The 144179-nt window shown below is 37.8% G+C and overlaps 1 protein-coding gene across 2 annotated transcripts; it reads right to left on the reverse strand.

Moving 5' to 3' along the window:
• Window positions 1–2982: 2982 nt before the first annotated feature.
• On the reverse strand, window positions 2983–87057 carry golga7 (golgin A7). 2 transcript variants are annotated; one of them, XM_028798904.2, is made up of 6 exons: window positions 86917–87057; window positions 71481–71606; window positions 55144–55296; window positions 33735–33836; window positions 18760–18819; window positions 2983–5352 (listed from the first exon to the last, which is right to left on the reverse strand). In XM_028798904.2, exons 1-5 carry the CDS (start codon window positions 86923–86925, stop codon window positions 18772–18774), a joined length of 438 nt encoding a protein of 145 aa, XP_028654737.1. In that variant the 5' UTR covers window positions 86926–87057; the 3' UTR covers window positions 2983–5352; window positions 18760–18771. The 2 variants fall into 2 exon arrangements, with proteins under 2 accessions (XP_028654737.1, XP_028654741.1); XM_028798908.2 differs by lacking the exon at window positions 86917–87057 and adding an exon at window positions 86708–86840.
• Window positions 87058–144179: the final 57122 nt, after the last annotated feature.

Raw genomic sequence — 144179 nt, forward strand, 5'->3', positions numbered from 1 at the left:
CGAGACTGCCGCTGGCTTTTGGAGCGATATGCTTCGGCAACCAGTACTCACCAGCTGGCTCCTCACACCGGATGCGCCTCCACAGAACGATTGACCATCATCGCCGCGTCCACTATCAGAGCCCCTGCTACTTGATTCCGATCAGAATTATCATGGGTCTTTTTGCTAGGGTCTCCCTTTTTATTTACGGTGTCGGTTTCACCTACCTTCACCGTCACATCTCTCCGGCTGGAGAATCCAACGTTGCGTCCACTCGACCAGTCTGACACCTCCTTCCGGGCCGCACACGCTTTTTCCCCCAGCGCCTTGATGACCTTCCGGAGAGCTCTACAAACCTGCAAAAGCGACCGGATGGGCTGAAGGATCCCCTCCAGCTTGCGTACGGCCACAAGCACAGCAAGTAAATTAGCCAGCAGGGGGTTTGCTTTCTGCTCTCCCTCTCCTGCCGGTCATGAGCCACACACACCCTCTGTCGGGTCCTTCCACGGAGAGGGGAGAAAGGTTCACCGCCCCTGCTTGCACTATGCTAATCGCAGGAGGCCGGCACACACCCTCCAACCCCTTACCTGCGTCATGAGGCGTATCCAGGCCCCTCGCCATTGCCTGCTTCTTCAGGCCACTCCCAAGGGAATAGGAATCCAGGCGGTCCTTCACCAAGTAAGATATTTTCGACAACGGCAGGCTCAAATCCTCCTCGGACTTTGTCCCACCGTCGACTCCGGGATCAGCATTTTTTCGGCCAGCCAAACACCTCCGGATGGTCATGTAATTGATAGCTCGGCCACAGACAGACACAACACCAATGTCCAAAACACACGGGTTTATTAATACAACTATTTACAGGTTCCCGCGACTCACACACAACTTCTCCAGTCCTTTGTCTCTCTTCGGCTGCCTCCACTTCTATCTCACAAGCTCCGTCTTCCTCATCCTCCTGACTCCCTGGAGTGAGGCGGCCCCTTTTATCTTGTCCTGGATGTACTTCCAGCAGCACTCCCCAGTGTGGTGGAAGCGCTGTCCCCCAGGGAGCAAGGACCGGCTGAGTGCCCAGGGAAAAGAAGCGCCATTCTCCCAGTTCCTCCTTCCTCCAGGCATCCCGGCAGGGCAGGGACACCTCCACGCTGGAAAGACCAGGTGTGGCCAGAACGTTACATCCCAAGGAACGCTAGATGGCAGCCCCCCTGGGTTGCAGCAGTGCCTCGGACTTCCGCAGGGAATCATGGGAGTGGGAGTTTGATGCTGCCCTGTTGGGATCCATGGGCGCTGCCAGAGAGTGCTGCAGCTGAGACAAGAGGTGCTGAGCCTGGAGAGCAGCTCTTCCACCACACCCTGAAGTGCTGCCAGAAGTAGGTCAACGAGCACCTGGAGCACTTCTAGGTGACACATATAAGGGGCCAGCAAGCAGTATTCCAGGAGCCAGAGTCGGGAGGAGAAAACGACCGAGAGACATAGAAAATAAGAAAGCAAAAGAAAGAGTAAAGAAGGTGCGTGTTTGGGCTGTTGTGCGCTTTTTGGACTTGGTTAGCGTGTTAGAGCACCATCTATCTTCCAGTATATATTTGTGAACAGAAAAGAAGCATCCTGTAAAAAATATTGCCAGTAACAAACAAAGTGCTTTTCCACCAGCTCCAGAAACAAGATTAATTCTTTATTACATTTTTCATGGTCCCCTGAAAACACACATACATTATATTAGCAGAACAGGTTCCTACTCTACATGTGGAACAGATGCCAGCTGAGAAATGTCTTATTGAAGGTCTGGTGACATGGAGGTCATTGAATGGTCTGAATTCAGATAATAAGCTTGTTCTCAATCGATGGTTACATATCTGAAACTTTTGGAACAACCTGCTTTTAATTCAGACGTTTTTCATTTATGAAATATACACTTACCTGTAAACCTTTGGTGAAAGCAGCAGCCCTGGAACAGGTGGATCATATATCCGAGAAGCATGTTGACAGCTGATGCAAGAACAGACCAAAAGACAAAGTCCCAAATTGCCATAGCTAAGAGTGCTTTCAAAAAGATGGAGTGGGTTTTGTTATCAAAAAGCGTGTAATGACTTGACAGTGAATACTGAAATGTCAACTCTTCTGTATGGTTGTGAGAGTTGGACGATTAGCAAAGGAATGACTCAGGAATTGCTAGAGGTTGATTGTAAAAAGACAAATTCAATTTGTTGGGCACATGCTGTGAAAAGAAAAACTGGAGGAACTAGTATTGACCAGACGGATAGATGGTAAACGGGCAAGGGGTCGTCAACAAAGAAATTTCTTGGCTGGCTACAAGGAGTAACTGGAATGAAGACACTCAACGTATTGTGGAATCTTAAATACAGAGATGAGATGCGATGAAAAGGACATGGAAATTTGATCAGTAATGATGTGAAGGGAACAGTATACAGCCCCACTAATAAAATAATACATCTTAAACAAAACCCACTAATAAAATAATACATCTTAAACAAAAGTATTGAAAATATAATAAAATGAACAATTAGCGCTACAGGTACTTCCTCATCTTCCATGTGGACAAATATGAAAATGTCCAATACTTGCCTTTCATGTAATCAGTAGCAATGTCTTTGTTCTTTCTTGCAATGGAAAATATGTGGAACCAGCATATCAGCCTTATTCTAGTTGCTGGTGTTAGTGGAAAAGTGGCATACATCACTGAATTTTTCAAAAAATAAAAGACATGCTGTTTAGAAACCTTTATAGTAAGTGTTTGATTTTTATCCTTCAAAGTTTAAAAGAACTTTCTACCCAACCTACAGTTCATTGCAGTATTAGTATGGTAAAACAGCTAAAAAGCATTGTACTTTCAAGAGCAAAGAAAAGCAAATTTTCTAAAAATAAGAGGGGATGGGAGGTGGTGGAGATAATATTTTTATGTTAATGCAATTCTATGTCCATGTTAAATACTGCATTCTGGCATATTAAAACTCCACATTTTTGCCCACACTGATAGATGACCTGTAATCACAAAATCAATGGTAGTACTTTATTTTATTTTATTTTTTTTTACATACAATACATAAAAAATAAATTTCACATTACATTGTAATAAAAAAAAAATCGCTTAAAGTTTCCTGAAATTTTCATATCAACTCTAATACCTATGACAAGTCCTTCTCTGTCATCATAACCAAATATATGGAAATTAAGTTAATAAATGAAATTAATATTCTTGTGTATTTATACACACCATACTCGATAACATATATAAATTAAAAGGGAAAAAAAAACCAAAGAAAATGTACACAACATAAAGAAATACTACACAGTGAATTATCCCACCATTATTGTTCAGTAGATTTTCGCAAGGCACACCAGAGTGTGATGGTCTGACAGAAGGAAAGGAAGAACAAAGTTAGCGATCAGCTTTTAGACACATTCTGAAGATTGCCATCCTAATCTGTTTAGATTTTGTAGTGTTGTATACTGCCTTTGCTCACAACAGGCGAGGATAAACTAGCATAAAGCTGCTCATACAAAGGGGGCTTTGACCTGGTAGATAAGGACTTTGCTCTACAGTGCACTATATTTAACCATTCCTGCATAACATGTTAAACTAAAAGTGAGACAAAACGCATTGGGCAAAAATGGAGCAGGTTTATATATATATAAAAAAAAACAAAAAAAAAAAACAATATTAAATAGCAAGAGAATGCACCAAAGGATAAATTTAGAAGACATTTCTCATTATGAAACACAAAACACTTGTTATATTTAATAAAACAGCACACTGCTATACCAGTATATGCACAGCATGCATGTTTTTTTAAGTCATTAACTGTACTGTATTTGATATACTGTATACAGCAGGTACACAGATAGAAATCACTGAAGGGACTAGGAGACCCAGGACTAAGATCTCACAAAAAATACACTGCCATCTACCGCTCAAAGTATATATATATATATTTATATTATTTTAAAAATGCTTATGAAGAAGATGGAATCTTCACTCTTGTCATAAACGCGGGTAGTTCTTGCAATTTGTGTTCTGGAAGTAGGCTTGATAGACCAACAAAAGTTGTAAAGTATGAACACTTTAACAAATGAGCATTTTCCAGATCTAAACCTTGAGTAAATTCTTACTTACAATTCTTAAAAAAACAACTTTCTTGTATGTTTTGATTTTAATAATAAAGACTCAGCAGAATCAAGAAACGCACAAATGCTCAACTACATTAAGACAAAAACTAAAGGATCTACAAATTGTGGGGCTAATATAAAACACCAGTTAATGATCTGCTAAGCTGAATCTCTCTCATCACACACCTGCAAAGTTGAAAACATCTTTTAACCTTTTTCATACTTTATACTGAACTTCTATCTTTACATTCCAGCCCAATACAGTTCCAGTATAGGGGTGATGTTTAAATAAAATGCTGATCCAATTTCATAATACAGTGTGTTTACGATAATATATCTAAAATTTAATGTGTTTTAACACAGATCTGAAATTATATATTTCATATTTTTAGTTTTATTTTCACTTTTCTTTTAAGGAAACAGTAAAAGAAACTGATACCTATTTTGGCTCCTCCTTTGATTTCAAAATACATGCACAGGACTTTATGGATTAAAGCCATTCTCTACTGAGTTTTTCCCACCAAGGAAGACCCCTGCTTTTAAAGTTGTTTCTTGGGAATAATCAACTCAGAAAATACTTTACAAGTGAGAAATAAAGTTGAATAAGTGACAATGAAAACACTTCAACAAAGTCCCATATACTGCATTTAATACACGTTTTAAAACACCACTTCCTTGTTGTGCTTGAAGTATAAAACTTATGTAAGAAAAAAATGAAAATAAGCAACAGTATGAATATTAAAATGGAAAATAGTCAGAGATAATGCAGTTAAAGGGCAAAGGATAAGTGGAAAAAAGAAACAAATTAAATGAGTTGAGGAGATAAAGAAAAAAATAAAGCAAAAAATGTGGTATGCATTAAAATAGACAATCTGCAGTTTCCCAAGCATATCACAGACTGCAGTGTTGCCTGTTAAAAAAAAAAAAAGTTTACCTTTAAATAGAATTCATTTAAAAACTGATGGGTTAGAATAAGAAAACAAAATTCTTAATGATACAGGTTTTTAATACAATTATAAATAATTTTATTGTAACAAAAAGCATAACGAGATTAGTTTTCTTCATATTTTTCAACATATTTTACAAGGAAGGAGAAAGTGGAACCGATTGTAGAAACGCATGTCAAGTGGCACATGGTGATTCGCTGGACAAGGTTGGTAAATCAACCAATCAGGAAGGAGGTAGGATGGGGCCAGCCGTTGTGTGAAGTGCCGGAATGAGCACCCATTGCAGGTTTTCAGAGCAAGACGGCTGTAAAAGAAAGCGTTACCAACAGGTTATTTCAATTTTAACTTGTAAATTAAATAATCAAGTCTGCGTGCACGGTAATAATTTGATTTACTTTTTAATTCTAAAATATTTATAGCACGTTTTTAGGGGAAAAGACCACAAGTAATAAACAGCAAGAAAATCTATACTAAAACTAATATATCATTTAATGTTGGTCTAATAAGTGATAATAAATCAATCTTTATTTTATGTAGCATCACACAAAACCAAAAATAAACAATATATACAATAACATACAGTATGTTGCAGTCATAGACATAAGTATTGATAATTAAAAAGCAGAAAAATGCAGTAAATTAGATGAATAACTTGAGACTACAGATTGTAGTTTGGCCTGGAGTGTCTAAGCCTATAGCAGCACCTCCAGGTATTACCAATTCTGGGCTCTGAAGTGCAGCACAGAAAAGCAGCATTGGATTTATTTACACTGAGCACAAATTACAAATCAGTAATTGAACTGTGATTATAACCACAGTACCTTTTAGGTGTATATTCCATTAAACCAATTGTAGGCAATCTATTAGGAGTTTGTCTTAGTGGTTTTAAGAAATATGCAGTGCTTGTTTAGAATCTCTTTTTGTTTATACAGACTCCATAATCAAGACAGTGAATTACACATTTTTCCCTACTTATGGTCCATCAAACAATATAGAATGTAAAGTCAATTCACAATGTCCTGGATCATGGAGCATCCAACCAACAGATAGCAGTTGCGAGGCTGACAGACTGTGTATCAGAAATGGTGGTGTGTAATACTGGAGCACCTCAGAGAACTGTCCTATCTGTTTTTCTATTTACCCTCTACACAACACGATTCCAGCTAAGCTCAATAACAGCACTTGCCATTTACAGAAATTTTCAAATGACTCAACCATCATAGGCTGCATTAATAAGGTGGACAAGTCTGAGTGCAGGAAGGTAGAGGAGGACTTCATCCTGTGGTACAGGGACAATAACCTGCAACTGAACATCAACAATATAAGAGCTGGTGATGGACTCTAAGAGCCATTCAGGGGGAGAATGCACATGGTGGTACAAGTACAAGTACAAGTGTACAAGTGGTACAAAGCTACAAGTACCTGGGGGTTCACATGAACAACCGGACTGGTCTGATAACACAGTGGTGCTGTACAAGAAAGGTCAGAGCAGGCTGTACTTGCTAAGACGACTCAGGTCTTTTGATGTGTGTAGCAAGCTGCTGGAAATGTTCTACTGGTCCATAGTACCCAGTATGGTGTTCTATGCTACAATCTCCTGAGGAAGCAATTTGAGCTCAAAAGAAGCACAATGTCTTGCTCATCCATCACATTGCAAACCTTGGGACATATTGGAATCTGTTGTGGAAGAGAATGACAGTAAAATTGGATAGTATCATGACAAATCCTCTCCAGAAGGTGCTCTCTTAAAGCACATTTAGTCACAGACTCATTCTACAATGGTGTGCTAAGAAGCACCTCTGAGGGTTTTTTCTGCCCACTGCTATTAGGCAATTCAATGCTGCAACCCAATGTACTCATTCAGTATTTTTACTTTATATTTTTATTTAACAATTGATTAACTGTATTATCTGTTCTGTGAGTTTGTATCCTCATTTTTATGTGTATGATGCTGTATGCATCTGAATTTTCCCATGGGATTAATAAAGTTTAATCTAATCAAAAGGTTAGTTAAAGCAATCAAATTTGATTACATAAATTAACAAAATTAAGAAAAAAAAAGGGATCTTACTCCATTGGGCCCTTGAGCAAGGCCCATAACATGGAAATTACTCCAGGGGCACTGTGCAATGGCTGACCGTGCACTTTGACGTCAAAAGGTCAAGCATAAAGATAATTTCCCCATAAGGATTAATAGTGTATCAAATACCAAGAAATAAACTAAAGACAAAATAACTAAAGAGAAACCTTAATAGTTTTTTTTTTTTACCTTCACTGTAAAAAATTGAAAATATAATTATGCGAGTCTTACAGAATCAATAATATTTTACTCAATGTTGTAAAAGCATATTAAATCATTGATCAATAGTCCTTATAAATGAATTTAAACAAATATAAATATGTGCTGTATTAATAAATAATTCTAGCAATGAAAGAAGAATAAATGTTCTTCTTCCAATCCATTTTGATCAAAGTTATAGTCAGATCCATACTGTATTTGGACAGTAACACAATTTTCATAATTATGGCTCTATATGCCACCACAATGGATTTGAAACAAAGCAATCAAGATGTGTTTGAAGACTTTTCTTTCAGCTTTAATTAAAAGGGGTTTAACAGAAATATTATATTAACTATTTAGAAAAGACAGACATTTTTATACATGGTCCAACTATTTTCAGAGACTCAAATGTATTTGATCATTTGACTGGCAAGCTGTTCTACAGCCAGGTGGGAGCAGGTCCTTCATTATTTTATTAATTATTAAACAGGCAAAATGTCTGGAATTTATTCCATGTGTAGAGTTTGCATTTGGAAGATGTCACTGTGAACTCTAAATATGAGTTCCAAAGAGCTGTCCATGCAAGTAAAAACAGTCTATCATTAGGCTGACGAAACAAACAGACTTTTAGAGAGATAGCAGAAACACAATGAGTGGTCATATCAACCATTTGGTTCATTCTTAAAAAGAAGGAACAAACTGGTGAACTCAGCCACCCAAAGGTCTGAACCCCACAGAAGACAACTATGCTGGATGATTCCAGAATTCTGTCCTTTGTGAATATGAACCCCTACATCAACAACAATTAGCCAAACCAAGAACACTCTCCAAGACGTAGACCTATCATTGCCAAAGTCTACAATCAAGAGAACTGCATTATCAAACTGCCTTACCTTAACCTGTCGTGTCTCTATTTGTTTTGTTTTTTCTGTCTTATTAGATGCAACAGAGAATGCACATTTCATGTTTTCTTGTGTAAACATGACTAAATAAAGCAACCTTGAACCTATCATTGCCAAAGTCTACAATCAAGAGAACACTTCATGAAAGTAAAGACAGAGGGTTAACCACAAAGTGTAAACAAATGGTAAACTTCAAGCATAGGAAGGACAGATTAAACTTTGCCAAAAACATTTTTTAAACTCCTGTCCAGTAATGGAACAATTTTCTTTGGACAAAGGAAAGTAAGATCAATATTTACCAGAATGGAAAGAGAAGAGCATGGAGAGGTGATGAAACGACTCATGATCCTATGAATACCACATTATCTTTGAAACATAGTGGAGGCAGTCTTATGGCATGACTATGCATGGCTGCGAACAGAAGTCAGTCACTACTGTTTATTGATGATATGACTGCTGGCAGAAGCAGCAGGATGAATTCTGAAGTGTACAGGGCTATACCATCTTCTCAAATTAGGCCAAGTGTTGCGAAACTAATAGGAAGGCAATTCACAGTACTGATGGACAATGAGCCAAAACATATTGCTAAAGTAAACCAAGTGCTTTTCAAGGCAAGAAAGTAGAATATTCCTCAATGGACAAGGCAATCAACTGACCTCAACACAATTGGACATGCATGTCACTTGATGAAGACAAAACAAGCAGCAATTGAAGACAGCTGTAGTAAAGGTCTGGAAAAGTATCACTGATGTTGGAAACCCAGCAACTGAGATGGCAATGGGCTCCAAACTTCAGGCAGTCATTAACTGTAAAGGATTCTTAACCAAATATTTAAAATGATCATTATATTTATGATTATGGTAGTTTGTCCAAATACTTTTTAGCCCCTGAAAATAGAGGGACCATGTATTAAACTGTCTTTTCTAAACAGTTCATACAATATTTTTGTTAAACCCCTTGAATGAAAGCTGAAAGTCCAGAGTCACATCTTGACTGCTTTGTATCATATCCATTGGGGTGGTGTACAGAGCCAAAATTATGAAAACTGTGTCACTGTCCAAAAACTTATGGACATGATGTATGAGAAACGGAAAGAATAATGTAATAAAGTTAGTGGGCTAGTAACAACATGCTCAATTTGGATTTACATTTTTATTGTTTTCTTATGACAAACACTTTAATTTAAATATACTTATGTAAAAACTTGTATACATTTTATTTGAATTTTTTACTTTAATACTCATGGAAGTCAGAAAAAGGCAGCAAGCATCTTTTACTACAGAAAACAGAGGGCATCCCGACAAGTCTGCCAAAGTCAGGCGATCAAACCTGAGTGTTGTGGAGTAGTTGGAGATATGATTTGACAGCATTCGGCCCACTGACACTCCCAAATATATAGGCTAATTCAGGGGTAATGTTGGGGATATTCTAGGAACACCCAAGATGAGACAAGGATAATATACAAACTCCACATAAACAATGCCAATCTAAAAATTTTGGATCTATGAAGCAGCAACTCTAACCACTCTAACTTTATGCGGTTTAATGGAAGTGGCACAAGCCAGGTCAGATTTTGTTCACATATAAAAATGGGTCAGGTGTCAAAGCTGGTCTTATAATGAGCATATATTTCATAAAGACTATCTTTAAATCAAAAAAAAGGAAAATATTTAAAAATTATGTGTAATCACGTATGTGTTTTAGAATTTAAGCTATAAATAAGAAATAATGGTTCCAAGTAATTTTAAAATCCACAGAAAGGCCTAATTTAAGGACAGCTGTGATTTCTGAATGCCTCTGAAACAAATGTCTATTTTGTTGGCCTCATAGATTTAAGTATGTTGGTATTGGCATTGCAAAAGTCCTTTTTCTTTACTTTCTTTCTATTCATTATACTGGAAACAGATTGTTGGAGTAATCTCATTTTTTGCGTGTAAGCCTGGGCCATATTTTTCCTTGCTTTGAGAAACCTTTATTAACATTTCAGGAAATTGCAAATGCTGAACCAATTCTTTGGCACCATACTGTAACATAGCTCCTCATTTTAAAATTCTTTGGGTAACTACTTCTATGAAAACATAGTTAGGAAACTGACAAGTTTACAGATAATTAAGTAGATAGAATACTTTTACTATACTTGAATTCCACTAGAGTACATGCAGAGAACAAGTGCAAATGTTGGTGAATAATTTTCAATTACATATTATACAAATTAAATATAAGCTTTAAACAGTTTTAAAACACAACTTTCCATTTAAGGTCTAAGTGCCAAGAAACGCATTTACTAACAAAACAATAAACAAAAACACAACAGAAAAATTCAAAATTCTTTCAAGAGCATATTTCAAGCTGGTGAAGATGTTTAGCAGAGTTACATGTTTTTTCCTCTGAGAGATCTGTAAAATGTCAAGTCCCTTGAGCTCAAATGTTACAGTTCTTGAAAGCACCTTGAAAAGTTCCTTACTGGCTTTCAGAAATTTATTACGCACAAACTAGGTTGGAATTTTAGTCCTGGTTGATCTTTATGATAGATTAGCCTCTTATGCATAATTGCTCAAAAGCCACAGAGCAAAGGGGAAAACATGTTATTTAGAAATAATGGCTGTGAAATGAGTCATGACAAAAATGCCGGGGCCAAGTAAAGGCAGCTGTGATTGATAAAAACAAAACCCACACTGAAATCACGCAATCAGGCACAATCCATAAGTCTATGAGTGGAAACAATAACATTTGTACCATGTGAGAAACTGTGAAGCCAGTTTCATTCACTCTGCATTTGGCACTCTCATTTCTCATCTATGCCATGCTCTATTAAAAAAAATACAGTTTCAGTAACAAGATGTTCAGATGCACATGTACATAAATCATTTCCACCTCTCAATTAAATTTCCTGTTTTTTGCTATTTATCATTGTAGCACATATGGAGAAGACAACAAATCATAAACAGATGATTGAGGAAAGCAGACACAAACGGGAAATGCTGACATTAACATCTTGAAGCAACCATGAACAAAAAAAAATGACTATGCTGTCTAATCATATAGCTTTCAGAAAGAGAATACAGTGGTCAATAAACTGATAATTACGCTGGGCAAATTAACTTGCCAAAAAAATTAAAGAGTCATCCAAGAACAAGGAAAATTTTAAGACTGTAAAACACTGAAATGCACTAACAATTTAATTCTGGATACGAACATATAATAGAGACGTGGTAGCAATTTTACTTTTGGGTCACTTTTTCAATGAGCAGTCCAATTTCACTAGTTTAAAGACCATCTTAACTCATATGTGGCAGATGAGAGCAGGGGGGGTTGGTATAAAAAACAGTTCAACACTTGATTGTGGTATCTGCCCTTCATTGATTGATTATACTAATAAAGGGCTTTCAGGATTTCAGAATTACTCAGAACAACAATTTTAAAATAATAATTTGCAGTGTAGACGTATAATGCTTAATGCTATTTCCTGATTTAACAGTACCAGTCAATAAATCCTGGTCAATATATAGATGTTAATACCCAAAATACTAAATGTGAATTTCTACTATCTATACAAATAAACATACTGGGAATTAATTACTAGGTAACAAAATAAGTGACAATATTGTTTTTATAACATATATATTTAAACAGTATATGAACAGAATTAAGACTTTGAAAAAAAAAACAAAAAACAAAACAAAAATCACATTTAATTAAGGTCTTCTAAGCAGTGTATATCTTGGTTAAACAAAACTGTAGTCATCAAAAGCCTGTAATACTGGAGACTGTAATCTGTAAGATACATTTTTGTGCAACTTTTACAGTATCAATAATGACAAAGCTAAAAATATTTAAAAGTAATGTATTCGAATATTTTAGCAAATTTTAAGAGATACACTACTTTGAAAAAGCATTAAGCTCCCAAACCTTTTTTTTATGTAGATGATTGTCACAGCTTGTAATTTTTTTTTCAATTTGACTGTAAAATTTTATTTGTAAATCAAACACTCGGTTTCACAATGCTGTCAAAAATGTAAGAAAAATATAAACCATTAAAATATTAAATTACAAAAACTGAAATTTCACCAGTTTGTTACTATTCATCCCTGATCCCCATTCAGTATTTAGTTAAACAGCTATTACAGAAAATAGTCTTTTTGGGTAAGGCTCTGTTAATTTAAACAACATGAAAAAACACATTCTTTCTTGCAAAACTGCCGAGCTATGCCAGGTGTGAGTAATTATTAGGTCTCACTACAGGTGCTCAATGGGTTTAAATTTAGTACTCTGACTACTACTCTGATATCAACTTTCTTAATTTTAAGGCACTGTAGCTCTGGACCATTGTCCTGTCGTAGCACATATTTCCTCCCTAGTTGAAGATTTCTGGCAGAAGAAAACACGTCTTCCTCTAAGAATTCACTGCATTGTACAACATTCATATTCCCTTCAATCCTTAACAGTCCCTGCTGCTGAAAAGCATACTGACAACATGATGCTATCAGCACCACATTTCATAGTAGGGATGATGTTGCAGGGCTGGACAAATCGGTACTTCAGATGCTCAAGATCACTTTTTGATTCCGGATAGGTTTCAGATCTGAAGCCTATAAAATAAACACTATATTGCCAAAGGTACTGGGACACCCCTCCAAATCACTGAATTTAGGTGTTCCAATCACTTCCATGGCCACAGGCGTATAAAATCAAGCACCTAGGCATGCAGACTGCTTCTACAAACATTTGTGAAAGAATGGGTCAGTCTCAGGAGCTCAGTGAATTCAAGCTTGGTACTGTGATAGGATGCCACATGTGCAGTAAGTCCATCCATCATCCAACCCGCTGTATCCTAACTACAGGGTCACGGGAGTCTGCTGGAGCCAATCCCAGCCAACACAGGGTGAAAGGCAGGAAACAAACCTTGGGCAGGGCGCCAGCCTACCGCAGGGCATACACATACACACCAAGCACACACTAGGGACAATTTCGGATCGCCAATGCACCTAACCTGCATGTCTTTGGACTGTGGGAGGAAACCGGAGCAACCGGAGGAAACCCATGCAGACACAGGGAGAACATGCAAACTTCACGCAGGGAGGACCCGGGAAGCGAACCTGCAATAAGTCCATTTGTGAAATTTCCTCACTACTAAATATTCCAAGGTCAACTGTTAGTGGCCTCAGGTGGTTAGAATTGGAGATTGTACATCAGCCACTCTGGTTCTGAACACAGGCACACCACAGGGTTGTGTGCTCAGCCCAGCACTCTTCACATTATTCACGCACGATTGCTCTGCCATCCATGCCACAAATATGGTTGTGAAGCTTGCGGATGATACGACCGTGGTGGGTCTCATATCAGACAATGATGAGACTCACTACAGAGAGGGGATACAACACCTAGCACCATGGTGCTCGGCCAACAACCTCATCTCGAACACCAGCAAGACCAAAGAAGTCATTGTGGACTATAGGAGGTCCAGAAGAACAGAACATGCTCCTATATTCATACATGAGGAGGCTGTAATGTGTGTGGACAATATCAAGTTCTTGGGCATCCACATCACATCGGACCTGACCTGGTCTTTGAACACATCTCACCTGGTAAAGAAGGCCCAACAAAGACTCTTCTTCCTCAGGAAGATGAGATGTGCTGGATTCTCCTCTCGGCTGCTCACAAACTTCGACAGAACCGCTATAGAAAGCATTCTCTGTCACAGTATGACAGTGTGGTACGGCCGCTGCGCAGCACAGGACAGGAAAGGACTCTGTATATGCTGGAAAGGTGCAGAAGAGGGCCAAATGTATAGCTGCGGATCTCACCAATCCGGGAAATGGTCTGTTTGTACCACTTCCTTCGGGAAAGCGGTACAGAAACATAAAAACACGCACCAGCAGACTGAAAAACAGCTTTTTCCCCAGAGCTGTGAAATCCATTGGCCCCTGCTGATACACACACATACATCTACCCCTAACCTGCCCCCCTGTAGACATGCACACACACTTTCCCTTGTAATCAAACACACACTCTTATTCCTCCCCTGCAGACCCACGCACACAGATCACTGGTCTCTGCAGGCGTACTACTTCAGGAAAAGTCTGGACTTGATGATGTCTTATTGCTGCAGTCTTTTATATTTATTTTATTATTTATAGTGTATTGTGTATTTTAAGTATTCTGCTTTGAAGCCGAGTCCTACCAACAAAGAATTTCGTTATGAACAATAAAGAATTCTATCTATTATAACAAAGTGGAAGCAATTGGGAACAACAGCAACTCAGCCCCGAAGTGGTAGGCCACGTAAAATCACAGAGCGAGGCCAGCACATGCTGAGACACACATTGTGCAGAAGTCACCAACTTTCTGCAGTCAACAGCTATAGACCTACAAAACCTCAAGAACAGTGCGTAGAGACCTTCATGGAATGGGTTTACATAGCAAAGCAGCTGCATCCAAGACTTAAATCGCCAAGTGCAATGCAAAGCGTTGGATGCAGTGGTGTAAAGCACACCGCCATTGGACTCTAGAGCAGTGGAGACGTATCCTCTGGTGTCACAAATCACGCTTCTCTGTCTGGCAATCTGATGGACAAGTCTGAGTTTGGCAGTTGCCAGGAGAACGGTACTTGCCTGTCTGCATCGTGCCAAGTACAAAGTTTGGTGGAGGGGGGATTATGGTGTGGGGTTGTTTTTCAGGGGTTGGGCTTGGCCCCTTAGTTTCAGTGAAAGAAACTCTTAATGCTTCAGCATATCAAGCCATATTGGAACATTTTCATGCTACCAACTTTGTGGGAACAGCTTTCGATGGCCCCTTCCTGTTCCAACATGACTGCACACCAGTGCACAAAGCAAGGTGTATAAAAAAAATGGATGAGCAAGTTTGGTGTGGAGGAACTTGACTGGCCAGCACAGAGACCAGACCTCAACCCGATAGAACACCTTTGGGATAAATTAGAGTGGAGACTGCGAGCCAGGCCTTGTCCAACATCAGTGCCTGACCTCACAAATGCTCTCCTGGAAGAATGGTCAAAAATTAACATAAACATACTCCTAAACCATGTGGAAAGCCTTTCCAGAAGAGTTGAAGCTGTTATAGCTGCAAATGGTGGGCCAACTTCATATTAAAGCATATTTATTAAGAATAGGATGCCATTATAGTTCATGTGTGTGTAAAGGCAAGTATCCCAATACTTTTGGCAATATAGTGTATTTTCTGAAACACTAGCAATTTGATAAAAAAGACCCAGTTATTCATGTACAATCTTACTGTCTCTTTTAAAGACAGTTGATTATAGCACACCAGACTGTGGTAACCCGTCTAAAGCCTGGTTTATACTTGACCTGTCTATGCTGCTTGTGAGGACAGCACAGCTATTACATCAGATGCAGCGATACATGCTGGGTTTGCACACTGCGTGCAGTGTTCTGATTTTTTTTCTCGATATGGGCATAACACCAGGTACCCTAAATGGTCAACTTAGCAGTGAGGCTGGTTACGTGGGAGCCACAATGATAACCAAAGGGCTGGATATGAAGCAACTGGTCATCAAACAGCAAGATCGTCATGCAAAAATATTTGAAGTCCATCTCTTCATCATGTATGTCCCCCACTCACAAGAAAATTATTCTCTCCCTCCCTTTGCATGTTTTGGTTAATGACTCGGCACAGACAAACATACACTATTGAGCAATATAGCAAAACTGTGCAGCAAGTCTATAAAGCAAACAAAAGAAACAAAAGCATTTGCTGTAAAGCAACTGGGGCAGTTAGGGTAAGAATGCCAAAACTTAATTGAATCCTCTTGTCGTTTACTGTGATAAAGTAATAATGCATAGGCCTACTGTACTTTGTTATGGATTTAAAAAAATAATTATAGAGGAGAGTAGAGGACAAGGAGAAACTGGGTGAACTGTTCCACTACTGCTTCAATATCACATGTGAAAGCAATCATAATTATAAGCAGCATTATGACAAATGTAAATATAAAATAACTTCAAATACTGGAAGAACTTTTTCAGAGTATTAAATATGATGGATATTCCACAAAGTAGCAATGACTACAAGGAGTGCACACCATCACAGCCAAGTCAGAGAATGTACTGTTCTGTATGCCGAGAACATCCAAAATTCACGTATCAAAGAGTTCCTTTGTTTTCAAGCAAAACTAATTAAGATGGTAAGAAAGCACAATAACATTAAACTGTTTACTAGTCAGCCTACAATATCTAAGAAAAGCTGGTGCAGTACTGAGTTAATTCATGAAATGTGCACTGATACATATGTATTGTGCCTATGTGGCCACGTGGTAATACCCAAACTATTCCAAACCAACATTTGCACTGATTTGTGTTTTTTGTATCTCACATCCTCATACACCTTTATTGTAAGAGCATCCCTTATCTACGATGGAGCGTTCAATCAGAAGAAAATATGAAGTTGGTTTTAAATTAAAAGTCATTGAAGTAGCGAAAAAAATTGGTAATGATGCTGCTGCAACAAAATTTGAAGTGTCCGAGAACCTGATATGAGATTGGAGAAGGGAAGAAAAAAATGGTTGTATAAGTTGGGGTCTGATTTTATGATTGAAACCCGACTTATACCTGAGTATATACAGAAATTGCAATATTCATATATTGTCCTCCACTATAGGCACAATAATAATAAAAATAATAATAATCATCCATCTTCCTAATTTGCTTATACAGGACGGGATCGCAGGGCAGGTGAAGCCTATGACAGCAAGCATCAGACACAAGGCAGGAACACAACCTGGACAGGACAGGGCCTCAGGACACACGCACGCACGCAGAGGCCAATTTATCAATGTCAGTTCCGAGAAGTCTAATCAGGTTGAAGTTTAGTAAGATTAGTAGAGATGTTTAACCATAGGCGGAGTGATACTGCAGAGCTGTCATTCCTGCCTCACAACGCCAGGTTCTACATGAAGTTTGCATGTCTTCCCCATATGTTAATGGACTGAACGATCAGTGTCAGTGAATTTAGTCACTCAAAAACATTGTGCTTAGTTCTCTTACTACCAGATTCTCAGCAAGAGCTACTCATCTTGTGTTTCCAAAAATAAATAAATAGGTTAGGCAGATGGCATTGCCTCTGACTCCAAGATGTGACAGGCTGTGGATGAAGCAAGCTGTGGAAGATCAGAGAGCAAACAGTGGGGCTGGAGGACAACTTAGAAAAGAGATGCCACTTTTGTTAGTGGAGTAAACAATTACTCCCGTCCTATTCCTCCCAAAAGGGTCACTATATTTTTTCAGTGTTACATCTATCTCTGATAATGTGGTATCTTAAAAGTAGCTGAAGTCCAGAAGTGTAACTACTTTGTCAACTGATGTAATACTATATACCATCGGAAAATAGCTATATAGGTTTCCACAAAATAAATTGGATTACATCTATATTGTCACATATACTACGAGAACATTGTGAAATTCTTGTTCCAACAGTTGCAGGTAGTTGGATTGGACAGGGCAAGGAATGTATATACAAGTAATTAGGATATAGATAATGTATAATTAAATAAATACAAAACAAATTAAGAGTGGCAGAATGTCCTAATATGTATAGTGCAAAATAGAACTTTACCGATACATACAGTGGATTGCACAGATTAACAGTATGTGTGCACTGCCGTCTGCACTTTTTTCACTAAAGGAGAATTACACTTAACCAGCAAATGCGTACAGCACTGGGCAGGTAACATCAGGTTACCTAGAGTTTAGTGACTTTATGGCATATGGCAAGAAGCTGTCCCTGAAGCAGGTGGAGTGTGTTTAGTGAAGCTCTGGCATTTACTAGAAGACAGAAGTAAAAATGGGGAATGAGTTATAGACGGCTGGCATCAGAGATGATGGATTCAGCCCTCCACAGATATCAGATGGTGAGGCTGGAATGAAGCTGTGGAAGGTCATCCCCAATGATGCCTGAAACACTTGAACTCAAACATTTTAAGAGGTGTCCATATTCTTTTGGCCATACAGTATATAATAAATTATACTTAGTATTAGTCCAGTCATCAATTTTAAAAGTTCTCTTTATCAATCATAAAGAATTCTACAGAGTAAGGCTAATGTAATAGTGTGATTTTACTAAGCTTTTAAGTTAGAAATGCTGAGGTATTCATTGTTACTTTTCCATTAATATTTGAAAAGGCTTGGGGAAGAGAAAACCATATTTGCCAGAGTTACTTATGAGATAAGAAACTATATAATTACTGTCAAATATCTCTGCGAAAGACATGTATATATATATTTGTTCTCCTTAGGAAATCTGAATTCAAAAATATTTAAACATAAAAAGTACTTGATTAAAATTTTGTCAATAATAGCCCTACACTAAACTAACAGCATGATGATAAATTAAAGAAAAGCCCAGGCTTAAAAAAAAAACCAAAACAAGCAAGATTTGGATACTGGGTTCAGTAATGAGGTATAAATTATAAACAAAAAAATCATAGTCTAAACAACTAATATATTATTACAGAGAAACCACAGTAGAGTACTATGAAAGTTTGTTTTTTGTTACTTACCTCAAATAAGCCTTATCTCCCTGATCCTGAGCTTCTGTCATCATAAATACAGATTTCAATCTGAGCACCAGAATAAAGGAAAATTGATTAAGCAGTGAAAGAATATGTTCCCAAAGTAGAATCTGCATTATCAACTAAACATTTTAAAACATCCAAGTCAATGAGTGCAAGTTACATCTTTCTCTGTAGAAGGAATGTGTAGAATAATTTAAAAAAAATCTTCTATGTAACTCCAGAAGTTCGGTATTTCGATCCTGGCTTAGACACACTATTTGTGTTTAGTTTGCACGTACTTTGATTTCCATCCAAATTAATAAGACGAGCACGTTAGGTGGATTGGCCACTCTAAACTGGCCAAGGATAAGTGAGTGTGGGTACATGTATGAATGTGCCACGTGAGAAACGGGTGTCATATCCAGTGTTTTTTTCCCCCCTGCCTTGCACCTGAGACTGCCCTAATGGCCCTTAACTGGAATAAGCAGGTTTAGTAATGAATGTCAGAATTCAATTTACTTTGTTTTCCTTCATGTTTTGTCTTAAACCCACATGATAATCAAGAAAGGGTAAGCTGCATCCAGACAGATTCTTTACCATTTAAATCTCCCTAATTGTGGAATTAATTTGCACAACTGTTTGTGCAACTTTGTTAAATAATAGATTAGTTCTCAATAAGTTGCCCCTAATCGTCTTTTCTAAAGAAGGGGATTCCATTTTTACATTGTCCCCTTCTGTTGAATCTAGCTAGGCATCAGATATTACTGTCATTTTTACTTGCTCAGGATTAATTAGAATTTGGTAAAATAAAATTATAAGAGAAAACTACACAGAAAAAAAAAATAAAATTACAAATAACGCTCAAATATTTAAAGTAATTGCAAAAATCTCTTTAAAAACTTCTTGTTCATGCTAGTCACACATTCTTCTCATTATCTGAATATATAGTAGAAGCAGGGGAAAAACAGTTAAACCATAAGATTACAAAAAAAGACTTTCACTGATTGCGAAATTGGATAAAGTAAACATCTGCAGGCAAAATGAGAATGGAGGAAAGGACTCCAGGATTGAGCTTGATCTGCACCAAGCAACAACACTATAAGAATTTTCATCAGTGATGGAAATTCACATACAAATCTCCCTACTATAACCTCTTGCTTCTTTCTAAAATGACAATACTTGTTGGGTGTGTGTTGTTTATATAAAAGGTGATGGACAGGGCAGCATTACCCATTTTGTTACATTTTTGCATAGAATTCTTTCCTAAAAGGCAAACAGCCAGGTACTCTTAATCCCAGCTCAAGTGTCAAGTTTCTCTCCTCAGAGGGCCTCTTTGGAATGCAGCCTCTGGTCCTTATCTGATAAAGTGATCAATCACAAAGTGATAACCAGAGATGCCTCCTCGATGCACCATCTAAATACTTGATATGGGAAGAACAGCCATAATCTAATGATGGGCAACACTGACAGAAAAAACTTTGCACTGATATTTGCACCTAAGAAACCAATGGGAAATTGTCTGCTCCTTACTTTAAAAAAAATACTGCTAGCACTTTATCTGTACTCTCTCTACACACTCACAGCTCTCAACCTGGCATTAACCAAGCTCCATATAGCAGGATCCATTGCCTGGGGTTTGGCCGTAACAAAGGCTGGAGAGATCCCCTTTACCCTGAAGGTTAACCTGGTGCTAGAATGGAAAAGTGGAAGACTTGTCTGTACTGGAATTAAATGAAGGTGCCATTTGTATAAATCTTACAAAGGGACAACAAGTGCACAAGCGAAATACAGACCAAATGTAAATGTCATGCATAAAGATAGAAGTTGACTGATCAGCTGCACAACAGTTATTGTTCTTCGTTTATATATCAATATATGTATACTATATATATCTATATATACTTATCATCATGTCCGAACCACAACAGAGAAAATTTAAATTAGACTTTCTCAGAATTATTTATGAACTTTGTTAATAAATTGTTCATATTTCTGGTGCCACAACTGGAAGATGAAAAAACATCCCTTACACACACTACAATGGTTCAAGATTACTTCTTTAACAGGAAATCAAGTTTTTCTTTCATGGTATAATCAACATGTCAGTAATCAATTTCTTTAAGCTATTACACACTTGCAGGCAAAACATGCATGGTTAGACTAGGCTGTGAAGTTTTCTACAGAAAGGTTTAGAGAAATGAACCCTCTGACACACTTCAAGGAGATAGTAAGCATTTTCTACAATCAAATGTGATCTTGTCACTGAAAAAACACCCTTAAATTATGTGCCTGTATTAACAGGCCAGACATGTCTAAGAGGAGTAAAAGAAGCATTTTAACTACCCTAAGTTCTTGTCTATAAGCCGGACTCATGTATTAGCCGGAGACCAAAAATCATACGAATTTTTAAAATAAAATCGTATCATAGATAAGCCGGACTCATGGATAAGCCGAACGTACTATAACCTATAACTAATAGAAGGGAGGGAGGTCAGTGGTCTCACTCGCGCCCATTTAATTTCTTTAAGGGGGGAGAGAGTGTGAGATATTGCCGTCTCTCTCACTCCCCGCATGGCGCGGTTGGAGCGACCGGAGCGCGTTCTTTCTGCTCTGGGCGTCGCCGAGTCAACACGAGCGCGTAGCGGTCATTTAAATTGTGATTTTATATGTAAGCATATTTAAATATATATCGCGGATTTCTGCGGACAATGGGTCTTTTAATTTCTGGTACATGCTTCCTCAGTTGGTTTGCCCAGTTGATTTCATACAAGGGACGCTATTGGCAGATGGCTGAGAAGCTACCCGGCTTACTGTTCTCTCTCTCTTGCGCTGACTATCTGTGATCCTGACGTATGGGGATTGAGCAGGGGGGCTGTTTGCACACCTAGACAATACGGACGCTCGTCTAAAAATGCTGAAAAATTATCTTCACGTTGCTATCTTTTGTAAAGCTGATTCCTGAAAAGACATGCTGCACAGTGCTTCGCATACTTAAAAGCTCGAAGGGCACGTATTGATTTTTGACTGAAAAACAAACTCTCCCTCTCTCTCTCTTTGTCTGCTCCTGACGGAGGGGGTGTGAGCTGCCGCCTTCAACAGCTTTGTGCCGCGGTGCTTCGCATACTTAAAAGCCAAACAGACATATTGATTTGTTTGCTTCACTCCTTTGAAGAGGAAGATATGTTTGCATTCTTTTAATTGTGAGACGGAACTGTCATCTCTGTCTTGTCATGGAGCACAGTTTAAACTTTTGAAAAAGAGACAAATGTTTGTTTGCAGTGTTTGAATAACGTTCCTGTCTCTCTACAACCTCCTGTGTTTCTGCGCAAATCTGTGACCCAAGCATGACAATATAAAAATAACCATATAAACATATGGTTTCTACTTCGCGGATTTTCTTATTTCGCGGGTGGCTCTGGAACGCAATCCCCGCGATGGATGTATAAGCCGATATTCTATTTTTTCATTTTCACAACTTTTTTCCTTAGATAAGCCGCGGCTTATTGACAAGAACTTAGGGTATTAAATATATGGATGTGCAAACCACACAAAATCTGTTTTGAGAGTGAGTTAAGACATTACATATTTTAAATCAAACATCATTCAAGCCAATAATTCCAAGTATCTCAAATATTTATGCAAATATTCAAGAAAATAAACAAATACATACATGCTGGACACATAACGTAAATGCAAGTACTTTCAATCTGATATAAACACATACATACACTATACAGCACAAATAAGCACATACCATCCCAAGGAACATAAAGATATGCTTCACTTGCTTTGTTATTTTCCTGCACTTTTCTTGGCAACAATCGCTCATTACAAGGTGACAGTTTAAATGATGACTTGAATGTTTCAGGATGCTTCTCACAAGTCTGTACTTTTTGAATTTCTGCACCACTTTTGCTATTGTATTTTACCTTAATAGCAGTGATTTGTTAATCTTCATATACTCTATGTCTTTTGTAGAGTGAATAAGAAAATCCTTCTTAATTCTCCAGGCTACCCTGCCCCTGGTGATGACAGTTTCAACAGTAAATTTGGGAGTCATTCAATGGGTACCAATCATAATAGAAGGTGAACTGATTACACCTGTGTCATTGTAATACTTTGGCTGATTAATTACTCTTAACTAGCCTCATCAAACAAATTTTGGAGTTTCATTATGCAATTTTAATGAGGGTGTACTAATGACTTTTTGTCATTTAAAAAAACACATACAATTCTGATTAGTATTGACATATTTCAACGGAAATTGATACACCAGTGCTGCTGACACACTAGCATTATATGGAATCCCAAAATGATTCTTACTTGTAAAAAGAGGGATAGCTATATTTGTTAGCTTTCAGAGGAAGAGTACTAATTCATGTTATATACAGTTTTACAAAAGTTTGGTGGTGTCTTTTTGGAAGATAATGCTTTGAATGAACACTCTTGGATTCTACACAGATGAAAGAGATTACTGTAATTTTCTTTCAATTATATCAAGATGCCCCACTAACCACCAAGGAAGTTATGGCTGAAGGAATTTTGATACCAGCTGTAGGGCTTTTACAATAACCATTGCATCAGCTTTAAATTAGAATTTGTCCCTTCCATGTCACATTGTAAAATTGAAACTGCAGACGTTTGTGTCTGAATACTTTATTAATAAAGATAGATAGATAGATAGATAGATAGATAGATAGATAGATAGATAGATAGATAGATAGATAGATAGATAGATAGATAGATAGATAGATAGATAGATAGATAGATAGATAGATAGATAGATAGATAGATAGATAGATAGATAGATAGATAGATAGATAGATAGATAGATAGATAGATAGATAGATAGATAGATAGATAGATAGATAGATAGATAGATAGATAGATAGATAGATAGATAGATAGATACTTTATTAATCCCAATGGGAATTTCTACTATAACTCTAATGAAATTCAACTATTACTTGTAAAAACAAAAGAATAGCACAGTTTTATACTGTTTCTATAAATTCAACTTGAATACATTTTGCACTATTTTTCTGTTAATAACTGACAATTAGGTTGGGGTGAAAGTACAAAAGTCTGAAGAATTTTCAGTTTAGTTAAAACCTGTTAGGACGAAGAATTACTCCACTATTTCAGAGTTCATCCAATTTCTAAACATTTTTCAAATTAAAACAAAGCTCTGTGCTTGTTTATGTAACCTTGCTCATGGTCACACAGGCAGTCAGAAGCAATCAACTGAACTAGAAACCTCAGTGTTTAAAATTCTAATGCCCTTGCCAATACATAACACTGCCTATCAGAAGCAGGCAAGCATACTGTATATGGAAATTGTAATATTTTGTAAGCTTAAGCTTTCATTTAACAGTTATGCTCACACATAGGCAAATGCTATTGATTCTCAACATTCATGATAGGTTTTCACACGGAAAATTGCCAGTTTTAGTTTTGTAACTATCATGCACATGTGACCATGTTATTTATAGGTATATATCTTAAGATAGCTTTAATGTGCTGGAATAAAAAGTAAAAATTAAGTGATCCTGTTTCTATAATTACATCTTTAATTGGCTTGTACTCCTTCATGCATTTCAGTCTTTTGCCACCAACGAACGGTCAGGACCTATTTTCCAAATTAGATGTCTGACCACTGTTAAACTGCAGCTAACATTTAAGTTTAAAGTACAATACCTGAATGACTATGGTAGAATCAATTAGATTGCAGTAAATCCCATTAGAATTATCATAATGTATATTTCACATTCAAAGTGGTGTGCTTATCATAAATATCTTTAGTAACATCATAAAAATCTATATTTAAAAGTAAAAATACATATTGCTAGTTTATTTAGTGCAGAAGATAATTCTTTAAAACAATTAAATAATTTTCATGATAACACGACTGCTGTGTATTCCTGTGTATTCCCTGACATTGCTGAAAACATCTAGGGAAAATTAATTTTATCTTGGATGGAATGTAGTATATGCATGTCTGTCTTATTATCTACATTTTTCTGTAAGAATAATTTTCCTTATGTCCAAGAAGTGACAAATACATGAAAACATGCAAACCTAATTCTCAAAAAACAACAATAAGATAAACATAAAACCTGTTATATTATCATAATGCCAATTATTTTAATGTCAGGAAAACATATTTCCCTGAATATTTCTACCGGTAGCACTGTTACAATTACAGGTTTAATGGTATACCTTGCAATGTCCCGATAAAAGCCTAAACAGATTATTAAAGGGTATTTCTTTTACTTGATTAATCAAATACAGTGATCATCCCTTTGACCTTTTTTTTTATTAAAACAGATTAACACTTCTTGTACACCTAACCTGTTGATTCCACCGTAGCGTCAAATTAGAAATTCAATACATCACACTATGCTTTTATCGTTAAGCAAAAAAGTGACAATATAAATGAGATCAAGTGCTAGTCTATTATATTCTATTTGTTAGTAACAAATTATTCTCCGAGAAAAATGCTCCAGAACACATAGCACCGGTGACACTGTTTTAGTTGACAATCATGTTTTGATATTCTATCTGCACTTTCATATTCTACCTGCATTTACCTTTTGCAAAACACTTTCAAAAGATCAATATCAGACTGACTTCTTGTCAATATCCTTTTAAATAGCCCATACCAGTATATGTATTCAAATGCCTGTGTCAATCAACCCTGTTTTAGGTTCTTAAAAGGACACCTTGAAAGCAACTGCTGAAATGCTGCAGAATGAAAGACTGATATTATGTAATAAAAAGCCAATTCTGAGAAATATTAAACACTAATTTTTATGTGGGCAATTTCAGGTTCATGCCTTTTAAAAAAATATAAAAGTATAAATTCCCTCAGATGCCAAAGATTTTTATGGATTATAGCATTAAATTATAACTATCGACAAACTTACTTATATAAGGGATAATATCTACTAGAGAGGATATCAATAACCAAATGGCATAGGAAGAGTTAAATCTAGAAAAAAAGATCCACAAATATATTTCATTAATGTATAATTTTGAAGTTGATGGAGGAACATAGCAGAATGCTACAATGACAATCTGCATGTTATATAATGCAAAAACTTTCTTTTAATAACTTTAACATATGATTCATTTAATAAAGCAGCACCAGCCACTTACAGTGTGAATTGCATTGCAGATATTGACTAGCTTTTAAAAGTGACACCATATAAATACCACAACGAGAACACTGTTAAAACTCATTATTTTAGTAAATATACTCTGACAGGATTATTTTTGTTGTCGCTTTTAAGACAATGCTTCTCCTAGTACACATGTGCAGATATTTAGTTTGAAAGTAAATAATTTCCGAAGAGTTCATGTTGTTGCATCTTTGTAATAAAACTAAAAGCTTCATATTTAAACTGGTGTACTTAATGAAAACTATCATTGCTAGCACAGGAAATATACCGTATAACAGAAAGGTAAAATTAATCTGAAATTTAAACAATGACTAACCTGTAAAAGAAAAAGCAAATGCTTACAGGCATAGCAAGAAATTTGGTGCTAGACATACTGTACCAACTGAAGACTTAAAAACACTGGTATGGACTAATTAATGGAGTATTATTGAAAATGAAAAGGACCAAGTTTGTAAAGCTACCTGTTATTTGGTATTATGAGGGGAGGTACAGTTTCAATGGCAGACTACATCGTGGAGATCAAACAATACCATAATAGTATACATAAAATATGACATAACTCTTCCTGATGACGCATTAACTTTCAAACTGACGGAAAGTGCGTGTCTAGAAATTAAAGACAAACAGTTGGCTCTGACTGCAAGCTCAAGCCTAATTTTTGCCTGTGTGAAGTTACCGTTAAAGCACATCGTCGGCAAGAAAACAAATCTCACCTGCGCTTCCACTGAAATACAAATGAAAACTGATGAAGCTTATTTTACAGATCAAAAATAAACTGTCGTGATATCAGATGAACCATTCAAAATTCCCAATTAACTGGTTCAAATACATGAGGCAGGTTCAGAAGAAGATCAGTGTGCCACATGTCAAAGTACATTTCAATGGGCTAAAGATGGTCTGCATAAAAGTGAAAAGAAATTAACTAAGAGCAATAAATGGCTGACATAGAACAGAATAACACTATTATTTTCAAATGAATCCGCCTCGATTGGAAATTTTTTGTTTTGAAACCTTTGGGATCTATAGTAATTGATACTGCATGCACTTCAATTTGTTCATTCGAAAAAGCAGCTTGACAGTTTTGTGAGCGAGCTCAGAACTAAGCAGATAAGCTGACGGAAGTACCAAGCTGTAGAGTTTTTATATCTGGTATTGGAAAATATGAGCAAGCTATTAAAAAATGTTACAATTTCAGTGAAAATAAGACAAAGCAGGTGCAACATTGAAACAAGCAATCTTGGCAGACATTTCTTTGCCATTAAGCAAAACATCTTCAGGGAGCTAAAGTTGCACTTGACATTAAAAATGACAGGGCAGTAATGTTTAAAAAGTAAATTGAGTATAAACTGACCACTTCTGGGCATTATTGTATAAACATAATAACAACAACAACATTTATTTATATAGCACATTTTCATACAAATAATGTAGCTCAAAGTGCTTTACATGATGAAGAGAAAAAAAGATAAAGTAAGAATTAAAATAAGACAACACTAATTAACATAGAATAAGAGTAAGGTCCGATGGCCAAGGAGGACAGAAAAAACAAAAAAAACTCCAGATGGCTGGAGAAACAAAAATAAAATCTGCAGGGGTTCCAGGCCATGAGACCGCCCAGCCCCCTCTGGAGCATTCTACCCAACATAAATGAACAGTCCTCTTTGTATTTTAGGGTTCTCATGGAAGGACTTGATGATGATGGTCATGTAGACTTCTGGCTGTTAATCCATCAATGTAAGAACATCATGGTGCTTTGATTAGGTGGTGGTGGCGCATGTCGCCACCACAGAAAATCAGGAAAAGAAACAGAAGAGAGTAGGGGTTAGTACGGATTTTACAGCCACCATGAATAGTTATGATAATTGAATATACAGAGCATAAGGATTAAACTAAATTGAAGTTATGAGAAAGCCATGTTAAAGTAATGTGTTTTTAGCAGTTTTTTTTAAAGTGCTCCACGGTATTAGCCTGGCGAATTCCTATTGGCAAGCCATTCCAGATTTTAGGTGCATAACAGCAGAAGGCTGCCTCACCACTTCTTTTAAGTTTAGCTCTTGGAATTCTAAGCAGACACTCATTTGAGGATTTACAGCTACGATTTGGAATATAAGGTGTCAGACATTCCGATATATAAGATGGAGCGAGATTATTTAAGGCTTTGTAAACCATAAGCAGTATTTTAAAGTCAATTCTGAATGACACAGGTAACCAGTGATTTTCTTTTCCTAGTTAGAATTCTAGCAGCTGCATTCTGCACTAGTTGCAAACGATTTATGTCTTTTTTGGGTAGTCCTGAGAGGAGTGCGTTACAGTAATCTAGTCAACTGAAAACAAAAGCGTGAACTAATTTCTCAGCATCTTTCAATGATATAAGAGGTCTAACGTTTGCTATGTTTCTTAAGTGAAAAAATGCTGTCCTAGTGATGATTAATATGCGATTTAAAATTCAGATTACAGTCAACAGTTACCCCTAAATTCTTTACCTCCGTCTTGACTTTTAATCCAAATGCATCAAGTTTGTTTCTAATAACCTCATTATATCCATTATTGCCAATCACTAAAATTTCTGTTTTCTCTTCATTCATCCATTTAGAAACACAAGTGACACATTGTGTTAGTGAAACAACAGAGTCGGGGTTGTCAGGCGCGATCGATAAATACAGCTGCGCGTCATCAGCATAGCTGTGGTAACTCACGTTATGCACCGAGATAATCTGACCGGAAGCATGTAGATCGAAAAAAGCAGCGGACCAAGGATAGAGCCTTGTGGAACACCACATAGAATATCACGTGTCTTTGAGTTGTAATTACCACAACAAAGAATTTGCTACCTGCCAGGTAGAATTCAAACCAATTTAAGACACTGCCAGAGAGGCCCTCCCATTGACTAAGGCGATTTCTAAGAATATTGTGATCAATGGTGTCAAATGCGGCACCTTTATAATAGATAAAGGACAAGCAAGAAATAGTTCATGAAAAGTAAATTATGCCAATCACAGAGCATGTGACAAAAGAGCAGAGAAAAAATTTATGTTAAAGCTTCACAAGCCATTTGCACATACCTCAGCTGATAAACTACTGAAGCTGTTGCACTTCTAGTGGTAATGACACAGAATGTATGTCTTATCTTATAGAAAATTATTATACACTTTGCTAGATGTGCTGGAAGAACAGCAAGCCTAAGCCAATTGTGGGCTAGTCATTGGTCTGAAAACATGAGACTGTGGTCATGGACCCATATGAACCAAATGTGTAATATCTCAACATAATCAGTTATTTCACAAGTTTTAGAAAAGCACTATGACTTCATGAAAGCTTCTCAAATTGTAAAGCATTTTATCCATTATTTTGTTAGGAGTAAAAGATAATTCAGTCAACATAGATGTTGAAACAGACACGGATAGTTAAACAGAGGCTAATGATATTGGAATAGAATCTGTTACTGAAAAAATTGAGGATATTCAGTGACCTTGCACAGTATGTATGTAAACCAGGACAAACTATCAAAATACAATGTCAGAGACAGAGAAATCGAATATAAAATGGGGACCACAGGCTCAGCTGATTTATCAAAAGTTTTGACAGTCTTAACATTGAGCTAACAAGATAATAAGTAGAGCAGACTTTTCCTTAATGAAGATGTATTTGAAATCAAAGACATGTTCTTTGATATAGCTAAACAAAATGAACGCTGCAACTGGAGATAAAAACAAAGCTTTTGAGGACATTTTAGATCTTGGGCAAAAATGTGTTTTCACAAGATGTGTATCAGCCTCAAAAGAGACACTAGCAAGTATACTCCCTAAATGCCTTCTTAAGGCTAGATATTTTTAATAATTTGGTAGGGATGAACTTCCAAAGGATTCACCAAAGTGATTTTCTGAATCTGTAAGATTACATCTAACTGTTATTTTTCAAAAGTAATGGGAAGTACACTCCATAGATATAAAATCTTTATTTCTGAAAGGTACAGAACTGCCTTGAGATATTTATATTTGGCCTAGAAGTGAAGGTAAATGTATGGGAATATAGTGGAAGCTGAAAAAGTACATCAAAGGGTTTACAAATGAATCACTATTTTTAAAACAAAAAGAAAAATATTAAAAAGCATAGTGTGAAAAATGACATTAGTAGATCCCGCAGTTTTCTTCTGGTTGGGCAGACATGGCAATATCTATGGACTACTTGCTTCTCATGCTGATGACTTTAGTTAGGGGGAGGCTCAAAAGACCGAAGAACTAGATTTCCATATTTTAAAACTGTGTGTCAGAATGGATACAAGGAATATAATTTTTATTATTAAGGAATGAAGGTGAATATTTCTGGTGCTGTTATACACTTGCAACAGGAAAACTACATCTAAACCTCTATCACATTCCAATAGTTGCTTCAACAGCCTCATAATGTGAAGGGCCATTTACAGACATGAAAAAAGGATCAACTATCAAAAATAGAATAGATTCAATGGATTGCTTGGCAAAGCAGGCCAGATGAGATGTTTGATGTCTGCAACCTCGTATCCAACACAAAGTATGCTACTGTCCATCCATGAGACAAACAAAGTAGTGAGGAAAATGAAAATTGTCACATTGAAGTCACATTGAAATCTCAACAATTAGAACATGATGACCTGTTTAGTGATACCCCTCTCGGGAATTTGGCTAATGGTGGTACCCAAAGCAGATACGTCTTTGCATTAACGGAGTGAAGGAAGTAAATTCTCACAACCCTTCTGGCAATAAGGATTGTTCAGAGCACTATTGCAGGAGAAATGCCTTTCTTGACAGATGGAATCTATAATGCAATGTTTTGTGCATCAGCAACAACTACTTACTTGTGAATGCCATCAAATCTACCAACATATGTTACAGCAGAAAGACAAGACACTTACTCAGTTTTATAACTTAACTGTTGCAGTCTAGAAGATCAGATCAGATCAAACACTTTGGTCAGGAACAAAGAAGTAGCTGCCTAACTTCTTGACCAAAATGGGTGCATCTGCCCGAATGTGGCTGAAAGCTTTAAATGAAGGGATATGGCATTTAAAATGAGAGATATACATGTTTACATTCTCCCCCCAAAAAAAAAAGCATTGCTAAGTTCATTATTACGGTACACATACTCAGATTGACTGTCGTTGTTGTCACACTTAGGTCAATGCTCTTCCTAGTAGACATGTGAAGGTGTAGAATTGGAAAGTAGAGATTTCTGAACATTTGCATTTCTGCAAGTATGTAAAATTCATATTAACACTTTCTACATTTGTGATCAATACATCATTTACACCAGGGTCTCTTGACCTTTCTGGTGTTGTGACTCACTTGCCACAAAAAGAAACATTTTATCTAGGTGTCCCTATGCCAAGGCTTGCTGAGGGGATATAGTAAGGTGTATCAATTTTACTTAGTCAGTAGACTTATTGGGTGAATGTAATTTCACTATTGTACAGGTGCATCTCAATAAATTAGTATATCATTGAAAAGTTAATTTATATCAGTAATTCAATTCAAAAAGTGAAACTTATTCATTCACACAGTTGTATATTTTAAGCGTTTATTACTTTTCATTTTGCTGATTATGGCTTACAGGTAATGAAAACTAAAAATTCAGTATCTTATAAAATTAGAATATTGTGAAAACGTTCAATATTGTAGACTCATGGTGTCACACTCCACTCAGCTAATTAACCCAAAACACCTGCAAAGGTGTCATAAGCCTTTAAATGGTCTCTCAGTCTGTTTCAGTAGTAACACAATCATGGGGAAAACTACTGACTTGACAATTGTCCTCAAGATGATCACTGACACCCTCCACAAGGGGGGTAAGCCACAAACGGTCATTGCTAAAGAGACTGGCTGTTCACAGAGTGCTGTATCCAAGCATATTAATGGAAAGTTGAGTGGAAGGAAAGAATATGGCAGAAAAAGGTGCACAAGCAACAGGGATAAATGCAGCCTCAAGAACAATACTCGCTAACAGTTTGAACATTACTTTTATTTAGATCCTCTCAAACAACATGTTTGTGGTTGTAAGGCCTTTAAATGTTTATTAATGGTTAGTTAAATTCACTTGGGAATTTACAGTACTACATAGTATAAAACATAATGCGCCTCCAGTGTCCACATTGTGCCAGAAGTGCTATTTTGCATTGAGATGATGCCCCACCTGTGTGCGTCACTTATGCAGTGTAAGATTAGCGGGTTTGATTGTCAGTCTTAAAGGGCATTTGTTTTTTTACCAGTTCTGTGGTTAGTTTGTACTAACCAATCACAAGGCAATCCACACCATTTTTTCTTCTTTATATGGTCAAGTGTTATTCAGTCTGATTGTAAAAGTGGTCCTGAAGATTCTGATTGACCAGTACTTGCATGTGTTGTTTTATGCTAACCTTATTTTCACACTGAGATTGTCTAAACACCAGTAGAAATATTTTACACAAATGCATACTATTTCCAGTGGTAAGATTGGTCTAGTGTCAGATCACACATATCTCATATGAGCCACTCCAGGACTCACTTGATACCACACCAGGCTGTCCATTTCCTAAGGGTCTCAGTATGGTTGTTCTGGTCTCCACACAGGGAGTGATTAGCGTGTTTACATCTACTTAAATGAGTCAAACTAGAGAGGCAGATGCTCCAGAGTAAAAGAAAATCACTCCAAAGAACCTAGGTGTGAAAATGCCTCAAGATTCAATGATTTCCAGATGTTTTCCAAGACATTTAACATTTTCTTCAATTTCAAGGTGTATTCCATAATTAGAATATTGTTTTGTTTTCCAGGTTTTCAAGAATACACTGAACTACTATGATACCAGGCACTAAAGTAGTATTTATACTAATGTTTAGGTTTTACTGCAAGCTGATGTCAACATTTGAGTTATTTGAGAAAGACATACTTTAAATAAAAAAGAACCACTTTCAAAAGGTCATTTTATAATGTTTTGATCTATGCTGTCCAACTTCTACAAGGGCAAGATGAAGTCAACAATATTCTGACATGGCACCTGCTAAGCTCAAGACCACAAAGCACTACATAAGCAACAAAGAATATCACTGGCACACAGCTGTCCTCTGTTCATAAATAGACATAAATAACACATTGTTTCAGACAGACAAACTGGTAATGACTACGGTCATTTTGTATTGTCGCTTTTGTCTCTCCTCTCTTCCAGCAAATGGTACAAAAGCATTTACACTCACACAAGTACATTCAGGGGCAGTTTTAATTCACAGGTCCATTTGTTGATATCATACTACTGTTGCAACTCAGAGAGACAAGCGAATAACAATTTCATTGTTCTGTGCACACATGACAATAAACAACAAACTTAAAGTTTAGCTCATTGACAGAACAAAGTATTTTTTACTTTATAGGTGTATCACATAGTAGACAGGAGTAAACAATGACTGATATTTTGTCTGCTTGGTTTTTTTTTTATTCATCCTTTATTTGCTAAAAATGTAATGCACAAGAAAGGACAAACATACATACTATGAAATCTCTGGTCTCTCTGATGTCATTCCAAACATGGAGAAGGTTCATAAGGCAATCCTGTTACAGTACTCATGTTTTTAGGTCTTCCTTCTATTGTTTATTTGCTACTGGTCAAATAATATACAACTGGAAATTACATTTCCTTCATATCACACCATCAAATAAACAGTAAAAGAATTGCTAGCAATGTTTCCTAGCTGGTTTTGATACTAGAAACTGGAGCAAAAAGCAACCCAAAAATAAAACCAGAAAATATGGAGTTAATTTTTTTTGGCAGTGCATTTCTTTTTCCAAAAAGGATACCACTCGAAGGCCACGCTCGATTGGGTCTGTAAGAAGCAAACCTCTGGGGGCATAGATCTTATCATTTTGTTCTTGAATGTATTTGGCGATCTTCTTCAAAACCTGCGGGATAAAAGTTGGAACAGACTCTTATTTCATTGTACTTCGCATAAAAAGCAACTCCAGCAAAGAAACTATGTAGCTTAAGTAATGTAACCACAACACATACAACAAAGAAATACTATTTTAATGAAACCTATAGCATATAATTAAATTCCAACTTGTTAGGTTTATAAGTTAGAAACACAAACATTTTGAGCCATGACTTACTTTTTGCTGCTTCTGTCCAATAAGCTTGTTAAATACTGAAAATCAGAGCATCATATTACACAAGAATATGCAAAACTGGCTACTGCTTGTCAGATATATTAGTTATGGCTTTCTGCTAGGTCAGAACATCTGCGGGATATCAGTCAATCAGATAACTTACAGCTTAAGAATACCATTAAGCATAACAGGCATTAGGCAGAGACAGTGACCTACTAATGACAGTAAAAAGGTGTCTGAAAATGTTAATTTGTACAGTTTTATTACTTAGTATTTAAATAACTATATATATTATATATATATATATATATATATATATATATATATATATATATATATATATATATATATATAGCATTAACTGGTCCTAATGCTAGTGATTTTACATTTTAAGCTTTGAAAAACTATGTCATGCTATATCTACAACCCTTTACAATTCGATAGTTTGAACACAACTATAGACATTTTTGTTGGCCAGTTTAATCCGTTTACCTCTAAGCCCAGCCTTTCAGTTAACCTTTAAACTGCCCTGTCTTGTGCATTGGCCACAGTCCAATATAATTTGATAACCTACTGTAAAAGTACTGTGAGATTTCAGCCCTAACTATTAAACCCATCTTGAATTCATTATGTTTTGGCTGGGTTACTGCAACTCTCCTTTCAGTGGCCTTCACGAACAAAGTATTTAACAATAATACAAATAGATAAAAATTCTGCTACCATTTTGAGTAGAAACTATGTGGGGGGATCTTTATGATTTGAAATAATTGCTTGCATAGTAGGGGTTTATTCAGTATTAGTTGTTTATCTGATTCTCTTGGATAAAGTATCAACTACAAAGATGATAATAAGTTAACAGTAATAGGATGTGAATGCTTTAAACATTTTTGGTAAAGTTACCCCAACAGCAATGACAAAATTGTGAGATTACGAATTCAGTAGAAAAATAACACCTAATTTACATAGATAGTAGAAGATGCATTGTTCTTTGGAAAGTAAGCAGGCTTAGAATAAAAAAAGAAAATGAACAGACCATCATCATAAGTGATGAGTGAATACTGCAATATAACATGCAGTAATTTTTCAAAACAGTAATTAATGAAGACATTTAAAACTTTCAATTTTGAACACTCAACACATCAGATATGAATGTAACATCTCTACAAAAGATGTGATGTTTGTTATCTGAGCAAAGGAAAGCAATCACGAGAAGACATAGGAGCTGTATTGTGTGCTAGTACATCTTAACAAGGAATACAACCAAGTGCCATGGCGTATAGTGGGGTGGACACTGTAAAATTCACATATAAGCCTGTCACCTAAACTTATAAATTACTTTTGAAAGTTCCATATTAATAGGGTGTTGTACCATGTTAGCTATTATGGATGCAATGAATAATCAAGCAAAATGACATCTTTTATTGGTTAACTAAAAAGACTATGATATGCAAGCTTTTGAAGTAACTCAGGCCTCTTTTTTGCCTGAAGGGGCATAAGTTGCCTTGAAAGCTTACATATACCAATCTTTTTAGTTAGCCAATAAAACGTGTCATTTTGCTTGACTTGTCAATGTCCCATATTAAAATATTCATTAATAATTTTTAAGAAATTAAATTAATAAATTAATACTTTATTTGTTCAGAGTGTTTTACAGAACCTATGGAACCTTGGGCTGGATTAACAATTTATTTGAGGATAAATTTTGAAAAGCTGGTGAAGATAGCACATAAAAAGCACAAAAATGCATTTGTACACTTTTGCTTTAAGGATAAGTATAAACTTTTGAACACTGTGGTTCTCTAATGAATATGGTTAACTTACTAACCAAATGTCCTTTTAAAAAATTTTTTAAAACATTTCTCCTCTATCTGAAGTTACAATTAGTTGATGAACCAACTGAGATTCTACTGAAATTCTAATAAGTGTAATGCATCTTCCTCACTTTTACTGCACCATTTTCAACAAAATCAAGACAGTGATTAGAAAAAATCCTGTTAATATTTGAACCATGTACACATTTGAAATTAGGACACAAATGGGAAATTTCTAGTCTGATGTAAGTGAACATGTGTCTAGGAGAAGTAGCAGAGTAGAAACTATGTTTTTGATAATAACTTAAAAATATTCAGTTAAGTTCTGATGCTCAGAGTGCAAGCTGTAGATGTTGGCAGTAAAACAGATGGCACAGGAAAATCCTTCCACTGTTGAACTCGCAATCTATTTCAGGGTCAAAGGGACTCGAGCCTAGGGTTGATTCATGTGACTAAGGAAGACATAAATCTAGAATAAACACCCAGTCCGTTATAGAGTGTTCTTACATAATTTAGTATTGGCAATTAAAGTAGAAGAAAATTGTTTTGAATAAAGATGACAATTCATAGATCACAGAGTAAACCCACATAACTGACCAAGCGTCCTTAAAATAAAGTTTAAACAAATAGAACAGGGAGATGTACAGTGTATTTTATAAAAATAAGATATGGTCAAAGAAGGTACAGCATACAAAATATTGGTTTTATATTCTTGTTACAGTTCTTGGAATGGTTCTACTATATGAAACACAACAGACAAATGAAATTATTAAAAGTTCCTGCGGCGAGACTGCAAAGCCATTTACAAATCCATACATAACCCTCTATAACTAAAAAGAACTATCAAGATAAAGGTTGATTTTCTTTCTCCCGCCAGTTGACTAGAAGAAGAAATAAAACAGATCTGAAAATGAAACAGTATAAATAACAATCTTGCAAAATGGCTGTTGAAAGCAATGGTGAAAAACTCATGAAATAATTTAACAGAACAAATGTTTATAAAGACATCAATTTTAACAAAAACCAAGGACTTGAACATGGGTAAACAATCTGATAATAGGTGAACTGCTTAAACAAGAATCATTATATTTATAGGCAACATCAATGAAGTAAAAAAAAAAAAAATAATAATAATAACAATCCCAGCAAATTTTATATGGCAGGATGCCATACACAATTTAACCTCTGGATGGCACCATTAATATACCTTTCAACTAAGGAGTAAACATGGATCTGCATTTCACAGATTATTCAGTAAAACAATCCTATGTCTGTCTAATTCTGAGATATTCTGCAAGTTTTTATACAGTATTTAAAAAAAAAATTCATTTTGTGAGCAGAGATAGCGGTATGAAAGACACACAGAAGCAAAACGATTGTACAACAGTTAGTGACGCTGTCTGTCTGCTCCATAGGGTCACAGGGGTCTGCCGGAACCAATCCAGGCCAACACAGGGTGCAAGGCAGGAACAAATCCCGGGCAGGGCACCATCCCACTGCAGGGCGCGCACACACACACACACCAAGCATACACTAGGGACAATTTAGGATCGGCAATGACCTAACCTGCATGTCTTTGGACTGCGGGAGGAAACCGGAGCACCCAGAGGAGACCCACGCAGACACGGGTAGAATATGCAAACTCCACGCAGGGAGGACCCAGGAAGTGAACCCAGGTCTCCTTACTGCGAGGCACTACCAATGCGCCGCGCTCCTGCTCCACAGTCAATTCTTTAAATTCTGGACTGGATAGTGTCTCTGTAGAATTTGAAAGCTCTCCCTAGTACCATGTGAGCTTCTTTCATTAGTCTTGCTTTATTCCACATCACAATACAGTAGAACCTCTGGTCATGAACATTTCCAAACACGTATAAATCGGGTTACGATCAAATAGTTTGCCAAACTTTTGCATCTGTTCATGACCACACGCTCTGGTGGTGAACAAAAACACTGCCGGCCAGTTTCCCTACGCGTGTTCATATGCGCCAATGATTTCCCATTCTCCGTTTCCCATTTTCTTTTGTTTGCATATACAGGGCGTAACAAAACAGCTGATGTTGCAAAAGGAGTTATAATGTTAACCAATTAGAAGCCTCAAGTGCTGGAAGAGGTGGAAAAACTGTTGCTAGTGTGGTTGAACGAGAAGCAACTTGCAGGGGATAGTGTAAGCGAGCCGATCATATGCGAGAAAGCCAGGAAGATTCATGGCGATTTGCTGAAAAAAAAAAAATCCCTCTTCAAGTGGCGAAGGTGAGGAATTTAAAGCCAGTAGAGGATGGCTTGAAAAGTTTTGCAAGAGAAGTGGCATTTAATTTTTTTTCCCTATGCTTAAAACTAATAAAAAAAGCAGCAGTTCGTAAGGGTCTAGAGCGAACTCTTACAATGTTAGTTTTCCTTGTTGTTCAAGGTTTTCTCCGTGTTATTCAATGTTTTTACATTTAGTTTAATATTACACTGTGCATTCTATGGTATAATTAACTATTTTTAAGCTTTAAAAATATATATTTACATACACTTCGTATGGTCTGGAATGGATTAATTGTATTTACATACAATCTTATGGAGAAATTACGTTTGGGTCCAGAGTTTTGGAATGAATTACGGTCGTGACCAGGGGTACAACTGTATACAGATTATATTGACCAGCCTCTTTAAAACACCCTGGCATAAGGCAGTGAAGGTTATGTAACACTGCAATGGACTGGTGTCCAATCTAAAGTAGATTGCTACCTTGCCACAACTCCCTCCTACTCAGAAACGGAGTATGTAGGGTTTCCGAATGTTATTTTCAGATAACTATCTAAAATGTTTTATTTGGTTTATAACCAAAACTATTTCTCTACTGCTGCTCACTATAAATCTACCTCAAAGTCAACTAATCACTTTTAAAAAGACTGAATCGGTTTAATAAAGGATGAATGTTTTGATTTCAATTCAGATGAACTGCTGCACTCATGCTAAGTCAATTTAGAATCAACAATTAATCTAATACACCGTTCGGAAGTGGAAGAGAAATAGGAGTACCTGGACTCAAAGCAAGTAAAAATTAGCAGAGCATACAATCTTCCAGTAAACAAGTGTGGGATTCAAAACCAGACCAATGAAGCAGCAGTGCTTACCACTGTGCCACTCACATATCTTGAGGCAAAAACTGACTTTTGTGAAGGACGTGTAAATGTAAACAAAATCCCTCAGCAAGTATGTTTTAGAAGCATAACATCTAAAAACAAAAATTTAATTAGTCAATCTCAAACAATATTTTTTTTCAGAATCTGCATTTCTCAACTTTATGGTAATTTAGTTATAATGCTCCTTTACACAAAGCATTTTGGGCACTAAAGAAAACACATGTATCATTCTTTACGAGAAGGTCCTGTGAACAGAAAGCAAACAGTCAAACTACAGGAGAGGGTAAAGAAATGAATATTGGCTTTTACATTTCAGAAAGTGGAGTAAAAAACAGAAAATGGAATCTGAGGAGTCATTCTGTGCATGGAGAGGAGCAGCAGACTTATGTGCTGTCCGGCTAAATTTGGAGTGAAAGAAAAGAGAAACATGTCTTTGGCAGAAATTAAGAGAAGGTCCTTTAATGAGTTTAGACCTTTTCATTTTGTTTGTTAATTAAAATACACACTCCCTGTTTCAAGTGTGAATAGTGAGCAAACTTGTGTTCAGTACAGCAGCTCATTTTTTAATTAGAAAAATAAAAGAAGATAAAGCTCAATTTGTCCTTATGCCTACACATAAAAATAAAAGTGTATTGGATCAGAATCTGCATTCAGCATTGGAATTGGCCATTCTTTTAAAACAAAATTATTGATCAATATTGGCCTTAAAAAAAACTGATCACAGCATTCGTAATGTGTTTAATCCTTTTTTAAGGGTCCAGAAAAAGCAGCCTCAGTAATACTATGCAAATTGAAAAGTATGGGACAGTAAATCATCTTTTTCTTAAGTCACTAGGTAGCGGAAAATCTTTTGAAGAGTTACTGTGTAACATTTGAAGAGTTAGGCGCCAAAGTTAAGGATCGGAACTCTCTTGAGTTCTGCAATGGCACACAAGTCCAGGTAAGACTGAGGAGTCCAGAAAGATTATATTTAAACAGACAGGTTACCAATGTATTGAGCAGACATATGAGTAGGTAAGATTAAGATTGTTTACAACTGAGGATTGGGGGATCAGGAAACTTAGGACAGGCCAAGTTTAGAAATTCACCTTAAGAAAAGACAAGAATCATAATATTAAATACACACAGTAACTTAATTGCCAGCATGACACTAAAGTGACATACTAGATCAAGTAATACATTAAAAATGGCTTGCCTTAAATACTAGGGAGTATTAAAAATACAATAAATGAGTTGGAAATGTATGTAACTGCACATAACTTTGATATTATAGTAATAGAATGGTTGATAAATTGGACTGGACTGCCAATACTGATGCTCTATGTAAGAAAGGACAGAGCTGACTATACTTCCTTAGAAGGCTGGCATCCTTCAATATCTGCAATAAGATGCTGCAGATGTTCTATCAGACGGTTGTGGCAAGCACCCTCTTCTACACGGTGGTGTGCTGGGGAGGCAGCATAAAGAAGAGGGATGCCTCATGCCTGGACAAACTGGTGAGGAAGGCAGGCTCTATTGTAGGCACGGAGCTAGACAGTTCGACATCTGTGGCAGAGTGACGGGCACTGAGTAGGCTCCTGTCAATAATGGAGAATCCACTGCATCCACTAAACAGTATCATCTCCAGACAGAGGAGCAGCTTCAGCGACAGACTGCTGTCACTGTCCTGCTCCACTGACAGACAGAGGAGATCGTTCCTCTCCCACACTATGCGACTCTTCAATTCCAACTTGGGGGGGTAAACATTAACATTATTCAAAGTTATTGTCTGTCTGTATACCTGCATTGTTATCACTCTTTAATTTAATATTTTCTTTATCAGTATGCTGCTGCTGGAGTATGTGAATTTCCCCTTGGGATTAATAAAGTATCTATCTATCTAGAAGAAACCTATCTAAATTAGAGGCAGATGGGCAGGAGTAAAACATAGTTGGGTACACATTATTGAGGAAAAACAAAGACATACAAAAAAGAGAGGGAGTCACCATTTAAATAAAAGGTATTGTGGACAGACAAGACAAAAACATACCTGTACCAGAATGATGGCAAGAGCAAAGTGTGGAGACGAAAAGGAACTGCCCAAGAACTAAAGCATACAACAGCATCTGTTAAATATAGTGGTGGTGGTGTTATGGCTTAGACATGTATGGCTGCCCCTGGTACTTGGCACACTTAACTTCATTGTTAAAGTACCTCCTAAGGCTAGTTCCATAATGAATTGTGAGGTGTATAGAAACATCTTATCTGCTCAAGTTCCAGTAAATGCCTCCAAACCCACTGGACAACATTTCATCCTGCAACAACAGAGTGATCCCAAACATAATGCTAAGGCAACACATGAGCGTTTCAAAGCTAAAAAATTGATCATTCTTGAATCACCAAGCCAGCTCACCGATTTAAACCAATTGAGCATACCTTCCATATGCTGAAGAGAAAACTTAAGGGCACAAGTCTCTGAAACAAGCAGGAGCTGAATATGGCTGTGTTAGAGGCTTAGAAGAGCATCTTCAGAGAAGATACTCAGCACCTGGGGCCTCATGTATAACGCCATGTGTAGAACTCGCACTATAACATGGCATAAGCACAAAAGCAGGAATGTGCGTACGCACAGAAAAATCCAGATGCTGGAATCTGTACGTACGCAAACTTCCACGTTCTTCCGCCACATAAATCCCGATCAGCATGAAAAGTAACACACGTGCACGCCCCTTCTGTCCCGCCCCAACTCCTCCCAGAATTACGCCTCTTTGAATATACAAATCAATATAAATAGCCCTTAAGATCAGCCTTCTGTGAAAAGACAATGGGAAAAGCACAGAGGAAAACAGAAGAATTTCAGCGAATACCAAGTGGCAAGGAAAATGTACAATTTGTTGGTTTAAACAGTGGTATAAACAAGAAAAGGAAGTTGATCAAGTGACAGAGTATTGGAGAAACTCGAAAGCTGAAGTTCACAAAGTCACACAGTGCCCGAAATAAAAAAGCTGTCACATATCAAAGTCGCCGTGAAAAGCCAAGTCATAGCCCACTGTGTGAGTTTCATATGAAAGCTTATTAGGGTACAGAGAAAAAAAAATAGGCACACAGTGGGAAAAAAGCACGAAACATCAACTTTAATCTTGAAATTTCCACTTTGATCGTGTAGTTTATTTTGTCATTAAAGTAGAACATCACAAACTTCATCTTAAAATCATTTAATTTACTAGTTTCTCAAATTCCATCGTAATTAAAGTAGCACGTTAAATGCTTTGTTTTGTATTTGATCTTCTATGTGCTCTGTGTGTGTGAATTACTACGTGCTTACCAGCTTTCTCTTCCTCCGATAGGACACAGAATCCATTACATTCGTAATATTACAGCTCTCTGAATAATTAAAATACTGAGATGTATACTTGATATAATTTTCATGATGATAAGAGTTAAAGCATGTTATTAAACATGGGAACACGGTGGCGCAATGATTGTGCGCAACCTTTGATGAAATAATTTATTGCAGCAGTACTGTCTCTTTCAAATGTACTAACCCCCAATTCCTGTCCTAATTTTCTTTCTCCAAATACCCAATCACCACACAATCAGCTCTGTAATAGACGTTAAGCCTTCTGTAAGCTTAGAACGCCGATTCTTCAAAACTTTTAAGGAACGTTGAAATATCTTCCTAGTACATGTTTAATTATTCTATCCTTCACTCCAGTCCCAGTGAAGCATACAGTGCGAGGCAGGAACAATCCGTGAACGGAGCGCCAGATCCTTGCTATCGTAGCGACACCGTGTCCTTTAATTATTAACAATATAGATTATTTAAATGAAGTTAAAGTTTTATCTGTATAATATAATAAACATATTTTGCTGCATTTCATCTTAAAAATGATATCATCATCATATGTAAATACGCACTTTATAAAGTGGCTCAGGTTGTGCAATATTATAACTGTTGTGCAAGTTTACAGTGAGGTGATTGTACTTATAAGTACAAATAGTTCTACAAGGAGCACTTGATGGACTGATTGAGTGCGTTTAGAGCTCTTGGGCTGAAACTCATTCTGAACCGCGAGGTCCGTACAGGAAAGGTTTTGAAACATTTGCCGTGTGAGAAGCAGTTCAAATAGGAAGCATGGCTGAAGCAGCGTGTGCTTGATGCTGTATACCGATAATTCTCTTTTCAATCAGCTGCTCAGAGTGGTGCAGTTAGAGTAATATGGAAAAAGATGATCCGCTGTGGCAACACCTAACAGGAACAGCTGAAAGAAGAAGAAGGTGCAGTGAGAGTAACAACACTAAAGCAGCTATGGTATTTGGAATAGTTTGGCCATTCCGTGGACCATTATATTGTTACTGGTTAATTACAATCAGATGCATTAAACAATATGCGGTTAATTTCAGTGTATTTATAAAGCCGTGTCAGGGATGTGGATCTAAAAAAGAAAAGGAATCCACACAGGAACAGTAGCACTGCTTTGACGCTGGGTGCTGCCAGTCTGCAAAACCAAGCGGAGAACTTGTGTACGCCAGGGTATGAAGTACCATGGAAATGTGCGTGGCTTTACGCCAAGTTTAGGTTTTATACATTGCGATTTGAGCGTGGAAACGTTTGTACGCAACATTTCTGTGCGTACGCACTGTTTATACATGAGGCCCCTAATGATGTGTATGAATCGCTGATCCCAAGCAGTCACTGCATGTAAGGGATATGCAACAAAATATAAAAAATACATGCCTGCTTTAATATACCTATCATTGTTATGTTCCAAACATTAAGTGCCCATGTAGAAAAAGTGCTGTAATTTCTAAATGGTGTGACTGAAATATATGTAAATACCCTAAAATGAAACTGGAGCAAGGGGAAAATCAAAGAAAAATATGTCTTTGCCCCAAACATTATGGGGGCACTGTAATTGTATGCTGTAATAAAAGTTAACTAGTAATACTGTCATCTAACATTAACCCAATACAGATTATAACAATACTGTCTAAGTGCAATAAAGTATAATCTAGCCCAATCTCTTTGTCTTGTTATCCTTCAGTTTACCCGATAACTAAAAACTTAGTATACTATAGCATGAACAATATACATTTCCTCAGTACAAATAAAATTGTAAAAAAAATAAATTCTAAACAAGTCTGACATATTCACTAAAGTCAAACAAAGAAAAAAATAAAACTAAACAGAAGTAATCAGATATCATTTTCATTGATGCTTCAGTATTTTTAGGAACATACAATGTTTTAATGAAAAACAGAGATCTCTATAAGCACAGAAACCACTTCCGAGAAATTTACGCTGCCCAGTTTTAGATGCTGTAAGATACTTGTGGCCTACTTTAAATTATACACAGACAAGTTGAGCTTATTGTTCCTTGTGATCTTTAATTCTCTCATACTGTTTAATGTAATAAATGATAGATGGTCTACTAGAAACCTAGCAAGGTGTGAACACTTGCATGAGTTTTCAATTAAGACCAATGAGCCACAAACACTCAAGGTTCTAAATAGCTTGATGCATACCAATGGAACAGAAAATTACTTGCTAACTATAAGGTGTTGAAGACGCATATAGTTATTGAATATTAAGAAAGTGTTCAACTAAAGTCTGCAGTAAAAATAATAGCAATGTACCAAACATCAGCTCAATAAGCTATACTTGAGCCAAAAATTAAAAACATTAGATGTTTAACCCCATTTAAAGTCAACTTTTAGATTATGAAGCACAAACACGAATATCGGCAGAGTTTCTTTGCAGCCTTTGTCGATTTTTGCAAAGCATTCGACTCAGTTGATCGAGCTGCCCTGTGGGATCCCCTCAAGGTTGCCAGATATCATGGCCGGCCTATACACTGGTACTGTGAGTGCTGTGCAGAGTGGAGGCAGGACCTCTGCGTTTTTCCCAGTTGATTCTAGGGTTTGTCAGGGGTGTGACATTCATGTCTCTGGTGACTCTTCCTATGAAGTCAGTAGACGAATTGGGAGAGCATGAGTGGGTCATGAGGTCGCTGCAAAGGGGTGTGTGGCACTCCCAATATCTATGCAAAAGGATGAAGGTCCAAGTGTTTAGTGTCCTGGTGCTTCCTGTCTTGCTATATGGTTGTGAGACATAGACGCTATCCAGTGATCTGAGACGAAGACTGGACTCCTTTGGTACGGTCTCTCTCCAGAAAATCCTTAGGTACCGTTGGTTTGACTTTGTGTCGAATGAGGGTTTGCTCATGGAATCCAGAATGAGGCACATTACCTGCATTGTGAGGGAGTGTCAGTTACGGCACTACGGCCATGTGGCGCATTTCCCAGAGGGTGATCTGACTCATAAGATCCTCATTGTTGGGGACCTGAGTGACTGCACCAGGCCAAGGTGTCGTCCACATAACACCCGGCTGCGGCAGATAGAGGGTCATTTCTGGAGGGTGGGACTGGACTGCGTGTCTGCCTGGGGGGTTGCAAACCGGGATCCCAAGTTGTTTCGTCGTGTAGTGGGTGCAGCAACACACTGTACCTAGGTTGAGCGAAGCAATCAAGACCAGATCATCTCGGAGAGACACTTTGATGACACGTAACGCAAGACTAGACATTACAACCTTAGGAAGCAAAACCCGTGAGACAGTGCCCCCCACCTGTACCCCAACCCCCCCAAAACGCTATCAGTAGAGACACGAAGTGGCAAAAGGACAGCTGCTGTACAAAAGTTTTAAAGTAAAATTGAAAATAATGCATATGTAACAATTCTCATGAAAATAATCTCTTTAAATTGTTTATCCAGTAAACCAAACCTGGGGGTGGGCGATCGAAGCGATAATACAGTAATCCCTCCTCGATCGCGGGGGTTCCGTTCCAGAACCCCCCGCGAAAGGTGAAAATCCGCGAAGTAAAAACCATATGTTCATATGGTTATTTTTATATATTTTAAGCCCTTATAAACTCACCCACACTCTTATAAACATTTCCCGCACAATTATACAGCATAAACTCTTTGTATTCTCTTAGATATTAGGTAAGATTCATTGAAATTATGTATGTAAACACACTGTTTATATACAGTAAAACCTAAATATTATTTTAAAGATATCGAGCGTCTCCGATATCACATATGTTACAGCCATTACGACAGACAGGCCACCAGCAATAAATACGTACAATGCAAGAAAAATTGTATACGGTAAAATGTGTGTACAGTGATACTAAACTATGTACATGTAATAAGTACTGTACATAGAAAATTAATTATGTTACTCACCAACAATGACACAACGACTTGTCCGATAATGATGAGTTTAATTTTAATGCACAACAAAGGAGAGCGTTACAGCTCTTCTAAAGGAGCCTCTTCAGGCGACGGTGTAGCACCGCAGTTGTTCTTCTTCTGGCAGTCTTCAATCCAGATCCCTAGAGCAGATTCCATCCAGACTACCGCCTTATTACATCCACTTACAACTCGTTTTGCGCCCTGGTTAAAGGACACTGCGGCCATAGATTTTATATTATTTTCCTCCTTTTTAAATAAAAAAAGAATTGCTTCTGTAATGGCGTTCTGCAGCAGTGTAGCTGTTCCCTTCCTTCAACATATCCAAAACTTTTACCTTTTCGGAAATCGTTAGCATCTTCCGTTGGCGCTTGGGCACAGCCCCTGAAGCAGTAGCACGTTGATGCTGAATGAGCAAGACGAGACTTCCTGGTTAACGCAGCGGAATTGAAATCTGTGCTCCGTCGCTGAGCCAATCAGCACACAGGAACTTAACTGCGTGCTCTGATTGGGTAGCTTCTCAGCCATCTGCCAATAGCGTCCCTTGTATGAAATCAACTGGGTAAACCAACTGAGGAAGCATGTATCAGAAGTAAAAAGACCCATTGTCCGCAGAATCCCATGAAGCAGCGAAAAATCCGCATTATATATTTAGATATGCTTACATATAAAATCCGCGATAGAGTGAAGCCGTGAAAGTTGAAGCGCGATATAGCGAGGGATTACTGTAATATTAATAATAATAAATCCGCGATATAGCGAGGGAACACTGTACTACTAAATGTTGTTTCACATCTTATCGTTTCTGAAATAAAAATAATATGTTGGGTGCATATTAAACAATATTATCACCTTTTTATTTGGGTTTATTCAAGTTACAAAGATACCTCAAAATTTTTTCTTCTACTTTCTACTATCTTGGGCATTCTCTGCACCCACTCATTATCTGTCTTTCACTTCACATGCTTAAACCACCTTAGTCTATTTCTCCACAGCACCAACATGCAAATCCGTCTTCGTTTTCTTAACTCGGCATTCACTTACTCCACAATTACTCCATGAAACTCTGCACATCCATCTGATTATTCATATATATCAGTTCTCCTCAGCTCTGCTTTATTTCATCAGCCAAATGCCATTCTCATAAAGCGTAATCATTTTTTAAAAAGTTCTAGTAAACTTCATCCTTCAATGGCAAAGAAGCTTATTTAGAACCTGGTATGGGTGGGAGCTACTGGAATTTCTTTCTTGAAACTCTCTCTGCTGTGCCTGCACCCCCATCTAATCAAACACTGACATTTAAACTTATTATACCAGCCTTCTGCAATCCTTTCACACGTTTCTTTCAACAAAGGTTGCACTTGATGCCTGCAGATTCTTTTTTAAACACTACATGGTTTATGCACTCACTTGCAACAAGCAGTGTATTGAGCCACATTCCTCCCAACACCTTTGCACAAGCAACATGACAATGTACTCATTTCTTCCAGACCTTCTGCTCCTTCCCTCCACCCATCCCCTTGGTCTTTCCTGCATCTCTGTTCAAGGTAATACTAAACTGTATTTTATTTATATCTTATAGATTAGTATTAAATCAAACAAATGTAAATAATTCACTTCATGGAGACCTGAATGCCAGTTGTTAAGAGACATTATTAAATCATCATTTACACAGGTATCTTTTAAAAACTTGTCCCTGTTACAAAAAAACATACGATATTGACATTTACTGTAATTGGACCCATTCAATTCAAAACGGCTTTATTCTTGCAAAAATTCCAACACCTGTTCACGACCTGCATCTTTCAGGTCTGTAAAGATGTACTCTGGTGATTTTATTAAAAAACATTCCAACAAGACTCATCCTCTAACAATATTAAGAAATCTCTAGTGTACGATGCATTTTAAAATTTGCTTCACTCTAGTAACTCTATAGGCTTTAAATCCAGCTGACTAAAGAATCTATGTACTATAGCAGTGGTTACCAAACCCGGTCCTGAGGACCCAATGTGACTGTGGGTTTTTGTTCCAGCCAATCTATTTATAATTGTGCTCCTGGCCTAATTAAGTGAGTGTTTATTTCCCACTTTCTGTGTACAGAGGTCCATGTAGAAATAACAAAACTATGTTTGTTAATTTTTTTTATTAAAATATACTAAAGATTCCTATGGGGATTTTTTTTTTTTTTAAACTTTTAAAGAATATTTTCATCCCATTTTTCATTTGCTTTCCAGATAATCTGGTTATTTAACTCTTTTAAGGCTAAATAGTTTTTCCAAAAAACTCAAGTCTTCTGAAAAGCATACAAAGCAATGGTTTCACACACAAATCAACATAAAACAACTGTTGCTGTGTGCTGTGGCTGCTGTTGGTGCCAGTTCACCATCTCTGGGGGCAGTGGCTGCATGGGGACAGCTTGACAACCAGCAAGAATGCGCGGCTGGAGGGCTGCCTGGCTGTCTTCGCGTGGCGGTGGCACTCGCAGTGTGACGCAATCTGGTTTATACTTCTTCTACAAGTAGCGGTCCTCCCAGGTGAACACTGCCATAGGCACATCAACTACACAAATATGTTCAGCACCACCATCAGCTGGGGACTGATCGGCTGATGCTAGCACCTCACTTTTACTGTCGATCTCCATTTCCAGAGCACATGCATCAAAATCAGAGTTCGACAAGTCAGATTCCAAATCAGTGATATTATGCAAAATGTGGTCCACAGAGTACTTTGTTTTGCACATCTGCTTTGGTCTCTCACCAGATTTCAATGCCATTTTAGAGGATGTTTGCTCTTCGCTACTCATGCATTTGCAGGGAATAGAGGTCAAATCGATGAAGCTAACTTTCCTTCTAGTAAAGATAAAGATCTAGTAAAATGACACAAAACAGCGACTGCAAAAGTGTGTTGTGCATTCTTTCTCTGAAGTAGAACCCTCGTCATCATCTGAGTTCACCTCTGCTATAGCGCGCCTTTATATGAAAACAGTAGTGTCAGATCTGTGGGGAGTGTGAACGTAACTGGGAGAATAAAACTAAATAAAAAAAAAAACAATGCTAACCTTCACAAGTACCATACATTTACACCGGCTATTACAGATTCAAATCAAAGGTATGTTTTTATTCTAAAATAGTAAGAATAAGAGCAGCTCACTTCTCAAAACAGAATCGTGTGGGATCGAACTGTGACCCTTTGATTACCAGTCAGCAGCTCTTACCGTTACGGCACCAAAGCAGTCGTACTAAAGACGTGTCAATGTTGCACCCTAACGCGGGTTCTTTTTCTGCAGTTATATACTTGAATAAAAGTGCACTTTTTTATTATACTTGTACCTTTTATGAAACAGTTTATTTCATATTCCAACTTCAGGCTTCACACATTATATGCTTCATGTCTACATTTTGTCAATGGTTACTAAAACATAAAAAATGTTTTAACGATATGTAGATTGTTGTAGACACGGAACACACATGAAATGCACGTATTCCAAATAACGATAAAGTATTTACTTTAGTCTATACAACTCTAAGCAACTGACACGCAGGTAAAAAGACTTGAGCTGAGAAAACCTTGTGCAGGGGTTGGAGGGTGTGAGAGCAGGCTGCTTGTTGATAATCGACACATTTAAAAAGACAAAAGACGCTGGCGGAGAGGTGCAAAAGGATTTAAGGTAGGATGGATTTACAAGTTTTTTCGTAGACTTTGGTAATTCTAGTGTTAAAGCAACGGCAAAAGGAAATAGTTCTAAATGTTTTATAATAAATGTAATAATCATACTCCTGTGCTTTTATGAATACAGTATAAAAAAAGAAACACAATTAATTAATTAATTGAGGTCCATCATCAGTAATTGTGAATCTGGTTGGAACTAAAACCTGTAGCCACAGTTGGTCCCAGGACCAAGTTTGAAAACAAACTGTAACTGGACAAATCACTCCTGGCAGAGAATTTCAGGTATTATGGTTCATTAATTCATATTAATATTTTGTTTTTATGTCACCTTAAACAAAACGCAAAATAAATCACCTGTGAAAATCAATTACATTTGGCAAGTCTTAGGTAAAATTAAACCATCAAATATTACCACGGACGCTGCACACATAGGCTCATCACTGTGACATAACAGTGTGGTGAGTATTAACTGGTTTTTCTAAATTACCATATGGTTATGCATAGTTCTTGTACATCGATTTTTTTTTTTAGAAAAAATATGGTAAGAACTAAGGACTCCTTTCTCTCCAATTTCTATAATATTGGTGGCCTTAAAACTGAATAAGTCATTCATGGCTCCAGAATCAACCAACATTATATATGTATACAGTACTGTGGAAAAGTCCTGGAGATTCCAGAAAAAATATTTTTAAAGTAGTTATCTTAACAGTAATCATGTAGGTGTTCTTGAAAACATAATATTAGAATAAATACAAATAAACAATGATTCTATAAAAAATAAAGCATACACCAGATTTGACTAGAATAAAGGTTTGGTTTCCAAATGTCTCCTCAAGTTACCTCAACCATTCCCCATATTTGTTAAATTCCACCAATAGCACACCTGATTTCAATTTGAGGCACGTAAATCAATAAACTAATAGTAAGCACATATAGTGTTTCAAGGTATTAAGAAATGAGTAAGCTAACAGACTTTGACAGATACACATAATGCTGCATTTGACTGATGAAAATAAAAGGCTATGTTTGCAATGCTACAAAATTCATATTTTTTTCACTCCTATCTGATCACTTTAGAGAGAATTATGATCAGCTAAAATGACATGGAATTCCTAATTTTTATAAAGTTTTTTGTCTATTTTCCTAACAGAAGTTTTGTTTCCAAAATCTCAACATCTTGCTCCCATCTGTCCTGGCTCCTCTTGTGTCCACAAGTTTCTACACGGAGACCTGGCATAGATAACTATGCACAAAGCAACAGCTATAATTTTTTTGCTTTCTTATTTCTGTACCTTGCCATCATGAGTTGACAAATCTGCAGATGTCCTGCTCTGTAAACAATATGAAGCAGCGGAAAGGCCAGCATCCACTTGTATTTTATGGTTGTCTTTCAGGTTGCACCTGTCTGACAAAACTTTTCATGTACTTTGCGTATATTGGGCACACTCTGGATAGATGGCAGGTTTGGATCATTCATAAAATTACATTTGAAAAAAGAAAAAACCTGGAACAGTTATTTGAGCTACCAAGACAATCTCAAGAAGGTACACTATATCAAATTTCAGAATGTTATGATAGCATATTATCATAACTTTTCTTAACATGAATATGTTCTGCTCAGCAAAAATTCAACTATTCAGTGCACTATGGTCCAATACAAATTTTCAAACTTATGTAATAAAATATTGTGGTAAACAGCTATGAAAGCTCCTCTTAAATCTAAGAGCATAACAACCCCAGCATTTCCTCAAATGGAAGATAATAGAATGTCAATTACAGCATGACTTAAGGCATATTCTGCTATTAAACAGAAGTTACTAAAAAAAAAAAAAAAAAAAAAATTTTAACTCTGCACTCCTTACTTGCAGATGTAAAAACTTACTTCAGTAGTCTATCACTTAGAATTAAAAATAAAAAAAATCATGGCCAATAACTCTGGAAGGGATTTTATGAGGCAGCTAATAGACATTTCATTTTTGCCAAATATTACTGTCTGACAATTTAGAAACATTATTTTTATCTATTAATTTGGAATGCTATTCATAGACGGTCACATAAAAGAACATTCTTACATATGAAGCACTGTCAATTCTTGCTCCTTGTTAAACATGCAATTTGAATATATTTCCCATTTACATTTTCATTTTTGACCATCGCATGTGATTTTAAATCATGGTGAGTATCTTTGTAATCCAAGTGTTTTGGCTTGAAAGAAGTCATTACATCGATATTTTTATCTTCTCAAAATAAAAATTAATTTTCATAGAGTGTTGTATATGTAGTAAATATTTTATATGCTTCTGCTTTCATTTGTTAATTTACCAGCGAGGAGCAAATGTATTACATTTTTTGTTAATTTACCAGCGAGGAGTAAATATATTACATTTTGAATATGTTCATCATGAGTCACAATTGGAATGAATGTGTATGAGAACTGTCCCTTGACAAGTCAGGTTGTGCTGGAGCTGCTTCAGGGCTATGAACATTTGGGTCATGTTGTGTACATGGACAATTTTTATACATGCCCAAAATTGTTCATAGAGCTACAGAGCAGGGGAATTGGAGCTTGTGGCACAGTGAGGGTGAACAGGAGACACAGGCCTTCATAGTTGAAGCCAGACAGGCTGAAGAGGAAAAGAGGTGATAATCCAGTTTTCATGCGGGCGGAAAACTTGGTGGCATTGGCATGGCACGATGTCAAACGGGTGACTTGTCTCTCTACAGTACACGCTAACAATATATGTGAGAAAGTGCAGCAACAGACAATTGAAAAGGAGGCACCAATGCAACACATATTGTAAGCAGTGCAATGTGGCAATGCATGCAATTGCCTGCTTTGAGCGATATCATACTTTGCAGGACTTTGCTGTGTAACATGTATGTGTTATGTATGTGAAATCATATAGTTTGCAGGCTCATACAGCATGCAAGACAGTAACATTTGTCAAAAGTAAATATTTTTTGCTGATTTGATATGTTAAACAATTGCTTTCTGTTCTTTTTTTAAAAAAAGTTAGTTTTTGGAAAAATATTCAGCCCTGGGAGAAAAGAAACAAAAACAAATTAGCCCTAAAAGAGTTAATAACACAGGATACAAACAAATATCAAATATTAATAAATATTTGAAAGAAAGTTTTCAATTAGATTAAGAAACAAGCAGGAAAAAAGAAGAAAGCCATAAGTACAATTTTTGTATGCTATTATGTAGGAATATAAATGTTGATGTTACAGTCACCCATGCAATAAGGATAAGTAACAATTAATAGGATAAGAGTGGATTTCATTTATCAGTTTTACAGCCATAGCTGGATGGACATCGACCATTCAAATGGCTAATCATTTGCTTGACCTCCATACTTCTGCAAAGTAAGCATTCAGACAAAGATCCCATGTTAAAAATATGAAATACTGCTTCATTCTTTATTAGATTATTGCAGCCCATTCATTTGCTATCGACAAAGCATTTAACCTAGAGAACTTTATCATGATTGTGTGGCAGGAATGTTCTCTGTGACACCGCACAACCTCAGTACTAATAACCTGATTAAAACGTATCGTATCCATGCAACAACTGCTTGGTTGATGGCACTGACTGCATGCTACTCATCTGCTAAATCTGTGACTGCAAAAGTACCATCAAATAAGCAACATCTGTGGGAAGCAAGGTTAAATTGGCTGAAATTCCTACCTTCTTAGACATTTAAAGATTTGTATAAACTTTTTTTCCCCCAACCTAAATACTGATTGAACTTGAAGCATTGGTGGGAGGCTATGTGATCTTGACAAATCTTCTATGTCACTAATTTTGAAACTATTTAACTGTATCTTCCAAAGTAACATGTGGCATGTTTTAATTTAACCACCTTTCCATTAAAAATTAGTGAAAGCTGCCTGCCACTTGCACTCAAAGGGTTACCTGTAACCGAATGTCAATTTTGGCCAATGAAATCCACAGAATAAGTAACTGACAACTGATAAGGTTTTGATAAATCACTATCAGTTTAAGAAGGGAAAACTAACTGATAGATGAAAAGACCAGTGAAACATACAGATTCAGACACCAGCAGCGAAGGGTACCTGTACACATGCACAAATCAATGGTCTTCCATTATCCAACCCGCTATATCCTAACACAGGGTCACGGGGTTCTACTGGAGCCAATCCCAGCCAACACAGGGCGCAAGGCAGGAACAAATTACGGGCAAGACGCCAGCCCACGACAGAGCACACACACACCAAGCACAAACTAGGGACAATTTAGGATCGCCAATGCACCTAACCTGCATTTCTTTGGACTGTGGGAGGAAACCCACGTAGACACGGGGAGAACATGCAAAGTCCACGCAGGGAGGACCCAGGAAGCGACCCACTGCACCACCGTGCCATTGCAGTGGGTAGCGCTGCTGCCTCGCAGTTAGGAGACCCGGGTTCGCTTCCCGGGTCCTCCTTGCGTGGAGTTTGCATGTTCTCCCCCTGTCAGCGTGGGTTTACTCCGGGTGCTCTGGTTTCCTCCCACAGTCCAAAGACATGCAGGTTAGGTGCATTGGCGATCCTAAATTGTCCCTAGTGTGCTTGGTGTGTGGGTGTGTGTGTGTGTGTGCCCTGCAGTGGGCTGGCGCCCTGCCCGGGGTTTGTTTCCTGCCTTGCGCCCTGTGTTGGCTTGGATTGGCTCCAGCAGACCCCTATGACCCTGTAGTTAGGATACAGCAGATTAGATAATAGATGGATGGATGATGTTAAGTAATATATAATAAAACACCTGCAAGTACATGCTCACTTGCACATTATGATGAAAGACTATTGCGGTTGAGAATCAAAATCAAAATTAGAGTGTGGTTTCATTTTTAGTTTCTCATTTGAATTTAGTTCCAGTTTTTAGAGAGTTTTTCATTTTTATTTTAGTTCATTTATGAAACGATTTTTTTAACAACAATATATTGTTCTCTATTTTTCATTAAAGGGAATAACAATGACCCCAATTCAATTTTCATCAGAAAATCTGAATCATCAGATCTCATGTTGACTTTCTGATTATTTAGTCAATAGATGATCCTGCTCAAATGCTATTGGTTGCATGAGTGGTTAAAATGTACCCAAAACAAAAAGTTGCATTTTGACATGGTTGTTGCAGGTTAAATAAAACACTATAATAAGCAGTGAATAGTTTAATGAAGTTAAGAACAGCCATAATCCAGAAATCTAGTGCGTTTCCAAAAACTTTCCAGACTTGTAACTTGTCTAAACAAAACAATGCAATTGTTTACCTTTTCATAGTGGGTTTCCATACACAGGAAAATAGTATACGCAGTCAAGCAAGCAAGGCAGCCTTCAAGGTAGGACTGGCCCCCAAGTTTCTCTGCCTCCATGTATAGGTTGTTTAGAGTTCGTACGGTTTCTTCAAATTGCTGTTTGTCAATCTGTCACACAGAAAGAAGAAGAAAGGCAAAATTTTAAAATATGTTTTCAAGCAAGTCTTTCATTTTGCATATACTGTACATGCATATATACACACACACTGAAGTAATGTTAAAAACTAACCAATGTTCAACTGGTGTAAATTAGGAGCCTAAACCAAGTCATCTTATTGATACGTTTTCCAATGCAAATTTAAATAATCTTAAGTACCTTGCTTCATTACCAAATAACTTTGGCATTTAAGCAAGCATATATTTCAGATCAGTTTACATTGTCTCAGATTAGAAGTGCCTTGGTTTGGGAGCATTTTCAAGGAAAGAGTACCAACATTGATTGTACAGTTTGTAATACTGTGCTGAATTACAAAAGCAACACATCTTCAATGGATTAAAACAAAACAAGCTACTTGTGTTGCACCAACAAGGAAAAACGTTAACGACTGATAAAGAAATGTGTAATCGTACAGCATTAAAATAAAGCATTTTGCTAAGAGTAAGGAATTCCTGTAACTGATAAATAATCATGAAGAAGAATACTAAGTTCTATCTAGAGATACCAATCTTAGCCATACAGAAAAAAATGTAACAAGTAAACCTCAAGGGCTGAAAGCTCAACTAGACATAACAAACAAGTTTTTTACTCAACCATGACTCTGTGAAACACATTCCAGAAAGTTTATCTCATTAACATGCCAACAGAGTGACAAACACTGACAAATTAAATTGGTGGCACAAAATTTTACAGCCATACATATAAAGGACAGCCTTGCAAAGAATCTTATTGTTGACATGAAAGTATGGAGACTCAAAGGCAAAGTATTTGCATAGGTTCATGATAATACATAAAACACTGCGGCTGCAACTCATCCACCCCTGTGAACTGGGCCTCAATAGCAATTATCACTTAAACAATCGTAGGCACAGTTATTGACGGATTTAGAAAGCACCTTAAATATATGTGGGCAACTCAGTATCCCAGGAGTACACTTTGTTTTTGGCTGCCTGCATGAGTGTCAATTTATACTTGAGATCTGCACAAAAAGAGAAAAACACCTTGTAAATATTAATAAATATTTTATTTTTATTATTATTATTAGTTGAAGTAGTAGCATTTTGCAGGGTTAAAGTTTGTTTTGACTCTCAGGGCTAACCAAGCATGCATTCGACCCACGCACCATTCTGTTAAATGGACCAAGCACTTGGCCACCAGGTTTACGCTACCAGTTCCATGTGAGCGCAATTATAATCTTCATTTGGATCTTGATCTTTGTTTGTCCACGAATGAATTAGAAGAAGAAGCACTAGATGGCAGTAGAGGGACAGCTAAAATATAGGCATTGCATTAAGAATCTCCTCCAGGCTTATACTACTGAAGACTGCAGTACTCCAGTCACACCTCAAAACACAGACATTCAAACTAAACAAATTGTTGTGCTTTAAATTAACTAATCTCTATATATAATCTTCATTTGGATCAAAAAGAACCTAGCATCCCAACATGGGAAGACTATGATTTTGAAGGTCTCGAAGACGATGCGGAAGACGCCGCTTATGATTAAACATCTATAAGTTGTGCAAAGAGAACCAGAAATGCTCCTCCACCACCACATAATTACTATTAGGACAGTGATTCCGAGTAGGCCGTTCCTATCGAATCAATGTCCAAGAGTTTTGTTTTGTAATTTTCTTTCCCTTATAAAAAATCATAATGCTGTGCGACGAAGGGTCCAGTTCACGACTGACAGCCGCGTTTAAACAGGGAGCCCTTCACAGACAACTTTAACATGCGCAACGTAGTTGGGCGCACATGGCTAGTTATATATACACACATACATATATACACACACATATATATATATATATATATATATATATATATATATATATATATATACACACACATATATTATATATACATATATATAGCAAGCTGTGCATAATGGCAGATGCAGACGGTGCTAATATTGTTGACCTGCTTTTGGCAAAACCATTTAGTAGTCTTCCTTACGAGGAGAGACTCAGAATTAAACGGCAGGGCAGACCAACGCCCAAGATTGATCTGGTGCAAAAATCAGGAAAAAATAACAGGTCTTTTCAGCTCTCCTGGTATGACAAGGTGAACTGGCTGACTGGAAGTGCTGTGACAAAGAAAATGTACTGTTGGCCATGCCTCTTGACGAAACCTTCTCAGGGAATGGGATGTGTTTGGTCAAACGTGGGTTTTGGGGATTTGGGTAACTTTGACAGGGCATACAAAAGGCATGAAAAGTGCAAAGAACATGTGAGTTCATGTGCAAGGTTAAGTTGTCTGGGCAGGGTCAGGGTTGAACATGCAATCAATGAAGGTCTTCGCATTCAGGTGGCAAAACACAAAGAAACAGTAAAAAAAAAAAAAAAAAAAACACAGGGCCGTCCTAAACCGTCTAATTGATGTGACTTCCTTGCTTGGCCGTCAGGAGCTGGCATTCAGGGGGCATGATGAGAGTAGTGAATCAGCAAATAAGGGGAATTACAGGGAATTTACAGAAACATTAGCTAAATATGACTCTGTCTTGGCCACACAATTTCAGTCATCAGCTGTGTTTTCTGGTATGTCCCACTCAATCTAAAATGACTTGATCTATGCTCTCGCAGCCACGGTTTCTGATCATATAAAAGGTGAAATTCAGACTTTCCTTTTTTTTGCATGGCAGGTGGATGAAGCAACTAACATATCTTGCCATGCCCAACTGTCTGTCAGTGTTAGATATGTGGATAGTGCAGGTAAAATTCAAGAGTGCTTCATTGGATTTTTGGATGTGTCAGGGGGTCGAGATGCTCAGTCTGTGTTTGAAGTTTTAAACGAGAACATGCAGGGCTACAGTTTTAGAGAAAAACTTGTGGCACAAACCTACGATGGGGCTGCTGTCTTTGTTTCATCTCTCAATGGCCTACAGGCCAAAGTTAAAGTAATAGCCCCTAGTGCAGTGTTTGTGCATTGCTATGCACACAGACTGAACCTGGTGTTGTCCCAGGGTGCTAAATGCTTGCCTGAGTCAAGAATATTTTTTGCATCTCTCTGGGTTCACCACATTTTTTTCACAGTCCACAAAAAGGATGTCTTTTCTTGAGTCTGCAGGGTCTTCAAGATTGCCCAGAAACGCTCCTATTCGATGGAATTTCACATCACGGATAGTGAGCACTGTGGCAAACAATTATGATGGATTCCTGCAGACTTTTGACAAGATTACCCAGGATGAGAGCTTGGATAATGACACATTAGATGCTGCCAAAGGCTTCATAATGAAACTGGAGGATCTTGAGTTTGTGTTCATGTTGTACACATATAAACAAATATTCTCTGAGACAGATGTTGTCTTTGATATTGTCCAGCAAAGGGCTATGGATGTTCTTTACTGCAAAAAAAGAATTGGGTCTCTCCTTGCTTTTGTCAAGGAAAAGAGGTCAGAGGAGGCTTATCAAGCAGTTTATGCAAAAGCAGCAAATCTCACATCAGACCCTCGAGATGAACCTATTAGAAAGCGCCGTCTGTCACAATTACAGGATCCCCAGGACCGCTACAGAAATTTGTACATGGCCATCCTAGACAATCTCATGGAGCAGATTTCTCAGCGTTTTTCAAATTTGGAAAGCATGAGCTTCTTAGAATTAGTCAATCCAGGGAAATTTGATGAAATGAGACAAGTGTTTCCAGAGGAGGCATTTGAAAGTGTGCTGAAAAGTTACTATATTCAGATCATGACTTACAGGGGAGCAGGGGTAAGCTGTGTGATTTCTTGGTGTTTTTTAAAGACATGGAGTTGGATAGTGCAATGCCTCAGCTATACAAGCTGTTGTCGTTAGTGGCAACAATTGGCGCTACATCAGCAGGTGTAGAGAGGAGCTTCTCCTGTTTAAAATGGGTCAAGTCATACACCCGCAACATGATGGGCCAAGATCCTTTGAGCAACCTTGCTCTCCTGGCCATTGAGAGGAAACTGGTTAAGTCCCTGGAAAAGACGGCCAATTGGTACGACAGGGTCACAGACCATTTTCTGCAAAAGGAACGGAGGGCAGAATTTACGTACAAATAACATAATGAATTTTATGATGAAGGCCTAATATGAGCTTCCCGTTTCAAAAGCTAGCAGCCGCCACTGGTATAAATATATTTATATATATATATATATATATATATATATATATATTATATATATATATATATATATATATATATATATATATATATATATATATATATTATATATATATATATATATATATATATATATATATATATATATATATATACTAGTCATTTAGCCCGTTACAATAACGGGCGCTAGAACAGTAGTGCATAAACATTAGTAGGAACAGTCTATATTAAATGGCAAGGGACTTTGACCTCATTCTTTTTGTTGGTCGGATTTTTCTTTCTTTCAGCCTTTCTTTTGTTGATGTTTACTTGCTGATCTGACCGTTCTTCGTGGGCTGCCGCCGTGTATTGTGTGTCTTTAATTTTCTGTGACAGTAATACTGTCTTGTACGGCTCTATTCAATAAGGGCGCGTAGATAATTTAGTTCAAATGGCTCTGGAATATGTGAAGAGCAACAGGTGCAGATCTTTATTTACACGCGCCTTTATTCGCTGCGCCCAACTGAGGTCGTCCTTTTGAGGCTTGCCTTTTTGTACGCGCCCTTATTGAAGGATGCCTGTGTGCGCCCTTATTGAAGGATACCGTCTTGTACGTCCGCTGGCTTGTACGTCCATACGTCTGTAATATACCTTTAATTTTCTCTGGCGGTAATACAGGCGTGCGCGTTGGTAATATGCCTTTAATCTCCTCTGACAGTAATACTGGCTTGTATGTGGCTGTAATATGCGTCACTGTATTGTGTATCTTTAATTTCCTCTCGCAGTAATACTGGTTTGTATTTCCGTAAAACGCCTCTAACTTTCTCTGACAGTAATATCTATATATCTATATATAATATCTATATAATATATATATACATACATACATATACAGTAATCCCTCCTCCATCGCAGGGTTTGCGTTCCAGAACCTCCCGCGAAAGGTGAAAATCCGCGAAGTAGAAACCATATGTTCATATGGTTCTTTTTTAATATTTTAAGCCCTTATAAACTCTCCCACACTATTATAAACATTTCCCGCACAATTATACAGCATAAACCCTTTGTATTCTCTTAGATATTAGGTAAGATTCGTTGAAATTATGTATGTAAACACAGTTTATATACAGTAAAACCTAAATATTATTTTAAAGATATCGAGCGTCTCCGATATCACATATGTTACAGCCATTACAACAGACAGGCCACCAGCAACAAATTCGTACAATGCAAGAAAAAATGTATACAGTAAAATGTGTGTACAGTGACACTAAACTATGTACATGTAATAAGTACTGTACATAGATAATTAATTATGGTTACTCAACAACAATGACACTACGACTTGTCCGATAACGATGAGTTTAATTTTACTGCACAACAAAGGATAGCGTTACAGCTCTTCTAAAGGAGCCTCTTCAGGTGACTGTGTAGCACCGCCGTTGTTCTTCTTCCAGCACTCTTCAATCCAAATCCCTAAAGCAGGTTCCATCCAGACTACTACCTTATCATGTCCACTTGCAACTCGTTTTGCGCCCTGGTTAAAGGACACTGCGGCCGTAGATCTTTTCCTCCTTTTTAAATAAAAAGAATCGTAGACTCATTGATGCCGTAATGGTGTCCTGCAGCGGTGTAGCTGTTCCCTTCCTTCAACATATCCAAAACTTTTACCTTTTCTGCAATCATTTGCATCTTCTGTTGGCGCTTGGACACAGCCCCTGAAGCAGTAGCAGGAGCACGTTAATGCTAAATGAGTGAGATGAGACTTCCTGGTTAATGCAGCACTCCGTCACTGAGCCAATCAGCACACAGGAACTTAACTGTGTGCTCTGATTAGGTAGCTTCTCAGTCATCCGCCAATAGCGTCCCTTGTATGAAATCAACTGGGCAAACCAACTGAGGAAGCATGTACCAGAATTAAAAAGACCCATTGTCCGCAGAAACCCGCGAAGCAACGAAAAATCCGTGTTATATATTTAGATATGCTTACATATAAAATCCGCGATAGAGCGAAGCCGCGAAAGTCGAAGCGCGATATAGCGAGGGATTACTGTATACATCTATAATAATAAAAGGCAAAGCCCTCACTGACTGACTCACTCACTGACTGACTGACTGACTGACTCATCACTAATTCTCCAACTTCCCGTGTAGGTGGAAGGCTGAAATTTGGCAGGCTCATTCCTTACAGCTTACTTACAAAAGTTAGGCAGGTTTCATTTCAAAATTCAAAGCGTAATGGTCATAACTGGAACATATTTTTTGTCCATACACTGTAATGGAGGAGGCGGAGTCACGTATCGCGTCATCACGCCTCCTACGTAATCACGTGAACTAAAAACAAGGAAGACATTTACAGCACGAGTCACACGCGGGAACGAAGGTAAATGACGTTAATTTTTGACTGTCTTTTAATACTGTGTGAGCATACATATTAACACGTGCAATTAAACGTGTGCATTTACGGGGTGATTTCTGAGGCTTAAAAGCTCACCTTTTATCAAACGCGGGAAGAAAGGTAACTGACGTTGTTCACTGTCTTTTAATACTGTGTAACCATACATATTAACACATGTCCAATTAAACGTGTGCATTTACGGGGTGATTTCTCAGGCTTAAAAGCTCGCCTTTTACTAAAAAGGTAAATGCAAAACTATTTTCAATCAGTTTATTGAAACGCTCCCGTTAAGGATTGCAATAACATATTCGCGAGATAAAAGAACGAAGTAGGGGGAAATGGAGGAACAGCCGCAAACAGCGAAGAGCAAAAAATTTATTAAACAATTGAGAACGGAGCGAGTTAAGCATACAAGCATGTTCATAAGGGAAACAAAGCACGGTGTAAAACGTAAGTTTAAATTAAGTTTATAGAAACGCTCCCGCTGCGGATTGCAATAACATATTCGCGAGATAAAAGTTTAATGAGAAGACACGAGGTATAAACGAAGCACACGCCATGGCGCAACGTTAGGGGCAACAGTTTCAACCATTCTATGATCTGCTTCTCGCAACTGAAAGACGGCACATGGCGGATGTTAGCCGACTTGCTGACCGCAACGTTAGGGGCTTCAACTATGGCGCTGACGCAACATCTCAGTGCCAACACTTTGCAGACTGTACTTAAAAGACACGCCCTCCTCACTGGACAGTTAAAAACACCAATCAAACTAACGATGACATCAAGTATTACCCAATCAAAAGTAGGAAAGGAGGCATCTTCATAAAATGCGTGTGGGATGATTTGCATGAGACGCTGCTTTAAAAAAAAAATGATACAAAAAATACGGGATAAATCCCGTCCAGTATTGATTCAAAACGGGACGCGCAATTTCATTCTCAAACGCGGCACGATTCCGTATTTTAAAGGACGGGTGGCAACCCTACAGTGCCAGGTAACCACCCATACAATCAGATTGTGATTCAGACTAGGAATGCAATGAATGTAATTACCTCGATCTACATACAAGGCGAAAGTCTTGCAACATTCAAAGATCATGGTTTGGGATAATTAGTACTTATTAAGTACAACATTGAACATAAAAGAGCTTATGAAGCCTTGAACCGAAAAAAGCAAGATCTCAGAGATCGTAAAAAAAAAAAAGGAGGTAATGTCGTTTTACTCGCTGTAGATTTTAGTCAAACATTACCAGTTATTCCACGAGGGAGACCAGCACATGAACTCAACGCGTGTTTAAAATCCATGCTTCTCCCACGGTCGGTTATATGTCGCGTGTTCTCGGGTAGGTACACCAAAAAATGTATACATTTAAGCATGTAATGGGCAAAGAAAAAATGAGGTATACCCGAAGGCACTGCAGTAGTACTCAATTAACATTTAAGAAGTAAAGTTACATGTTTTACTGTTTAATAATTTATACGCTTCTTATATATTGTTCAAATTCTTTTATCAAAATACCAGTGACAGCGCAATGCACGATAACATGGAGTGAATACACCATACGCATCCGCCCACGGCCGCCCTGGTGTGCGCAGATAGGAGTTGATTCTAAAATAAAATAAACATAAAAAGAGTAATACACTCATCACCCATAAAGCGGATAGCACACGTGACGTATTATATGTGTACCACATTTCAAGTCAATACGTGAAACGGTTTGCAAGCTACATGTGATTTAAAATCCTGGACAGACCAACGAAAAGCCACGGTAGCAAATTATAGAAGAAGATTTTACTGTTTAATAATTTATATTTATATGAAATGTGCTTCTTATATATTACTTCATATTCTCATATGATAATGATGTTAATGTTGTTTATATTGATTTCTATGTTATTGTAAGTGCATCTATGTGTGTATATATATATATATATATATATATATATATATATATATATATATATATATATATATATATAAAAAAAATATATATATATAAAATATATGTGTATATGTATATATAATATATCTGTATATGTGTGTATATGTGTGTGTATATGTGTATATGTATATATATATGACAGCAACACTCATAACAATGACAACACAATTACATTGACAATCATGTTACGTTATTTTTAAAATGTTTCCTTTACTTTTTCATAACCTCTTTAACACACTACTTCTCCGCTGCGAAGCGCGGGTATTTTGCTAGTATACATATATATATATCTCTCTCTCTCTCAGAAGCACGCGAGCCCTCTCTCTCTCTCTCAGCAGCACGCGAGCCCCCCCTCTCTCTCTCTCTCACACACACACACACACACACACACACACACACACACACACACACACACCAGCACGCGACCCCCCTCCACTCTCTGTGTAACATTGCAGCAGTTCGCGCTATAGCCTTACAACCCGATCGCTGTAAACACTCTTTTTAAATTAGTTTTAAGCACAGGGAAAAAAATGAACATTTGAAAAAAGAGGAAAGTAACATTGCAACACTTTCTTCTCGCCACTCTTCACTTGCTTAGAAGCCATGGTTAACTGCAAAAGCACACGAAATACTGTAGAGCACAAAGAGTTAACAGGTAAAGCATGCACGTCTGACTGAGAACAATGAACAGGGAGAGGATGAACATATGCTTAAATACAGTAATCGGTGCGTACGAACCGGAAGGGAAATGATATAGAGCACAAAGACTTCACAGCGAAAGCACGCACGCACGTCTGACTGAGAACAATGCAACACGTGCAGAAATCATCGGCGCGCACAAACCGAAAGGGAAACTGGCTTGTTCGTATACCGAGTGTGTGGTCGTGAACCAAGGCAAAAGTTTAGCAAACTTTTTGGTCGTAAACCGAGTTGTACGTGTACCGAGACGTTCGTGAACCGAGGTTCCACTGTATGCAGGGCTGGCAGCATAAGGCCAAGAAGGCAGTTAAAGAATGCACCGGGCTTGTTTTTAAACGGACTGATTCGAGCATTGTTTAAACCTCGTTGTATTTAATGAAGACTTTATTCTATTGGATTTTAACCTCCACTTCACTTCTGTTTGCAGCGATCGGTTCATAGTGTGCATTGTTGCAATGTTGATTTTCTTGGTTGTTTATTAAATTACGGATTTTTCAAATGTTCATTTTTTATCTCTGTGCTTAAAACTCATTAAAAAAAGTGCAAGCAGTTCGTAGTGCCATAGCGCAAACTCTTGCAATGTTAGTTTTCTCTGTTGTTCAAGGTTTTCTCAGTGTTATTCAATGTTTTTACATTTAGTTTACTGTTACGCTGTGCATTCAATGGTATAATTAACTATATTTGTGCTTAAAAATCTTTAAAAAATATATATTTACATAAAGTTCGTACGGTCTGGAATGGATTAATTGTATTTACATACAATCCTACGAGGGAAATTACTTCAGGTCACAACCAAATCGGGTTACGACCAGAGTTTTGGAACGAATTATGGTCGTGACCTGAGGTTCCACTGTACCTATGTCTCTGTTTTTCATAGACCATGTATTGATGTTTTTACATCAGTACATCCGGCGCCGCCGAGAGTGGTAGCCTTTTCAGCAGCTCCGTGTATGACTGTATGTGTATGTGTACTTTTCTACTTTTATTTTTCTATTTTTATTTATTGATCATTCCTATCATTTTATTTTATGTGGATTTGTTCCCTGGACACACTTACTTTTACAACGTGGGCATGGATTTTTACACGCCGAGACTCGTCTATTCAAGTACTCAACTTCGAGCGCTGAGAACAAATGCCAGTGCCGGTGTGGTTCCCTATTTACCCGACGAGGTAAGAAGGCGGTATCGTGGCAGAAGAGCGGGCAATAAGCTAAAAATGAAGCAGCTTGTGAGAAAGTGGCGTTTTAAGCCTTCGGTGCCTTCTGTGATTCTGGAGAATGTGAACTCAATCTCAAATAAGATCGACGAACTGGCTGCGCTGGTGAAAAATGTCAGAACCTATAGAGAATGCAGTTTGTTGTGTTTTTGCGAAACGTGGCTAACACACACCATCCCAGATGCTAACGTGGAGCTACCCGGGTTTAGTACAGTTAGAGCGGACAGAGATGCAAGTACCTGTGTGAAGCACAAAGGAGGAGGACTCGCTCTCTATGTTAATACACGGTGGTGTAACTCTGGACATGTTAACGTCAAAATCTCCACTTGCTGCAGGGACATCGAACTGTTGGCCGTAAGTTTACGTCCCTATTACTTGCCCAGAGAGTTTGGACACGTCATTGTTGTTATTGTATACATTCCTCCTTGGGCGGACGTGGAGACAGCGAGTGACATTATCCATTCTGCTGTTGCTAAGTTACAAATGCAGCACCCTGAGGCTCTTGTGCTAATCGCTGGAGACTTTAACCATGTGACGCTGGACAAAACATTGCCTGCCTTCTCCCAGTATGTGGACTGTAACACCCGGGGAAATAAGACTATTGATTTACTGTATGCAAACGTTAAAGACGCATACAGCGCCACCCCGCTGCCTGCGCTTGGGAAAGCAGATCATAACCTGGTTCTGCTTCAGCCTCACTACAAACCAAAAGTGAGGGTCCTACCTGCAACCACACGATCATTCAGGAAGTGGACCCCGGAGGCTGAGAATATTCTGAGAGAATGTTTTGGAACTACAGACTGGGATATCCTGCAGGGATCACATAGTGAGAACATTGAGGAAGTTGTTGACTGCACTACTGAATACATCAACTTCTGTATGGACATTGTAGTTCCAGTAAGAACTGTACGCTGCTATGCTAACAACAAGCCATGGATTACAAGTGACATCAAGGGCCTTTTGAACCAGAAGAAAAGGGCTTTTAAAGACGATGATCAGCATGAGCTCAAGCGCGTGCAGAAGGAAGTCCGAGTCCAGCTCAGGGCGGCGAAGGAGCAGTACAGGAGAAAGCTGGAGCAGAAGTTGCAGAATAACAGCATGAAGGAAGTGTGGGATGGGATGAAGATCATCACTGGCTGCAGCTCGAAGCGGGGTACCACCATCGAGAGAGACGTGAAGAGAGCAAACCAAATGAACAACTTCTTTAACAGGTTTGACCACCCTAACCCACTCTCACATCGGAGTACTGCACCCTCCATACATCCTTCTGCTGATACCAGCATAGGAGAGACATCCCCACCCATAATTACAACAGCGCAGGTGAGCAGAGAGCTGAGGAGACTTCGTGCCAGAAAAGCAGCAGGTCCAGATGGAGTATCGCCACGACTGCTGAAGGTCTGTGCATCGGAGCTGGGGGGTCCTCTACAGCGCATCTTCAACCTGAGCCTGGAACAGGGGAGAGTCCCGAGGCTTTGGAAAACATCTTGCATCATCCCAGTCCCAAAGGTATCACGTCCTAGTGAGCTGAATGACTTAAGGCCTGTTGCTCTGACATCACATGTGATGAAGACCATGGAGAGGCTGCTGCTTCACCACCTTAGGCCACAGGTTCAACACGCCCTTGACCCTCTGCAGTTTGCATATCAGGAGAAGGTGGGAGCGGAGGATGCCATCATCTATATGCTACACCGATCCCTCTCCCACAATACAGAGGCAGTGGTGCTGTAAGAATTATGTTTCTAGACTTCTCTAGCGCCTTCAACACAATCCAACCTCTGCTCCTTAGGGACAAGCTGACAGAGATGGGAGTAGATTCATACCTGGTGGCATGGATCGTGGACTATCTTAAAGACAGACCTCAGTATGTGCGTCTTGGGAACTGCACGTCTGACATTGTGCTCAGCAACACAGGAGCACCACAAGGGACTGTACTTTCTCCGGTCCTGTTCAGCCTATATACATCGGACTTCCAATACAACTCGAAGTCCTGCCATGTGCAAAATTACGCTGATGACACTGCTATCGTGGGCTGCATCAGGAATGGGCTGGAGGAGGAGTATAGGGACCTAATCAATGACTTTGTTAAATGGTGCGACTACACCTACACCTGAACACCAGCAAAACCAAGGAGCTAGTGGTGGATTTTAGGAGGCTCAGACCCCTCATGGACCCCGTGATCATCAAAAGTGACTGTGTGCAGATGGTGCAGACCTATAAATATCTGGGAGTGCAGCTGGATGATAAATTAGACTGGACTGCCAATACTGATGCTCTGTGCAAGAAAGGACAGAGCCGACTATACTTCCTTAGAAGGCTGGCGTCCTTCAACATCTGCAATAAGATGCTGCAGATGTTCTATCAGACAGTTGTGGCGAGCGCCCTCTTCTACGCGGTGGTGTGCTGGGGAGGCGGCATTAAGAAGAAAGACGTCTCACGCCTGGACAAACTGGTGAGGAAGGCTAGCTCTATTGTTGGCATGGAGCTGGACAGTTTGACATCTGTGGCAGAGCGAAGGGCGCTCAGCAGGCTCCTATCAATTATGGAGAATCCACTGCATCCACTAAATAGTAGCATCTCCAGACAGAAGAGCAGCTTCAGCGACAGACTGCTGTCACTGACCGATTGAGGAGATCGTTCCCCCCCCCCCCCCCCCCCCCCAAAACTATGCGACTCTTCAATTCCACCCGGTGGGGGGGGGGGGGGGGGGTAAACGTTAACATTTAACATTAAACAAAGTTATTGTCTGTTTTTCACCTGCATTGTTATCGATCTTTAATTTAATATTTATTTATTGTATCAGTATGCTGCTGCTGGAGAATGTGAATTTCCCATTGGGATTAATAAAGTATCTATCTATCTATCTACTAATTCAGCGTGAGCAGGAATACTCAATCAAACTGAATTAAAAAAATCAAGTAACGGTGAGATACGAAGAAGGCAGATTCACCAGCGTTGGTGTGTGAGCTTTTATCCACCCAGATCAGAGAATGTTCAGTTCCATTGCCTCAAAACACCACTCACATCTATAGTTATTCCCAGTGGGGGGATGGAATAGTAGGCTGCTTGCTAATTGTCTTTATCAGCACATTTACAGGACAAAAGATGCTGATGGAGAGGTGCGATAGAATTTAAGGTGGGGTGGATCTACAAGTTTTTTCGTAGGCTCTGGTAATTCTAGTGTTAAAGGTGCAGCTTCAGTTCCTCTGTGATACAAAAAGCACTGTAAGTTACATACTCGCAATGCAAAGATTCTTCCCTGTTCCACACTGAAACACTATACTATATTATTTATGTTCAGGCTCCACTGTACAATTATTGTAATGATTCTTCAACATACATATGAGGACAAATTTGTTCTTAACCCTCCACGAAAATAGAAAACATATGAAAAAAAAAAAAAACAACAAAAATTATAGAACCCTTAACCTAGTATTTTTGTTGGACAACCTTTAGAGGCAATCACTGTTATTAAGCATGTGATTTCTACAGCTCTCAGTATGATATCTGCACCTGTCAAAAGGTAGTCTGGCTCATTCTTCCTGGACAAACTGTTCAAGCTGTGTCAGTTTTGAAGTGTGTCTTCTCAAGACTGCATGTCTCAGGTCCTTCCATAGATGTTTGATAATATTCAAATCAGAGTTCATAAAAGGCCACTTCAGAACACTCCAGTGTTTTGTTCTTACCCATTTTTGGGTGCTTTCAGATGTGTGTTTTGTGTCATTATCCTGTTGGAGGCTCAATGATCTGTGACTTAGACAGAGCTTTCTGACACTGGGCAGTTTGTTTCACTCCAGAATGTTCTGATAGTCTTGAGATTTTATTGTTCCCTGTACAGGCTCAAGGCAAACCATGTCAGAGTGGCCCCAAAATATAACCAAGCCTCCTCCAAGTTTCACAGTAGGTATGGTGTTCTTTTCTTTGAAAGCTTCATTTTTTAGTCTGTGGATATAGAGTTGATGTGACTTGCCAAAAAGCTCCAGTGTTATCTCATCTGTCCAAAGGACATCCCCCTAGGTGCATTCAGGCTGGTCAATATGGAAATTTAGTATGGCTGTTTTGCGTTTTTCTTTCAACAGTGGAGTCATCCTGGGTTTTCTTCCACTGAGCCCACTGTTACTCAAAAAGCAAAGGATGATCCATTCAGACACTGATTAACCTTGACCTTGGAGTTCACCTTGTATCTCTTTGGAAACTGTCCTTTGCTTTATGTCCAACATTCTCACTATCCTTCTGCCCATTCTGGGGTCGATTTTACTCTTGTGGCCACATCCAGGGAGGCTAGGTAAGTCCCATGGATCCAAAACTTCTTAATAATATTTGCAACTGATTTTCACTGGAAAATCAAGCTACTTGGAGATGGTCTTACATCCTTTGCTTTAAACATGCTTGTATAGAATTCTCTTTTTGATCTCCTCAGAAAACTCTTTCCTTTGCTTTCTCTGGTCCATGTTCAGCGTGGGACAGATGATGACACCAAACAGCCGAGTGACTACTTTTCTCCACTTAAATAGGCTGAATATCTGATTGCACAATTTAAAGACGTGCGATACTAATTAATGAAAACAGCTAGTTTAAATAATCAGTGTAATCCAATCATTTATCTTTCCTAGGGATACCAACAAATGTGTCCAGGCAATTTTAGGAAAATCTGTGTAGAAAGAGCAATACTTTTAACATTTGCTTTGGTTTACTCAATGACATATCAAAGGCATGCAGGTATATATGGGAAAATTGCTTTTCATTTAATTACTTTTCAGGAAGTCCACAGCACATTTTCAATTAGCTGTAAGGGTACCAACAAATTTGTTCACATCTTTCATTTTAAAAACTGTTTAAAAAACATGAACCAAACAGTAAAGAGTGAGATATGCACCATAAAACATGCACTCCTAGAAAATTATTTCCCCACACAACTGCATATCACTATAGATCATAGTCATGTTTTCTAAATACTGCATAAACAGATCAGTTATCAGATAGAAACACTGAAAGAGAATGAGGGTGTTTGTACGATTACCAGAACATTTTCTTAAGTCTGCATTTTTCTTTTGCTTTGTAAGACAAATGGGAGAAAAAAAAAAAAAGTAAATTAGAGGTCCCCTGACTCGATATAGTAACCATCTCACAGAATTGTACAGCATCCTTTCTATCAAAAAGAACATATTTACATAATACTCTTTTGCATAAACTTGCACTTGGAAACTATTAAAAAATGTTATTTTCATGGAGCTAAATAGTCCACCTTTGTTGACTGAAATGCAAAACAACATAATTTAAGCAATTTATTACTAGCAGAAATAGAATAACTTTTATTCATTCAAGATGTTTTTGTGGAAGATTTGAGTATTTTTTTTAGTTCTGTAAGTAAATGCAGATGATGACCAGTATATGGAAAATGCCAAAAAACCATTATGTTTTAATGCGTGGATTAGACACAAGAAGCCTCTACAACATATTTGTAAATCTAATTGACTGTGACTGACAGAATGCTGAAATTCAAACTTTTCCACCAAAAAACCCCACACACAAGCCCTGTGCCACACCAAAACTAATTTGGAAACTAACAAAGCTCCCTTGAAAGAAGCAGAATTGTTTTTTATGTTTACTCAAAAATTAAGTTTTTATATGTACATTTTTTATAGCAAAATCGGTATGTTTGAAAATTTATATGATCAATAACTTAATGGAAAAAGGCAAAGTTATCTTTTTATCTTTTCAAAAAAGGGAGGATATTCAAATTGAGAAAATATGTTAAAGCACTCAAAAACATTTAAACATCTCTTCAATTTTTGACACGTATGACATATGCTGTGCTTACCCGATTCTCAAGCTCTGGAGGAAATTTGGTCTGGAACTGGCACATGGTACCACTAGCATAGTCTCTCTGTATGAAAACTTTGGCTGCAATTGATGGCTGTTGCCTCATGTCTTGCAAACTGTGAGTCTGAAGGGAAAAAAAAGTGTTGTTTTTTTTTTCTTTTTTTAAAGTTGACACTAGTAGATGCAAAAGACATTTATACACATCCTAGGCAAAAGTATACTTAACGGAGAACTCACAGAAATGCCATACAACTACATAAGACATAAATAAACTCTGCTTACAAGCATTTCACAGTCAGTGATAAATATATACTGTTTTGAAGACTGTATGCCCTAGTCCCACAAATAGCAGTTATAGCTAACAATTATGATGCCAAGAAATCTTTTCAGGAATGTTTGAATATAATTCATAAAGCACCTATTGCGATAGCAATGTCTACCTGTTTGTCTGCATGGAACAACTTGTCTTCCAGTGGACCGATTTTGTTGGAATTTGGCTTACTTATCCATTGAGGAAATGGGGAAAGTAAAATTTTTATTGTGATATCTCAAGTTCAGTACATCAGTTCAAAGTTTTAGAATTTTTACTACAACTGAAAAGCACTGGCAAATCTGCAAACTCATCTACCTTAAAACAAAAAAATTTTCTCTGTTTTGAGACAAATGTTTCGTGTAACTTCAGTTATGGATTAGTTTACAGTTTCTAATTTATCTTAACCTCCTTAGCATTAGACCCGAATGTCAATCAGGCTGTGAAAACAGTGTTAAAAGCATTAGTCACGAGTACCACTTGGCAGCTGTATTGCGTCTTGCATAAGCATTAGATCAAAGGATTACTCAGGCTGTAAAAGTGAATCCTGAGCATTACTCAGGCAACTGTATAGGCATGTATTAGGTAAGCGTCAGGCCCGAGGGGTACCTGGGCAATGGTGTAGATGCATCTTCTCTTAGCCTTATAATCATGACAGAGATATGTGCAGTGATGTTGAGGAGCCTCTCATCAGCAGTGATGACAAAGTGACTCTTCAGGCAGTGAAATAGAAATGGACTGTGAAACCGAAAGTGACTGCGATGAATCCGAAAGTGATGCTCATGTCTGGGTTTCTGTTGACCCTGCTTCAAATAAACCAGCACCACTTCTTTTTGATTTTGTGGGGCAGCCAAGAATAAAAGCCAAGATACACTTACTTAAATTTATTTCTTGATGATGACATAATCGAAAGAATTGCTGTTGAACAGTGTTGGGTAAATGAAGTACAGTAATCCCTCGCTATATCGCGCTTCGCCTTTCGCGGCTTCACTCCATCGCGGATTTTATATGTAAGCATATTTAAATATATATCGCGGATTTTTCGCTGCTTCGTGGGTTTCTACGGACAATGGGTCTTTTAATTTCTGGTACACGCTTCCTCAGTTGGTTTGCCCAGTTGATTTCATACAAGGGACGCTATTGGCTGATGGCTGAGAAGCTACCCAGCTTACATTTCTCTTTCTCTTGCGCTGACTTTCTCTGATCCTGACGTAGGGGGATTGAGCAGGGGGGCTGTTCCCACACCTAGACGATACGGACGCTAGCCTAAAAATGCTGAAAGATTATCTTCACGTTGCTATCTTTTGTGCAGCTGCTTCCTGAAACGACATGCTGCACCGTGCTTCGCATACTTAAAAGCTCGAAGGGCACGTATTGATTTTTGCTTGCTTGTTTTTCTCTGTCTCTCTCTCTCTTTCTGTGCTCTTGACGGAGGGGGTGTGAGCTGCCGCCTTCAACAGCTTTGTGCCGTGGTGCTTCGCATACTTAAAAGCCAAACAGCCCTATTGATTTTCCTCTGCCTTTATGACAGTCTCTGCTCCTGACTCCTTTGAAGAGGAAGATATGTTTGCATTCTTTTAATTGTGAGACGGAACTGTCATCTCTGTCTTGTCATGGAGCACAGTTTAAACTTTTGAAAAAGAGACAAATGTTTGTTTGCAGTGTTTGAATAACGTTCCTGTCTCTCTACAACCTCCTGTGTTTCTGCGCAAATCTGTGACCCAAGCATGACAATATAAAAATAACCATATAAACATATGGTTTCTACTTCGCGGATTTTCTTATTTCGCGGGTGGCTCTGGAACGCAACCCCCGCGATGGAGGAGGGATTACTGTACATCAAAGCAGTTTTCCCGTTCAAAGGTATACCACACAAAAGACATACATTGACAGTATATATGGTATTGGAATCATCATCATTATTATTATCATTCACTTCATATTATTATTTTTATCATTATTATACTTTTTACACTTAGTGTTTTGCACATTTTACAGTTGAGAGATTTAATAAAAATATATTTTCATGCCAAAAAATGCAACAATTTTTACATTTCTTTTTTTTTTTTTATTGTAACACTAAATAGGTTAAAAAAGGTTATGTAAACTTGTTTATTTTCCTACTCTCCTAGTCCAACTTCTGCTCACATCCCCAGTACTGGTTAATTAAAACTCCATTTGATGCGCTACTCCTACTTACATTTCCTGTTGCTTGAAAGACGTTAAATAAAAACATACATGGAAGACATGGAAAACATGGAAGAGAATGTAAGAGGAGAGGAGTTATGCAAGGGTAGCTTTATAAGCACTGAGTAATCAAATATGTATAAGGAACAACTCACCCAATTATTATAAACATAAAATGGGCTTTGAAAAGGAATTGCAGTTGATATACTGGCAAAAGATCACTGCCATTGGGCACGCAACAAGGGTTGTAATGTGATGCACAGTTTCTATGGTGAACCAAGAGGAAGCCATGCTGGAAGAGTTGCTTAGCAGTAAAATGTACAATAATGACTGAGTTGGGGTTAGAGTTTACCAGACTGAAATTAAAATATTTAAGATCAGTGCCATCTTTGGTATTTCCATTATGCAATAAATCTGTTCCTTTCCAAGCTTAGTTAATTGGATAGTTTTTTGAATGATTGGATTTTTATTAATATTAATAGCTTGATGGAGAACGTAGACCAGTTGCTTTTCTTCTTCCATGGAATAACTAGCATAGCGAAACTCCCGTTTATTAATACTGGACTGTTCAGAGCAATAAAGCTATTTCAACAATGTACATCCTAAATCAGTGATGGCTAACCTTTTAGGCTCGGCATGTCAAAAATTCTGAAAATGCCTAACTTGACTCTGCTAGCATGTCGCCCCCTCTAAACAAAAGAGAAACAATTCTTTACCTATTCCTTTATTTAATAAAAAAATAACACAGCCCAATCATGTGTAGTGCTATGCATTATAAAAGTAAAAGAAAAATCAGTGACTTACAATATAGAAACATTATATGTGCACTGATAATTGGGCTTAAAATAGTGCACCAAAAAAAAAATTACCCTACTTTTAATAATAATTTTGAATTGAACTGAAAAAAAAATATGGAACACATTGCATTTGATTTGACTTTAATTAATGACTTTTTGTTGCTGAGTTTTGAGAGAGAGAGGTTAGACAAGTCTGAAATTGAAGGTAGGTACATTGGCACTTTAAGCCCAAGCAAGCAACACTTACTTCATGTCAGTTTCTTTTGTCCGTTTTTATGCTGTTTAATGCAGAGAATAAGGGGTAGAAAAAGTATAACGCGGAAAATAAGCCAGTTTAAGAAGGGATTAAAAGAGACAGTTGAAGAGAAATGTAAAATAGCACAAGCTTAGAAATGTAGAATACTTGACCATTGCAGAAGAGTAACTACAGAGAGAAAATTATGTCAGCAGTGCCCTTTTCAGAATTTATGGAGACAGTATACTAAAATAGTATTTGAGGTTACTAACTTCCTTACTTCTGCAGCAGTGTTGTTTAGTGAAGCTCTGAACTGCACAATGACAAAAAATATACAGGATAACCCTAACCTCTATCCTATGGGATACGTACGAGATAAGGGTTAGTACGAGATAAGGGTTATCCCATAATTTTTTTCATTGTGCAGTTCAGAGCTTTTGTAGTTGTTTAACTGGCTCCAGGCACAAAATAATTCAACGCACTTCAGACAAGCAACGAATGTAAAAGCAGATTTCACACAAATGCTGATAGTGCACTCATTGTGGGAATGCAATTGCAAATATTGCAATTGCACCATGCAAATGATCTTCTGGTGCAGCAGTTAAATGTCGAATGAATTGTGTGGCTGCCATGATAATAAATGATGTGCTGATATGTGTGGTGAGAATCCATTTCAAGCTCTGGGTGGTGCAGGGATGATTATATGTTATTTCTTATATTTTTGTTCATTCAGTTTCTTTGGTAACTCGGGTCTTGGTGAATGCTTTGAGGGAAGTGTGGTTTTTATCACTTTATAAAGTTGCGGGCCATGTCATTTCTAATCCAGACCTTGTGCTGCGTAGTATGCTTCTTCCAGCTTTGTAGTAAAATCTGAGTAAAAGTGAATAATTGATTCTCCCAGATACAAGTCTCTTTATGCTAAGGATAAATTAACACTTTTTGTCGGCATAATTATCCATTTTAAGTGTTACCTTTAAATGGTCTTAGTTATTTAAAAACTCTAGGATATTTCAGTTCTATTTTCTTTTAATATATAGACAATGCTTCAAATGCCTTTTGGCATTCAACTGTTTTGCGAATTTAGAAGCAGGATTACAGAAATTGAGAGTGCAAAGTAGAAACCAAACTTGGAGGTGATGTCAGTCAATCACAAAGTACTGGCCATAGGTTGAAGCTGTGTTTATTGAAACTACATTTACAAATCACAAAATGTTTGCATACACCATTTTGATTTTGGGTGCCACAATGGCATAAATGGGTAGTGCTTCAACCAGATCCAGGAACCTGGGTTTATAGCCAAGCCCAGTCAATGTCTACATGATGTCTGCACATTTTACCCAAGTCTTTCTTTGTTAGATTGCTTAAGTAATTAATATTGTGCTGCTTTATCAAAAAAGGCACCGAAGTTATTTGCTAATTTGTTAACAGAACATCATTTGCTCAAAGATCCAAGAAATAGTAGTAGAGGTAAGAAGATATATTTGCAAATAAATAAAAATACAAAATAAATTATTTAAAGGTAAACAAAAGTTTAGTCACATATTTATAAACAAAAATATAATAAAACAGCTAAAAATGAAAATAATTTTGTTTGCATAATCTTCTGTCCTGAGGAAGAGACAGGTTTTCTAGTGCAGAAATGCACAGACTATTAGGACACCTTTTAATTTCATTGGCTAGAACTAAACAGACAATTTGGAGGGTCTCTCTACATTTAGATAAACTTTCAACTGGTTTTTTTCTTCAGAAAGATACTGGTATTTTAAACTTTATTAATGTATTCACAAAAAAAGAACAGTTTTTGGATATTCTGTTTGGATAGATGCAGATCAGTATTGCATCATCATGTTTCCCTTACCTTTGATTAAATTATTTCTTTATTTTGTATTCTCCATAATTATAAATACATATATTTTCAGCAACAAAGGACACATTTGAATTATATGAGGTAATTAAGTACTGCTGCAGGTACACATTGGGAAAAAAAAGATTATCTGAGGTACTATAATATCTTTAATGATAAATTTGTGTGAATTGTTTTCTAATAATAACATTTTTTTGTTTAAAAAAATAGTTATTTGATAATAAGGTCACCCGTAGTCAGAAGTCAGGTGAAACAATATTCCCAGGTCTTCTCTGTGAGTGGGACAGCAAAGCAAAGAATTTACACATGCTTCAGAAGGAATGATAACAACAAAGAACCAAATCAAAATGAAACTGTGAAACATGTATTAGCTAAAGTTTAAGATCTCAAGTTCACTATTTGGATTTGCATTTGGAATTTTTCTCTGAAAATCTTGGGATTGGTGAGTGAGGAGCACAGTGAAAGACTGTAGGAATGTTGGGATGTCGGTATGATGGTGATTTACTGTACTGCTGGATGATTCATATGGACACACCAAACAAAGTGAAGTGACAAAAACTAGAGAAGGTAATGAATATATATTGCCCTTTACATATGTTAAAAATAATAAACTCTCTAAATACCTTTATGTTAATTTAGAACAGTATTGTACACATGAATAAATTGTGTTTTTTGTTACATTTTTATTAAATTTCATTTCAGTTTTGTACTTAACTGTGACATTATGGAAATATTCTAATTTTTTTTAATTTGTTCATGAGTGCAATTACAAAATAACTATTCCCAATTTAAACAATTTAAGAATCACCATAACAAATTCTACACAATTTCTAGCTGGTAATGCTACCTACACGAAAGCTGAATAAGACCCTAGCATGTTTCCTCAAGACAACACCTGAGATAAACTATTAAAATTATGGAGATGATCACACTTGTTTTAATAGACAATGTCACTTGCACTAGCTTCACTACAGATTTGAGGAGGTCAGAGGTCAGCCCCAAAAGCAGGCTGAGTCTGACAGCACATTAGACTGACCAAATATATGAGGCAAAAATGAGTTATGTTGCATGTTAACAAGTTCTCCAGTACTTACTCTAACATTCATTGCACAAGCTTTTAATTAATTACATGTCAGCGAAATGGAATGTTTCGAAAAGTAAGTTGCTTGTCGTGCTTTGTGATAATGCTCACAATATGCTGGAAGAAAGTAGCATTAAAAGTAAAGCTTCATGGTTCCCATTTTGCAGCTCACTGCGAATGATGCTTATTGAGCCTGAGAAACATCTCTGTGTTGACACTGAGAGACAAACAGTCACTTGTTTTACACACTCACAGCCTACCATTCCAGAAAGACAAACAGAGCTAGGCTCCTCAACAAGAAAGCAATAGCAAGATGTCCCAACTCTTCGGGACAGTATACATTATATGTTGCAAAGCGTGGTTGTATATGCAAGTGTCTATGTATGGTGCTAAATACAAACTTCCTGCATCTCTCACAGCTCACCAGTGGGAACTTGTGGAAAACAGAATTACTCTACTGGAACCATTCAAACAACTTACTAATGACATAAGCACAGACAGTAAAACACAAGAGAAAAAGATTTGCACTCTGAGTGATGATGTTATTGCTTCATTGTTGGAGATTTAAGGGGAAAGTACTGAGGAAAATTAATGTGCGGCTGCAAAATCATATTCAACTACAGCCAAGGAAAAATCTGATTTTTGATGTGACTAGGGGTTCACTTGCCAACCCCCGGAAGCAAGGGCCAGGCACCCGCTATCTTGTGACTAGACCGCACGAAGGGCTTCGGGGCACTCCTCCATTAGAGAACGCAAAGGTATTTAAAGAGATGATATATAGAAGAGTAAGCAGGATGCCAGAAGAAGAAAGTTTGGTCCTTAGTTATTATTGATAGAAAACTTGAGTATTTCACTATAACTGTCTATTTTAAATACCAATGAATAATAAAACAGTAAAAAGTAAAAGTAAAAAAGTAGATAGAGAGTAAAATGTAATTATGTAAAATTAAAAAATTACATTGTCTTGTCAAAAACAATATTATGAATTACTTTATCATCTAACTTACATTCTATAAATGATATTTTTTTGCATTTCTGTTCACATATTGTCACGAACGATTCTCTTTGTTCTTGATTTTTATTATATGTATCTCTTTTGTTTTTCTTTTTTCGATGTTCATTTTCAGCTCTTGCCACTGTTTTTCTATCACATTCTAAAATTCAACGCTCTTGAATAGATCATTTGCTTTTCTGCCTTGCCATGATAACTAACTGCGCAGAAGGGCGAGTCAGCAGTACTGAGAGTTTCACAGTGTAGTACAGAATGTGTGCAGTAGCAGTAATGACTGGGTAAGCAGTGTGGAAGGTAGTGGTCAAGGCTGAATAACATGGATGCAATGGAAAACTTTTTTTAATATAATGCAGAGATATACTGTACTAATCCCCAATGCAAAATTGTCTATTCACATGACCTTTGGAGGTCAGAGCACAGAGTCTTTTGTACTGAGCCCCTAGAGCAACTTTCAGGTTAAGCAGGGCCCAAGGAGTAGGATCATTTCTGGAAGTAAAGGGATTTGAACTGGCAAAATGTTTCCAGATAACAGCACAGACCCTCAGCCTGAGAGCCACATCTCTGTTTTGTAAAATATACTGGAATCATAAAAAAAATAACATTAGGCTGACCAGACCTTTTTTCTGAAAAAAATCCCTTCTGTCCCAGATTTCAGGGATTTTTTTTTTTTTCAACCCACAAATCATATACTGCAACATAAAAATATCCAAACAGTATCATCGTTTATTGTTGCTAACTTACAGTTGGCACTGCTAAGCAGCCTACAGGGGCCCCATAACTTAAACGTCTGGGGTAAGCTACACCACAAATACAGGCTGAGACAAAAAGGCTCACATTAAAGGCATCGCCTCACCTTTTTCATCAAGTGTTTACAATTCATGTTTGCCACAATGCCTGTAAAACTGTCACTGCAGCTGCGCAGCTTACGGGTTTTCCATTTTTGACAGTCAAGTTGCTGTGGGCACTTGTTAAGTGGGCATTTAACAAAGAAAGAAGAACAGGTTCACCTGCATGTTAAAATGCAATTAAGTTTTGTTCCTTGTAAAAGATGCGTCTCCTGAAACTAAACTGTAAAAGATTTTAATCTACTCCAGTTTTAATGCAAACTTAACGTTAAAGAATATACCACATTCTCTTAAAATCCAACAGCAAGTTTGTAGTACAAAGCTGCAGCTCTTAAAAGCACATCACACTATATACAGAATGCCCATTACATGACGTATGTATGACACAATTCACTATATGGCAAACTCAAAACCAGAAGACTTTGTTAATGATGGTGGTTGGTAGAGGGGGTTGGCCCGTTTTTTTATTCATAACAAATCTGGCTAGCTTAACAAAATAATAAATTATGATTATGATTACACAGGTTAAGATTTTTAAGATTTTAAAGTTGTTGATTTTTAATTCCTTTCAGCTGAATAACTGCCCCCTATTTCCAGGAATAATAGCATCCTTCAGTACTGGAAAAGCAATGCAGCCCATTTTCTCCACCTTTCCAAAGTATACAAAAAAACTTGTAAATCCGGCCCACCTTAAATCCCTTCGCACCTCTCCGTCAGCATCTTTTGTCCTGTAAATGTGCCGATCAAGACAAGCAGCAAGCAGCCTACTATGCCATCCCCCCACCGCCACAATTCTAGTGTTAAGCCTAGGGTTACTGGCCTCATTTGTACATTTCATTTCAGTTGTGCTTAAAGTTGTATGTGTCTGACTATGGCATTAACAATACACATTTGCTTTTTGGTTTATCTATCCAATGCCATGGTGTCTTAATGTGCTTAACACATAAATTACCAGAGTCTACGAAAAAACTCGTAGATCCGGCCCACCTTAAAACCATTCACACATCTCCGCCAGCATCTTTTGTCTTCTAAATGTGCCGATAAAAACAAGCTGCAAGCAGCCGGCTATTCCACCCCCTCACCGACTTAGAACGTGCACGAGCATCTCCTAGCTCATGCCTTGATTGATTATCTGGGAGTGAAGTGGAGTTTTAGAGTGGAAATAATAGATCGTTATTTGGAACACACGCATTTCACACTACAGTAATCTGTGTAAACAAATTGTTAAAACAAACTTTTTCATATTTTAGTAATAAATGTTACAAAATATAGGCATAAACTATAGAATGTGTGAAGCATAAAGTCCAAACATCAAATAAACACTTTCACAAAAGGTTCAAGAACAATGCAACAGCTTCCGTGGCATAGCGGTAAGATTTGCTGTCTCAGAGCACAGCAGGCTTACTGTTCCTCAGAGGACCTGAGTTCGATTCCCCGTTGAGGAGAAAGTGTAGTTTTTTTTTTTCTTTTTAACCTCAAACGGACATAAAATTTATAAATTGGTATGCACTGTCAGTTAATGAGTTTTATATTTTCATGTGGGATGCTCCTTTTAAAATATTTTTTAACAATTGAGACTGCAATTAACATGAACAAGTGTCCTTATAACTGTTATTTTTAAGATCCATAACAGACAGACAGAGCACTGCGTAACAGAGAAACAGACAGGCAGAAAAGTCACTAGATATATAAACAAACAGGGAAGACACATCTACTTAAAGAAAAAAAAAAGATCAACACGTGCGTTGATCCTGCTGCACTGAATAAGCTCACGCGCTCTAACATTCCCCACCCCCCCCAACCGATCTGACTCTAAATAACAGCGCAAGTACAGACGCAAACCAAGTGTATGTGTGTACTGTATAATATTAACAAAAAGAGCAGCTTACTACTGAAAACAGCAAATATAGGAGTGAGTGGGGATCAAACCGGGGACTCTTTATCATGCGTCTGTACTTGCGCAGATCGGTTGGGGTGGGGTGGGGTAGGGGGTTTGGGTTGTTAGAGCGCATGAGCTTATTCAGTGCTGCAGGATCAACGCACATGTTGATCTTTTTTTTTCTTTCAGTAATAGCGCCAGCATAAACCCACAACCGATCTGACGCTGTTTGTTTTCAAATAATACTGCATTAGTGCGATGATGTTTTCACATATATTGTCTCTTTCTTTCAAGTGTGTAATAGAAACCACAGCATAGAGAGAAGCGTGTACATTGTAACAGGTACACACGTTGTAAATGTAGGAAAGACGATCCTTGCGTCTGTGTGAACAGTTAACATTTGAATCTGATGATTGCATATAGTGCTGAAGTTACTGCTCTGTACTGTTCTATCCTCTGCATGCCCTGGAGTACAAAAGAAACAGCATACAGCAACATGTGGGGACTGGCAAGATCGGGAAAAAAAAACACGTAGTCACCGATTACAAACTGTAAGATGTTATAGATAGATAGATAGATAGATAGATAGATAGATAGATAGATAGATAGATAGATAGATAGATAGATAGATAGATAGATAGATAGATAGATAGATAGATAGATAGATAGATAGATAGATAGATAGATAGATCTTTATTGTCATTGTCACTTTTACAAACGAACAACGAAATTGAAGGTGCAATTGACTCAGTGTGAGGAATAAGAGTTAAAAAGACAAAAAGACAAGAAGACAGAATATAGTCGGAGAGCACACAGCCGCAGCGTCTAAGCGCACCGCCGTTATGCGAATGAACATGAATAATATGAATAATGTTGCATCCGTGCCACAAAGTTTTCCGAAATGTACTATACAGGTCATAAAACAAATAATTCCAAATATCATACATACCTAAGTCTGTGTTTTTTTTTTGACATCATACACTATAAGGTGCACACTAATTCAGCGTGAGCAGGAACACTCAATAAAACTAAATAAAAAAAAAAAATCAAGTGACAGTGAGATACGAAGAAGGCAGATTCGCCAGCATTTGTGTGTCAGCTTTAATCCCTCCAGATGAGAGAATGCCCAGTTCCACTGTCTCAAAACACCACTCACATCTCCAGTTATTCCGTTTCAAATGAAAAATAACAGCGCCAGATCCCTGAGTGGGGGTGGGTTGGGGACGGTAAGTATGTATCGTGATCGTGATTTAGAAAGAATAAAAGTAAAAAAAAATGTTAACTTTTACAAGTCCTATAAATGCACACCATGTGTTACAGACGCAAACCAAATGTATGTGTGTACTGTATAATATTAACAAAAAGAGCAGCTCACTACTAAAAACGGCAAATATAGGAGCGAGTGAAGATCGAACCGGGGACTCTTGATTACAAGTCAGCAAATCTTACCACTATGCCACTGAAGCTGTTGTCTCTTCCTTGAACCTTTTGTGAAAGTGTTTACTTGATCTTTGGACTTTAGGCTTCATACATTATATAGTTTATGCCTACATTTTGTCATTTACTACTAAAATATGAAAAACATTTCTGTTTTAAAAATGTGTTTACACAGATTACTATAGAAATGCAACACACATGAAAAGCGTGTATTCCAAATAGCAACTTATTATTTCCACTGTAAAACTCCAGCAGTTCAGTCACTCCCAGATAATCAAACAAGGCATGAGCTGGGAAAACTTAGTGAACGTTCTGCGATGGTGGGGAATGGAATAGCCAGCTGCTTGCTGCTCGTCTTAATTGGCACATTTAGAAAACAAAACACGCTGGCAGAGAGGTGAAAACGGTTTTAAGGTGGGCCGGATCTAAGAATTTTTTTCACAGACTCTGGTAATTCTAGTGTTAAGTTACCCAAAATGTGTAGGTTGAGCTGGTTTTTGTACATGACCTAGAGTAGTTTTGCTAAAGAGGAAGGCCATTTCTTGCATTTTCCCCCTCAGAAACGAAGGAGGAGGAAAGGGAGAATATGAAAGTCAACAAGTCAGTGATAACCATGGTCAACTCCGTTTCACATCCAGCTGTTGTTGCTTTGATAAGGCATACGTTTTCGGTGTATCTAAAACCACTGAAACCTGAGGTAAATAAAAAAATATATATATTGGTCATTAGTATTGGCAAAGGTAGGCAAAAACATATTGGTACTGACCACAATTTCCCTAGCGGTGCATCACTACATGTTTTTAAGGTGTTTCTAGAAAAATGATCCATTCATCACTTGGTGCTTGTTATGGAAAAGCCTATATTTAGTACAATATTGTCTACAATGAAACAATAAGGAAAAAAAATGACTGACAGGTGTAGGTAATTGGGAGCCTGGGATTCACGGACGTTTCCCATTCACGCATTCCCAGGAATGAAACTGCTGGAATTCCTGGCTGAACGAGAACGGCCAAGCTCGCATATATAGCGTGTAAAAGTGTAAAAATCGATCAAGAAATAACAGAGTTATAGTTGAAAATAATTAAGTGGCACGGTTTTTTGTCCCACGGTGTACTGTGTTGCTCATTAATTCAGTCAGCAACAGACCAGCAGCAGTCAGTCTCCCGGCTCCCACTAAGATGGAGCACAGTGGACTGGGGGGTGTCTGCATTCTGCAGCACACGAATGCCGGGACGGGGCAGAGTTCATTGATGTCTGTGCTGTTGACAGCTTTGAACAACAACATGAAATTTCAACGCGTCAGTCAGTTGCATCTGCATTATCTGTGCCAAGAAACATGCCATCACAGAATGATGACAAGAAACTGGGTGCATCAGTAAAAGCTGAAATGGCGGTGTTTCAGAGCAACGGCAAGTGCAGCCGTTGTTTAGAACAAGCATATCAGTATCTGATGACTGTGCCACCTAATTCAGTGGAGACACAGCGTGCTTTCTCAGTGGCTGGCGTACTCTGAACGAAGGTGCGCTCTCACCTGGACGACTGCACGCTCGACACGTTGTGCTTTCTACACTCTTATTACCGCAACTAACTAGATACATGTACTTATATGACAACATGAGCTGCTTGTAGTTATGGTTAGTCTTTTATTGGTGCCAACATATTGCAGTAGTTTTATTAAAAATAAGCGTCGCTTGTTCTAAAACCGTTCACATGTGAGATGCCGTGCACTGTGTCATTCCCAGGAATGGATAAACCTGCCCGGGAATGGATTCCCTAGACAGGTACAAACTTATTGCTGGCAGTGTGGCACAGAGACTAAAGCTTTGGACTTCAAACCCTGAGTCCATGTAAGTTCAAATCCTAACACTGACACCGTGTGATCCTGAGCAAGTCACTTCACCTGCCTGTGCTCCAACTGGAAAAAGAAATGTAACCAATTGCATCTCAAATGTTGTAAGTTGCTTTGGATAAAGGTATCGGCCAAATAAATACATGCAATATACAATACTGTATGTTAATAGGATCATAGTAATACTTAATACTACTGGTAAAAATGAGAGACCTTCAGAGTTAATGATAAGCCAGCTGTCTCTGAAAACGTACAACACAGCTGCTCCAAGATCAAACACACGTGCAGCTAACCTATAACAAACATGACCTCCAGCGCCTACAAAAAAGACACTTCAAGGGATTGAAATAGAAATCCTTCAGCTGTGGCAAGACAGTGTGCATAAAGGCAACAGACTACCTACCAACAGGCCATCTATAGTGACCCTACATCCAGAAATGCTTAGTAGTGCTGGCAATAGTAGTAGTGCAATTAAAGAGTACAATGAAATTTGCACTTGAATCATGTCTGATCAAAATGCCTCAATAATAAGCATAAATGTATTATAATACAGAACTTCATTTTAATTAACAGAGAAACAAAAATTGACAGGGTATGTGAAGGATATATATTTTTTCAACACTTTTGCAAATTCTGAATAGGACTGTTAATCTGACAACATTAGAACATTTATAAACAATTCCTACATAATCACTAACGTATGGAAATTTTCTCCTTAATTTAGACCAAAAAAAATCTATCACAATGAGAAAAAAAAATGATAGCAGGGGAAGATAAGAATTGTTTTTTACATTCTCTGATCTGCACTATATATGACACACTACTGCATTTAATCAGACTAAAAATTTCATAATTACATATCCATTTTCTATACAGTATATACTGAATTTCTTATTACTTTATAAAGCTTGACTCCAAATAAAACAAATGAATCAAAACAGTCTTTACTTACATGAGGAAATAAATCCCGTTTTACATTTATTAAGATCATCCTAAATAGAACTGCTACAGTTACTTAATTAACGATGAAAAAATTATCCCCTCACATTGTCAAAACACATTCTCCTCATTGCCATGCATGCCAATGTTTTATCTGTGAAAATCTGCTGACACCCTGCAACATGTTTAGGAAACATCATTTGTGGATCCTAGACACTACCATTCAAAGAAATAACATTAATTAACAACTTAATTCTACAACGCTTCATCCTGACACAACAACGCTAGCCTAAATAGTACTACATAGTTACAACACCAAATAATTCAGTTCATGAATGCGAAATATCACTGGAAATTAAAAAGGATATTAGACAAAAAATACTAATGAAACTAGAAAAATATTAAAATGATTTTCTCCAATTTGCAGTATACTGTCAAGACGTTCTACTAACAAGAATGGAGAAAATTATTAGTACCGTACATTCAAAACTGGCGCTTTCTTGAACACAAGATACGCTACAGAAGAACAGACAAAAAAAATAATTTCAATGATTTATATTTCATAGGTAAACAAAATGATAAATCTGCTAACAAAAGGTACCAGGTAAGTTATAAAGATCAAACTGGTGCATCTTCACGAAAGCAACGAGGAGCAGTTTAGTGTAATCATGGAAACAAGTTCATATCATAAAAGAATGTCGCGACAAGACGGCTCCCAGAGAGAATTATTTAAAAACTTAAAACGCGACTATATCTAACAGACAAGTGACGATGAAACGCCGAAGCCTACTTTGCACTGTCGACAGCTCCTGCCCTCTTTCTTGTCACACCCCAAGTGACCAAATACAGCATCAAACAAAACCGAAATTATGACTCATCGTTTAGAACGAGACTGTCCCATATACTTCAATATAGGGAGACAGGCGTTTTACAGAAATATTCCTATTTCATTTGGAAAAGTATCTGCTTCTCTGTATCAAAAGATAAAAACCCTCTTACCTCCGCCATGATGAAGGCTTTGTCTACTTCCGGCTTCGCCAGTGCGCCGCAAATAAGATCCGGAGTGCAATGTCTCTTGTTGACCTGTTAGAAAGGTTCCACTACACCAGTCCACCTGGCCTTTAGTGAAACCAGGTTTTTTACAAAAGGACATTAAAAAAAGCTGAATCAGATGAATTTTGAAATATTTATGAATGTTTTTGTACGCAACTGATTTGTCAATGATGCTGTTTGAAAAGCTATTTTAGATAGATAGATAGATAGATAGATAGATAGATAGATAGATAGATAGATAGATAGATAGATAGATAGATAGATAGATAGATAGATAGATAGATAGATAGATAGATAGATAGAACATTAATAATCTCAAAGGAAAATGCAGTGTTACAGGATCAGAAAAACTGCGCAAATATACTTATAGCTAGAATTACAATAATCTTAAATTTACTAACAAGGTTCAAATACACATATAACAAAAATGATCTATAAGTACGTTAACAAAGTATAAGTATACATTAAGGGTAAAGTAATTAGAAATGCACATACTTGTCAGTTCAATTTCTCAGTATGGAGTGTCAGTCACAGTATGCTACACATAGTATCATTGTCTATTAAGATGTCTACTAGACCAACACAGTACCATTAATCACAGAGGGAACAAGACCACCTCATCCCAGGGGTGACTCATTATAGAGACTAATGACTAAGGGTAAAAATGACCTCACGTAGTGTTTTTGGAGCAATGCAGTTGCCTCAGTCTGTTACTGAATGTGCTCTCCAGCTTAGCTAAAACCTCATACTGTGAGAGTCATTGTCCAGAGTAGTAAGCATCTTCCCGAGTGACTGTCTGTTCTACCACTTCTTCCTGTAAGTCCAGCCACACTCCTAAGATTGAACCAGCCTTTGTAATGAGTTTTCTTTAATCTGTTGGCATTATCAGCACTGATGACATTTTCCCAGCAAACTACTACATAGAAAAATACACTGGTAATTGCAGCCTAGTAGAAAACATGAAAGAGTGGCCTGCATACACCAAGCAGCCGCAAACTCCTATAGGAATAGAGGTGACCATTCTTGTCTACAGCCTCAGCCACTCAAGCTTGTGATTCAGATGAACCCTGAGGTACTTATATGTCCTCACCATTGCCACATCTTCACAATCAATGATGAGAACCGGGGGACAGAGGAGGCTTGACTCTCCTGAAGTCTATGATTATCCCCCTTGTCCTACTGTTGTTGAGCTGTATGTAGTTCAGTTTGCACCATTCAACAAAGTCCTTCACTACTGTCCTGTATCCATTCCAATGCCCACCACAGATGCATCCAACTATGGCTGTGTACATGGAAAATTTCTGCAATGATTCTGTAATTTATCTGAACTCTGAGGTGTACAGGGAAAACAGAGCAGTTCCCTGTGGAATCCAAGTGGTATTCATGACCATGTCAGATACGCAGTTCTTAAGCTGTGGTCTACCAGTTAGGTAGTCCATTATCCGGAACACAATGGTAACATCAACCTACATTGAGCAGTATGGTGTTGGTATGGTGCTGAATGCACTAGAGAAGTCAAAAACAATATACTCACACTACTTTGTTTCTCCAGATGGGTGTAGGCTCTATTCAGCAAAAAATGACAGCATTATCAACTATCATGTGGTCCTGTTAGGCAAACTGCAGGGGGTCCAATGGTGTTCTGACCTGAATTTGTAGGTGAGCCATTGTTAGCCTTCCAAACGTCTTCATAATATGTAAAGTCAGAGTCGCCAACCAGTAGTCATTTAAGACTGTTGGATGCACTATCCTGGGGACAGGCACCACACAACTTATTTTGCATACAGCTGTGACTTTTGTAGGATCAGACTCTGATTGAAGATATGCTAAAAAACTACACACAGTTTCCTAGCACACTCTTGCAATACCTTAAGCTTAAGGTTAACACTATTATGTCCTACATCTTTGTGTTTTCTGAGTTTCCATTGTTCTCTCTCCACCTGGTCCACTGTGAAGGTACTGGGTAGCTGGGAGGTTGGTGGAATGGTGAGTGTAAGCTATTGCAGCTGGTGCATCAGGACAAAAACAATGTTGGCATGCAGAAGTGTGAATAGAAAGTGATAGGGAGGGAGGGTATGTGGACAGTGGTACATGGTCCTGCAGAGTAATGTGAACTACAGTGGGTGCACAAAGGGAGTTAAACCATGCAGATTGCTCAAGCACCTTGGTGGGTAAACTGTGAGTAGGAAGACCAGAGTCAAACCTAATCAAAGCACCATGATGCCCTTACATTGATGGATTAAAGGCCAGAAGTCCACATGATCATCATCATCAAATTCTTCCATGACAACCCTGAATACAATGAAGACTGATTGTGGTAATTTAAGTTAGATAAAATGCCTAGAGGGGGCTTGTGGCCTCGGAACCCTTGCAGATTTTATTTTTTTCTCCAGCCGTCTGAAGATTCTTTTTGTTTTTTCTGTCCTCCCTGGCCATCGAACCTTACTTTTATTCTATATTAATTAGTGTTCCCTAATTTTAATTATTTATTTTGTCTTTTTTCTCTTTCTTCATCATGTAAAGCACTTTGAGCTACATTGTATGAAAATTTGCTATATAAATAAATGTTGTTGTTGTTGTTTAAGAATTTGTTTAACTCATTAGCCCTCTTGCTATTGTCAACAGTTGATCTATGATTGAACTTTTTAAAGCTGGTGATGCTTTTCATTCCTTTCCAAAACTCCCATGCAATATGTTTCTCCAGCTTGGCCTCTAGTTCCCGCCTGTCGTTCTCTTTAGTCTCCATGAATTCTGCTGAAAGAAAGAATTCTGCAATAAGCTCTTGCCCTGTCCAGGGACTGTTCCTGCCTTGTGCATAATGTTTACTGGGATGGACTCCAGCTGCAATCTTGTTCTGGAGAGGTAGGTTTGGAAAAAATTTGTAGGTACATTGACAATTCCAAATTTGCCCCTATGTGAGTGCATGCATGCTTGTACTCTGGAATGGATGGGTGCCACTTTCTGGGCAGTTTTCTACCTTGTCCCCAGTGCTGCATCCCTAAATCTCTGCCAGTACTGAACTTTGGATTTGAGACTGAGAGGAGTTTTAATATTTTGAGACATCTGACTTTATTTATCCCACCTACAGGGTGGTTTATATCAGAATGCTGCCTGGTTTGATGTCCCAGGGAAGACTGAAACTGCTAATACCTTCAAATTTAATTTCGTTTCATGCAGAGCACAGATTTACTGTGAATGAACCTACTAACACAGCCATTTGGTTTAAATGTATATAATTTTTATGATGTATTGAATACATGCCTCAGTCTACACAAAGTGACTGACAAAACCAGCATACATTGTTGGCTGTACAATAGTAAATCTTAAACTGTTAGACTATGGACAGTTCTAGCGATGTGTACATAGTATAAAGAAGAGGACTGAACTGGCAAATCTGTGGTTTAAAGTTCAATGCCCCTTTCATTACACCATAGTTTAATGCCTATGGCAAAACAAACTTTTACCCAATAAATTAAACCTGGAACATGCAATCAATATTGCTGATTTTAAAGGAAGTGCCATGTCAGTCTTCTAAAACATACAATACAATACAATTTATTTTTGTATAGCCCAAAATCACACAAGAAGTGCCGCAATGGGCTTTAACAGGCCTTGCCTCTTGACAGCCCCCCAGCCTTGACTCTCTAAGAAGACAAGGAAAAACTCCCCAAAAAACCCTTTTAGGGAAAAAAATGGAATGAACCTTGGGAAAGGCAGTTCAAAGAGAGACCCCTTTCCAGGTAGGTTGGGTGTGCAGTGGGTGTCAAAAAGAAGGGGGTCAATACAACACAATACACAAAACAGAAGAAATCCTCAATACAGTATAAAAATAAAAATTTAACAAGTACGGACCAGAATTTAACAGTAGATGATATCACAAAATATGATTTGGATTATCATTACAGACTTAATTTGGAGGTCTTCTGATCAACTGCTTTATAGAAATACCAGAATGACTGTGCAGCCCAGATCATTTTAATCTAAAAGAGACTTTAGCCAACGGATGGACTCCTACTAATGAGAAGTCTTTTAACACCATTATACTTAAGCTGACAACTACTCCAGTCTAAGGCATTGTTGATCCCTACGTCTTCACATAGATGTCAGCACCACTGAAACTGGAGTAGTGTTACAGCTTATGCAAGCTGTGCTTTCTCTGATGATGCATCTAGATTTGGCAAATGACTTAGAATTCAATGCTTTAAGATGGAAAGTATCTGGATGAGATATTGGGACATTTTTAGTATTCACTAAACAAAACAAGTTTGATGGACAAAATGGTCTGCTCTCATTTTCAAAAAATATCCCTATGTAAGTAGTTGAAAAGGTCCAAGACTTCATTGATACAAACACATTTATTATGCAAAAAAGTAATAATTAGCTTAGGCAATTGCTTCTGCAAAGCAAGATGCAGTCATGTAGTCTTGGTTAGCTGTCCTATTAGCTGTCCTATCAACATTCTAATGTCAAACATAGTGCTGGAATATTAATTAAGGATGCTGAGTGGTTGAGGTGAACACATACTGTAGTTCATTGATGACATATGGTGAATCACAGCCAATTGTCCCATTCATTGTAAATTAGACAGTTTCCATCAACCACTTTCACAATTGTAGGAAGGACCAAAAACTATTTCAACTGACAGCATCTCTCATATACATCTTCATCACCACCTGCATTACACACTTAGAAGATCTTTTTAAATAGTTCTAGTTCAGGTGTTGGTCATTTGTCCAGAGGGATTATCTATCAGATTTGAAGGATGGGAGCTGTTTCATGCACTTATTATCATGCCAAATATGCAATGAAACTGAATTAGTGTAACAAGAGAGAGCTGAACCAACCAAGAGTAGAGTTACTGTTCAGATGGAGGCTGGGAAACAATTGTCATGCAACTTGAAAGTCAGTTGGCCAAATGTCAAATTCATGTTAAAAGAGTAAAAATATTGGAGTGACAGATGTGCTTCTATTTCAGAAGTGTCAGATTGGAGATTAATCATGTTATTTGAAGATCCATTGTACTTAAAGATTGTCCGTGATGACATGGCACATCTGAGATTGTGAGTGAATCCTTAACTTGTTGTTTTTTCCAAAAATAGCAGCAAATGTCGGTCAGTTATTGCCCAACCCGCTATATCCTAACACAGAGTCACAGGGGTCTGCTGGAGCCAATCCCAGCCCACCACAGGGCACACGCACACACCAAGCATACACTAGGGACAATTTAGGATCACCAATGCACCTAACCTGCATGTCTTTGGACTGTGGGAGGAAACCCATGCAGACACGGGGAGAACATGCAAACTCCACGCAGGGAGGTCCCAGGAAGTGAACTCAGGTCTCCTAACTGCGAGGCAGCAGCGCTACCACTGCACAGCAGCAAATGTACAGAAAAAAATAGAAAGTTGACAGATACTGTAACAGAACTCAATACCATTTTATCTCTATTAAATGTCACTTGCATGGGCTTCTTTTTTCTGGACCTAGATTGACAAAATACAAAGGACATTGTAAACCCCCTGAAGAAAACTGTCATTTGAAAAACTTGAATCCCAACAAAAACAATGAGACAATTCTAATAGAAACATGAGGTTAATTGATTTTTCCAGTTGCTTTCTGTTCTATTATTAATTTTTATTCCTACTTTTTTGTGGTCAATTTTTTTTAATTAAATAAAGCCAATGATAGGTGATAAACAATAAATAAATATAACATAGAAAAGAACCAACCCCCTCTCTCCACTGTCTCCCACCCAGCCTGAACCAAGGGAAAAATATTCTGGGAAAATCCAGTCACCAGAGAAGAGAAGAGGAGAGTTCAAGAATCATGACTAAGCCACAACAGCAAAAACAACAACAAAAAATAGTTTAAAAAGTCAAGGTGTTGCAGCAAACTAGGATTTACACATTTGTGCAACAGCAATCCGAATTTCCATTTATTTTGCTGCCACTGGAGGCACCATTAATCTATGCTTCAGATGATTCAAGATGTATTAATTTGCAGAAGGGGAATTGCTACTTGTCTGTAGTTACATGGTCAGGTGTCTTCCAGCAGGAGGCAAGAATTATTTTAGCTGCTAGAGTACCAAGGCAGAATAATTTACATTCAGGAGGTTTAAGTGGAAGCATAACGAGGACTAGAAGAAGAAAGATATGAGACAAGACAGGAGTATTTAAAGAAAAATAAGAAGACAATAGGTGTCATAGGTGGAGCCAAAAAGAAAAGACAGAATGTCAGTGCCAGAACTTGTGGAGAAACGTAGCAGGTAAACCAAGGAGACAGAATTGACATAATAGGATCAGCAATAAGGCCCATCAGATGGCGCTTATGGGAAGTAGTCTAAAGTCTGTGTAGAATTTTGAATTGGGTGTGCTAGCTAACAGTTTAGATTAGTAGAGCAAAATCACATATTGGTAAAAGCGGTATCGCATTAGTGGGGTGAAGAGAAAGGAGAAAGGTCTCTGAAGCCAGAGCCGGGCCTAAAGGTATTTTCACCTGAGGCAGGTGGATAAATTTGCGCCCCTATGTATATAGTTTTTTATTTCTAAAAAGTATTAAATAAAAATACTTACTAGGGCGATATCATACAAGGAAACGAGTGTATCGAGCAACAGCGTCCAATGCAAATCATCAGTTTGCTTAAGGTATTTGACGAACATTGCAACATACATTTGGCATTTTTCTTTTTTTTATTTTACAATTTATTAATTTTAATTTTTCATCAATTTGGCCTCTTTCCCATTATTCACCCGAGGCAAGTGCTTCGTTTGCCTCACCCTTGTCCTGGCCCTGTCTGAAGCTAAGAAAGAACAAAACAAAGAGTGTCTCAGTAGAGGGATGATTTGAGAAATTCCACATGTTCTGAGCACTGATTACAGTATTAGGTAGAAAAGGAAAGTAGAACAAGAGATATTAAAATGAGCATATAAAGACTGGAATAGCATGAGTCGTGAAGTATTAAACAAACCTCCCCCAGCGTGCTTATTCTCCTACACTGCAAATAAGGAACTACACAGGGCCGGCCAATTTTTTTTTTTTATAGTAACATAATGGTCAGATACACATTAGTTGTTTAATCTATGATGTCTTCAGTTTGATGTATTGTAAATTTTTATTTCTATTTTAAATTTTTTAGCATTCTCTCATATAGTTTCTACCATTTTTGTATTGCAGGATGTGGAATGTTACCAGACACCATGATGCAGGAAAGAGCAATGCATAATGTCGGCACGACTCCACATGCAAAACAAAGTGTTTGAATGTCTGACCACTCAAAGGAAGGTCTTTGTTAGGAGCTAGTGCTCAACCAACATCAAAAGGGAGGACTTTAGGGAAAGAGTTGTGTTTCATTTAGTGACTTTGTTTCTAGTTCAGTGCCAACAATGTGAAGAAAGAGACATAAAGAAGTCCACGTACCAGTTCTGCTAACATTTTTTGATTATTCTCTTCAACCTTTACAATCTCTGCCACTTACAAAATACATCTGTTCCTTGAGACTTCCAGCCTGTTCCACTAAACACATTAGATTCTTTCAATGCATTAAGTAGGTCAGATAGGTCATGGCAAGCCGCAGGCTGATTTCAATATTCCTCATTAGGAAGGCCTCTTATTTTCTTTGTTCAGCCGCTGTTTAAACCATTTAATATTACATTAAAACCTGTAAGTGAGTCAGGACATCATTTAAATAGGAAGATCTAAGGCAAATTCACTTTCCCCACACAAAGGCACCAAAAAAGACAAAGTGAGTTTTTTATTTATTTTCTTTCTCCACCCAATTACAGAAAGGCAGATAAATTTTGTTGATGTTTTAATAGATGGCAAGCCCAGGCTTGGATCTGAAGATCATGTTAAGTTACTCATTGGAGGAATATATTTATTTTTTAGCAAGGGAACTAAGCTACCATTACTTCATTACTCCTTTCAGATATGTGGCACCTAATGTGATACAAATAAGTAACTGATAATTTCAAAAAAAGTCAAAATTATTTTTGAACTTTAACACTTCTAAAGACCCAAGAGCTGTAGACATTTTCTTTTGTTATTTTCATTTCCACATTTATATTGTATGACCTCCAGAGGGCGTACAGCATCCCAAAGCTTCAACACAACTGACACGGCAACAGTCATGGGATCAAACACAATAATTGTAATTTTTTCCAGTATCTTTACAGGCCCTTCTAGAATCACCCTGCACAGCACACCACAACAATAAGAATAATAGTCTTCCTCCTCCTCCGCCATACTCCTCTTCCTCCAAGCAAATATTGTCCTCTGTCTCACAACCCCAAAACCCCAGGGGTGACACCTTTTATATAATGCTTTCCGGCAAAAGCATGCAGGAGTCTCACAAAGTAAGGTTCACAGCACCCTCTGGCAGCAACCATGGAACCCAACAGAGCAACCCTGCTGGACTACAGAAACCAGCATGCCCTGGGGGTGTCAATACCGGTGCAATAGACCAGGGATGCTGCCTTCTCATGCCTCAGGAGAGCAAATAGATCATATATTTTATGCCCCCCCCCCCCCCCCCCCCCCCCCCCCCATCCTCCTGGGATATTGGCCTCCTAGTTAGACAAGGATCCTCACCTGAATGTGTCTTCAGCACCTTCTGTCCATCTCTTGGTTGAGAAAAAGAATGTCTGGACTTTGTTCCTGTCCCGCTACTGGTTAAACTTCCCAGCTGGGTAAGGAACCTTGAACTATCCTGGCCAGGTTGACAGCCCATCCTTTACAATTGTTAAATTATAACTAATATGATAATGAATTAATATTGTATGGTATAGTACCATAGTTCATAGTTTTAAATAGTTTGTATGGGACATTACTAAACCTTTCCTCAGAACCTACAGCTGCAGGAGCATCACTTAAGCCTAAAGAAAGGTCTAATGCTAAGCTTTAAAAAAGAAAAAAAAAACTACGTAAACTATTCATTTCAGTCCATTAGTTGTGTGCCCTTAAGGATTCTCTGACTCTTATAGCTTGCATTCCAATGTTGCACTTTGCCCTTCAGAAACAAGGGAAATTGATATGTGAAGAGAATCACAGGGAATATTCAAAGAAAAGTATCATGGTGCATAAAAAAGGGTTTAATTGCATGGTGCACAGTGGGGTGCTGTAATAAGAGTGGTTAGTTAATAAAAATCAGAAACCTTCTAAACCTCCTTAAGCTGGAAACAACTAGATGGTGATGGTGGAGGTGATGATTATGAATTCTGATATTTTTAATAAAAAAAAGATTAAGTAGTTTCTCTACAACACAGTGAACTTGAAGCTACTGTTAAACATATTTAGGATGCTTCATCTGAATGTGTATGGAAGCTTATACCAGACACTAAAAAATAATAAATAATTGTGTTAATTTGCAAGATTATTGCATTATTTCACAATAATTATTGTATTATTTCAAAAATGTACTGCATCCATTTGCGATAATTATTGCATTGTTTTGCAAAAGCATTGCAATATTTTGCAAAAACACAGCCTGGAGCTAATGTTGACATCATACACGCACTTGCTTTGTTCAACAAGTGACATACTCATACGTAGGGTTTGTATGTTCTCACACATGCATTTGTGGATTGCTTGGCATCAGTTAGTGTGCTTAACTTTATATCATTACCTGTCTTCATTCAGAACACTGGGAAAGTGTCAGTAATACTTCTAAACTAAGAAAATACTTGAAGTCCTTCATGTCCTTCATTTCCACCCCCCTTTACCATGCCCAACCTAAGCCCCTAAAGATTTGTTAGGTGCAGCGCCACTAGATCACAATTTTTCAAAATGTTTATTTGCAAATAACTAAATTAGAACTAAACTTAAACTTTATTTATAGGTTTCTGTTACTGAATTGCATGCAGCAGATTGGTTGTATGACTTAGCCGTACAAAGAGCGGAATACATCCACCACATTTGCTTCTAGCCTTACACTCAAAGCTGCTCCAGTGATTACTGGCTCCCTGTGACCCTTAACTTGGAGGATTAAATATACCCCTCGGCATATGCAATTTAAAAGTATCTCTATAACTTTTGTTCCAATCTTGTTACTTGATTGCACGCTATGCACATTCTTAACCTCTTACCTTCTCTAGCTGTCACTAGGCTGCCGGAACACACACGTGCACAATATTTTTGCAAAAGAATGTAATATTTTTAGATATATATTTTGAGTGGCAGAAATAAGCTTCAGTAAATGTGACCTGAAATGCAGTATACCTACATTAAGAGCTGATACCACATTATTGGAAGCTTCTTGTTCAGCTAAGTATAATTAATGATTTATTTATGTGTTGCATGGAGAGTCTGTGAAGTAGCAATGACAAAAGGTGCACGTTTATTCCAATGCCCCAGTGTCATCTTAACTATCGATGACGTTGTCTTTTTTAGGGTTTCCTTCCGTCTCTAGTTTTACAAAATAGGTTACACTCACTTGAAGTTTTCTTAGTCGACATTTTCTTAATTTACTGGTTTCAGCATGCACAATCCCAGAATTCAAAATTGCTTACATAATTTGTTTCTCCTGTTAGCTCAAGGTTCCCACCTACTGGGGTCCTTCCATACTGTTAAAAATGACCCGATATTTATTGCCTTAATAATCCTAACTAATTCTATCAATAATAGGAAAAGTGTTTTCTGTTTTGCACCAAGAGAGAAGGTTTTTAACACTGATTGTCATGTGAGCCATCCAATGAACAAGACAGGGGCAAATTCATTTTTGACTGGTTTGTACAAGAGAACTTTACCCAGGATCAAGTTCAGACTCAAAAGGGAAAAATACAATTACAATACATATAAGTCATTTAAGTATGGCAAGTTTATTTGAACAAATTGAAGTTTATCAATAAATTTAGCAATGAGGGTATCCTGTCAAGATGACAACCTTTTTTTACAATATTTGTTGCTCCAGAAACCTTTGCCATGAATTTCTGTCTTCATAACTTTTCTTATTGATCTACCACCCATTTTCTAACTCACTTACCCAGGGGTTGTGGGAAGCAAATGCCTTAGAGTAGCATTGAGTGCAAAGAAAGCAGCCCACTGTGGAGCACACAACCGTTCCACAAATTTTATTTAGTGCCTTCATTTATATAATCTTAGTGAATCATGGTGTGTCACAGCATGTGTGTAAATATATTTGTGTAGTATGACATCCCCATTCATCATAGTGTGCAACTTGCCACAACAAATTCTAATGAATTTTGTCTTAGGTTCTAGGTCAGGTGTACTCAATCATGGTCCTGGAGGTCCGTAGGGGCTGCAGGTTTTTGTTCCAACTCAATTGCTTAATAAGAAGCACTTACTGCTCAAGTAACACTTCTGCTTCACTTTAGTTGTCTCGCTCGTTAAGATTTTGAACCCTTATTGCTTATTTTAGTCTTAAACAGCTGTAGTCTTGGTTTTTAATTGCTCCTTATTAGCAGTAACATGCAAATGACAAAAGAGACCAGCATTTCTCCATTTAGCTTGTTACCATTTGCACCTCTGTATTTATCGTGCACTAATTGGTTTAATTAAATATTTGGAAGGAAAGTGAAGAGAAAAAAGTGAAGGACTAAGAATCACTCATCCATTTTAGCGTTCAGATCATTCGGATGATATCCTTAGAAAGAGGAAGAAAATCCAGGATATGAGAATGACCTGACATAGCAGAGTAAAAGCACTAACGAGCCATAAAATTAAATTATTGGCAAGAATTGCTTTCTAATTAAGCAACCGGGTTAGAACAAAAACCTGCAGCTACTGAGGACCTCCATGACCGTGATTGAGTACCCCTGTTCTAAGTGCACAATCCTGGTTGACAACCAATGAGTCCTCACATTGACTACACTACACATAATTGAGCCAAAATAAAAGAATAAAAGCAGTTGTCTTGGACCATACAAATCAGAAGAGAGGCTCGTCTGTCCAATGTATCAGGTTAGCCATACCACGACAGAATGGAAAAAGATCAAAGGTATGCTGAGACTGTGGCTGAGCTCACCATACCTGGAAAACATTCATACAGCCACTAGCTCTGTCAGAAAGCACGTTAATTGGTTGTCAAAATGTGATGAGCTTCCAATATTTTGGAAATCTGAAACAGCTCAAAAGTCATTAGACAGTGTAATCCTTCTTTCCCTGTGATTCCTAGATGTGTAATTTGAAATCCTAAAGGCGTCTAGATCCAGCAACTGCTGTCTTTATGTTTCACAGGATCTCTGACTGAAGTTTTGTAACGTGCCACTGGCTTTACTTGCACGCCATTCATACTTACCTTCATATCATCTCATCTTCCTATACACTTTTCCTGATGAGGGTTATATTGGTAGACAAGCAAGCTCACTTTTACAAGATCAAATATAAATTGGCCTAACATGTACATTTTTTTTAGATATGGGGAAATCTATAATATCCAGAGAAAAATCCACACAGATATGAGAAGAATGTGCAAAATCCACAAGGCTGTGATTTGAATCCAGAACTCTGTAGCTACGAGGCAGCAGCATAACCACTGCACATATGTAAAAGTTCATTTTTGCTTTATTTATTTTCTTCCTCCACATTTTCTGTGCATTGTTTATGAACTGCGTAATATAAGACATACATAAATCCAAACATATGAAAGAGAGAAAGTTGTAGGGCTACGCTTATATATGTTTTCCAAATTAACATTATTCATTACAGGACCACATGTAGCCAGAGGCTATCCCAGCAACACTGAGACAAGGAAGGAAGCAACCTTTGACAGGTCACCAATGCATTACAGAGAGCACGTACACAAAATTCCCCACTCAGTTATGCAGAATCCGTTTAGAGTTAGCAATCATCATAGACTGTGAATGAATTGCAGAGCACCTGGAGAAAACTCACTTGAACATAGGAAGAACATGGTAACTCTTAAAAGACAATGACTCAGTATGTAAATTGAAACCTAAACTTTGGACATGTGAGGAGTTAGCACCAACCTAGACACCACAATGGGTGATGTATATCATCATGTGGATGCTGCAGCGAAAAAAATGTGCTATATAAACTGAAGCTTAAATGACTAATCAGACTTTATCATTTCATTTGATAGCTAAGCTCTTTCATATGGAAGATTATTTGTGCCAAAATTAAATCCAATCCAATGTGTTAACTATGTTGAAATGCATTATATATGTGAGTTTGGCTATTTAATTTTGGCACGGTTTTATAGCGTCATAATGAAAAGCATGTCGCCCAGATGATTAATTGCTTTTCACTATGGCATGCAATTTTCATATCAGTTTAAAATACAATACTATAGAGCTTTGCATTTTGGTTCATGTTTATTGATAGCACGTCATAACTAAAAAAAAAGCAGACATACTGCATTTCACTGAGAGGTAGCTCCGCGTGTATTGTATTTCTATTCAAGAGCACGCTTTAAATGCGCCAAAACTAAAAGTAATCAAATGACCAATTAGCATCAAAAGGTCGGGCTAGGGAAGTCAACAGTTGGGGAAAGGGGCGTTCCGCTTCTAAATGTTTCTGTATTCTGGTGGCAAGCCTAAGTTTAGTCAATATGGACTATGATGTGGTTAACTGAAAAATAACTGAAGGTATGTTTTAGACCTAGCTGAAAAAGTTTACCTTGTGTTAAGTTGTTTTCTTTTTATACATGTTTAATTAGGCAGTAAAGTTACATTGTCTAGGTTTGGGTTGTTAATACTGAATATTATGAAACATTTTAGTGTCTCCAAGCTTAGTTTCTTCATAGCTTTTTATTCATACCCTCTGTTATAACCAGGCATTGCATAGTTTTTACTTCATTTGACATGCAAGTGAATGAAATTGTCATTTTGTTTGCCAGCTTCCACCAGTTCAATAAGACAGCAGATCCCCTGCCTTATCAACTCCCTATTCGCCTTCTTTCCAAGTGCAATACGCCTGAGATTGGAAGGCCTCTTTCCCTAAACGGTTGACTCCAATTGGCCCACCTTCTGACACTGATTGGTCATTTGATTACAGTTCATTTTGGCACATTTAAAGCATGGTCTCAGATTGAAATGCAATATACACGGAGCTGCTGCTAAGCAAATTGCAATACATGGACACGAATCAAAATGTAAAGTTTTTTTGGATTGCATTTTAAACTGACACAAAAAATGTGTCATAGTGAAAAGAAATCAATCATTTGGTTGATGTTTTTTAATTATGACACGATAAACCTGTGCCAAAATGAAACAGTCCACTTGCATGTGTATTGCATTTCAACATAGTTAACATGTTGGATTGCATTTCATTTTGCAAAAATAATTTTCCATACTTTTAGTCTTATGCTTTGGGTCCATACAAAATACTCTGTTTATGCTTCAGGTCCATATAAACTACTCTGTTTGTTATAAGTATTTCTTTATTTCTATTCTAATTTAACAATATTGTCTTGTTAATTTTCCATCCATCCATCCATTATCCATCCATCCATTTTCCAACCCGCTGAATCCGAACACAGGGTCACGGGGGTCTGCTGGAGCCAATCCCAGCCAACACAGGGCGCAAGGCAGGAAACATACCCCGAGCAGGGTGCCAGCCCACCGCAGCTTGTTAATTTTCTGCTCACTAATTTGTTTATTAAGGCACAACAGATTGTTGTATTCAAAGTATGGAACTCTTTTCTTTATTGTGTTTTTGCTGACAGCATTCATAGCTATAGGCATAATATGCTGTAAATAATAATGGGCATTAAACGTTGTCATTAATGAAAGCTACAAGTTGGAACCCATCATAATTATTTGCTCGTCAGTCACAGGAGTCACTTTTTGCAGATTGGTAATGGAGCTTTGAAGAAATGCATTAATGATCTACAGTATTCATGATTGCTGTGACAGCCTTGTTGCTAGTTTGGGTTTGCTTACCTTGATTCCGTTGATTTCACTTAGTAAACTTCCCAGAAATTGTGCAAGCAGTGAAAAGTGCAATATTAAATGGATTGATAGCTAGTGTGCCCTTAAAAGTCAAAGAACAGGGGCTTGTCGGAATGTAATAAATATGGCCAATGCACAAAAATTTATACAGCTGACATAATAAAAACTTGTAGTACATTTCCTCCAATCAAAAATTCAAACCATCTCTTATAAACAGAAGATAAGCCTGAAGCCCTGGAACTGACAGTTGTGGTCACTCGGCCTGGTTTTCTCCATTAATGAAATATGCAATTTCCTCCTGTTTGTCTAGCAATCCAAACCACTGAGAAATGTCTGACCTTTCTCCCTGGAAAAGCTCAGTTTATTTAGACAATAAACACATTATCTACAGTGACCAATTACCCCGCTGACCCCAGCGAGCCAAGGAAAACTGGAAGCCAAGAGGTGAAAAGGTTAGCAGACAGGAAGCATTAGGTGAACATTTACTACATCCAGCAGCAAAATAAAAGTGACAGGCTTTACTATGATTGAAGGGCCAGGCAGAGTAGAAATGTCAGGGAGTGGGATTCCCTTTAACATCTTCTAGTTGTGATGAATCAGAGACTTTGATCAGCCCTAGATGACATATAGCTACAAATGTTTAAAGCTTATAGGATATAATTTCATACAAACAAGTGACTTATCTTGCTATGTAGTGGCCTTTTGATAGTCTTGCTAAAACAATCTTACTAATGCTCTCTTTTGTAGAGTAAAAAAAAAGTTATTCATTCATATCATGGAATGTTGTTCATTTTTTGCTTTATTTTCTGGAATTATTCATAAAATTAATCTATCCAGAAATGTACAGGGGTGTAGTGTTTAGTGTTTTTCCCTCATCTTCTAAACCCTGGGTGCAAATCCATCCCAGCCCAGTCACTGTTGGTGTGGCGTTTGCATTGTTTTCAACCACATACCACTATGCTGCATGTTAAATGAATTAGTCGCTCTAAATTAACCCAATGTTTTTATGGAAATAAGGGTGCTCTATAACAGATTGGGCTCCCATCCAGCTTTCATTCCTACCTAGTGGACATTGCTTCCAGACTAGGCTTCATTTCCCTGTGACCATTTAACAGATAGATAAAAAATGTGGGAGCAAAGAGAGAAAGGAATTTGGAATCTATTGGGTGGCGGGATATTTTAAGTGCTGATTCAAAATCATTTAGCTATGGTTAGGATACATTAGTGTAAGCCACCCTGACATTAACTGCACTCACATTATTAAGTGGGTTCACATCTGTACTGAGATAACTAATGACTGGTTTCTTTGGTGTAAATGAGCTGGTTCATCAGTCTCTGCTCATCTGGATTCAGTTAAGTACCATGCTAATGTATCTTTAGTTAATCTCTCTTTTGAAACACTTATACTATACTTTCTTGATCATTAAGTCTCTTCTCTTTGATAATTTCACTTCTATAGCACCATGGTGTGGTATGGGTTAGCACTGCTTTACTTATAACTCTAGGCCACTGGGTTGAAATTTAAACCTGGCCACTCAATGCATGGATTTCAACATTTATGCCTACTCCCTCCTTAATGTCTCCTTCTCTCTTTTTGGTCACAACTGTGAATAAATTTGACTGAAAAGAGGTGGGAATTATTGCGTGTTGATTAGCATACATCCCACACAGTGAAAACATCTCTGATCTTGTTCTCTGATATTTGTTTTATCTCTGCAGATCATCCTGTACCATATCCTCATTCTTCTTTTGTCAGTGCCTAATGGTAATGAAAAATACTTTTTTTCTTCTTCTTCAGATTTCTCCAATAGCCCCTTTTCATCCTGTCAAATCCTGAAGATGTAGTCCAACTTTACAGCTCTGTCCTGTTTATCATCACAGACCTTTTTGCCCCTGTCAGTACAACTATCTAAAAATCATTCCCTTACCCCTGGGGCACTGCATACCTAAGTGAACTGAAGAGCAGAAGATATAGATTAGAGCTAAAATATGATCAGTTGCATTTCACCGCAGACATTAAGTTCTCATTTTCTGGCATTGAAATAAAAGTGTTTGCTGATTTCTGAGTTGGGAATTATTTTATGTTGATCAAGACAAAAATACACCAAGTTTCTTTTTAAAAAGTGACAAACAGATCCTAAAAACTGGACAGCTTACAGCTCCATGATCTTCCACCCTAGTCATGACATGAACTCCTTCTCTCAATCAAAGATCAGTGCTCTTTCCATAGCCTCTAACTTTATTGTGTAACTCTCTGATGTGTGTGATCATGCTGCTCACTGCAGGCCTAATTCCGGCTCTCTGAATAGACCATATTTTGCTCCTTTCATTGTAAACAATTCCAGTTTGTTTCCTCAGTCACACTTGGTTCTTGCTGACATAAATCATCTTTATACAGTATTATGGAAGTCATACTTACAGTATTAGTTCATTGACTCTCATTCCAGTTCTCATTGTTTATCTCTGTCAATATATAGTTTCTTCCCACCACATTCAACATCTGTCTATCAATCAGTCACCTTTTTCATTTTTGATTTTGACACTGACACATTGTGAAAATAACTTTTGCAAACATTCCGAAAAATGACTATTTTCCTCTACTTAATTGCTGATGGTGACCCTCCCACTTTGCTGCTTCTCTTTCATCTCATTTCTCATTTTGAAATAGCTCATGGCACAACTCATTTGAACTATTTGGTTAGTCATTTTGGATACTATGGTAGAAATCAACATTAAAAAAGAAACTTATCCTCAAATCAGTAATCAGGCAGGAGAAAAGCTGTTCATTGTATCTCTTAAATGCCTTTCAGAGATGATTCTTCAAAAGCAGTCTGTTACAGCAGGGTTAGAATGATCATTAAATAAAAGCAGAAGCTCATACTTATTGACAACTGAATTTACATAAAAGTTCTGATTAATGCTTACATATCATATTCTGATTGGTTAGAAGACATGCGGTATTAGCATAGAGCACAACCAGCCGAAGTAAAAGTCTTTCTCCATTATGTCCTTGTTCCTCAATATCTCTTAGTTTAGACATCACTCTTGAAATTTCCATGTATTTGACAGCTGTCCAGTTTTATTGTTTAGAGCACATCTGCTGATCTATTAATCATGCATACGGTGTATTAATTACATCAACCTGCTCCTGGTACATTCTTATCTTTGTTGTTCACTTGACCTTTATCTGGTTTCCTGATATGCCTGAACAGGTTTCTGGCATTTATTAACCATTTATGCTGTTTCTTTAAGAAGATCTGAAACACCTCTTCAGATGCATGGCCAACCTAAACCTGCCTCAGAAGGGATTCCAGGAGTTGCAGGCAAGAGAGTTTCTTGAGATGTAAGGATAATAGAAGGACAGTGGGGAAAGCACAATAAAGTATCTTGTATTCTCTACCTCTGAAACTGGAGGAGAGCTGTTGAGACCCCTGTAGGATGGTCTGGTCTTTTTGTTAAAGAGGAGTCGGGAGTCTATTAGGGATATCTGGGGCCACTGGAAGGCTGTGGGAAGATGAACCCAGGAGTTATGTAGGGCTATACGTGGCCCAGAAGTACTTCAGAGGAGACCAGCAGTGCCCTTGAAGTACTTCGGTGATGTGATTTAAAAGAGGCTAATGGCCATTCCTCCAGTGGAATTAACATCAGGTAGAGAGTGGATGAGAGGTCACCTAGCAAAAAGAGGAAGAAGAGAAGTGTAAGAAGAAAGAAAACAGTAGTTATAGACAAGAGGAGCTCTGAAAGGTCTTTTTATTTTGCCTTAGTGCCTCATTTGTATTATTTTTGCCTCCAACACCAAGTAAACTTCTTTGTTATTATCTTTACTTGCAATAAAATTCTTTCCTTTCCTTAAATATTTATTTTCTCTGCAATTTTTTTAAATCTAGGGACCACAAGAGCACCCTCCAATAGGCCACAGCTGTTGAAACCCATCTTATATGCTCAAACTAACAAACTGCTAGTTCTTGGATTCCTGGGAACAGCTCCAGAAGCTCATTGAATATTGAATCATGGTAAATGATCACATTATTATCTGAAAAAAACAGCTTAGTCTTGTATTTCCAAATACACATCTCTGTTGCAGCCAGTATGTCATTATACCGCTTGAATAACACCTGCAGAGTTCATCCTGATATCCTGTATAGAATAACAAACTACAACAAAATCCATTCCGACTTCATAGAGTTCTGATTCCTCACATTTCACATCAGATGGCTTATATACATGGAATCCTGATAGATAAAGAAGCAAATATAAAACTCCACTATTAGTTATGGCACATAGGGAATGTAAACGTATTGCTGATTGACCATGTTGTCTCACATAAAGCTAATATATTATAGAGGTTTAAGATACTGAAACAAACAGAGATAGCTAGTGACTTTCTATATGAAAGGGATTCAGTGTTGAACTGAATAATAAGGGTATATGTTTAAGGATTTGACACCAAAAAACACCCTGAGCAGCTTTATTAATGGCAATTACTGATAAAGTGGGTATGCGCCACTGAAGAATTTTACTGTTAAAAAGAACAGTTGGATATTTGGCTATGAACTAATCAATCAGGCTTGTAAGAAGTGACCAGGCAGGCAGATGAGTCTGAGAGGCCAAGAAAGGTTAGGGTACCACCCATCAAAGAGCTCAAAAGACAGTCACAAACAGATCAAACAAAAAATGTTATGGTGTCAATTTCTCTGTCAATGCTTTGCAGTATTAGCTCTGTCATCTAGGAAAATCAGTTTTACATTTGACACCACCTTTCACGAGAGCAGTGGAAAGAGCTGAGTATCTCCGGCGGTGGGCAAGGTCATTCATCCCTCTTAGGTGTTTTTTCTTGGCTGTGGAGGAGAAAGGAGAAGATAAAGTAAGCATCAGCAGTCCCTCCCTTTCTGGACTGGTATTGCTTACTTCATCGTGGCTCCCAGACGTGCATGCATGATAAGCTATTGATTAACATGTTGACATACTTTGTACCCTATTGAAAAAGTACATTCATCCACCATTTTCCAAATCCGCTCATCCTGAGCAGGGTTGAGGTGAAGCTGGAGCCTATCCCAGCAAGCATCAGGCACATTTAGGCTTAATTCATTATAACTTAAGGTGTAAGAGCAGAATTGTATTTTGTAAAAATATTGCTACAGCTAATCGGAGAGAAGCAGTTCTGGCAAAATAACAGCCATCAGCCTCCCAGCAAGTTGCAAAATAAGATCCAGAGAGCAGAGAAGACTGTGGGAAGACTATGCCACCCCCACATTTTGGATGTCTACCTCACCTTTGGCTTCTGTATATGTTTATGAGATGTATCCTCTAATATTTAACTGTTGATAAAGTAGAAAAGTTTGCTAGAGTTTTTTACACAAAAATAATTATCTTGCAAGGCACCAAAACAACAAATTCACTGAGTCTCTGTCTATGTTACACACACCAGTATAAACCTTTGAAACAACTTGTTCTACTGGTGGTTTTTCTGTTCCAATCGTTCATTCCAGAACTCTTAGTGAATTTTTTAGCTCTGTTCCTCTTACTCAATGGCAGACTCTCTATCTGTATTAAGTCTGTCAGTGTGGCTTTGTGTAATATTGAAATGAAGGCTACAGGCCACCTGTTTATTCTTATTTTCCAGAACTGTTATTCAGGCTTACTTTAAAAATGACCTAACTTTATCTGAGTTTCTTTAGGTTCAGTTCCTCTATTCAACTTTCTACATACTTGATAGCCTTCTTCTTCTTATTTCGGCTGCTCCCATTAGGGGTTGCCACAGTGGATCATCTTCTTCCATATCTTTCTGTCCTCTGCATCTTGTTCTGTTACACCCATCACCTGCATGTCCTCTCTCACCACATCCATAAACCCTCTTTTCCTCTTCCCTGGCAGCTCTATCCATACCATCCCTCTCCCAATATACCCAGCATCTCTCCTCTGCACATGTCCAAACCAATGCAATCTCGCCTCTCTGACTTTGTCTCCCAACCATCGAACTTGAGCTGACCCTCTAATGTCCTCATTTCTAATCCTATCCATCCTCGTCCCACCCAGTGCAAATCTTAGCATCTTTAACTCTGCTACCTCCAGTTCTGTCTCCTGCTTTCTGCTCAGTGACACCATCTCCATCCCATATAACATAACTGGTCTCACTAATAATAGTAGTAGTAGTAATAGTATTATTGTCATATGTATGAGCATACCAAATATTTTGCAATGTTAAAATTGCTTTTCACTTTTATTTTATTTCAGCTACTGTCTGTTTACTGTTTAATAAACTACTAAGGTCTGTGTGTCCAGTCCCTCTGAGCAATCTTACTGGTCAGTTTGGCTTTGGTGACGAAACGAAAGAGGAATTGTGAGTGTGAGACCCACAAACAGAAGTAAAGGTGTTTGAGGCATGCTGAGAGAGTCGCCTTCAAAGACAGCAAGTATAAAACTAGACAGGAGATGAAAAAGGTGGCTCGAAAATAATAGGGAATTTTTAGAAGCAGGTTTTATGTAAACACGCTTGAGAAAGGGCTGTCTGATTAAGAGATGTTCACAAACGGAGGAAAAGCACTGAAGATATATGTAGGGTTTGTACAGCTGCCCTAACCCTGACACAGACAGGCAGGACACAAATTGTCACACAACACACCTTTATTTATACATAGAGAAATGCTTTCTTTGCTCCCCACAAGAGCACAATATCCACAAGACAAAGCACAGTCTTTTCCTTCTCTCTTTTTTTCCGCCTCCACTCCTCTCCCAGCAAGCTTCGTCCACAACCTCCCGACTCTGGCTCCTTTTATTCAACTCCGGGGAGTGCTCCAGGTGGCACATCAGTATTACCTGGAATCACTCGCTGGTGTGGTGGAAGTCCATTGTATGGCTTTACAGCTCCCCCTGGTGGCTCCAACAGAACCCAACAGAGTTGTGCCAAACTTCAAGTCCCAGCGTGCCCTACAGGAAGCTGTGGTGCCACAGCCACCCAGGCGGGCTGCTCTTTAGCATCCCAGGGGCAGTAGTGCCTCAAAGATGCTCTCTCCCTCGGTCCTTCCATCCAGCTGGTGACCTGGCTGGATAATGGCAGAGGTTGCCCATTCACAAGGGCAAAAGAGAGCAAATATTCTTCAATTATTCTATTGCTTGTCTTGGACAGGTACTGTGGCTAGTATTTATATATTTACATTAGTACTATTTGCTGCGTAAAGTGCCTTGCAGTTGTGCATTTTTGAAAGTTCAAAATAAATGCTAATGAAATTTTATTCAATGTATGTACACATTAACACCTGATATTTACCTAGTTTGGATCAGCCCAGAAATGGTGTAAAATGTTCTCATATAGGTATCAAATAACATGAAATTATACACCTGTATTTCAAAGGTTGAAGGAAACACTGTATTCCGTGAAAAACCCTTATTTGTATGAAGAAGAGATGTACATTTCATTCAAATGCATTTTTATTAGAAAAAGAAGCAGAATTCAAACATTTTAATGCAGATAGACTATCTGCTGCACCACTGATCCTTACATTTTGACTAAATATACTTGATACTCAGTACACACAATGCTGAGCTGAAAACAGCAAGGAAGTGAGTGCATTAAGCATAAAGAAAATATCTTTAATGATCTGAGTGCAACTAATGTTATTGGAAAAGCAGGTCACCCATGAGCCACAATTTTTGTCCAGGGCAAAAAGCATTTACAGCAGTCTATATATAGACTATACTGTATAAGAAATGGATCAAAGTATACTCACAACAAATCTCTTGTCACTAATGAATTAAAGTTCACTGCTGATACATGTTATCAATCTTGAAAGGATGGTCATTTACAAAAAGATATTCTAACAAATAGATTATATTTAAAATATGTAAACCTGAAGAAAACCTTGGAATATCATTAAAAAACATTGATTTTTGTTTTTATGAACCCACTATGCAAATTTGAAAAATGGACCCACATTTTTCAGCAGTAACTATACTGTAGCTTACTTGTGTCTCTTACAATTGCAATTCTGGGATGACACTGTAATGTAGCAGCCTGCAGTGCTTTATTTTAGGACACATGCTGATCTGCATCACTAAGTGTTATTCAAAAATTTATTTGGTAGTGTTGGAGTGGTTCCCTGTCCAGGGTTGGTCTCTGCCTTGCATCTTGTGCTCCAGCAATAAGCTGTGACTCATGAGAAAGGAAAACTTACATTATCTAGTGATTTGTGCATTCATCAATTTTATAACCAATCCAGTTTAAAAAACGAATTAATAATAAACATGGCCATATCATAAACTGGTAAACTTTTTCTTTTCTTTTCATCCACAGTTTGGTTCACAACCTGACATTTATCTAAAATCATTTGTATAAATTATGGCATGGTGGCACAGTGCTTAGAGTTTCTACTTAATAGTTACAGTATATGGATTTGATTCCCTGTGTTCATGTGGCTTTTTTCAGAGTACTCTGATTTATTTCCAACCATTTGCATGTTAGTTTAATTGATGGCTCTAAACTGTACTGTTTCCTCTTGCCTATCATGGACATATCAATTATAGGAAATTATTTGATTTATATAAATTAATCAGAAAAAAAACAGTGAATGCCATAACTGACTATTGACATCCACTAATTTAGAAAGAAATACATCCTCAGAGCACATTTGTTTTCAGTGTTTAAGCCATTTCACATGCTCAACAACACATTCTGTGTTGCAGCTGGTTATAATCTGTTAATGAGTCTGTCATGGAGAAATTGTATCAAAGCTTTTTGAAAGATAGATGATACCACACTTCCTGCTGCTTCCTCATAAACTTAAAGCTTGTTCTTAAATAAGGATTTCACTTTTTTAAAGGGCTATACATTTTCTAGAGGGTTGCTTTACTATATCATTTTTTCATTAATGGTTCCTTTATTTTACACATGGTATTTGTTAAACTAATTGGCTTGTAATTACAGGACAGACTCCTAATTATAATATAATGTCAGTAGAAATCTCTGCAGTAATGTCTAAATTCCTACAATTTTTAGGTGAATTTCCTTCTTTAAATTTCCAAATTTCTCAATGTGACCCTAGCTATATACTGTATGTATTAATGATTTTTGTACTGGTGAAAATATCAGAAGAATATTACAGACTTACTATTTCTTACATATTATAGACCCACTGTTCTCTTAAAGCCTTAAGATTACAGTGCATCTGGAAAGTATTCACACCGCATCACTTTTTCCACATTTTGTTATGTTACAGCCTTATTCCAAAATGGATAAAATTCATTTTTTTCCTCAGAATTCTACACACAACACCCCATAATGACAACGTGAAAAAAGTTTACTTGAGGTTTTTGCAAATTTATTAAAAATAAAAAAAACTGAGAAATCCCATGTACATAAGTATTCACAGCCTTTGCTCAATACTTTGTCAATGCACCTTTGGCAGCAATTACAGTCTCAAGTCTTGTTGAAGATGATGCCACAAGCTTGGCACACCTATCCTTGGCTAGTTTTGCCCATTCCTCTTTGCAGCACCTCTCAAGCTCCATCAGGTTGGATGGGAAGCGTCGGTGTACAGCCATTTTAAGATCTCTCCAGAGATGTTCAATCGGATTCAAGTCTGGGCTCTGGCTGGGCCACTTAAGGACATTCACTGAGTTGTCCTGAAGCCACTCCTTTGATATCTTGGCTGTGTGCTTAGGGTCGTTGTCCTGCTGAAAGATGAACCGTCGCCCCAGTCTGAGGTCAAGAGCGCTCTGGAGCAGGTTTTCATCCAGGATGTCTCTGTACATTGCTACAGTCATCTTTCCCTTTATCCTGACTAGTCTCCCAGTTCCTGCCGCTGAAAAACATCCCCACAGCATGATGCTGCCACCACCACGCTTCACTGTAGGGATGGCGCCAGTTTTCCTCCAAACGTGACGCCTGGCATTCACACCAAAGAGTTCAATCTTTGTCTCATCAGAGCAGAGAATTTTCTTTCATGATCTGAGAGTCCTTCAGGTGCCTTTCGGCAAACTCCAGGCGGGCTGTCATGTGCATTTTACTAAGGAGTGGCTTCCGTCTGGCCACTCTACCATACAGGCCTGATTGGTGGATTGCTGCAGAGATGGTTGTCCTTCTGGAAGGTTCTCCTCTCTCCACAGAGGACGTCTGGAGCTCTGACAGAGTGACCATCGGGTTCTTGGTCACCTTCCTGACTAAGGCCCTTCTCCCCTGATCGCTCAGTGTAGATGGCCGGCCAGCTCTAGGAAGAGTCCTGGTGGTTTTGAACTTCTTCCACTTATGGATGATGGAGGCCACTGTGCTCATTGGGACCTTCAAAGCAGCAGAAATTTTTCTGTAACCTTCCCCAGATTTGTGCCTCGAGACAATCCTGTCTCGGAGGTCTACAGACAATTCCTTTGACTTCATGCTTGGTTTGTGCTCTGACATGAACTGTCAACTGTGGGACCTTATATAGACAGGTGTGTGCCTTTCCAAATCATGTCCAACCAACTGAATTTACCACAGGTGGACTCCAATGAAGCTGCAGAAACATCTCAAGGATGATCAGGGGAAACAGGATGCACATGAGCTCAATTTTGATCTTCACAGCAAAGGCTGTGAATACTTATGTACATGTGCTTTCTGGATTTTTTTTATTTTTAATAAATTTGCAAGAATCTCAAGTAAACTTTTTTCACGTTGTCATTATGGGGTGTTGTGTGTAGAATTCTGAGGAAAAGAATGAATTTAATCCATTTTGGAATAAGGCTGTAACATAACAAAATGTGAAAAAAGTGATGCGCTCTGAATACTTTCCGGATGCACTGCAATTTGCATAATAAGCAATATTCTTTGCCATCGGACTTTAACATTGCTGATTTTTCTTTTAATTCTTAATTTCATGATCATGAGCTTTATGGATAATGTTATTGTTATTTTTGCTATAAATGTTCCAGGGATACCTTCAATAAGGCTGTCTTTAACACTGATCCATTTGGGGAGACCTTTCGATACTTTTTTAATATAAAATGGTTTTATGTTTTTGTTAAGCACTTGTTTTAACTCACTAAACTCATCACCCTTCCGTCACTACATCTCAAAATTTAAAATCTGTTTCACTAAGATTAAGTTACGTGTACTTAAAATTTATCATTCTGAGGTTGTATTTTATTGTTTTGATTTTTCTAGGTCTACACTGTTGATTTGTCACTGCTTTCTATCATCCCTTATTAATATACTAAGATAGAAGTCAGTCATTCCATTACGGCTTGTAAAAGATGACAAAGCCAAGATAAAGGTTTGGGGTGATGCCACAACCCTATGTATTGTGAATACACACAATAATAAATGATTTTCAGTGAAAAACATCTCCATAAATGTGAGTCTGAGAATAGACAGCCCAAAATGGTGACACTTCCAGTAAAATTCAGGCCAGGCAGGAACAGGCAGGCCCAAGTGGCAGACATCAAAAGTAACATCAGAGGTTGTCAATCACCCAGTCTGCAGAAGGAGAACGTGAAGAGGCGTTAGTATACAGCCCCGCTCCATGGATCGGTGAGGAATTACCACCTCCAGAGCCTTTCAGCTGTACCCAATGAGTATTTGCATGACAACCTATAAATTAATTTCCTCTACTGCAGTGGTGAATGCTGCTAACACACAGATTGAGTATCCTGGGTTAATAGATGTACTGTATTTATGGTTTTTTTTCAGAGCCACATTTGATTTGATTTTCCTGCCAATCCCAAAGATATATAATAATCAACAGTTCTGAATTGGCACCCCCACCATTCTGCCTGTTCCTAAGAAATCACATCTAGCCTAAAAGAACCACTGCCATTACAGTTCACATATTGATCCAGTATCTACAAATGATGCCATCATCTTGATCTTACGTACAGGACTTATCCACCTGGACAACAAGAGAGGGAATTATGGAGAAATACTGTTTATAGACTATAGTTCAGCATTTAACACAATAAACCACTCTAAGCTCATAATCAAACTCAGTGACCTGTGCATGAACACTTTATTAGGCAGCTGGGTTTTCCACTTCTTGACAGACAGACCCCAGGTGGTTTGAGTGGGTGGCCATCATTCACCATCCTTCACCCTCAACAAAGGGGCTCCAAAGGTCTGTGTTTTGAGTCATTTGGTATACTCCCCCTATGCACATGACTCTAACATCATTGTCAAGTTTGCTGATGACACAGCTGTTGTAGGCTTGGTCTCTACCAACAATGAGCAGGCTTACATGAATGAATTGGAGAGCCAGTCTTCTTCTAAATGTTAGCAAGACAAAGGAGTTGATTGCAGACTTTAGCATCCCTCCCTCAGAATTAACAGTACTCCAGTAGAGGGGGTGGACAGTTTCAGATACCTTAGCGTCGACATCACATTGGACCTGTCCTGGTCCAAACACTTTGACATCTTTGTGAAGAAGGCATGGCAATGTGTTTACCTCCTCAGATGCCTCAAGAATTTTAGGCTGCCACCCAGATACTTAATAACTTTGAAATATCAACTGTCGAAAGTATCCTGACAGGAAGTATTACTGTCTCGTTTGGGAACAGCACACAGCAGATCCGTGAGGCTCTGCAGAGATTGGGTTGTTCAATTGAACACATCACTGGGTGTGCACTTTATAATTTTCAGGACACATATACCAAGTGATGTTGGACCAGAGCAAAGTAAATTATCAGAGATACCATTGATCCCAAGAACGGCCTCTTCTCTTTGCAAGTTTGAGGAAAACACTACAGCTGCCTGAAGACCAGTTCAGAGAAACTGAGGAAGATCTTCTTTCTTTTAATAAAATTAATATTTATGTAAGGCTTTGACATCCCAGGAGGCTCTGCAGCACTGCATCTAAAAACTAGACTTTAATTTATAATGTCTTTGATGTTCAAATAAAAACAGTTTGTTGCGTTTTTTGTAATTTCTGGTAATGAAACAGTGCTATTGAAGTTGGGGTGGGTGGAATTGAGTTTGCCTACCACCACTAACAGTATCGGAACAAAAGAGGAAAATTTGATTTGAATTTTGCCATTTGTAGTGCTTGTCTGCATTAGCTATATGTTCAATGATAACAGTATGAAAAAACGTATTTCATAACAACATAGTATAATATTGGTTTTACAATATTAACACTACATACACTACTGCTTATTTGTGTATATGGATATTTATTGATATGTAAAGAGTTTTTATTTTTTATATTTTTTCTTCTTGTAGTTTAGCAATGAAGCATTTCACTACATATTGTACTGTGTACAATTGTAAGTGACAAATATAATTTGACTTGATTTGTGTCTGGATGTGTACAGGAGCTGGCCCAGTCCTTCCAAAATTGGATTCTGCCTGGATAAAGTCTAGACTGTTGTTAATCTGAATTAGATTATGTTTGTTTAAGAAAGTTATGTTATGTAGAACAATTTTTTTGAATTTGCACTTGGTTAATTTTAAATAGCTCTTTACTTCTTAGAAACTTGATTGCGTTTAATCTTCAAGTTCCACACTGTTATACCCACCTTCTCTGTCCAGACAGTGCAAATATTTCTCACTCCTGATCATAATGTGAATACTTTCGCTCTCATAAAAATGAAAACCTTAAATTAATCTAAATAATAGGAGACTGCACAAATCATGCATAACTTTACACCCAACGGATTCTGAGCTTTTACTAATAAATTTAGCTTTAATAATACTCTTTGTGTCTTTCTTAGATTAACTAAATCCATCATATTGGGAAAATATGTTTGACTACTTTGGAACAAGTCCATTTCAAGTATAAAGCAATACATAAAGCATTCACAAATTGAAGAGATGTGTAAAACAACTTGATGTGCAGAATGCAGTCCTTTTTGCTCTTGTCTTGGATCATTGGTCTCAATTAATTTTCATCAGTAACATACCTTTTCTTTATGACCTTTCAGCCTTTCTCATCATAAGTTATTGCTGTCTTGACTCTTTGGCACAGACAATGCGATATCCACCATCCAAAACAAGCAACAGGGCAACTACAGTACATTCCTGCAAGTTCAAAGTGTGCCTCTGGTAAATGAGTTTTCCCATATGTCCTGCCCACTGTGACCACAGTCAAAATAATGATCCATTACCTTTAGGCTGAGACCGAAATGTTCTGAATCTTTTTCTCTCTTACATACAGTGGATTCAAAAAGTATTCAGACCCCTTCACTTCTTCTCACTTTATTGTGTTGTAGATTTCATTTTACACAGATAGATTTATCATTTTTCCGACAATCTCCACCTAATAACACAATAACAAGGTGAAAAACATTTTCAGAAAGATCTGCAAATTAATTAAAAGCCAAAACTGAAATTTCTCATTAATATATGTATTCAGACCCTTTGCTGGGGCACTTCAAATTGTGATCAGGTACATCCTGTTTGCTTTAATTATCCTTGAGAAATGTCTAGAACCTGATTGCAGCCAACCTGTGGCAAATTAAATTGACTGGACGTTGTTTAAAATGACACACACCTGTGTATACTGTATAAGATTCCACAATTTACACTATATGTTGGGACAAAAACTAAGCCAAGGAACTCTCTATAGACTTCTTTAATCATATTGTGGTGAGGCATAGATGAGGGAAAGGGTATAAAAACAAGTATAAAGCTTTGAGTGTTCTCAGACACACAGTGGTCTCAGTAATTGTAAAATGGAAGTTTGGGACCACCTGGACCCTTCCTAGAGAAGGCTAGAAGGCCCAATGGTCACTCTAACAATGTATCAGAAGCATCCTGCTGAGATGAGAGAACCTGTTGGAATAATGACCATCTCAGCAGCAGTCCATCAATCAGGTGCATATACTGTAACTGCCTGCTTGGGGATTGCTAAACAGCATACAAAGGATTCTGCAGAAGGAACAAGATTTTTCTGGTCTGTTGAGACAAAATGTGAGCAGAACTCCAAACACTATGTCTGGTGAAGACCAGACACTGCATGCTCATCAACTGGTGAAGCATGGTGATGGCAGCATCATGCTATAAGGGTGCTTCTGAGTGGAAGGGACAAGAAGACTGGACAGAATTGAAGAATGTATGAATGTAGCCAGTAATAGAGAGGTTCTTGAAAAAAACTTGCTCCAGAGTGCATGTAACCTCAAGCTGGAATGATGGTTCACCTGTCAGCATGACTATGACCTCAAGTATACAGCCAAAGGAATTCTGGAGTGGCTTTAGGACAAGTCTCTGACTGTCCTTGAGTGGCCCAGCCAAACCCCATATTTAAACCCCATAGAGCACCAGTAGAGAGACCATAAGACAACAGTTTAAAGATGTGCCCCATTCAATCTGAAGGAACTTCTGAATATCTGCAGAATTAAATTAGCTATCCAAATCAAACTGTACAAGGCTTGTAAAATCGTACCCAAGATGACTCAAAACTATAATTGTTGCTAAAGGGGCTTCTACAAAGTGCTGAATTAACAGTCTGAATATTTATATAAAGGAGACATTTCAGTTTTTGATTTTAAAATACATTTGCAAACCTTTCTGAAAACATATTTTCATTTTATCATTAGGGGCAAAAATGGCAAATATGGCTATTTAAAATTAAATCTACAAGATAATAAAGTGTGCAGAAAGTGAAGGACTCTGAACCCACTGGATATAAATCAGGTGGTGTGTATGCATTGCAATCCATGGTTATTTTTTGAGTGGCAGTAATTATAATGTCATCTCAGCCATGGCTACTGACATTACTTTCTGAATTCTGTGACTACGGACCTTCCAAATTCATTGTTAATTTATGTAAAATTTCACAAACTCAGTTTGTTATCCTGCTTAATTTCACAGAAGTTGTTAAACGTAAACATTTCACGGCAAGGGAAATCATCCAAAACAACAGATGAAAAGCCTGTTCATTCTTGGCAGGATCCATCATACAGAAAATATTTACAATATAACTACTGGCCTCTTGAATTCATAACAGAACATCAGGTCTGGGGGATGATGAAACAACTGAGCGCCACAGATCTTGGATGAAAAACATATGAAGTTAAGATTTTTGGTACTTAGAATACATTTTTTTACATTAGTTAGTAGTTTCAGAAATTTGGAAAAGCAGGAATACTTTCTATGTAATTATTTTTGAAATATTTAGTCTCTGGATTAATGTAAATATTTATTATCACTACATTTTCATTTTGCAGTACTGCCATTTTGTGGTCCTGTTGCCATGATACACTGCATGGTTGCTCAGGGTGTAGTTTCCTGAAGTTGCAATGCAGGGCGTTGTCAGCATGAAATTTTATAAGCCATCACCACATGCTTAAAGGCATCCTAGACTGTGGATACGTAGAAAAATGTTTGTGTGTGATTTTAATGAATTTTTTGATTAAAGAATTATTGCAACCATTATTTTTGACTTTGAGTTTGGGTTAGTGTTTTGGTTTTACTGATAGTTCTTCTGATATTCCAGTATTGACCCAACATCACTTAGGGTTTACAAATCATCTCCAGGAGCATCCATTAGTCATGACTGCTTAGTCTTTCCTCTCAGGCAATACATCACCTTGCCTGCCTAAAATTTAAATCACAATCCATTAATGTGGTTGTTGTATGCTGATAAAACATTCCTTTGCATTTATCCTTGTTTTAAATGTAGTCACAATTTCTTTCAGAAGGTAACTAGAATGGGAATTAAACTCATATAACCGGAACTGTCAGATAATTGTGATAACTACTGCATGTAATGATCAGGCTTATGATTTTTATGTTCTTTTTCCAACCTGTTCTTTAGCCTCTAAAATAATTCAGACTATATATAGTTCCTGGGGTTTTTAAGGTTAAGGAATTTCTTGGTAATGTTTATTTTTTGTTCCCCTGTGTTTTTACCAATGTTAAATATGCAGCATGCACTTCCACAGTGCTAGTCTATTTTTATTATCACCACTGCCATTGTGGGATAGTTTAGTTGACAGTTGTTATATTTTTGCTAGGCTTGACGACCAGGAGTGTATGACGCATGACGTTGTTACCACAACAGCATAAAGGTCAGTGTCTTACACTTGCTGGTCATCCAAGATGCTTTTGAATAAAATATGGGGCTTCAAGAGGTTAGTCTTGGGCCACCTGAAAGCTGGACTTCCCACATCACATAACCCTCTTTGGTTTGCCTATTGGCAAAACCATTCCACAGGGGATGCCATATCATCTAGTCTTCGTTTGGCCTTGTCCCATCTGGACAAAAGAGACACATATACTAGAGAGCTGTTCATAGATATCAAATCAGCATTTAACATCATCTTCCCTCAGATCTCAGAAACATGATCTCCAACACAATCACACTGAGCACTAGCGAACCCCTTCGGCTTTGTACTTAGCCCATTTCTGTTCACGCTGCTTACTGACAACTGTACAGCTGCATACAGCTCTAACACCATCATAAGTTTGCTGATGACACAACAGTAGGAGGCCTCAACAGCAATGGGATCGAGTCAGTTTAGAGAACAAAGATACAATGATTGGCAGACTAATGCAAGTGAAACAATTTGTCTCTTAACATTGACGAGACAAAAGAGATGAATGTTGACTTCAGGAAGGCCTGTGCTGAGTATACTCCATTGAACAGTGAAACTGGTCAAGAGCAGCTACTGTAACTTAATTGGTCAATTGACACCACTTCCATAGCCAAGAAGGCAGAGCACTATTGCCATCCAAAACTAAATCCTTTAATTCTTACCACATTCTACAGGGGCACCATCAAGGGTGTTCTAACCAGCCACATCACTGGCTGGTTTGGAAACTCTAGTGTCCTTGACCAGAAGGTCCTACAAAAGCAGAAAAGATCACTGGGACCTCTCTACCCTCCATTAAAAACATCTTTATTAAGTGGTACATCCAGAGAGCCTATAGCATTGTGGAAGATCACTCCTACTCCTCCCACCATCTCTTTGTCCTACTTCCATCTGGCAGAAGCTACTGTATCATCCAAACCATTTCCTCCAGGTTCTGCTACAGCTTTTACCACTTGGCTGTCCAGACACTGAACTCCGTGTTGCCCATCTCCCCTCAGATCTGCTTCTTGTATTTCATTTATATGGAGTACTATTCTTACATTTTGTTACTACTATTGTTTTTATTATTAGTTATTATTTATTTATTACTATTTATTTTGATTTATTACTATCTACTCATTTACTATGTTTATTTATTTATTAATTTACACAATAGTTCTTCACTTATTTTGCATTTGTCCTGTATTTATGTGTAAGGAAACATTATTTCATGCCACTGTATGCTGCAATATGGTGTATGGATAGATGACAATAAAGCCAGTGGACTTGATTTGAAGATATGAATTCAAGAAACAAATAATCTGTAACATCTTTCTTATTGTAGTTTCTGAGTTACAGAGTATGACAACTTTTTCTGCCCTCTAACTACAAATTATGTCTTGTGTTTTTTTTTTGGTTCTGGTTATGTCTTCCTTTTTATGGCTTACAACTTACCATTCTGTACTTTGACCGTGATCCTGGCTACTCATCCTGATCTTTGTTTATTTAATATTAGACTTTCCAGTTATGACCCTTGATTTAATTCAGTTCTTTCTCTGCCATCTCCTGATTCCATTGTCTCTCTTTTCATCAATACCACTTTTGCCCTGTGCAAGCAGAACACTGCCATACCATGATGACTTAGCAGGACAAAATTATAAATACAATCACCATGCCATCAGTCATTGTCAAAACTCTAATAAAACAATCAGTCCTTTAGCAGTTCTATGCAACATCCACATGATAATTCTATTTAGAAGGAGGGGCAGTCAACTTCCATTCACAAAAATGTTTGCAATTCTGAGATTCACACAATTCCTTACTGATACTTTTTAAAGTTACAGATGATTTGCCAGGCTGCAGAGTTTTTCAGTTTTTTGTCTTCAAAGATAATTGATTTAAAGGGCAGAGGAGCCTGGTGCTCAGGCAGGGTTAATCCCCAGTCATTCACTGAATACTTTATCTTGTCAAATGTGTCACTTTTAAAATAAGAGGCACAATTATTACCCCTGAAGACATTTTTGGAATTTTAATAACCCGTTTAGAACAACAGAATATTTGAGGTTTTCTGAAAGTGAGGAGAAAAACTCCAAAAACTTAATTGAAAAATTGCTACTTCTGTTAGACAAGTAAGTTTGGTTTTGGCTTGAGATTTTCTGCATTTGTGCCCAAAAAGCCTGGGGAGAAATTTAATTTACTATGAGTGTGTTGAGTCATGTTGCAACATAGTAAACTTTAGACCACTGGTTATATTATTTAATACATTTTCATTTTTTTCTGTAAGGATCACCGTATGTCTGCAACTCACTTAATGCATTCTCTGCAGACTCAGCCTCTTTTCAAACACCTGCACTTCACCAACTTTGAGTAAGATCCTGTAAGGTCATGGTAGACTGAATTTTTACACCTGTGAATATAAATCTTTGAAATGCTAGAGGCCTGCATATTCACCATGCAGAGGTAAGAACCTGTGACATCTGTAGATAGATAGATAGATAGATAGATAGATAGATAGATAGATAGATAGATAGATAGATAGATAGATAGATAGATAGATAGATAGATAGATAGATAGATAGATAGATAGATAGATAGATAGATAGATAGATAGATAGATAGATGAAACTTTATTTGTCCCAATGGGAAATTCACATTATTCAGCAGCAGCATACTGATTCAATAAATAATATTAAATTAAAGATTGATAATAATAATAATAATGTAGGTGAAAAACAGACAATAACTGGGGGACAGAGACCTGCACTTTTATCACTGTAGCTTTTAGAGTTGTTCATTTCACAGTAGTTTCCTAACAGAGCGAGAGCCTGTTAATTCATAGCTTCTTTCTGCATTACACCTAGTAGTATAAAAGTCTACACGTTTCCCCACATGGAATCAGAAACGGTTTGTAATCAGAGGCCTGCAGTTGATTACTCTGGAAATATCTTATAGTCCCTGGATATCTAACACCTTAGAGTCAGAAACTGTCAAACCATGGAGGCCTAAAGTTCACACCATTCACAGTAGCCTGCAGCATAACACCTTACACTCAAAACCTGTTTAATCTCACAGGCTTGCAGCTCACCACCTTACAGTCAGATCCTGCTACTTCACCAAAGACCTGAGGCATAACATATGGGTATTCAAATCTTACAAATCTCATAGACTTTAAGTTCACCAGCTTGGATTCAAAGCTTGTTAGAAGCCTGTAATTACAGCCTCCATATTAACCAACTTGGAGTCTGAACCTTCTTGTTAGCTGAAGCCTGCAGTTTATCATATTTGGAGTTAGAGTATAAATTGTTGTATGCTGATTTACCATAACCTTGATAAAATAGCCTGCAGTGCACCATTCTTATTTTATGGTTAAATTTTATTTGAAGAAAATAACACTGCATTCAATCATGTCAAAGGTATACAACAAATGACTTCATAGTCAAATAATAAATAGCATCAAAAAGTTAAAAAAAAGGAAGCAGGAACAAATAAAAACAAAACCGGTGAAACCTAACAAAATAGAATTCAACAACCACCTGAGAGAAAGAGAGGAGAGCCCAGAGCATGGACAAGAATAGTTTAAAAATAACCCTGATATGAATGCTTATTCTAAAATTTTATAAATTAAATCTTGCCATAGTTTTAAAAAGTTTTGAACAGATCCTCTAAACAAGAATTTGTCTTTTTCTAGTTTCAAATAGTATAGAACAGGGGTGAGCAGAGTCAGTCCTGGAGGACCACAGTGGCTTCAGGTTTTTGTTCCAACCCAGTTGCTTAATTAGAAAACAATCCTTGCCAATAACTTAATGTCATGGCTTGTTAGTGCTTTAACTCTGCCATGTCAGGTCATTCTCATATACTAGATTTTTTTCCCTTTCTAAGGATATCACTCAAATGATCTGAAGGCTAAAACAGATGAATAAATTCTCAGTCCTTCACTTTTTTTTTCTTCAGTTTCCTTCCTTTCATTAAACCAAGCAGGTGTAAATGGAGACAAGCTAAATGGAGAAATGCTGGTTTCTTTTGTCATTTGCATCTCATTGTTAATAAGAAGCGATTAAAAACCAAAATACCGCTGTTAAAGACTAAAATAAGCAATAAAGTTTCAAAATCTTAACAAGTGAGACAACTAAAATGAAGCAGAAGTGTTACTTGAGCAATAAGTGCTTCTTATTAAGCAATTGGGCTGGAAACAAAGCCTACAGCCACTGCGGCCCTCCCCTGGTATAGAACATCAGTTACCCACTGACCTATGAAAGGTCTCTGGGATTCTTCCACTTAAGAAGAACAATTCTATGTGCTAGTAGCGTGGTATAGACGATTACACTCCACTTTAAGCCCATCCTTAAAGGGTGGAGTGGTGGCTCTGAGGCTAAGGATCTGTGCTGGTATCCAGAAAGTTGCTGGTTCGAATCCCCATCACTGCCAAAAGAGATCCTACTCTGCTGGGCCCTTGAGCAAGGCCCTTAACCTTCAATTGCTCCAGGGGTGCTGTACAATGGCTGACCCAAGGGGTATGCGAAAACTAACAAATTCCTAATACAAGAAATTGTATAATGTGAAATAAAGAACAAAAAAAATCCTAGAGTACACAGCTATTAATTGGTTAGGAGTGATTGTGACACCAAGGCTGTCTGATTGGCATTCAAAGATTCTTCTCCAAAATGATGTTCATTTTTCACACACCCAAAACATGTGGCCAGTGAGGCTTGAGCTTGATTGCAACGCTTGCAGGTTGGATCTTGCCCTGGAAACATTTTGAACAATTTTACACAAGATAGATGTGATTGATGGAAGATTTTTAGTTGTCCTCTATGTATTCTATGTATAGTTGGCTTCCACTCCTTTTCTAAGGAAATGTCTTTTTTTAATTGAAAGGCCCTTTTTACACCATACTCTAGAATCTTTGAAAGGAAGATTCTTTGACAGGTTTTTATATATTGTTGAAGGACTAATCAGTATTTCTTCTGAAACAGAAATGGGTGAGAGGTGTGGAAAATCGGACTGGCTTTTTTTTTAACAAATTTCTAATTTGAAAGTATTGGAAAAATTGTATTGCTGGGGAGTTCAATGTGAATCGTAATTGTTCATAAGATGCAAAAACATTATCTATATATAGTTTTGTAAGTGTTTCAATCCAGGACATTTTCCAAAGATTGATTTATATCTATAAAAATACAGTGTAGGTTTGAAAAAGGTTGAAATAGGTGATTATCATGTAGAGGAGCAACAGATAAAAGCTTCTCTGCCTGGTAGTGCATCCTGCATTGGTTCCATATTCTGAATGATTAGTGGAAGACTGGATTACTGGTGTATTGACAAAAGTTAGTATTTACTGGGGCACAAAGCAGGACGTATTAAGAAGTACAGAAAGATTTTATTTCCATTGCTGACCAGGCTGGTGTAAATTCATCAGTTTGTGTCAATTTCCAAATTTTTATAATGTGTATATTTGGTGCACAGTACAAAAAAAATGGAAGTTAGGCAGTGCCATGCCACCTTCTGCTTTAGGTCTTTGTAGAGTCTCCTTTTGAATGTGAAAGCATGTGCATATTCAGACTCCAAACCTTGCTAATTACCATCATAATCTTCCATACAACACTTTGGAGTCAGGTCTTGTTAGATCACAGAATATTGCAATTGAACATCTTAAAGCCATGTCACATCACACAACTTTTCCAGTAATTTCCAGTCACAGACTTCATTTACATAAAATTAGCAAGTCAGAGACAGTCCCTGTGATCACCAGCCATGTAGTCTGAAATCTTCATTGACTCAGTACAACCAGTCTGCCACTCAAAAATAAAACAGTTTTGATTTTGTCTTAAGTAGCAAGGGTGGGCTTGTGTGTATGAAAGAGCTCACAACCAATGAACACTCACCTGGAAGTACACTGCATTTTCGAGGAATAAGGAATGTCGGTGTTTTGGACCTCATAAACAAAAGAAATGCTCACCTGTCTGATGTCTTATGCTTTTACATAGCATGACAGAATTGAAAAAGGAAAAAAAAAGTTGCTGAGATTAAGTGTCTGGAAAGCATTTGTTTGGCTCTGTCCAGCATCACATTATTGGCTATCAGTAAAAGGAGTGAGCTTGCAATAGTCTGGAAATGTGAAACTGTGCTGAAAAATCACCACAGAGTTGTCTAAGTTGTCATCCCCTTTGATTTCTAGTTGTGAAATCTGACAACTTCAGTGTTGTGGTTAAGATTGGGCCTTCCCAGGTTTATGTTTTTTGCTGGCAATTCATTCTGTTGTGCATGCAGCACACAAAAAAGGCCAAAGTGGTGTGAGGCCTTGAAAAAAGAGATATAGGGAAGGCCTAAAACCCAAACTGCCTATCCGGAAAAGATATCCAGTAGTACTCTCTAGGGCAGCCTGCCGCCTTCATACCGGGTTGGCTTCAGCTTACTCCAGATACTTTATAGAGTTTTATCTTTTTAAGTTTAAAATGTCCAAAAATAATCAGAATGCCCCTCAAGGAAGAGGGTTACCATCGACCCCTGACTTGTACAAGAAGTGTTAATAAAAAATCTTAAAAAAAGAAAGATTCATTTGCAAACTTGAAATAAAAACAGCAAATTACTCAAAGTAGCAAAAATAGGCAAAATAATTTGCCTAAAAGAAAATCAAACCACCCACCAAATATATGGAACATAGGAGAACAGCAAAGGCACAGACAACAGATGCTAAGCAAAAACAAAATAGAATATCCATCCAGCCATCCATCCATTACCCAACCCACTGAATCCGAACACAGGGTCACGGGGGTCCGCTGGAGCCAATCTCAGCCAACACAGGGCACAAGGCAGGAACCAATCCCGGGCAGGGTGCCAACCCACCGTAGGACACACACAAACACACCCACACACCAAGGCCAATTTAGAATCACCAATCCACCTAACCTGCATGTCTTTGGACTGTGGGAGGAAACCCACGCAGACACGGGGAGAACATGCAAACTCCATGCAGGGAGGACCCGGGAAGCGAACCCAGGTCTCCCAACTGCGAGGCAGCAGCGCTACCACTGTGCCACCGTGCCACCCAAAATAGAATAAAAAGTTCAAATAGCACATAATTAAAAAATAAATGAAAAGAACAAAACTATAAAATATGATGCAAAGCAATGAATGATACAGTAATCCCTCCTCCATCGCGGGGGTTGCGTTCCAGAGCCACCCGCGAAATAGGAAAATCCGCGAAGTAGAAACCATATGTTTATATGGTTATTTTTAGAATGTCATGCTTGGGTCACAGATTTGGGCAGAAACACAGGAGGTTGTAGAGAGACAGGAACGTTATTCAAACACTGCAAACAAACATTTGTCTCTTTTTCAAAAGTTTAAACTGTGCTCCATGACAAGACAGAGATGACAGTTCTGTCTCACAATTAAAAGAATGCAAACATATCTTCCTTTTCAAAGGAGTGCAAAGCAAGCAGTCAAAAAAAAATCAATTGGGCTTTTTGGCTTTTAAGTATGCGAAGCACCGCCGGTACAAAGCTGTTGAAGGCGGCAGCTCACACCCCCTCCGTCAGGAGCAGGAATAGAGAGAGAGAGAGCCAGAGAAAAACAAAGTCAAAAATCAATACGTGCCCTTTGAGCTTTTAAGTATGCGAAGCACCGTGCAGCATGTCGTTTCAGGAAGCAGCTGCACACAGCCCCCCTGCTCACACCCCCCTACGTCAGCGCAAGAGAGAGAGAGAGAGAGAGAGAAAGTAAGTTGGGTAGCTTCTCAGCCATCTGCCAATAGCGTCCTTTGTATGAAATCAACTGGGAAAACCAACTGAGGAAGCATGTACCAGAAATTAAAAGACCCATTGTCCTCAGAAACCCGCGAAGCAGCGAAAAATCCGCGATATATATTTAAATATGCTTACATATAAAATCCGCGATGGAGTGAAGCCGCGAAAGGCGAAGCGCGATATAGCGAGGGATCACTGTAATTAAAAAAAACAACAAAGACAGAAAAAAAGAAAATGAAGCATAAGCCAGTGGAGCATCCCTGGCTCAACCATAACACTCAGAAGACGAGATCCGCAACTATGGTCATCAGGTATGACATTCTGACTAGGAGTTTTGTAATGTGATGCTGAACATATCAAGTGTGAACATGTCAAGTCTCAGAAGGCTGCATGTTACTGCCACAGCTAACCCTATTCACAGAAGACTTCAGGTTAAAGGCCTAACTAAAGATCATACAACCTGTCACAACCCAAACACTACAGGCAACGACAAAGAGCTTTTGTATTTGATTTTCGTTACCTGAGAGTGCACAGGTGATCAATTCAGAAATGATGCCTAGAATATTGTGACCCAATGTGAATCAGTTCCAAAGTGTAACTAGTAACATTTTTTATGTTACATTTTGTAATTAAGTATTTTGTTGTGTAATTTACTTGATTTTTACATGAATAAGTATACCATCATATTTATGAAATAGCACTTATCATTTTACTTGGATTCTGTTAAGGCATTTACATGTGCTATAACAACTTAATTATTCACAGAAACCTGACTTCTAAAATGCTCTGTGAACCCATTTTCTGTTTAGAGAAATTAGGTTATTGGCCTCTGAGAAACTTGATTAGCACAGGTAGGTTTCTCTCTGAATAATATGATTATGTGGCCCTGTAAACCCTTAACCGGGTTACTGATTTTGTAGTCTGTGCATGCCAGTTGCACTCTGTCAGTCAGCTTGCGCATGTACTTACTTCACACATGCTTTCAGCATCTACAGGTAGAAGCATCCATAAAATAAATTTCCAGAGGCAAATATTCAGGCAATTACATTAGTCCTTCCCCTGGCTAAAATAATCTTTGTCAATATTTCAGAAATACCTAAATTAATGCTGATGGCCTGAACATACAGCACTAAACTCAGCAACACCAAGAGCAGTAGGGTAATAAAATAATGTGTGTTATGTAGTCATTATTTTTTAAAGTAAGGAGTAACCTAACAATATACTAATCTTACTAAAGTTAAAAATACCTGTGTTATTATTTTTCCGGCAGCACTGGGTATGAGATAAGCACACATACTGGCTCCTTTGCAGGGCTCAGTCGCACAGTCAAGCAGAAAAGGGTGTACTGGGTACATTCTAGTGACAGTAACATTAACAAAAACATATTTATAAAAAACACAAATCAATGACCACATGCATCATGCTTTTTTTCAGACTCACGGTTGCCAATGCTGATGCTGAACTCTTTCTTTTTTGTGCACTTGAATGATGTCACAGTGTTTTTCCAAAGGAGAACTCCAGAAGATTACTTGAGCATGTGAATACGGATTATTGAGAAATCAGTTTTCTGGCTTAATTGTAGTTTTTACCTTAATCCGTGTAAATGCACTGAGTGAAATTTATTTTTTTGTAGCGTTCTTCACTGAGTACAGGCTCAGTGCTGAAACTAGTTTACAGCTAATGTATAATAATACATAATGGCTAACACGGTACAACACCCTAGTACTACAGCTACTATATAATGCAGATTAGGTTATTTAGATGCATAAAATACAAATTAGGTTAATTACCCAGTAAAGCTCAATAAATTCAATCAACATAACAAGCATGCAGGATGGTGCACATAAGGCAACTGTCTGGGATAGTCGAGCAGAATTTTGTATGAAGCAATCAGAGTGTTAAGGACATGCTGGGATGTCTCAAAGTATGTTTGAGAAAAGCTATGCTTGGTGCTCCCTTAACCCTCCACATAATTAATGTACTTTTATATTCTCTTTGAACTGGCAATAGTTTGCTGCTTAGTCCAGACAAATGATGTCTCAAGGAGAAATGTCCCCAACTGTACAATCTTGGATGCCTTCATAAGAATTACCAAGAAAAGTTTTCAAAGAAAGGTAGGTGCACCTAGGCCCAGATTTCAAAAGACTTAAAGTCGAGCAGCTCAGTAAAAGGAAACCACAGACATTTGGGAATAACATGAAAATTCTTAATGGCTGGACATGACCATGTCCATTGTGTTAAAAACAAAACTGTCAAAAGAGGATCAATACAACATTGTATCATTTCTCTGATAAACAACGATCCTTTCAATCAAGCGGTGGCTCCTTCTTATTACCATATGAAAACGTCAGAGCCTCACAGCACAACCTTTTATTCATGTGGGTAATGTGTCCTTATTAGCCATGACAGTAGTTGGAGTCACACATTTTTAAATCATACATTTCATAAAATTTTGATGTATTTGTTTTTTCCTGTAGCTTTTAACACTGCACGTGGCGGACTTAAGCACACAGCTCACAACCTGCATGTCAAGACCTCCAAAAGGAATAATAATAATAATTCTTTGCATTTATATAGAGCTTTTCTCACTACTCAAAGCGTTCAGCAATTGCAGGTTAAGGGATGACAAGACCTCCAGCTTTCCAGTCCTACAACTGCATCATATCCTTTAGATCTGCTGATTTAATGATAGCTCTTGTCAGACCTCATATTTCTTTCTTTCTACCATTTTGGGATTTTGTCTTGGTATTCCTCTCCAAGTTAATATCATCACGGTCTTGTGTTTTCACAGAATCCAAGTCAATGGTAGAATTTGTATAAATGCACTGAAAATCCGTCTGCAAATAACAAAAGCAGAATAGTAATGTTAAATTTTATACGTTCATGGATTGCTAATTTAGTGCCCTCCAAATGTTCTTGCATTTAATGTGAAGCATACAAGAGGGTCTTCTTGCTTGATGTTGTTGGTGGTCCTTTGAATGAAGGCTGTATTTCCCATTATGAAGGACAAAGCAGAGTCCGTGTCACTCACCCAGCAGGCGTTCTTACTGGGGTGCCCAAATGCTCCTCATTAAGCAACCCTCCTGTGGTCTGACACCTCCAAATGACCAAGAATCCAAGAGCACATCTCTCTGCTGCAGTTCAGAACCTACCAAATGATCTATGACCAAGGAATTTTTATGACTCAAGAAGAAGTATTAAGAGCTCTGCCAGCTAACACCACAAATATGCAGATTGTAGTCTCTGGCTAACAGTACAACATAAATTAGAGCTATGTTTTCTGGTGTGACTTGCATGAAATCAAAAGTTTTACCTGCTTTTCTGGTCAATGAAAGTTGAAGGATAAACATCTGGCAGGAAAGTTACTTTCCTTTGATGCTCCAGACAAATGAAACCAGGTTCACGAATGCAACATTTCCTGGAGTGCAATTGGAAATCTCAGGAGATCAGTTTGGTAGCCCAACTGGACACCGTGTATGCTAGGATGAAAGAGACTTCTTTTTATGTGCAAGAGCTAATAGAAAATAGCCTGAAATTAATGACCTGCCAAATGAGCATGTGAGTTCCCTTGCATCGCTGAGGTCATTCATTCTTCAGTGGAACTTTTGTGGAATGGGTCAGACTGCTTTGAAAATCAGAGGTTCTGACTTTAGTGTATTATTATGGCTCTATAGAAAATGGACATTCAAAGCATCTACTCACCTAAGTTTATTTTATACATGTACACAATATTTAAGACAACAGTGAGACTGTATAATTGTGCATCTTTAAAAGGAAAAACTTATAAAAATATAAAAAACACAACAGTTGGACTCACTACACTTCCAAAGGTGTTGCGTTGAGTGTAGGATGATGGTAAAAACTGGGTATGAAAGAATGCCATTAGAGTAGGTAAAGCATGAGTTTAAAAGATTCAGCAGACTGTTATGCAAATCATATTAAGTGATATCATCTACTATTAAATTCTGCCCTGTACTTGTAATATTTCTATTGCACTATTATATTGTATTGAGCAGTACTTGTGTTCTGTTCTGTGTATTGTATTGTATTTAGCCCCTTGTTTTTGACACCCACTACATGGCCAACCTACCTGGAAAGGGGTCTCTCTTTGAACTGCCTTTCGCAAGGTTTCTTCCATTTTTTTCCCTACAAGGTTTTTTTGGGAGTTCTTCTTAGAGAGTCAAGGCTGGGGGGCTGTCAAGAGGCAGGGCCTGTTAAAGTCCATTGCGGCACTTCTTGTGTGATTTTGGGCAATACAAAAATAAACTGTATTGTATTGTATTGTATTGTTAAATGCAGGAGGACCAGTTACAAGATACATGATAATGATTCAGCCAAGGGGGTATTGTAGTTTACTTTTTTTTTTCCATTAAGTTTTTGACTTATGCTTCATTTTTAATATAGCTTCGCAGAGAATGTTGAGCTAAAGTGCAGTGCATTAATTAATTTTATGGAATTTTTTTTTTTTTTAGTAGAAACACCATTTTCAGATATATGTGTGAGGGGCTTTCAGACCAGTCTGAATCTGACCTATTAAGAGAAACACAAATATTTTCAACATATACACTAATATACTTGTGATAACTTTCTAAAAGCTTTTCTAAGTCCCTCAGATAAAACATTTTATTTCATGTTCCTTGTGCAACCAGTCTTCTGTAGTGGGCTTGACATCTTTATCATGAACTGGAGAATAGGTGTGCGCCACGAGGTTAGAGTAGATATGTTAACTCCACAGTTTTATGGAGCAGCATTTACAACCTGTGCAGTGTGGGAGTATTGTTATGAAGAAGAAGGAGTTGCCACTTCAATGGATTCACAACCACAAATGCCTGTGATCAATATGGATTAGACACTCATTGTCATAAAAAACTAGCATGTAACCTTCCTGGCACTGAATTGTACGTTACATTTTTTTAGTGTTGGACTATCACCAGGTTTCCATTGGTTTGGCCATTTAGCTGATGGATCCTAGGGATTTACCAAAGATTTAATTTCGAGTTATAAAATGCTTCTTAAATTTCTCCTAGACAAAATTCACTAATATTTGATTCTCCTTGGAACATTGGATGAAGTGATGCTTCATTCTTGAAGTTAAACTTCTACGCATGCAACGTATGCTTACCATTTGCTCATGTTTAATAAATAATGAAAATAGATTCCACCAATTAATCCTACAGTGTCTGGTATCTCACACAGTGTCACTCTTTGATTCTTTATTATGATTCACTTCACAGAGGCAAATATTTTTAAATTCGGTATAAATGGAGAATTAGTTCAAGTATGTGCATCCAGGGTTGGTTCTTTTGTTGTGTCCTGTACGGCTGGGGTTGTCTTCTTTTTCCACAACCTTGAAGCAAATTCCTAAATAGATAAGTGAATGGATGATAAGACAGAGGTGAAACAGTACAAGAATCTAAGAAAAAACATCCTCTAAGTTACTTTAAAACATGATGAGATCATTCATTCCAGCATGTTCATTTTTTTATCACGTTTATGGGTAGTGCCTTGTAATTACTTTATCTCTGTGTGAAGAGGTGCTTTGTGGTTTTTACCTTGACTGTATTTTTTGATTTTTTTGTGTTAAAGTATGGGGATCCTACCTACTTTTATTTCAATGAACAATGTTTTATTGTGAAAAAACTTTTGGGATCACAGCTTCTCAAAACATATACTTTCTCATACCAATGCAGATCCTTGTTGGTGTAAACCCACAGTCTAATGTCTAATTCTCTTTAATATCACTAGGGATATACAGTCTGAAATTTGTTAAATATTGTGCTTTTGGATCGATTTTATTTGAGAAGCTTCCTCACCTGCTGACCTCACTGATGCACATGTCATCTGTCAGGAGTGTAAACAGAGATGCAAAAATGCAAATATCCTTCATTCTGACCTTTAATAGCAATTATGTTGTACATCCCATACTTTACTTTATATGTTACTCTATCAACACTATACAACCTGCTCTTTATTCCATATTTTACTTGTGTGTCAGCTCTATAGAACCCACACTTTATTCTCTGTATCAGTCTTCCCTAGAGAAATCTATTGGAGTGTCCTCTTGCCCACTCTTTGAACTAACAGAAGCTAAAAGTGAAGCTTAACTGAAGCTAAAACTATAAACCAGTTCTTATCTCTTATCAGCACACAGTCAAGCAGCATTCCACATAGCAGCTTTCTTAAATCTCTGTACTTGCAATGCCTCAGAGTCTTTGACACTTTTTGCTTATAATAATCATCAAAGTATTCAGTGAATTCTTTTCAGAATACTAAAGCAAATACAAACAAAGTACCTTTTTGAAGTTTTTTTTCAGCAGAGAAACGTAAAAGTCTGTAATTTACCATTTTTAAGTCAAGCTCTTCTTCTTCCCCTTACATTCAGTATTATTGATTCATTTCCGTAGAGGTAGCCAATACTATCAGTAAGGCAGCGTCTTTTTCCAGAGTAAACACAATAACAAGGAACTATAAAGTTTAACCCAAATTGCTTACATATTTCTGCAGCTTGCCAATTAGCCCTTTGACTTGTTCAATGTAACAGAGTGAATCATTTGTGGACATTGAATCGGCAATAATATGTTTTACAATCCACTATCTTTACTAATATCCTTTACATAAAATTGCAAACACTGGGATCAGCATCCAACCAAACCAGAGTTGCTGGTCAAAGCCTGTGCGTATATGGAGAGAACGTTTAAATTTCACCAAGACCATGACTAGGCCAGGGGTCTAAGCCAATTAGGAGTAGTGACTCAGGCGCCACCGAGAGTGGCAGCCTTTTCAGCAGCTCTGTGTACGACTTTATTTTTCTGCTTATTTATTTTTCTACTTTTATTCTTCTCTTTTTTATTGTGTGAATTTCCCCTTAGATAGATACTTTGTTAATCCCATCTATCTATCTATCTATCTATCTATCTATCTATCTATCTATCTATCTATCTATCTATCTATCTATCTATCTATCTATCTATCTATCTATCTATTTTCAGGAGATGTCAGGTAGCAGAACTAAACACTGCATCACTGTACTACCTTAGGGTTAATTCTTTGTTGTTACATTAGTATTTACTAAACCTGTTAGTTTGCTGTTAACTGCTTATTGTTAAAGCAATTAAGTTAATAAAACAATGAAGAAGCAATTTGACTTTTTTTTCTTGGATCATTGAATAAAGTTAGCATTTAATATTTAGGCAAGACAATGAGGACCTCAGTGATTTTCTCATCCATCCATCCATCCATCCATCCATCCATCCATCCATTATCCAACCCACTATATCCTAACTACAGGGTCACGGGGGTTCTGCTGGAGCCAATCCCAGCCAACACAGGGCACAAGGCAGGAAACAAACCCTGGGCAGGGCGCCAGCCCACCGCAGGTGATTTTTTCAATACTTCACAATTTTATATACTGTAACTATATAAAATATAATATAATATAAGCAGGAACAAAAAAGGTGGGAAAATGCCTCTCTGTCTGTGGGGCGGAGTGGTGGCTCTGAGGCTAAGGATCTGCACTGGTATCCAGAAGGTTGCTGGTCCGAATCCCCGTCACTGCCAAAAGAGATCCTACTCTGCTGGGCCCTTGAGCAAGACCCTTAACCTGTAATTGCTCCAGGGGTGCTGTACAATGGCTGACCCTGCACTCTGACCCCAAGGGGTATGCGAAAACTAACAAATTCCTAATACAAGAAATTGTATAAGGCGAAATAAAGAACAAAAACTATAAACTATACCTCTGCTTTTCTTTTCACATTTCATCAACACTTTAAAAACTGATGAATGAATGGGTTACAGACACAGTTATAAACTGTCCAGAACCTCTTCAAGAGAGGAGGCAGTTGGAGTAACTAACAAATGATTTTAGATTTACTAACAAAAGAAGCCTTTATTAAGAGGATGTAATTAAAACCATAGGTTAAAAACTGTCTTACACCTACCATAACATGTCTAAGAAATATGAGTCCTGAACGCTTACTTCTAAACTACAGGGGGCGCCAATGATCTAGAAGTCAAAGCTTCTCCAAACACTTGCCTTAATTTGTTTGTTTTTGGCAGCTCCAAGAGCTTGATAACCATTTTTTTTCACAACTGCATACATTATGAATAGTGCAAAAAATAAGTAAGTTCTCATTAGAGAATAAAGGCAATAAAAATCTTCTGCCCCTGTTTTAAGGTTCTGACATGTTGCTTTTGGAAGCATCTTTTTGAAATGTCAGAGGGCATTAAAGCCTCTCAGTCTGACAAAAGTGTCACTTGACATAGATTTGTTGTGTTTGGTTTCCATGGGGTGGGCCAAAGAGATCAATGTGTTAAAGGAATTAGTGAGCCAATGTTACAAATGTTTGACACTGAGCTCTAGATGAATCAACACGTATCCTAGTATGAGGGCAGACACGTGATGTAGGATAGATCTAGGAAGTTTTATCTGATCAAAGGCCAGGATGGTAACATCTCTGGTTTTTACAAGTGATGTTGCAAGTGAGGACAAGCTTCCAAGTAAGCATGAAAAAGATTTTAGGAGCCATCTGGCTGACAGAGTGTATTATTATATGTATTTACTTAGCTGATGCTTTTGCTCAAAGCAAATTACAAATCACTAGGGCCTTGTACAAGTGTTTCTTTTTTACATAACTGAAGCAATGGCAAATTAAGTGATTGTCTCAGGGTCATTCCATGTGTCAGTAGTACGGATTGAATGTATAATACCTATTAGCATTATTCTTGTAATCCTTAGTGGGTTTTAAACTTGACCCTCAGGCTGCGAGACTCAGAGTTTAACTGAAAACACAGCTATATGGTATTCATTTATAATTTTTTCGCAGTATTTCATGGTAGAGCTCAGGACGTTGTCCTTAGTCCTTCCTTTTGGTTGTCATTTTTCCCTCACCCCTCCTTATCTTTGTCTAAGCCCGCCATTTATTTGGCAGTCATATGAAAGAGGGGCAGGGGACATCAGCTAGAGGAACTCACATGGTACTTCACTGAAGCATTGTATTTTATGTTTACTTTTGTAGTCCCTTTTCGATTGATACTTGGCTTAATTTTTCAATTTTTATGGGCTCTCTGGTAGTTTTGGTACCTTTTTGGATTCTCTGTTTCTGGATAAGCCTTTTTAGGTTTGTTCCCTTAACATGTTTCTTTTTTGTGTAATAATTACAAAATAAGTTTCATCATCATGTATCTTCTTAAGATTACACTTAACAGGTATTGCAATTGAGGCAGCACAATGACACAACATTTAGTGCTGCTGCTTTTCTCAGATCCATCTTCCACTTCAGGATATTGTCTTAATGGAGTCTGCACTTTCTTTCTGCACTGATGTGGGTTATGCTCCCAAAGACCTGTGTGTTAGGTTGATTTACAATGTTAAATTGGCACTGTGGTCATTAGTGGACCCCGCAAGGGACCTCTGTACTATACTTGTACCTGCATAGCTATGACCCCTATGATCCTGAACTCAATTAAGTGAGTCTGAGAATGTTATGTTACATAACTATTGTAAGTTCAACAGACTCCACTGACTGGAATGAAAAAATACATTTAAATCTCTCATACAGTACTGTGTGCACCTCTGGTCATAACACTACAAAACGCCATTGCAGCTATAGAACCTGTGCAGTGAGCAGCAACCAAGTGTATCCTGGGACTAAAAGGGAATGTCCTGCTCTGACATGCCTGTCAGATGTAATCTGTTTAGTTTTAAGCAGAGAAGAATGTGTGGTCTTTAAAATTCTCAAAGACATAATACAATTGATTTGGTATCATTCTTTCAGTAGAAGAATGAATACTGTGCTCCAAGACACTGGTGGAAATTGAGCAGGAGGGTATTTAAGATGGAGGCCGGGAAGCACTTCTTTACTCAGATGGTTGTTGATATTTTGAAACAAAATACTGAGTCATGGACACAAAGTATAGACCTTAAATGTTTTTAAAAAGTAAAAAAATGTACACATGGCATAACATTGATGTATGTCTGTAGACTTGGCTAGCTGGTTTGAACGTTGGAATATTTTAAGGATTTATAATCACTTCTTTATCAAAGGGTTTATTACCACAATTGTGTTTATCACATATCAGTGAATCATATTCAAAAATACCAGTGATAATTGAATATAATTACATGTACTCATGGTGTACATAAAATATGCCCTTTAACACCATTTTACAATATCATGTGACTGAAATTGCTTTCATAGACAGCAGATTCCAACTCAAGTGAGGAAAACATTCATGTGCTAGTGTTACAGTAGTTGTTGGATGTGAAGGGTTCAATTATCTTAAACATAAATATTTTCCAATGCGGTCATTCTAGGATATGATGGGTCAAAGGACAAGAAATATATTGGGGCACCAACCCGGCTGTCCCCATTTACTTCCAAACAAAAATAATGAGCTTTGGTGTGAATACAAACAAAAAGTGTCGCCCTCTGGTATTCTATCTAACAGAATGACTACCTACTAAAGCTACTTCAATCACTTTCCTTGTAGTTTGCAGTGAGTAAGTGACGCCTCCTTCCAGGAGGCCAGGTTTTTATAGTCTTGAAAATGGAAGGGGTGGAGCCAATTGACCTTCCTGGGTGGTTTCTTGGCACTGTGGAGGCAAAGAAAGATGACATAGTTAGTGGCAGTGCCCCCCTCTCAGTGGAATTACATACCTGGGAGGAAGCTGGAGGGTAACCGTCTAACACACATGCATGACACAAAGAAATACCTGATTGAGCATTATGTGCTGAAGTCTCAGGATAAAATTGTTGCCCGCATCCAAATATAACAGAGAAAAATAATTGTGGCACTTTGCTGATAAATTATAGCAACAGAGAAATACTGAATCAATTAATCTTTAGATAATGCAACTGTATAACGGAAGTACTGAGTAGACATTTAGTCATCAAGCCATCTTTCATACATTTCTACATGGGTTAAGTTACTTGCATTTTTTAACTTTTATGGATATAAGCACCATGTCTCTTATCTGCTTTGATTTCAAGGAAATGGAGAAGTGAGCTGCCATGGCTGATGTTTGCATAAGATGCTCTGCAGCTGCAGATATGAGTCCAGATTGGAAGAAGCCAGGCAGTTAGCATATAATGAGACTTATTGCTGCATTCTGGTAGAGTAAGGAATGGTACTTATTTTGTACAATATTGAATAAATAAACAGTAACATTTCTACCATATTGAAAAAATAAACAATCTTGTTATTAGCAAAGTGAATAAATAAATGCACATCTAACATTCTACTTTCTTTAAATGGTAAAAGTCACCACATCCCGTGCACAGCAGCTGATTACTTGCTTCAGGTGTTTCACTGTGTTGTCATCAGGAACAGCTGTCAAACGAGTAAAAAATATATTTATTAAAAACATACACGTTGAATCAACCACTCTCAAGATAAAACTGAAACAGTAAACAAATTCGTAGCTGTAGTAGCACAGAATGTTTCCCTGTTTAAGATGAGCAAATTTGCAAATCAACCAATGCTTTTCAAAGGGAGATTTTGAAATTTCAAAAATGTGTACAGCATGCTGTATTTGAGATATGTCAATGAACATTGAAATATCCAAACCAATTTATCTGAAGAATAATCATGCCAAGTTTTAACAAAATGGTCCTCTGGGAGCCAAGTAGTTTCATGTAGGTATATTGACAGACAAACAGACATGGCTATTGCAGTAGGTGCTTTTTGCATTGTAAGCAAATGCACCTAACAAGTATCTAGATGAGATTTTGGTGTACTTTAGTAGTGGTTAACCCAGCAAGTTTGATGTACTTAATGGTTTCCTCTTGCTTGCCAAACTTCTTATGCTCTTTTGGGTGTTATTTAATTTATTTTGGAAAAAGCAAAACACATAGTATGAAACACAATTTAGTTTGTGCAATAAAGGCAAAACCATTAAACCCCCCATCTTGAATTAATCAAAGAACTTAATTAAACACAGAAATGATAGTTTGATTAACAAATCATTTGGAATATGTTCAACCCTGGAGTGGGTCTGATAATAAGGTCTTGCAGTTAATTTATTTATGAACTTTTAACTCATCTGGTTAAAATGGAGGTGCCTATCATATACTGTAAGTACATGTTTAGTGACTCTAGGACAAAGCACAATATTATGCTGTTTCGATTGCAGTTTTGGTTCTCCTTGCCACTCCATTATTTGAAATTTCCAATTGGCATTAAATGCAGACTTTATTCCAGTACATCTGACATCCTTAAAATCATTTCAGACCCTCTCTAAATGAACACTAGCTTTGCTCTCAATGACTCTTTTACCACAGGGGAGGCCTAACGAGTGCCAGCACAATTTCATCAGCCAAGAGGGCTGAATGCCTGGGCGAGCCTTCAGACACACAGCAGGCAGTGAGTGTGAAAAAATCCCCTCCAGAGATGAGAGGTGATGGAAACTCCCCCTCAACTCACCCATTCCAGTGAAAGGGAGGGGAGCAGTGGGTGGCGAGGATCATTAGCACTTCCTCAGGACAAGCTCATTCTGTTTGCAGTACACATTTTCAACAAATTGGCAGCAATCCGCCTAGCTGTCTTGGGAAAAAGATGCTCTGCCAGTGAACCAACCTGCACACGTTGCATCTTGCTTTGTCTAGTTTACTACTCCTTGAAACGCGCAAGTATGGCGCCTATACTAATGATTGGAAATGCAGTGTATGAATCATTTAGAGATTGTGTTTCCCACAAATTATGACCATAACAGAAGTTCCTTCATGTACAAGCCATTCATCTCTGTGCAGCTCCTCACTTTTTTTACAAGGATTTTGCAAGACAGTTTTAAGTTTAAGAGTTACATAGTGGTTAGCACTACCACCTTATGAAACCAGCATCCTGTGTTTGAATCTCATGTCTATTTGCTGTTTGTATGCACCTCTGCTGAGTAGTCCAGTCCTCCTCTCAGATCCCCAAAGACATGCATGCTGGGTTAACTGGCACTGGGTGGGTTGTAGGCAAAGTGGGCCTTACAATGTCTGGTGCAATAGCCAGGGATATATTCTGTTTTGTGTCTAGTGCTACAAGGGCAAACTCTGGCTCTCCTCAATTCTGAATTTAATTAAGTGGGTTTTGAGAATGTTGTTGTTTGTTGTTACTGTTATGTTCTGACACAGAGACCCAAAAAGTAGTAATTCATACCAGACTTATGGAAAACTGAATCAATGTGCTATCTCGATATGCTATATGATATTCCCAATAAGCCCACTCTCATCCCATCTCTCTTCGCCAAACAGTCCTATCTAAGTCTCTTCCTTTCTTCTACAAAAGAAACTGTTTGATCCTAATCACTCAGACTTCATGAAGGTCCACACCACCATGGCAACTTTACTTACAGTTGTCAACATGTTATGGCAGGCTAGAGCTACCGACATGTCACCTGTCCTTATCCTTATTTCTCCTCTGCCTTTGGCACAGTCAACCACCAGATTGTTCTTGCCACCCTCTCTGACTTTGGTGTCACTGGGACTGCTCTCAGGTGGCTTGAGTCCTACCCCTTCAATAGATCCTACCATGTGTCCTGGCACGGAAAGTTGTCAAAGGTGCACCAGACAAGCATAGGGGTACCCCAAGCTTTGTGCTGGGCCCCCCACTCATCTCACTATACATTTCATCACTAGGCCCTATCATCTAGTCCCATGGTTTTTCTTATGAATGATATGTTGATAATACAGAGTGGTACCTGTTGTTCCTTCTAGTGGACCACACAGTATCAGCTAGAATTCCTGCATGTCTCACTGATATTACAACCTGGATGAAGAATAAAATCGTTAGCTCAACTTGGCAAAGATGGACCTTCTTGTTATCCCAGCTCATCCAACAATTCAGCACTCCATCTCTGTTCAACTTGGATCATTATTGCTAACATCCACTAAATCCATACTTAACCTTGTGATAGTGATTGATAACCAGCTGTCCTTCATGTACTTCAGGTCTATGGTTTCTTGGGTTTGCAGATTCACTCTGTGCAAAATCCTTTAGATCAGACCATATTGGACAGAGTATGCACCAGTCTTTGGTCTTGACATGTCTGGATGATTGTAATTCCCTGCTGGTATGTGTCACCAAGCTGCTGCAGATGGTTAAAAATGCAGTGGCATGTCTGGCGTTCAACCTGCTGAGGTGGGCACATGTTACTCCTCTTTTCAGTTGACTACATTGGCTTCCCATAGTGGCATGTGTTAAAATCAAATCCTAGCTGATTGCTTACAGAGTAGTCAATGGGTCAGCACCTACTTATATGGAAACACTTGTGTGGTCCTATGCTTCTTCTCAACTACTTAGGTCTTGTATGAGTGGCATCTGGTGTTACCTCCCCTGTGTGGCATTAAATCTCAGTCCAGACTCTTTTCATGGGTAGCTCAAAACTGGTGGAACATCCTGTCCAATTCCATACAAACCTCTGAATCCCTTCATGTGCTTAAGAAGCATGTGAAGAGTCTTGTTTGGTGAATTTCTGTCTAACTAATGGATTTTGTAACCCAGGAACTGTAACTATTTTGTATTGTGTTCTGAGATCTTCACTTATGATGACCAATTTTGCAACCTGTCTTGTAACACTTGTTCCTAAACAGTTCCACAAACTGATGTTTACTTGATTATGTTGACCTCTTTTGTAAGTTGAATCAGATAAATCATTTTCCTAAGCAAAGAAATCTAATGTAAATGATTTAGAAAATCGTTTACTCACTCCTTTCAGTTTAGATGTTAATCATGCAGTATTTGTTTATACTACTAACGTTAAACCCTTGTAGTCAGATCTCTTTCTGTTTAATAAGACAGCTAGGTCTTTGGTTTTAAGGAGAACATTTTGTCTGTCATGGCTCATCTGCTTTGATAACAGCCAGGCTGTTCTAGTATCTCATTCATTTGGTGTTTTAAACATGGAAGTGTGTCTGAAGAGTCGTTTTCTTTAAAGATCCTCACTACCTTCTCTTTAAAAGTGTTTCCCATCCTTAAGGTGAAGAATTAAATTTGTATACGGAATTTGAGTTGTGGCCTAATACCCGCTCCCTCCTGGGTGGATAATGTTGTATTACAGTATATTTAATTTCCTTTGTAAACAGTCTAAAGGAGAGCACAATGGCACTGTTTTCAACCACAGCTTCAAGAGAGCCGGTTTAAATTGCATCTCTTCATGTCTGTGTCTGTTTTCTCTGGGTACTCTGGTTTGCCTCCCACATTGCAAAACTGTATGTTACATTTATTGGAGATTCTAAATTTGCCCCTATTAGTGATTGCAGGGGTTTGCCCTGTAATAGAGTGGTACTACATACTGGCTGGTTCGTGTCTTGAAACTGATGTTGCTTGGGCAGACTCCAGCCATTTTGACTCTCAATTGGTTAAAGCAAGTCTACGAATAGATGGATGTGTTTATTTTAAAGGCTGATATCCTGAGTTGCACTTATAAATACAGTTACTCTATAGCCTTAACTGACTTTACTCATTCCCCAAAGCTGATGTCCTTACTTTAGCATTTGCCATGCTAAATGGAATTTACAAGTTCCTCTTGTTGATGCTATGATATTGCAAGTTTATATTTAAAAATCACCAGGAAAGCTGGGACGTAAAATCTGCCTGTTCTCTTTAAATTCAAACTCTCTCTATCATTTTGATCTAAGTGCAAATCAAGTTATTAAGCTGTGCTGAAATGAGTCAATACATAGATCATGTTGGACTTTATAATTACACATGTTGCTGACATTAACATCATTGCATTTTTGCCAAAGGCATCTTTTAAGGTTGATTTATGACTCTGAAATGACATACAGGCTCACAAAATGCCTTTTATTCTAACTTTATGGGAAACTACTGAATCTTTCTGTGTCACTGGGTTGGCAACTCCGAAGCACATAGAGACTCTATTTGTAATACCAGGAATGCCACCTTGCTGGCGAAAATGCTTGAGGTTAAGAGTAATCTGCCTCATAGAGGAAGTTTCCTCTTTTTAATAAAAATAAAAATACAGTACATAAAAGTTATAGTCCTGCTTTCCTTAGCCAGCTATAGCCTTTAAGAACAATAGTATTCAACATTAAGTGTGAATTGCTGTGTGTGGACATGTGTTTGTCTGGATGAGCCACATTCTAAAGGAAGGTATACATTTACTTTGACCTTCTTGCAGGCCTTGACTTATGAAAGTGTGCAGTGATTTCCCTAAGGAATGGCACCACAGATTAGAAAGATGTATGTTATATTGGCATCTGTACAGTTAATTACAGCTCGATAGATAGCCTTTTTCTGTCCGCTGCCTATTTTTTATTACAATAGACAGACAGAAAGACAGACAGATACAGGATAGATAGATAGATAGATAGATAGATAGATAGATAGATAGATAGATAGATAGATAGATAGATAGATAGATAGATAGATAGATAGATAGATAGATAGATAGATAGATAGGTGTCTGTATATTTGTGTGCCCATCTGGTTGCTATGTCTGTGTTATATGCCATTTAGTATGGGATTTGTAAAAGTAGTGCTAACATCTGCTGGAATGAAAAATGCAATGCATTTTACTACTACATGCACCACAAAATACATTCCAATACACCCTTCACTACAAATCTAGATATTAACACATAGTACATGGTTAGAACAGCTAGTATATTATTATTTACTTATTTGACTCATACCTTTATCCAAGACAACTTACAATTAGTTACTGTTTTGTCTTGGTAGAGCATTATATTACTCTACTTTCTCCTTTTGTATTATTAATTTGTAGCCTTTGCAGAATGCCTCAAATCTCACAGACTTACCACTGTTTTAAAGGTATTATAGTATATAACTTCTCCTCACCTTCCCTTCTATATCTATAACCTCAGGAAATTAGGTGTAGTAATAGACAAGCAGGAGTTAAGTTACATTTTAAATAGTGTATTATTGATAATATTCATAAATAATAACAATATGCAAAGTTCATTTGAATATTGGCAACCATACAACCTGATAAATGCTGATGTGTAGTTTCAGGCGGCACACAGACTTGTTATTTACTTAAAATGTCTCTAGTTAAGTCTTCATTTTACTGGTCAGCTTTCTTCAGAACAGGCCGCATGCCCGTCTCAATATGGCTGCCGAGCTGTGCTCTTCATTGTGTTGTCCTTTTAAGTGAATGGTGTGAGATGGCTTTTCATCAGTTTGGTAAAAGAGAGAGAGAGGGTGAGGTAAAGCAAGCAAATTTATAGGTTTTCTGTCCAACCCCTAGAGCCAATAGGACGTCATGGTACTTAAAGGCTTCTGATACAAGCCAGTTCCAAACAGCCATACTTCAGACCAATGGGGCGACAGAACACCTTCACACCTGCTCTCCAAACCATGTGTTAAGGTGAAGCTTGGCAGTTAGGCAGCCTGGCTTTCCTGTGGGGGTTGACTGAGAGACTTCAGCAGAGATATATTAGCCAGACTTGTTTGAGGCAATTCCCGCAACCCTGTCGTAAAATTACAAAGAGAGTCAGTCCTAAAAGGGGTTCTTAAACCATCAAACCATTAATGTTATTATCTATAATTTAACACTAATATTACATTGCTTTGTCTAAGTTACAATTAAAGGCATACAAAATATTTATCAACTTCTATGCAAAATTTCACATCACAACAGTTACACTTAGCAATTATTTTTTTAGCAATG

The sequence above is a fragment of the Erpetoichthys calabaricus genome, chromosome 1 (genome assembly GCF_900747795.2).
Source record: "Erpetoichthys calabaricus chromosome 1, fErpCal1.3, whole genome shotgun sequence".
NCBI classification, from domain to species: Eukaryota; Metazoa; Chordata; class Cladistia; order Polypteriformes; family Polypteridae; genus Erpetoichthys; species Erpetoichthys calabaricus.

Excerpts from the sequence above, each read along its gene's own strand:
- golga7 (XM_028798904.2), bottom strand. Across the intron at positions 55,297-71,480 it reads CTCCAGAGCTTGAGAATCGG|ATTGACAAACAGCAATTTGA; the intron begins GTAAGCACAGCA and ends TCTGTGTGACAG. Across the intron at positions 18,820-33,734 it reads TCGAGCGTGGCCTTCGAGTG|ATTGAAATCTGTATTTATGA; the intron begins GTATCCTTTTTG and ends TCTGGTGCTCAG.